This window comes from Pan paniscus, chromosome 19, assembly GCF_029289425.2.
Source record: "Pan paniscus chromosome 19, NHGRI_mPanPan1-v2.0_pri, whole genome shotgun sequence".
NCBI classification, from domain to species: Eukaryota; Metazoa; Chordata; class Mammalia; order Primates; family Hominidae; genus Pan; species Pan paniscus.
Genome location: NC_073268.2, coordinates 29,790,310 through 29,933,024, shown reverse-complemented (window position 1 = coordinate 29,933,024; position 142,715 = coordinate 29,790,310). Strand labels below are relative to the sequence as shown.

At 50.5% G+C, this 142,715-nt stretch overlaps 2 protein-coding genes across 3 annotated transcripts; one reads left to right on the top strand and one right to left on the bottom strand.

The window, feature by feature from the left end:
- Positions 1-40,190: 40,190 nt before the first annotated feature.
- Positions 40,191-45,489, bottom strand: LOC100978810 (uncharacterized protein TMEM132E-DT). Its single transcript, XM_003818002.6, has 2 exons — positions 44,941-45,489; positions 40,191-43,686 (listed from the first exon to the last, which is right to left on the bottom strand). Exons 1-2 carry the CDS (start codon positions 45,348-45,350, stop codon positions 43,593-43,595), a joined length of 504 nt encoding a protein of 167 aa, XP_003818050.1. The 5' UTR covers positions 45,351-45,489; the 3' UTR covers positions 40,191-43,592.
- A 144-nt stretch (positions 45,490-45,633) lies between these two features.
- Positions 45,634-105,406, top strand: TMEM132E (transmembrane protein 132E). 2 transcript variants are annotated; one of them, XM_014342062.5, is made up of 9 exons: positions 45,634-47,213; positions 92,172-93,102; positions 94,615-94,761; positions 95,064-95,256; positions 96,061-96,204; positions 98,758-98,963; positions 100,853-101,141; positions 102,061-102,252; positions 103,262-105,406. In XM_014342062.5, exons 1-9 carry the CDS (start codon positions 47,147-47,149, stop codon positions 104,315-104,317), a joined length of 3,225 nt encoding a protein of 1,074 aa, XP_014197548.2. In that variant the 5' UTR covers positions 45,634-47,146; the 3' UTR covers positions 104,318-105,406. The 2 variants fall into 2 exon arrangements, with proteins under 2 accessions (XP_014197548.2, XP_034797991.1); XM_034942100.3 differs by lacking the exon at positions 45,634-47,213 and adding an exon at positions 89,679-89,755.
- Positions 105,407-142,715: the final 37,309 nt, after the last annotated feature.

Genomic DNA, 142,715 nt, shown 5'->3' with positions numbered 1-142,715 from the left:
CTTTGAGAAGAGGTGGAGCTGAGATCCTTGTCCGCTGCTCTCCTGCCAGCCCCTCCTTCCTACACAAACTTGGAAGCATGGAGTCTTGCATCCAGACCCGTGGCATTTCTTACAGTACGCGGATGGGTGAGAGGGTGCCCGCCACTCCACAGATCACTAGGGCTAATTGGACTGGCTTTGCTGGCTGGACGAGATCACCCTCATTTGTCCGTGGCCCATGCACAATCCCCCAAAGAGGCTGATTTTCCAAGGAACATCTGATCCTTCTTATGCCTAGAAATGGTTAAACATTAGGACTCAAACTGACCTAAGTTCCAATTCTGGCTCCTCTGTTTATTAGCAACCTGACCTTGAGTGAATTATTTAGCCCTCTCTGAATCTTGGCTTCTTCTCTGTAAAACAGAAACAGTAATACATTACAGGACTCTTCCTCTTTTTTTTTTTTTTTTCAGAATTAGTGTGTGATTTCTAATTTAATTTTTGTTTTCTTCTGTGTTATACATGCTTATTGTTTAAAGGTCAAATCATTATTCAAGACTTTTGAAAAATAGCTGCCATCTCTCACTTCTCTAAGACACTTTCAATTTTAGCAGCTTTATTGATATATAATCCACAAACGATACAATTCACCCACTTAATATGTATGGATCAGTGGCTTTTAACATATTCACAGAGTTGTGCATTCTTCACCACCAATGATTTTAAATATTTTCATTATCCCCCTAAAAAGTCTCACCTCCCTTTAGCCAACAATTCCCAGCTTCCCCATCCCCTCCCTAATCCCAGCCCCTGTCAACTACTAATCTACTTCCTGTCTCTATAGATTTGCCTTCTCTGGACTTTCCTGTAAAGGGTACCATATAATATGTGATCTTTTTTGTGACTGGCTTCTTTCACTTAGAATAAGGTTTTCAAGGTTCACTCATGTTGTAACATGTAGAGGTACTTCATTTGTTTTTTTGCCATTTTGTAGATAGACAGTACCACATTTTATTCATCCACTCATCAGTCAATGGCTATTTGGGTTGTTTCCACCTTTTGGCTATCACGAATAACATTGTATGAACATTTGTACACAAGTCTTTGTGTGGACATGTGTCTTTATTTATCTTGGGCACGGACCTGGGAGTGGAATTGCTGGGTCATATGGTAACTATGTTTAACCAGCTAAGGAACTGCCAGGCTGTTTTCAGAAGCATCTTAGCCATTTTACATTTCCACCAGCAGTGCATGAGGCACAGAGTTGTTCTTAGGAGGTTTCACTGAGATGATGTTTATAAAGTACCTAGTATGGTGTGTGACATGTAGTCAAAGAAATAATAGTTTCCTCTTTCCCTTGCTTTATGATTATAATATGTCAGTGTTCTTAACACTTTTAACTCTTCTCAACACATAACCTAAGGCTACCTGCTCACCTAATTCTAAATCTAGGGCAGAGTTCCTTTTCCCAATTTATATCACAGTTGCATAGAGAAAGTTTCTTTAATCAAATTAACCCCATGCATCAAGGGAGGGCATGCTAGGAGCCCCCAGCAGGACCTCACTTGCTCATCCCCCAAACATAATTGGGAGGGCCAACTTTTGGCTTAACCTCACTTCATCACTATTGCTCATTCTTCTGGCATCTTGCACATCTGCACTGTCCCAGAGGCACTTGGGAACTCACATCCAAGTCAAGAATATGCTGTCTTCTTGGCATTAGGGTTACAACTCAGATCATGTACATCCTGCCCAGCACCCAGTGTCTGTAGATAAGGCCCACCGAGCAAAGCTAGAACAAAATTCTAGGTATAGAATTCCAGCCCTGACTATCTAAGCCTCCCTCAAGCACAATGGGAGTCTGTAAAATACTCTAAGATAAAAGGACATGAAAGATGCAAGAAATAAATACAAGCAAGAGAACCATGGCAGGGGAAATTCACTCTAAGACAGCCTTTCCTGACTTTTGACAGGGGACACATCTGAAATGATACCACCACTTAAGTGCCCTCTTTCTTATATAAAGGTCTGTGGCCCTTTCCTGCTGGAGACAGGCTTCTCCATGGGGTTGTGTAGGTCGGACAGAAGGGTAGGGGTACGTGTTGTGCCCTAGATATTTCTAGGCTTAAATAAATCCAGCTTAGTAATCTCAAGCACAAGGAAAGAGTTTTTTGCCCAAGTGTCTGATATAAAATTCCAGGTCGAGCTTGGGCCATATGCCCACCCTGAGTTTGAAATGCTGAGGTTGGAAATTCCACTAGTACTGCATGGAATGGGAGACAGGAAATTCCCCCAAAGATGGGGAGTTGTTTCCCCCAAGATGGGGAATCTTGAATAGACAAACACAACAGCGCTCCTGTGTGTGGCTTTTCCATCTTCCCAACAAGCACCACAGAGTCTCCCAGCACCTGGCTCATTGGCATTTAGGCCTCCTTATAACCACACCTTTTACCTACTGAATGCCCAGGATCTGCCAGGCACTACCCATGGGATTTCCCTAATCCTCCCAACAGGGTTCCAAGATAGGTGTTAGCACCCCATTCTACAGATAAAGAACCTGAGGCTCAAGGAGGTCAAGTAAGTTGCCAAAAGTCACAAAGCTAGAAAGTGGCTGAGCTGAGATTCAAACTCTGAATCCAAATCCCATGTTCTTTTCTCTCATTCCCTCTCCTTAGTGACAACCCAACAGCCAGCTGGCATCTGCATGCTAGCCGCCAGCACAGGTGTGTTCTCTTAAACTTTCTGACAATGACTGAAGCCTTTTGAAGGAGGTTCCTCTGCCTCTCTCCATTCCCCATCATCCTTAGGCAGGCTGGCTCCCACCAGAGGAGGCTGAGATATTCATTACAAGGCTAACAAGCTTGTGCACCTGTCATTCAGTGACAGCACCTGAATAAGCTTTCAAGACTCGCACAGAAGGACTGTCTCCCACCAGGCAGGGATGGCAGGAGATGTTCCAACAGGGTTAGGCATTGCCTGGGTTCAGCAGCAGCCACAATCCAGCAGAGGGGTCTATCCTGGGTGTTCTGGCAGCTGGTGACCATGTCCTCTGGTTCCATGCTGACAAAATGACAGCCTAGCAGGCAGCCAACTTTATTTCCAAGCTTCAATGGGCAATATAGCATGTGGGGTCTGGAGCCAGACTGTCTGGGTTTGAATCCTAACTCTCTCAGTAACTCTACAACCTCGGTCAAGTTATTTAACTTTCTCTGTGCCTCAGTTTCCTCATCTGTGATATTACCATCAAGGTATTGTCATGAGGGAATAATAGAATAATACTCATAAAATGTTTTAAACTGTGCCCCATAAATGCCAGCCATTACTAGTCCAGTGGCTCTGTGTACCCTTGACCAAAGGGAAGAGGAGGGAAGGGAGGGATAGCAGTTCCTTGTGCTCCAGGGTAGAATGACTAGATCTACCTCCTCCCAGGGGCAGCTATGACATCTTAGCTATCACCCAGATCTGGCTCCCAAGTTGTCTTATGGCCCTGGATGCTTCACTTGACCCTGAAGAGCTTTAGTTATGTTATCTGCAAAACAATGGTGATAACACCTGCCACTCCATGTAGTTTATAGCAGTGACAGCAACATGTGAACTCTAAATGATGATTCACATTCAATAAGATGTCCTGGTAGGATTACTGGGAAAGTGGATGCAAAATGAAGGTAAGCAGGACCTCTCCCTAAGCAGATGCAAAAGTTAAGACCAGGCTCTGGGCATAGAAATCTGTGGGGGTTAAAATTCTCGTCATTCTTATCACCATCTCCATCATCATCATCATCATCATCACCATCATCATCAGAATATCAAATGTTGTTACTAAACGCTTGATTGCATATGGTAATTGATGGGACTATTTGAAAATAATTACCTGGTTTCTGCCCTTACCTGTGGATAAGTTATTCTCTACATTAATGGTTCTCAACTGGAGGTAATTTTGCCCCCCAAGGGACATTTGGCAATGTGTAGAGACCCTTTTTGGTTGTCATAACCAGGGAGGTTGTCACAACCAGTGGGTAGAGGCCAGGGATGCTGTTAAACGCTCTAAAATTACAGGAGAGTTCCATAGCAAAGAATTATCCAGCTCAAAACATCAATAGTGCTGAGGTTGAGAAGCCCTGCTTTACACTCTTGATATTTAAAGTGTGACTGAGGTCCAGACTTACCTGGGAGATTGTTTCTCAGGACTGTTGAATAAGAATCTGTATACATATTACAGTTGAATAAGCATGCTTTAACATAGTGAGATTCCATCTCTACAAAAACTAAAATAAAAAAAATGAACCAAGTATGGTGGCATGCACCTGTAGTCCCAGCTACTTGGGAGCTGAGGCAGAAGGATCACTTGAGCCCAGGAGTTTGAGACTAGCCTGGGCAATATAGAAAGGCCCCATCTTTACAAAAAAAAATTTTTTTAATTAGGTATGTGCAGTGGCACATGCCTGTAGTAGTAGCTACTCAGGAGGCTGAGGCAGGAGAATCACTTGAGCTCAAGAGTTCAAGGCTGCAGTGAGCTATCATCATGCCACTGCACGATCTGTCACTCCAGCCTAGGCGACAGAACAAGACCTTGTCTGAAAAAAATTTTTAAATAAAAAATAAGGCCGGGCGAGGTGGCTCAAGCCTGTAATCCCAGCACTTTAGGGGGCTGAGGAGGGTGGATCACCTGAGGTCAGGAGTTCAAGACCAGCCTGGTCAACATGGTGAAACCCCGTCTCTACTAAAAATACAAAAATTAGATGGGCGTGGTGGCACATGCCTGTAGTCCCAGCTACTGGGGAAGCTGAGGCAGGGGAATCGCTTGAACCTGGGAAGCAGAGATTGCAGTGAGCCAAGAATACACCACTGCATTCCAGGCTGGGCAACAGAACGAGTCTCCATCTCAAGATAAATAAATAAATAAATAAATAAATAAATAAATAAATAAATAAATAAAATTTTAAAAAATAATAATTAAAAAATTTCCTTAAAAAACCCAGATGCCTAGAGAATACATAGACAGCAAAACTCTTTAACTATTAAGCATGTAGGCCAAATGCAGGGCATTTGGGCATAGGGAAAACAGCAGACAGACTAACAGTGGGTGATGGGAGGATAGATGGATTGGCAGAATTAAGATTTGTTGAACACCTAACGTATGCCAAGCACTATGTAGGTTCTTTACATAGGTTATCTCATTTATCTCCAAGATAACCCTGGGCAGCAGGTATTCCTTCTCATTGTTACTGATGCTTACATATCTAAAGTCTGGAAAGACTATGTCAACCATGACATCCCTATCTACACATATGTAACATTTTCCAGAGTCTGCCTACTGCCATCTAAACCAGATTAGATGGGGAACATAGTTTCATAATATGCTTGTATGTAAAACCTTATTTACAGTTGGCATTTGATATTAACCTCTAGTTTCTCACTCAAGTAGAGGCTTGTCCTTTTTACATGCACAAGAATACAATTTTCTTCTTTGTTTTCTCTTAAAAGATCAATAAACATGTTGTTTGCCCTTAACAAAAGTTATGTGAATTCTCTACAATCAGCACTTATTTCCTTTTATTAAGAGGATATTTCTACAGTTAACAATAAAGTTTAGTAACATTGGGTCTTTATGATCCAAAAACTCAATGACTGCACAACAGGGATATAATAACAATAATATCTACTATTTATTAAACCCCTCCTGCTTATGATCGGCTTCATAGGAGCGCTGTTTATCACTTCTTATTCCCATTTTTCAGAAGAAGAAACTAAGGCATAGTTTAGGTCAGGATTGGACGTAAGACCTTCCTGGCTCTGAAGCCCAAGCTCTCTGCCTGCCCTCACACTGTCTCTTACTCGGAGTGGTCCTTGGCACTCCCTGGAATGTCAGCAGGGTCCAGTGCACGTGCTCAAGGTTCCCATTCTACCTAACTACTCTCATTCCACGTCAGAGTCATGTTTCTCCAGGTCTCCTGCCCCCTTCCATCAGCAGGACCCACCTTCCCTCCAGCTCCAACTTATCCCTGGGCTTAGAAGATGTGGCACAAGAACTTCAATGCTAAAGGTAGATGGTTGTTGACCTGGCTCAGGGTCAGCAGACTTCTTCTGTAAAGTGTAAGATAGCAAATATTTTGTAAGATATACAGTCTGCATCACACTTACTCAAATCTGCTATTGTAGCACAAAGGCAGTCAGAGACAAATACATTACAAAATGGATGTGGCTGTGTTCCAATAAAACTTTATTGACAAAAACAGGTGGCAGGCCAGATTTGGGCCCCAGGCTGTAGTTTGCCAACCCCTCACCCATATGATCTCTAGGGTTTCTTTTCTTTTCTTTTCTTTTTGAAATGGAGTCTCACTCTGTTGCCAGGCTGGAGTGCAGTGGCACAATCTCGGCTCACTGCAACCTCCACCTCCCGGGTTCAAGTGATTCTCCTGCCTCAGCCTCCCGAGTAGCTGGGACTACAGGCGTCCGCCACCATGCCCAGCTAATTTTTGTATTTTTTAGTAGAGACGGGGTTTCACCACATTGGCCAGGATGGTCTTGATCTCTTGACCCTGTAGATCCACCTGCCTTGGCCTCCCAAAGTGCTGGGATTACAGGCATGAGCCACCACACCCAGCCTGATCTCTAGGGTTTTTGTTAACCCGCTGGTGTTCCGTGGCTTATGTATGAGAGAAAGGCCTAGACTAGAGATTGAAAAATGGTGATCCGAGGCCACATCCAGCCCGCTGACAGGTTTTGTTCGACCCAGAGTGTTTATTTTTGTGATGATTTTTTAAAACATATTCAAAAGCAAAGACGAGCATAATTAACCTGCATATACATACCATCCAGCTTCCCTATCACCATTTTGTCAATCTCATCTCATCTATCCCCAACACACCTTTTTGTTTCTGAAATATTTTAAAGCAAATCCAGACATTATATTATCTCACCCATAAATACTTCAGTGTGTCTCTCTAGCAGACAAAGACTTTTTAAAATCGTAACCACAAAACCATTATCACCCTAACAAAATGAAGAATAATTCCTTATTAGTGTCTATTTAAATTTTCCTAATTGTCTCAAAAATGTCTTTTTACAGGTGGTTTGTTTGAATCCAAATAAGGTCTATGCATTGTATTCATACAGAGCTTTTAAATTTTTGAATTAGTTGTCAACATGTGAAAATCTGGATTTCACATAAACATCAGGTTTTCAGCTTGTCTTGAAAAAAACCTGGAAGATCTGGCAAATTTGCCGCCTCCTTCCCCAGCGGCAGGAGATCAGTCGGCACACAATTTAGACAATGACCTGCCTTCTCCTGCCCCCACTATGGCCCCCACATTGTCACCCCTTCAACAGAATCCCTGAGGGCATTAGAATTTGCCATTTCTACTTTTGCCGATCCACTCGCTCCCTCTCCCCTCCTATACAAAGTCACTCGAGCCATTCCCTGGCCTACTTTGCCCTCCACCTATGCCAAAGCTGCCCCTTTATCATTATTTTTCCTCCTTCAAAGCAAATTTTCAGAGTGTATCTGATTCCAGAAGGGTGAGCAGAGAAGAGGGATTTGCCCAGCATGATCAGCCACCCCTCTAGCCCCTTGGGGTGGCTGCTTACAGGGAATTCAGGAAAGCTCCCCAGACCCCCTACACACACACCCTCCCACGCTGGCTCAGTTTGTGCCTGTTGCTCACAGAGCACAGAACCCTTGCTTTCAGGTGGAAAGAGAACAAGCCTGCCTCAAATTTGCTGTGTGATCTTGAAGAAATCACTCTCCCTTTCTGGGCCTCAGTTGCCCCTTTTATACAATGAAGGAGTTCATGAGGGGGAAGGTCGGGGAAGAGGATGGTCCAAATTGAATTGCCAGGTGAGACATGAACATTCTGGAGCGGACAACCTTGTGATCCTAGGATTCTGTTGGCCGTACACGGCCTCTTCACCTCATCACTAGGATGGCCAAGGGAGGAGGGAGAGGGGAGGGGACATGAAATGGATCAAGAGCAAGGCCAGGAGAGGTGCCACCTTCAGGTCTGAGCAGGAGGGGGAAATAACACACACCCCTACTTTCCCTTCCACCTTCTCAGGCCATCATCTTCTGACTGTGGGTGCACATTGGTTCATGATTCTCTTTCCCTTTGGGTATTGACTGGTCCTGTCTGGCCATGCCTCAAGAATGGCACATATAGGATATCCACCAAGGTAGGAAAGATGCTAAGGCTGGCTGTGAGCCTCTGTGGGGGTGTGTCCACATAGGGAAGAAATGGGATGGTGGTGATAGATTCAGGGTCTGAAAAATATGATTCAGACAGTGGCCCATCCTGGGTGTTCAGTCATGCCAAGGAGTCCAGCTTCAGGAAAACCAGGTGGCAGTCCCAGCCCGGTGGGGCAGTCAAACACATAAACAAGCAATTACAACAAAATGCGGTAAATACTAGAGTAAAAACATGCATCAGACACCTTGGGAACATAGAGGAAACGATCTATTTGTTCATCCAGTTATATGTACCCCAACCGTGTTCCAAAAATGATATGTACCCCAACCGTGTCCCAAAAATGATTTCAAGAGGCCAGCAAAGCTCAATACAGATAACAAAGTGAAAATTAAGTAAATGAGGAAAGGGAAATGATGCAGGAAGAACAAGATGAAATCAAGGGTAAAGTTAATACCCAAAGTATCTGCCGAGAGTTTCTACACTTTTGCTAGAATTAAGCCACAGACTTGGCGCTGAGCTTCCTAGCAGTTGATGCAAAAGGAGAAAGCCCGGGAGTTGTCAAACATACAGTGTTCCTAAAAATAAAGCCTGAAAATAGCTCTGGAGATGCTCAAGCAATCCTGAGGCTGAGACCAGAGAGATAATTTCCTCTCTAGGCTGTTCTAAGGAAGAGCCCCTAAAGCCACGGGAGCAGTATGCGGAAACTCTCTGCACCATATTTTCAACTTTCCTGTAAATCTCAAAATGTTCCAAAATTAGATTTAAAATAGAAAATCCACAGGTAGAGCCCAATTGTAGCTCCAAGTGCCCCTCCGCACTGCACGGACCTGACATAAATTGGTGCTATTCCGATTTGTAACTCCAGGGGGCGCCATGCACACAGGCACAAGGTCTGACACATAGTAGGTTCTCTATATTGTAAATATCAACTGATAAACCCTTGAGTGGTCAAAATGGACATTTTGGGGGCCTCGAGAAAGGACTGTCTATTATACATGAAGGATATGGACCCTGAACTGAGGGAGTACTTACTAGATAATCCCAGGTGTTTAGGGGCATTTTAAACTACCTTGATAGGCATCAATAATTCGACATTTTCGTCTATGCCTATTGGTTTCTGTAAATGTCATGTCCTTGGGCAGTAACAAAGTCACAGGATAGAATTTAGAGTAGGATTTGCAGAACCATGACAAGATTTGGGAGAACCATTTTGAATAAGCAATTGGACTTTAACTGGCTCTCTTTTTTTCCCTTTTTCAAAACTATTAACTTTAAAGTGACACAATAATTTTCTTTCAGTAAAACTATAGTTGTTCATCACCAGAACATTATCCGGGATATCTGTCCTTAAGGCTACAAGGAAAACAAGATGACGGGAAGGAAATGGAAGGCATGAGAAAGATGCTATGCTGAATTCTGAATGTTGTCACATATGGCCTGCCTTATTTTAGTCACATTAAAATCCCTAGTTGATCTCTAGACCAATACAACAAACCGCAGCCTAAATCTGTGACTGGGCCTCACACAAAATGATGGAATTCTTAACCAGAACATGATTCTTAGTGCGAATATATAATCCTTTAGTAAAAATGCTGTGGTGTACTTTTTAGCTATACCTTTGTAATATGGATACATCTACCTGGGATTCCCATTTCCAGCCGCCACTCCCTCAGCAAAACCAAAACAAAACAAAACAAAAGACCCAGGGTAATGGGATAAATAAGCAATGGTCTCTAATCATGCAGTTGATACAACAGTAAGCTTCCTAGGGCAGGAACATCAGGGAAGCTTTCCCAGAGGAGGTGACTTTGGGCTAAGTCCTCAAGGATAAGTAGGAGGTTGCCAGTTCGACAAGGGAGAAACAGGGGAAGGCAAGGACTTTTAGGCAGATGGGAAAGCAGTGATACCTTCCATTTGCCCCTTTGGAATCACTCTCTCCACCCTCTTCTGGGACCCACAGCTTCCCACAGAGTTTGGCCAAAGGGATGCTGAAGATGTTGGTGCTTCCCCTGCTGCAGCCAGCATCGACTTCCTGCCTGAACTTTGAGTGGAGGAATTAGAGGAGGGCGTCTAAAGATGGAGCTAATGGTGCACTTTAATTGGGAAAGATGGACATGTGGGTTCCAGGGCATACACACTCCCTGCTCTCTGTGTGGAAGATGATGCCAGAAGCCTTTCCAAGGTGAGTTACAAACAAAGTGCCCCAACCAGCCTGCTCACCAAACCTCCTAATTATGCCAGCCTTGAGCCAAAAATTCTATCCTAACCCACTGGGAGGGTGGAGGTCAGAGGGATACAGCTGTCTGCCTGAGTTCCAATCACAGGTCTGAATAGGTCATTTCTTGTATCACGCATTTGCCCCAGAAAGGGCTGGAATGCTTTTCCAACACAGGAGAGGTCAGAATAGGACCAGTCACAAAGCCAGAGCTTGTGGTCTCAGAGAAGCTGCCCAGGAGCCTTCGGGCTTCCACTCCTCTGCCCACATGTCCTCCCAACCTTGGTCTTGTGGCATCTTTCCAGACACTGTCAGGGATGGTAGGCCATGGAAAGATTCAAAGACCAGGACAGTGGTGCTCAGAACTTTGGTGCACAGCAGACTTCAGGGAGAATGTTGACAATAAAAACATCAGGATGGTTTAGGGCATCTGTGTGGTTAGCAAACTCCCTGTGTGGCTCTGAGGCATGCCAGAGTTTGAGCCTACTGGACAAAGGAAATCCTCAGATGGAAAAAGGATGGATGTCTCTATTTGGTAAGCATTTATTATTGTCACTACTACTATTAATATTGTTAGAAGAATTGAATTTTACAGCAAATGTTGTAATAGTCAAGTAGCTGAATGATAATAATTACCAATAATGATAATATCATGATTTGCAGCTACTGTGTACCAGGCTCATTTTGTGCATGAAAACATATCCTTACGTAAATAAAATGTGGTATATCCATACAACAGAAAATTATTCAGCCTTTTAAAATACAGGAATTTCTGACACATGCTGCAATATGGATGAACCTTGATGACATTAGCTAAGTGAAACAAGCCAGTCGCAAAAGGACAAAGATTGCATGACTCCACCAATATGAGGTACCCAGAATAGTCAACTTCATAGCAACAGAAAGTAAAAAGGTGGTTACCAAGGCTGGGGGAGGGAGGAATGGGGAGTTACTGTTTAATGGGGACGGAGTTTCAATCTGGGAAGATAAAAAAGTTCTGGAGATGGATGGTAGTGATGGTTGCACAACGATGTGAATATACTTCATGCCACTGGACTACGCCCTCAAAAATGGTTAAAGTAGTAAATTTTATGCTGTGTATACTTTACTACAATTTTAAAAATTATTTCAATAAAGCTAGGTTGGAAAGTGAAGCATGAACTTCGGAGTCAGGCAGGTCTGGATGTGAATCCCAGCTGCCTGAACAATCTTTGGCAACGTGACCTCCCTGAGCTTCCACTTTCTTTTCTGTGATATGAGGAGGGGGCAAGAAGCAACATCTTGGGGTGTATGGAATGGCAGCCATTTTACAAAAATTATCTCAGATATCTGTCCCCCAGCCCTATAATGCCAGTGGGTAATTATTAGCATCATTTTACGAATGAGAAAGTTGAGCCTAAGTGAAGTGATGGGGTGTGTGTAAGGTCACACAGTCAGGAAGCAGAAGGGCCAGGGTTCAAAATATAAAGATAAAGATGAACATAAAACTGGGCTCTGCATTTCCTGCATTATGATCCTCCAGACACATCTTGAAGCACACGCGGAATCTCACCTTGGGTTTGAAGACTTGGAGGGCACAAACCCAGATGCCCGATTTAGGGACCGCTGTTCAGATTCTGATATAAAACCTACTGTTTTAAAGGCCATTACCCAGCACCTCTCAGTTTATGGGCCTCTTTTATATTTACAAGTCCTATGAATGTGCAATTGAAATAGACCAAAAAATGTGTCTCTAGAATCTTACGTGCTTGGAAATCAAAGCAGGACACACTGGTGAAGACAGAAGTTGTTCCAAAAGCTGAAGTCTAAATTATGGGAATCAAGTTGAAATCTCAGTTCTCAGAGTAAAGTTCAAAATACATAAAGAACCAGACAAGATAACAGGTATCATTGCCAAGAGAAGGGAATGGAACTTCAGCAGGAAAAACAAGCCCAAGAAAGTTATCAGATGCTAAAGACCCAGGGTTTCCATGCCACTTCCCTGCCGGGGGCCTCACATGGAGCCCCCTGACTCCAGGATGTGCCATTCACATGTGCTATTCGATAAGATAAATGGTGCCCCCTTAAGTTGTGCGGTATGCCAGCGGGCTCCATCTTCAGGTTATGAGGATTTCTAAAGAGATCAACCATGGTGGGGAGTCAAAGAAGATGGTGAAGTAAGATGTGGGAAATGCCCTTTCAAAAGGTGAAAGCAACATATCCAACATGTGTGCAGCACGTGGTCTGTGTCTCCTTCCTAGGTCTTCACTTGTTTTTTCTCATTTTATTCTCTGCATCTCCCATTTAAGAAGCTCAGAGAGGTTCAATAACTTGGCCACAGTCACACAGCTAGTTTTGGTAGAACCCCAGTTGGAATCCAGATCACTGACTGCACATCAGTCCCTCTCCATCCAGCCACCAGCTGAGAGGACTCCAAGCCAGTCTGGACATGATTTTAACCAGGCCAAACCAGGCTGGAAGAGCCATTGAGGGCTGATGGAAGGAGGAAATTAAGCCACAGAAAGGTAACCTGAAGGGTTTGGGGTATAAACAGAGGGAGGAGGAGACCCAGTTCCTCTAAGCTCTAAGGACCGGGGGGATGAGAATTGAGGGGTTACTGTTGATTAGCATCAGTGAAAACTAGCATCCAGGGTAGGGAGCTGCCACTTGTCTCCCCACTTTCCCAAGTCTCTGTCTTTCCAGGCTTTACTGAGGGATGACCAGTCTGTCCCTGGGTTCTGAACATTCTGGAAATGGCTGTACTGGGGTATTGGAGGGTAGGGGCACTGGAATGCAAAGCTCTGACTTTGGGTCAGGAAGCCTATCTCAGGCACTTGGGTCCATAAGTGGCCTGTGAACTCGGCATTGGATGGGAGAAAGAGGGACTGAGGTCTTGTCCTTTCTTGGCCCCTTTGAGCTTGACTTTGGGTGTGTCACCTTGCCTCTATGACACTCAGTTTCTTACTTCAATATAGTACAAGGAGGTTAGACTTAGATGATATTTCTAACTGTTTTTCCATACCTAACATCCTTTGTTTCTGGAATTTGCCTCTGCTCCAATCAGAAAGGCTAGAGTAAAGCCTTCTCCAGGGCAGTGGCCTTGTTTTGCAGGCTCACTTGGTCTGGGTGGCTCAGATGTGTCCCGCCCTTCTCCTTACCCACATGCTCCAGGGCTCAGGCTTCATGAGGAGAAGTGGGGGAGGGGAGCAGCGGCAATGCCTCCCTGGTTCCCAGCACCTCTCTACCTTTCTGAATTTTTAAAAGTGCCTTTACTCAAAGTTCATCAAAAATTCATCAGGCTTGGGATTGGCCCAAGTGTTTGCCTGAGGAGCCAAGTCAAGGTGGAACAGGAGGCCGGCAGGCGGTGCAGACCTCTGGAGCTGCACTGAGGGCATGGCACAGGCCTATATGCTGAACCCTGCACCACCCCGTGGAGAGAGGCCAGAGACCAGGGCAGCAGCCTGCCTGGGGAAGCTTGATCCCACCTCTGGAGACAACCTTTCATCAGCCTGGGCCTTACCTTCTGCAAAGTAGGAGTCAGAGCCTGCCCGTCCTTTTCAAGGAGGTCGGGAGGATCGATGAGGCAATGGGCAGGCCTCACTCTTTCTAAAGTGAGGGCTTTAACATATGGAAAGGGAATTGGATAGCATCACAACTGACTTTAAAGGAAGGTATTTGAGAGCTCCTGGGAGAGCCCAGTGTTTCCAGCCTGGGCAGATGCAAGGGGAAGAAGGGAGATTGCTGGGCCAAACACTCTCCTCTGGGTTTCCAGTAGCTCCTTTCCTCATCCACCTTGTCTCTTTAGCTGCTACAGAAGATTCTGTTTTGGAAAAAAAAAAAAAAGATGCTGTTAACTTTTTAAAGTTTGTGTAGTACTGAATAGTCCACTCTCTCTTTAGAGAAAAAGAAACGGAGGCCCTGCATGGAGAAGTGACTTGCCCAAGGCCATTCAGCCAATCAGTAGCAGAGCTGGGGCTGGAGCCCAAGGGTTCTAGCTCCCAGGCCAGGAGCCTGCCTGCTTCTGCATCAGTTTCACCTTGCCAATGCCTTTGTCTGGATGTGTCCTTGGTCACCCAAACCAGATGTCAGCTTATCTGACCACAGAAAGACATTCTCCAAGTCAGCATGACCAGGTTAAGAAAGTGAGTGGATCTTCATTGGACGCCCATGATGGGATGTTCTTGTTTGTGTCTGGCTTATAGGTGCCCCTGGCTGGAGTCTTTCTGTGGAACAAAGTGAAGACCCTCCAGCCCCCAACAGGTACTTGGGTTTCAGTCCTCAGAGCACTGGGTTATCTGGTCCAACTGTCTGGTTTTCAGATGTGGAAATTGAAGCCCAAAGAAATTGTAAGTCAAGGGCAGGCATGGTGTGGGTCACACCTATAATCTCAGCAATTTGGAAGACAAAGGCAGAAGGACTGCTTGAGCACAGGGGTTTGAAACCAGCCTGAGCAACAGAGCCAGACCCTATCTTTATAAAAAATAAAAATAATTAAAAAATTAGCTAGGCACGGTGGCACACACCTGTAGTCCCAACTACTCTGGAGGCTGAGGTGGGAGGATCACTTGAGCCCAGGAGGTTGAGGCCACAGTGAGTCATCATCAAATCACTGTACTCCAGCCTGGGCAAAAGAGCAAGACTCTGTCTCTAAAAAGGAGGAGGAGGAGAGTTGTGAGTCAAATTGACACTAGGCCTCCTGGGTGCCCAGTTAGTGCTCCTGCCACATCAGCACGCCTCCACTGGTTCTCTGTTCTCCTAGAAGTCCCCTCGGCCCCTCCTCCCCCAGAGGTGTCACGAGGCTGGGGAGGTATGGGGATCCACTCTGGAGGTCTTCGCCTCTCGCACTGTATCAGAGAGTCTTGGCCAGCTCTCAGAACCAGAAAACCCACTGAGGACCAAGCAGGACCATAAACCACAATAATCGTGTTTTTAATAATCGCCTAGAGTTTGTTTAACATACAATCACAGCCAGCAATAAATCCAAATTAAAGGCCCAACCAGGAGGCCTAAGTTAAGCTGCCTGCTTGGAAATAGAACAGCTGAGGAAGAGGAGGGGAGAGGAGGAAGAGGAAGGGTAGGAGCAGGAGAAGGGGAGCAGCCCTCTGAGGAGGTAACACCCTCAGGAGGGCCAGGGAGGTGGCCCCAAGCAGGTTAGTAGGTTCCTGCCTGGCCCTAGCTCCAGCCCTAACCCTAGCACAGGTCTTGCTATCTTCACCCAAAAGGATTTCTCAATGGTTCAAGCAGAGAAAATATCTAAGTTCCAAAACCTCAGAGCTGCAAAAGAAAGAGACAATATTCACTCCTCTGCCTGTGGGCACACAAGCTCCATAAGGGCAAGGACCTTCTTGTTATGTTCAGTTCTGTGCTGCCCCCAGCTCCTGGCATCTAGTAGGTAATCAGCAAACATCTGTTGAATAAACACATGAATAAATGAGTGAGTGTGAACGAATGCTTTCCCATCCATTTATTCATTCATTTGGGATATTTTTTCCCTCTCAAATATTCATTGAGCAACTATAGTACCTGCAGGTACAGAGATGAACAAGATTCCTGTCATCTAGAAACTGAGTGCCAAAGGACGAATAACAGAGATGACTCCAGCCTAAGGGGGCCTGGCCAGGCCAGCAGTGAAGGGTGGGAAGAGTAAAGGGTTTCAGAAGGGGTTTGCTTAAAGCTGAGTTCTGAAGGGCAATTAAGTGTTAACCAGACTCGCAGGAGCCTAGACCTGGGTGTGGCAAGTGATACTGACCAGAGGATAATGTTCTAGACCAAAGGGGCAGCATGTGCAGAGCAGGGGAGCAAGAGAGGATGTGGCATTGCCCAAGAACCACAGAGAGTTCAGTGGGGCTGGGAACAGAATGAGAGCTGGAAGCCGAGGAGGAAGGAGGGAGGGAGGTGGACAGTTGGCAGGGGCCAGCCATGGACAGCTGTGTGAGCCATGCTAAACAGTTTGGACTTTATCCTGGGGGCAAAAGGGAACTTATGGAAGTGTTTTAAGCAGGAGGTTGACATGACCAGAATTGAAGTTTGGAAAAATCGCTCTAGCTGCAGTATGGAGAATGGATTAGAGGTGAAGGTGCCTGGGGCCAGGCAGAGCCGTCAGGAGGTGGCTGCGGTGATCCACTGAGAAAAGAGAGGGCTGGAACCAGTGAGGGATGTTGACACAGACACCAAGGAGGGCCAAACTCAAGGGATGGGGAGGGAGCAAAGGGCCGCAGTGACTGAGTGTGGGAGTGAGGCAGTGGGGGCATCTGGTGTCTCCCAGTATCTCAGGTGAGTGGGCAATGGCAGTGCGCTGAGAACCGAAGTGGAGCATGCGGGCCAAGACACTAGGTCTCCTGCAAAGGCCTCTCTGGGAAGATATAGCCACTTGCCGCCTGCAAGGGAGGACAGACACACTCCCCTAGGTCTGCCTTTGGTCCAGTTTGGAAACTGAGGCCTAGGGAGGGTAGAGACTCACCCAATGTCACTCAGCGAGCTAGTGGCAGAGCTGGGAACAGAGTCCAGGTCACCTGACTGGGAGCAGAGGCATTACAGTGATGGCATAGTCCAGATTCCCCAGGGCAGCTCCCAGTCCAGATACACCATCTGCCTGTTCTTTTTACCACACTTGAGCTTTTCAAGTCTGTGTCCCCCCTGAGGGGTCAAAAAACACCATCTCTGTTACTGCACTAAAGTGCAGAACTCAAAGGCTACACCATCCTTTAGACTTTAACCATGGAGGAGAAAGGAAAGAAAACAAGGCATTGGGACATCTGGTTTGAGCCCTTCCTTTTCTGCTTGCTTAGGCTGGGCAACTTCCTGACCCTCTCTGAGCCCCAGTCTCATCTGTAAAAAGGGAATCAAATGGGCTCAAGGTATGGATTGAATAAGAACACACACATGAAAGATGAACTGTGAAGCACCACAGATAAAATGATGGTTTATTTTCACATCAACTCCTTTAACAAATATTTGGCCTCTGCCTGTTCCATTCTGGACCTGCCTGGAAGCACCATGGTGCATGTGGAGATGACTAAGACAAGGGCTGCCCGTGGGAACCGTCCCCTGGTCCACAGGCTCTGGAATCTGAGTGAATCCATACAGAAGCTGGGGGCTGGGTCGCATCAGCAGGTGGTCTTACGTGCCAGGGCCTCCCATCCCTTGCACTGCCCCAGGTCTCACTCACACTATATCCTCAGCCTTGAATTCCCACCTGGGACTATCATCCCAAGCTATCCAACATTCATTCAACACACCTTTACTGTATGCCAGGCATGGAGATAAGTGCTGCGGTCGCTGCCCTCTGGGAACTTACAATCTGACAGGCCTGGGTGCATATGGGTCCAGTCTGCAAGCAGCTCATGGCACACTCCTGCTCAAAACCCTCCCATTGCACTTAGGATAAAAATCGCACACCTGCCCTTGTCTCAGGGATGTGTCCACCACACTGACCTCATGTCATAGCACTACCCCTCACTTGTGCCACTCCAGAGACAAGTTCTTCAAACACACCAAGAACAGTCCCACTGCAAAGCCTGTGCACATGCCATACCCTCTGCCTGGAATGTTCCTCTCCAAATACCTACATGGTTCACTCCTTCACTTCATTCAAACCTGCACAAATATCCCCTCCTCAGAGATGCTTTCCCGATCACCCTTGCTAAAAGAACTGCCCCAATCTCATTTCATCCTCCTAACCTGATGTATTTCTTCAAAGCACTTACTATGACCTTTCTTTTAGATTATTTAGATTCAATTATATTTTTATTTGTTTACTATCTGTTTCTCCCAATGCAATATAAGCTGCATGAGATTTGATTTCATTAACTGCTCCCCCTCAGTGCCTGCAACAGAGGTCAATAAAGATTGATTGATTGATTGATTTGTTGATTGATTGGATGAGTGAATGCCTGAGTCAATACTTGTGGCCTTTGTGCCATGAGAGAAGCATTGACTGCTTCTCCCTGACTCCAAAATGCACTTTTCAAAAACACTTACTCATTTCTGAGATGGAAATACATACATTTAGAGCAGAGTTTCTGTTCCCCCAAAAGCTATTATTAAATCGATGGTGCATCTCACAATCGATGGTATCTCACAATTGAGGGAATGCACAGTAACCCAGAGAGGGCAGGGAGTCCTCCTCCCCAAGGAGACTCGGTGGAAACTTCTCCAGACAGATAATATTTCATGGAGCTTTAAGGAATGAGTGAGCATTTTCTGCAATGAGGTGGTAGAAAAAGCATTCCAGGCAGGGGAAACAGCACATCCAAAGGCACAGGGGTCTGGAACAGCAGCTGTTTGTTGCCAGAAGAGACCCACAGTCTGGAGCAGCTGGAGTGGAAGGCATTGGGGGTAGTGACTAAAGATGAGATGACAGGTCATTTAGAAAGGGCCTTAACTGCCCCTCCAAGGGACATGAGCTTTGTTCTGGAGGCAGATGGTAGCCATGGAGGGGTGTGAGTTCCTCATTCTTCTCTCTCATGTCCACCCCATATCAGACCACACAGAAAAGCATGCTTCCGGATTTAGTAGGGTAGGTTAAATCCTACATCCAAACACCAAAACCCAAAATGGATTTTTTTCTACTTTCTCTCCATTATGCAGGTGATTTGCTACTAGACCTGTTTCCACTTGGCCTTCAGAAGCCGAGCCTGTGGGGCATGGCACTCCCTTTGGCATCCCCTACCAGGCCTGGGGAAGGGCAGCAGTCTGGTCCTCTGCCTGCCCAGGATGGCCTTCCTGCCTCAGGGAGATTGATTTCCCTCCTGCTCTGGAAAGGAAAGAAAGGAGGAAGCAGAGCCCCAAGCTGCCTCCTGATACTACCAGGTGCCAGGTACTGTGCTGAGCACGTCATATCCATTACCTTCTCTCCCTGGGAGGTGGGTAACATTGTCATTCCCATTTCACAGATGAGGAAACTGGGGCTGCCGCTCCAGCACCTGCCATTGCCTGGCCCATAGTGGACACTTTATAAACATTTCATTTTCCCATAACATTAACTGGGCACTCACTCTATGCAAGGCCTTCCACCAGGACCTGTTTCTAAATGCTCATGCTGGTCTCTCTGAACGGAGTCCCCTGTGCCCCTTCACACCTGGAAAACTCCATGGATTCTTCAAGTTGCTGCTCAGATGCCACCTCTTCTGTAAGGCTTTGCCTGACCTTCCCCCGCAGGACCCAGTACTCTGTCCTCTGCTTCCCTCCCACTCTGCACAGCATGAGACTTCCCTTCTTCTAGGGCAGGAACTGAGCCTAGCACACAATCTGGCATACAGTGAGTCTTCAAAACATATTGGTTAAATGTGTGAGTGAGTGAATGAATGAATGAATGAACGAACAACCAAGTGATCAACAAAAAGATGCTCCCATAATGGAGAGCAGAATCAAAAGTGGGGAAATATACCAAGCTGAAGTAGCAGTCAGGGAAGGCCAGCTTCCTTCCACCAAGCTTAGGATGTCAGAGCCAGGAGGAAGGCATTCTGGGATTACTCCAACCAGGGGTGAAGGAAGGATGAGGGGGGTTTTCACAGAGGAAGTAGCTTCGGATAGGGCTTTGACAGGAGTTACAAAGGACTTGCATGGGAGGAGAAAGAGCAGTAGGAAAGGCCAGGCCAGCTTGTCCTGGCAGCAGCCATGCCTGAGGGTGGGGGCCCATTTAGCAAATGGAGCTCAGCATTCAACCGCCCTTCACCAAGCACCAGCAGAACAGAAGTAATCTTTGGGTTTGCAGTTAATTTGTTCTTTTAATGGACCTGTATTGTTGTCAGTGATTAAAATGGGCTTCCCCCATTAGCTGCTGGATTCCAGGGAGGCAGCTGGTTTCCCGGACCCTCTGCCTTAACAAAAAGTGAATGGATGGGCACATATGTGTTCAGGACTGGGGGGAGCTGGGCAAACACACACTAGCTCAGAGGCATGTGTACCCCTGTGGATATGCACAGTGAAACTTAAACACAGGCTATTTTGAACATGGAGACTAAAGTCCAGTACATTTAAATGTGAATCACACCAATGTCTGCGCATATGGATTGAAAAGATTCAGTGATTCCTATATTCATGAAAAGGCTGAGCTGAAAAAAGCCTTAGAGACCATTGAATCTAAGCCTTTTTTTTTTTTTTTTTTTTTTTGACAAATAAAAGGGAAATCCCAGAAAGGATAATCAACTTTCCTGAGGCTACACAGCACCTTGATGCCAGAGCCAGGTCTGGAACCCTCCTCCCCTGGTCTGTGTCAGGTACCTCCTAAAATATGAGCAGCAGCAGCAGGTCCAGGCACCTCAGAGCCTGAGTTCCCAACTGTCCTCCAGGGTCTGCCTTCTTGTTCATTTTCTGCTCCACCAACCTGTTTCCTAAACATAAATGTAATTACGGCATCACAGTTCAGCTCACAACAGTTCTACCCGCTGACATGTGTGCAGCACTTTACAGTTTGCAAACTGCTGCACCTCATTAACTCTCGGTCTCAAAGGTAGGCAGAGCTGGTATTATTTTAATCTCCATTTTTCAGATAAGGAAGCCAAGGTTCAGAGACAGTAAGGGATTTTTCCAAGCTCACAGCTTGAAAAGATAAGACCAAAATTCAAAGCCAGGCCTCCCAAATCCAAATCCCAGTTCCCCCAAAAGCTGCTCCATGGTTGCTGAGTGCAGAAACCAAGGTTCGTTCTTCTAAAATTGCATTCAGAAACACGACGGTCAAGAAGCACACACACACACACCCATCACCCCAACACATGTGCCCGAACAAATGAGCAAGGCTGGGATGTGTTCATCAGCCTCCCCTATTCATACATTCCCTCCCCAACCTAGCCAAGGCTGGTCCAAATCTGCTGACACTCCGGGCACTTAATAAACAAAAACATCAAGTCACTCAATCAATAAGCTCAGCTGTCAACAACAAGTGGGGGCTGAGCACTCCTAAGAGCTAATAATGCTTTGAGCTATAAACATGGCCATTAGCTGGGCTCCTGCCCTGCCAGGCGGGCTCTGCCACTGTAGGCAGGAGTACCTGCAGCCGGAGGCCGTGGTATTTCATGGTCGGCTGAACCCACCAGCCCATCCGGGCTGGGCTTTTGCTGCCACCTCCTTCCCCTGACATCCTGGGTACCCCTGCCTGGGACATAAGGAGGGGCTGCCAGGCTAAGAAGGCCCCAACTGAATCCTCCCAGAAAATGTGGAAACCCCAAGGGCCACCACTTCCAGGGCTTCTGACTTGGAAGCCTGTGCTGCCTCCACAACCACATAGTGCCACCCTTGAGAGCTGCCAGTGGATGATGCTACACATCAGCCTTGGAGGAGTCCCATTCAGAGAGGATGCCAGACTATCTGCATTTGAATCTGGCTCGGCAACTTAGTAGCTGTGGACCCTGGGCAAGTTACTTTACTTCTCTGTTCCTCAGCTGCCTTATCTGTAAAATGTAAATTACAGCCATCTCCCAAGGTGACTGTGAAGCTCCTGAGGTGGCTGTTGTGACTTCTGTGCCTAGCAGAATGTCCAGAAGATAAATGATGCCTGGGAAATGACACAAGAGGAAAGTAATCCACGGAGCCACCTATGTGGGTGGGAGAAGCCATCACGGTTGAAAGGGGGAGGAAACCTGAGCTAAGAGGACAATGTCCCCACCCTCCTGTCTCCCATACCTTGATGTCAAGCATAGTCGGGCAGCAAGCAGAGTCCACCTTTTTCCAGCTGTTTCCTCCAGATGATATCTGACCTTAAAAATTTTGTTCAGCCTGGGCAGGTGGGGGAGGTGAGGGATTAGCAGGCCTGGATGGTACCGGAAGACAAAAGACAGTGACCTGCCAGGATGCCAGCCCTGGACTAGGGTGGGCACTGAGGCCCCACCCTGGATCCTAAATCCAGGCACAAGATTACACTACTAGACTCTTCTTTTAAATGAGTATAAACCTTGGCAGGGAGTTGCACCACCTGAGCTGTTGTTGCAGCATGTAAAATCAGGGGTCATGTACTCCTCCAGCTTCCCAGAGGAAAATAAGATGCCTTCTTTGTAAGTAGGATTACTTGTCAGCACTTTTGACATTCCAGTGGCTTCTCCTATCTGTCTCCCTGCCTGCCTGTCTCACAGTCTCTGTCTCTCTCCTCTATCTCTCTCTATGGCTCTGTGCCTGTCTCTGTCTGTTCCTTTTTGTCTCCCTTTATCTTTTTGTCTCTATTTTATCCCTCAGAGACAGTGTGAGCACACACACACACATATGCACATGATCTTATTTCACCTACCACTAACTCTTCACCCAGTTCAGAATTCCTGGGAACTTTTGGATAAGAGTTACCACCAATGTCCCAAGGTTAAGGGGCGAAGCATCTGCCAGGTATGACGGTTCAGAACCATGGACAGAGTTTCGTGGCTGGGATCTCCTGGCCCTTAAGGAAGGAGGGCAGCTCACAGTGTCTTGGATGGGTCAGGAGAGTAGGGGAAGAAGCTCCTAAGACTGGCAAGGGAAGAAGAGGAGGAGCCTGGAGAGGTGTGAAGGGCTGGACCTGTGAAAGGAGGTGGAAGTGAGTGTCAAGTGGTGAGGCTGACTTGGGCATATCTGCGTGTAAAAGTGAAGTAAATGAAATGTAAATGCCGTGACTGTGTAAGGGAGTTGAGTGGATCTGAAGGCAGCTATGAAGGCCATGCTAAGGAATGCAACCCAGAGTGAGAGCTGTGTTGGCTTCAGCCTTCCTAGGGTTTCCCTCCTCACTGACTCCTGGAAACCAGAGTGAGTCCCAGGGGCAGCAGAGACCTACCAAGCTAAGCCCCAGGGAGCAGCAGGAGAGCTGAGTGCCTGTGGAGGGAGGGCAGGCAAGAGAAGCAGGACATTCCACCAGGCTGGAGGGTAAATATTTAAAGGGCTGTTTCCATGTGTATAAAAACTCAGTGCATCTGCTAGGCAGTATTTGCAGAGGCTGGGAGGGGAGAGCTGGACCCAGGCCAGCCAAGAAGCCTGTTTAAACCCTCTAACTCACAGCTCCCTCAACCCACACTGCACCGGCCTTCTGGCTCTTAGAGACACAGGGCCCTCTGCCTACTGATACACATGCTTGCACACAACAATACCCTGTGTACAGGGACATGACTAGACACACAAACATACATACATGCACGCACACACATATGCACAGCTCACTGGTTCCTACAGAGATGCACAAGTGAACACACACTCACAGCACCCAGATACACACCACAGACTCACAGCCAGACAGTGCAGATAGCACACTGCATGCCAGATCTCTCTCTCTCTCTCTCTCATACACAGACACACACACACACACACAAACGCACCAGCCACACTGTATCACATACCCAATCAGACCACATAGCTCACATATCATTACAAATACATCCACAGTGGCCTATACATCTCACATGGTAACTCACACACTTGGTCCACATGGCATCACACCCACAAATGTGTGTATGACTTACACTGAAACACACAGAGACCAAGAATCACACATTAAACAATATTACAGGTAAGCCAGTACATACACAGAAAGCCTGCCAGATCTCAAACAGGAATCAAATACAGTCATCCTCCACGTAATGATGTTTCAATCAACAACAGCCTGCATATTCAAGGGTGGTCCCATAAGATTATAATGGAGCTGAAAATTTCCTATCGCCTAGTGATGTAATGTTGTAGTACAGCCCATTACTCACATGTTTGTAGTGATGCTGCTGTAAACAAACCTACAGGACTACCAATTGTATAATAGTCTAGCATGTACAATTATGTATAGTACATAATATTTGATAATGATAATAAAGGACTATGTTGATGGTTTATCTATTTACTATACCATGCTTTCTATCGTTAGAGTGTACACCTTCTACTTATTAAAAAAAAATGTTTACTGTAAAACAGTATGCTGTGTTACTCCAGCAGCAGCCTCATATATCTCGTGTTTACTGCACTTCTTGATTGCACTGTTTTCTCTTGTGCTTGATTTAACCTCAAAATGTTTTGTTCATCATAGCCCCAAAGTGAACAAAATCCACTGCTAATGTTGCCAGTAAGAGGCCACATCAAGTGATTGTCCTGGAAACAAAATTAAAAGTGATTAAGGACTATGAAGGTGGAGAATCAGTGATGGTTATTGCTCATCAGTCAGGCATGTGCCATTCCACCATAGCTACAATCTTGAAGAACAAGATCAAAGTGACAGAAGCTGCTAACGGATCTGCTTCATTGAAGGCAATGATACTAACAAAAGTTCTAAAAGGGCCCATATCAGATAGACAGAAATTTCTAATGACTTGATTTGAAGACTAGACACAGAAGCCTATCCCTCCCAGCACCGTGATGATCACTGCCAAAGCAAAAATTTCGTGATGTTGAAAGAAGATGCTGGACCCAACTATGATGTTGAATTTACTGTTAGCCCTGGGTGGATTAAATGATTCAAGAATCATTATTTATTACATTCTGTGAAAGTGAGTGGTGAGTTTGCAAGTGCTGATGTGATGGCAGCTGAAGAATTTTTGAAAACTCTAGCAATCTGATCGTGGAGGAAAATTACTTGCCAGAGCAAATCTTCAATATGGATGAAAGCTGCCTATTCTGGAAATGGATGCCTGAAAGGACTTTAATCCTAAAGAAGGTCAAGTCAATGCCAGATTTCAAGACTTTTAAGGACAGGATGACAGTCTTGCTTGGGGACAATGTTGCAGGCCACAAATTGAAACCCTTTGTGATCTGGGACAGTGAGAACCCCAGGGCCTCAAGCATATCAATAAGCACACATGGCCAGTGTACTTCAGGAGCAATAATAAGTCATGGATGACCCAACTCCTCTTCCAAGACGCCCCCTTGAGTTGCTATGCCAGCAAAATGGAGAAATGCTGTTTGGAGAATAACATACATTTCAAGATTTTGCTTATTGTTGATAATGCTCCCACACATCCCTCTTTTATTGGTGATCTTCATTTCAATATCAACGTGGTCTTTCTGTCTCCAAACACCACCTCTTTGATTCAACCAATGGAGAAACGAATTATAGCAGCTTGTAAGACCTACTGCTCAGGGAAGATCTTTGTTCAGGCTATTGCTACAACTAAGGAAGGCACTGAGAAGATATTGACGCAATTCTGGAAAAATTACATCTTTGCATCGTGAACCTTGCTTGGGCTTAAGTGATGTCATCAATGAGTGTATGAATGGCATCTGGAAGAAGACACTCAAGAGGTTTATCCAAGCTTCAAAGGATTTTCCAAGCATAAGGGGATTAAAAATCAACAAGGTTGTGGTTGAAATGGCAAACAACTTCAACCCGGGTGTGGATGAGGATGACATTGAGGAGCTCTCAGAGGTGGTTAATGAAGAATTGACTAAGGAGGAATTGTTGGAACTGGAACAGGATCACATAGCTGAAGAAGAGGCGAGAAAAAGGGAAAGTACAGGAGAAGAAAAAGAACGCTGAAGAAAATTCACAGTGAGGAGTTTAGCAGAAGTTTTGCAGACCGCAACAAGCTCCTTAAAAGGTTTGAAAATGTAGACCCTAACAACAAAAGGTTTGCATTAATAGAGAGGAATGTTCATGGTGCATTATTTGCTTACAAGCAAATCTATGATGAAAAAAGAAAACAACCAAGCAAACTACCATGGATACATTTCTGAAAAGAGTGACACTACCTCAGGAACAGCCTCAGGCAGGTCCTTCAGGAGGGATTCCAGGAGAAAGCATCATTATCACAGGAGATGACAGCTCTATACATGTTATTGCCCCTGAAGACCTTCCAGTGCAACAAGATGTGGAGGTGGAAGACAGTGATATTGATCATCCTGACCCTGTGTAGGCCCAGGCTAATGTGTGTGTTCATGTCTTCACTTTTAACAAAAAACTTTATGAAGTAAAAAAGAAATAAAAAATTTTAAATAGGAAATCTCTTATAGATTAAGGATATAAAGAAAGAAGATATTTTGTACAGCTATACAACATTTGTGTTTTAAGCTGTTATTACAAGAGTCTGAAAGTTAAAAAAATTAAAAAGAGTTTACAAACTAAAGAAGTTACAGTAAGCTAAGGTTAGTTTATTACTGAAGAAAAAAATATTTTTAATAAATTTAATGTAGCCTAAATGTACAGTGTTTATAAAGTCTACAGTAGTGTACAGTACTGTCCTAGGCCTTCACGTCCATTCACCACTCACTGATTGACTTACCCAGATCAGCTTCCAGTCCTCCACATGCCATTCATGGTAAGTGTTCCATACAGGTGTGCCATTCTCTATCTTTTATACTGTATTTATACCCTACCTTTTTTCTATGTTTGAATATGTTTAGATACACAAATACCACTGTGTTAAAATTGCCTACAGTATGCAGCATGGTAATATGCTGCACAGGTTTGTAGCCTAGGAATAAGAGGTCATACTGTATAGCCTAGGTGTGTAGTAAGCTATACCATCCAGGTTTCTGTAAGTACACTCCATGATGTGTGCACAACAATGAAATCACCTAATGATACATGTTTCAGAATGTATCTTCATCACTAAGCAACGCATGACTGCATATACTTTAAATAGCATGTCACACTCACACATAAGTGTGCACACACAGACATTTAACACTCATGAGCTCACATAGCTCACACATCAGTTTACTTATTAAAGGCCCGAGAAACATCCTGCAGCATTACATGCTACCTTGCATATGCCACTTATCACCACTTAGGAGGCTTGAGACTATAAGTATAAACACTGTACATTTAGACTACATTAAATTTATTAAAAATATTTTTTCTTCAATAATAAACTAACCTTAGCTTACTGTAACTTGTTTAGTTTGTAAACTCTTTTTAATTTTTTTAACTTTCAGACTCTTGTAATAACAGCTTAAAACACAAACGTTGTACTACCATATAAAGTTTATATGGTAGTAATTAAGAGACTTACTCTGGAGTCAGATGGCCCGGGTTAGAATCCCAGTTCTGCTATTTATAATCTGATCTCGGAGGTGCTCATGAGAATTAAACGAGATAATGAATGATGAACTTAGAATGGTATCAAGCACATGATATGCACTCAATAAACCCTATAATTATTATACAGTTTGCAAATATTTACAGTGCCCATTTCACAGGTAAGGAAATTGAGGCCCAGAGAGTTGAAGTGATATGTCCAGAACCATAAGAATGATAATAAAGATGGCAGTGGTGGGGATAATTGTGGTGATGATGACAATAATGGTGACGATGGTGATGACAATGATGGTAGTGATGATGATGATGGTGATGATTATGATGATGATACTGATGATGGTAGTGATGATGATGGTGGTATTCATGGTGATGACAATGATGATGGTGGTGGTGATAGTGATGATGGTGGTGATTATGTTGATGATGATGATGGTGATGATGGTGACAGCAATGATATATAACAGCAGATACTTATTTAGCACTTACAAGAGCCTAACATAGTCTTCAATGCTTTCATGTATATTATCGCATTTCATACACATAACATTCATATGAGATAGGCACTATGATTATCCCCATTTTACAGTTGAGGAAACTGAAGAACATAAATGTTAAGTAACTTGCCCCAAGTTGCATAGTGAGTGATTCAAAGAACCATGCAGCTCTGGCCAAGGAGCCTTAACTCCTCTGACTTCCCTTCTGCTCTTCTGTGAAATGGTAACAACTATGTCTCCCTCAGAGGGATTGTTTCTAGGACTGGGCATATTTGCAAGCATAAATGGTCTTTGTAAACTATGAAACTATCTATAGATATTGACAGCAGTACCATGGATCTAGAAACTTCACAGAAAGTTTGGCTTTCAGTTTCTGTGATCAGAGAGGCATCTGGATCTCTGTCTGGTTTTCTTGGGAACATTCACAAATGCCAGAATTCTTTGAAGAAAGTGCTCAGAGAGAGATGGTTCTGGGGCCAGCAAGGGTAGAGCCTTGGGAGCAAACTGGTTTACATGACTTTTTCTAGCAATGAGAAAAGTTACATCTCAGTTCAGCATAGGCTATGTTACACTGTAGTAACAACCCCAAAATCATCTTGTTGTCATTAAATTTCCATCACCATTCAGCAGGAGGTTCTGCTCAGGGTCGCCACTGGGCCCCGGACTGATGGAGTGGCTAACATCTTGCATGTTGCCAGTCACTCTACCAGAAGGAGAAGATTGCTCTGGAGGGTCTTACTTTGGCAATTAAGCGCTTGGTCTGGAAGTGACACATGCCAATTCTGCTCACAAAGTGAGGAGACAGAACTAACACAAAACCCCACTCAAGAGGACCAGGCACAGCAATCCTACCATGTAGGTGGGGAACAGGTGGGGACAGCTGGAAATAGCTGTATAGCAGTACTAATGATGGCCACAAGGAGGAAAGAAGCAGCAGCTATGGCTCAAAACAAGGGGAGTGCTATGCTCTGCAGCCAGAACTGCTGGGGTGGATCCGCCTGCTGTGGCAAGCACACCTGGTCCTGAGAAAGCTTCCCTCCCAGGGTGATGTTCCAGGGAAGACTTGGACTATGGAGTCCTAGAGATCTGGATTTGGAAGCTGGTTTTGCAACAATTCTATGTAACTGTGGATGGTTATATCCTCTTTGAGCCTCAGTTTCCTCATCTGCAAAACAGGGTAAGCTCCCTACCAAAAAAGATATCGAGGAGATAGCACCTGTACTGTGCTAGACACCATACTTGGTACATACCAAATGCTTTAGAAAGGGTGGCTATTCTTCTCCAAGGGTTAAGGCATTGAAGACACCTATCCTTCACCCTGGCCCCAGCCTCTGAGCCTGGACTTTCCCACCTCTCAGTCTATCCCACCCTGTCGGCCTCCTGCTGTCATCAGGTGTCTGCAGCCCTGTCATGCCTTGCAGTGACACTGGCACATCCTTTACGCATGAAAGGAGAGAGGGGAATGCTGCCTACCTGGCAAAGGAGTGAGCCAAGGAAAACTTCAGTGGTTTATATGCATGCTCATTAATGAGGAAAACAATTATCCCCCCAAACCTAGGGACTTGATGAAGAAGAGATGTTCCAAGGTAGCACAGGTACCCTCATCCTGAGAATCTGCCTCTCCCGCAAACTATGGTTGCCTCTGGGTCCAGAATGATTCGTGGGCATCCCCAGCTCAGGTGGGTGGAGAAGAAGAGGTGGGGGTCTGCTTTCCTCAAGCCCATACTTCCTCAGCTTCCTTATCTTTTCTCTTTATTCTTTTTCCCAAGCACATGTTTACACCCCCATATCCCCAACTGCTGCCCATAAGTGTGCAGCTCCCAAATTGCTCTCTGGTCCAAACTTCTCTCTCAAGCTCCTAGCTCATGTTCTCCTTGCCTCTTGTGTATTTCCATGTCCAAGTCCACAGACACACCAAGTTCAGCCTGGTCCAAACCTAACTTATCTTCTCTCCCAGCCCTCCCCAACCTGGTCTTCCTCCCACATTCCCCATGTAATTGCATGAACATTTAAAGACATCCATTTGTTCAACACAACTTTAATATCCTCTCTCTAGCAGACCCTGTGCCAGGAGCTGGGGATACAAAAATGAAGGACATGGTCTCAGTCCTTGGCAAGTTCTCAGTCTAAACGGAAAGACAGACATGGACCAAGCACTGTGAAGCAATTGCAGGGACATATGGGGGCAAAAGAGGGAGTAATCAACTTTGCAGTTGAGGCTGGAAGTGGTTAGAAAAACCTCCCAGGGAAGGCAACTTGAAAGGTGAGCATCCTGGGAACAGGTGGGAGGTGGCATTCCAGGCAAAGGGAATAGCAAGTGCAGAGTCTCTCAACATCACAGCACATTCAGAGAGCACAGCCATCTGTGGCTAAAGCATCAGGTGCAGAATTGGAGGAAAGGAGTGAGTAGGGGTAATTAAGTGCAAAAGCAAGCAGGGGACAAGTATTTCGGTGTCACTTCACTATGTCCTGAGAATAGATTCCCTCTACTAATGGGGGCGCATTGACAGGACAAGTGTGTGTGTCTCACCAAGGAGTAAGGGATCTCTAGGATCACTGGGGACTCCCTTAGCCCAGTCCACGTTCAACAAAACCTGCCAAAAATGGGAGGTCATTTCCTTTTACCTTGTAGCTTCTGCTTCCTCTTGGCTTATGCGTCCTCTTAGCTTGTGCTGGCCATGACCTCTTAAGGCCCTGACTCTTCCTCATTTTCCTGGATTCTTCCGTAAACTCTAGTAATTCTGGAGCCTTGGGTTGCCTGGTCTTGCGTTAAGTCTACCCCAGGTCCAGCCAGCTGAAACCCAGGGAGACCCGTGGCTGCCCTTTCACTAGGGAATCTGCACAGATGAGATTGATAAGGGAAACAGAGGGGTTTGAGTAGCTCAGCCACCTCCAGGTCTAGTGCTGCAGCAGGTCTACAGGGCCTTAGAGGAAGTACTTGGACTTTATTCTGAGGGCAATAGGTATCCATAGATGGATTCTAAAAACGAAAGTGATAAAGCAAGATTTTTGAATTAAACAGATGATGGGAAGATGATCTAAGTGCTTGGCAGTGTGGGCCAGAACATTCATGGAGGAGGTAGCCCTGGCCCTTCTGCCCATAAATCAGAGGCTCTGGGGCACAAAGTGCACTAATGGGAGCTAGTCACTAAAGAAAGTTTATTTCCCAGACTCATGGAAGGCAGAGCTCACTCATTCCCACTTATTCATGTAGATAAGGAGCAAGAGTCTTGCTCAAAGTCACTGTATGAGAGTCCAAGCTGAACTTGAGTCCAATCTCTAATCCAGTGCTGCACAGCTTCTGTGGCTGAAAGCCTCCCCACCTTACAGAAGGGAAGAAGCCATTTCTAACTCCCTATAAACAACTGGGAGCCCCCACGACAGCTCCTTTATGAATGCAGCCTAAACCTATCACCCCGCTTCCTCCACATCCTATTTTTCTGGACTAATTTGTCAAGGACAGAGGCAGCCAAATCAGCAAGCCTGCTGCTGTGAAAGCCAGGTGGCAGGGAGGTAAAAATCCATGATAGGAGGCCCTAACACCCTTTCTGGTCCCTGAAAAAAAAAAACAAAACAAAACAAACAAAAAAAGCATTCTGAAGCCCACAATTCAAACATGCAGACAAGCACACACATACAATACACACATAGAAGTTGCCAATTCAGCCAAAAACCTTTCAGAAGTATCTCCAGGCTGCACTGTCTGTCCTCATTTTAGCCAGTTCTCCCTGGAGAACTCTGGGTGGGGATCCTGAGCAGAGACCACCACACAGATCAGTTGCCCCCTGGTCCTGCTCAAAAACTTACTTTTCCTCTCTAGGCTTTTTGCCTCTTAAATCTCCTCTTTGACGTGTACTCTGTCTCTTGGCTGCTTTCTGTCTCTATTTCTCTCTGTATCTTCCTGGATCTTAATGAGTCTTTTGTCTAGGTCTTCCTAGGTCTCTCTGGGTCTCTGCCTTGGTCTGTGTGTGTCTACGTCTCTGTCGCACTCTTTTTCTATTTTTTTTCTCTGTTTATATGACTCTTTTTCTGTGGCACCATTATAGACTAGCAGAGTAGAAAGAGCCTTTGGACTTTATCAGGCCCAAACCGGTACCTGTGAAAATGAGGAAATTGGAGCCCAACATGAGGAAGAGACTTACCCATGAACATACATCTAGTTTTGTACTAGTATGACTAAAGCCTCTCTTGTTTTATCAAAACTAGAGTTTTCCACACCAGTTTGTATTGGTGCCAAGTAGAAGGAGGAGAAACAAGATAAGGAAGGCAGTGGAGATTCTAGAGCAGCTAGGTGCACTAGGAAGAGCCTTGAATCAGTAGATAAGAACTCAGTTCTAGTAAGAGTAAGTGAACATGTTGCTTAACCTCAGGCATGTCACTTACCATCTCTGAGCCTCAGTTTCCTCTTCTGTGAAATGGAGATAACTAGACCAATCCTGACTGTTTCAGAGGTCTCTGATTAATTTCTTATTAGAGAAAGGATGTGGAAGTATTTTGGAATAAATTATAAAGCATCAAGCAGGAATGGAAGGCAGGACAAGGACAATAACTGATGACTGATAATGATGATGATAATGATGGTAGTGATAGCAATGAGAGTGGTAATGATGACAATGGTGGTGGTAATGAGAATGATGATGCTGGTGATGAGAGTTGCGATGATGGTGGTGACAGTTATGATAATGTTGATGTTAAGGTTATTGATGGTACTGATGATGGTGATGTTAGTGACAAGAGCTGTGATGATAGTGGAGATGTTGGTGATGACAGTAACGAGGGTGATGAGAGTTATTATGAGAGGGTAATGATAATGTTAGTGATGATGGCAGTGATAATGGCGATGTTGGTAATGAGAGTTATGATGATGGTGACAATGATGATGCTCGTGATGATGGGGGTGAGAGCTGTGATGGTGGTGATGATGGTGATGAGAGTTATGATGATGGTAATGTTGGTGGTGATGGTGGTGATAATGGTGATGTTTGTGATGGTGGTGGTGATGCTGGTAATAATGGTGACAATGGTGATGGTGGTGATGAGAGTTGAGATGAGGAAGACAATAGTGATGATGGTGATTGTGTTCACAAAAACAAAATGTAATGCCCTGGATCCAGCCTTCTGAGAGTGACATATAAAACAGTGAGCATGCTTTGGAGACATCAGCACTCCTTCCATCTCATACCCAAGAACTTCTCCCCACCCCATACCAACCCAGGCCTGCAATCACACCTTCTCCTCCAAGTTACCCCAAATCCCTGATCCAAGCTCCAGACCCCTCAGCCTTCCCATCTCCTCCAGCCCCTTCCTTGCAGGTGCCACTCTATGCTGAGCCGATGTGTGTCACCTCCCTCTCTGCAGCCTCAGCTGCTCTCCCCTGGCCACCTCCCCAGCCTGTTCTTTCCCTGGACTCACTCCTACACCCAGGAAAGGAGAGCACACACAGTCACCATAGCTATTTATACCTGGAACACTTCATGTTTTCCTGCCTCGGCCTCCTTGCATTCAGCACCGCCCTGCATCCAGCTTTCTAATACAGGACAGCCAGAGCTCTTCCTACTGCCCACACCCTAGCTCTTCCTTGACTTCTGCAGCAAGACCACTATGGGATGTAAGAGGGTTGCTCACAAGGTAGAACCAAACCCAATTCTCAGCCTCAGTTTCCCCAACATGGGAGTGATCCCTTAGGCTCTGGAGACTATGAGAAGAGTTTCCTAGCATGCATAGATGGAGGGTCAGTGGCTTCCAACCTCTGATGACACCCTTCCCTTCCACAGCAGGCTGGAGCCAGAGGAGTGCAGCTGTAAGATGGGCAGTGTTCTCTGTGTCATGGGGCAACCAGTGCTTCTTCCCATTGCCCTCTTTTTAGCACAGAGAAAGGATCAGGACCAGTCAGGGGATTAGAAGGGATTAAGAGCAGGAGGGAAACAGAGCTGTCAGACAGAACTAAAGGCTGAAGTTCGGAGCTCCAGTGTCCTTATCCTTGTAATGCCTCCCATCTGTTGTACCTCAGTCTCCCTTTTGTAGAAGGCATAGCCTCTGAAAGATGCAGAAGCCTATTGAATGGCCTCAGTGCACAAGGGGACAGCGGCTGGCAGCCTCCTACTGCCCTGGCCTCCCCTGCACCACCTCCCCCATCCATGGCTGCATCTTTGACAAGGACCGCTAGGGAATCAATCACTCTCAGCGGAGCCAGGCCCCGGCCCCTGACATTCCAATTAAATGCTTCACTCTGACCTTGGTTGCATCATCTCAGCTTGGAATAACGTCATCTATCTTCTGTAGATGGACAAAGCCTATGGACCAGGCAGCGGAAACTAGCAGCCACCAGTCCTCAGAGCCACCTCATCACCACAGGGACACATTTCAATCAAAAGGAACTGCAGCAGCAGCACTCTCAGGTAGAAAAGCCATCATCCTTCCCAGGGACAAGCATTCATCTCTGCTGGAGGAAAGAAACAGCCTGAGTCCCTGCCAAGGGGAGCCCCATGTTTATCCTGCTGCCTTTCCCATTAGTCGGCTGTCAGCATTCAGTTGGGAACTCTGGAGTCCCAGGTGGTGATCGGTGGGAAAAGGGAGACCAAGGACAGGGCTGATGGAACCTGGTTAGAGCTGGAAGACAGCCCCCCGCAGGGAGTGCCCTTGCCTGATGGAGTACATCCAGCCCTTCCCTGAGGCAGCCCACACACTTAGAGGGGAGAAGATGCCTCTACAGTGGAGCTTCTTCCAGACTGATAGGAAGAAGACCCTCCTTTCTGATGAGGAGACACAGCCCTTCCTGGGGAGAGCCCAGTCTGAGAGACACAGAGAAGACATGGCCCCTCCCTGGCTGCAGAGACACAGTACTTGCCTTGTAATACTCCATCTGAAGGGGAGTATCACAAGGCCTCTGCTGCATCATGGGTATCCCCCCTGCATTCCCCCCAATGGAAGGCCTCGGGAAGCTGAGCCCCTCAATGCAGGGATTCCTAGAGGAATGTTTGTAATCTCTGATGTCAGACAGGCCTGACCTGGGTTCCAACTCTAACTCTATGTTTTCCTCCCTGTGTGTCCTTGAACCAGTGACTCAACCTCTCTGAGCCTCCTCTCTTTACCAAGAAAGTGGGAACCACCTTGAGAAGGAAGTGAGGTCATGTATATGAAACACAGAACGTCTGACACACTGAGACCCTCAGTGGAAGACAGTGGACTCTGGGCGTGTCCAACTCAAGGGACAGGGAAAGGGAGCAACCCAGGTCCCATACGGTAAGAACCAAGTCAGCATCGGGGACCAGGAGTGGGGCCCCCAATCTGCCACACCCCTCTTTGGACCACCAGAAGGCAGCACAGAGGTCAGATGCCCAGGAAGCATACAGAAGACAACCTGGCGACCTAGATTGTAGGGGCAGGGGCCAGGACTCACCCCCAAGACAACTCCAGGTTTAAAAATTAGAATCTATTATCCCAGAAGCAAGAGAAGAGGTTCCTTGAACGCCCCCACCTCCGAAGAGCTGCTTCTGAGCTGGCACTGTTTCTTATGGGGTTATTTTTAGTTTGTTTTCCCAGTAATTATTCTTTTGGGTGGATTTCAGGGTTGTAGCTGGGTGCTCTCTGGGAGATGGGCACGGTATCCATACAAAAAAAAAAAAAAAAAAGAGGGTTGTTATTCATAGTAATTCAACTGGATTTGTAAAGTTGTTATTAAGCATTTGTCACCACAAAAGTCACTTTGATTTGGCTTTCCTTGGAGCCGTTCTTTCTGCCCAATTTTGCTTCCTTGTCTTACAAGGGAGGCCTAGAGTATTTAAGAGGCCTATCCAGAACACACAGAAAGAAACAGAGATGACTCTTCGCAGGAAGAGAAAACAAATCCTCTGAGGCTTGCATCTCAGAGGAAGAACATGATGTGGATAACAATGATAGCAAACGTGCACAGAGCACTTACCACGAGCCAGTCACTGCTCCAAAGTGCTTTGCAACTTTACAAGGTAGGTGCTATTAATATCTCCATTTTACAGATGAGGAATAGGCACAGAAAGGTTAAGTAAGTTGTCCAATGTCACATAGTTAGTAGATAGCCAAGTTGGTATTTGAACTCAGGCAGCCTGGCTCTGGAACTTGGCTTCAGAACCACCCAATGACAGCTCCTGGTGACCATCTGAGAGTATCTGAGAGACAGATGGTGAGATGGAAACGAGGACAGGGCCCCCGTGAGACCAGGGTTAATTTTTGTGTTCTGTTCTGCAAGCCTAGAACATTACTTCACTTGGCCTGGGGAGGGAAGGGGGATTTCCAAGTGAGGAAAACACTCTGCAGGTACCCCCAGAATCCCCTTGAGGATCCCCTGCTGATGGATGTTGATGCGGACACAAGAATTCCCAGGAAGATCAGCCTCAGAGGGCATTTATAATCAGATGTGCTGTGAGCTGGTGAATTAAACACAGGCTTTAAAAACAAATAAACTTGAGATCAAATCCCAGCTCTGCCAGTTTCTAGCTACATAACCTTGAACAAGTGACTTTCCCTCTCGGAGGCTCAGTCAGCTTCCTCTCTAAGTGTAGATAATATTTACACACCACTCAAGATGATAGAGAAGCTTCAAAGGGGCTTTGGATAGAAAGTAACTGAGAGTACAGGGCTGTGGTATCTGAACTACTGCCTCTTTTGCCATACATTCGTTTGTTCAGTAAATGTCTAGGAACATTTACCCCATGTGTGCCGCTGTGTTCAATGTTATGGAAGATTTAAAGATGAACAAAATGTAATCTGTGTCCCTCTATTAATCAATTATTGCATTGCTATAAAGAAGTACCTGAGGTAATTTATAAAGAAAAGAGGTTTATTTGGCTTCTGGCTCTGCAGGCTACACAGGAAGCATGGCACTGCCATCTGCTTCTGGTGAGGGCCTCAGAAAGCTTCCAATCATGGAGGAAGGCAAAAGGGAGGGGCTGGCATCACATGGTGAGAGCATGAGCAAGAGAGAGAAGTGGGAGGTGCCACACTCTTAAACAATCAGATCTCATGTAACTCAGATCTCACAAGAACTCACTCATGATCTCAAAGACAGCAACAAGCTATTCATGAGGGATCCACCCCCCATGACCCCTCCCACCAGGCCCCACCTCCAACACTGGGGATTACATTTCAACATGAGATTTGAGGGGACAAACATCCAAACCACATTAGTCCCTACAGATTTTATACGTGAATGAGAGGAAGGCTAAACAAAGATCAGATGGATTCTAACAATGAGGCAGACAGTGATTGATTCCACCTGCGGTGGATGAAACAGCCTTTACAGAAGGGCCCCAAGAAGAGATGGGGAAGGAGGAACAGGCATTCCAGCAGAGCAAAAGGGCACCACGGCAGAGAAAGGCATGACTTATTGGGGAAGAATGGCTAAAAGTGGGGAGGGTGGGCTGGAAAATATGTGTCAAACCCTAAATGTAAATCTGGGGAATTTGGGATTAATCCTGTGGGCATTGTGGAGCCATAGACGGATTTTTAGCAAGAGGAAGATGTAAGTGAGCTGAGAATCAGATTTGGGAGGTGGGGTGGGAACTTGAAGCAGGATTCCCATCTTAAAGGATCTGGAAAGAGAACCTGGGTTTTGATCTCAACTCTGAAATGGGCTCCTGTGTGAAATCAGGCAAGATACCCACTGCTGTGGGCCTCACATTCCCCCTGTAATGCTCACGGGTTACCAGGATGGCCTCTAATGGCCCATCTGGCCATATGTCTATGATGTGAGGGCTTCCCCTCTTCAGAGTAGACCCGGCTTCCTCTGCAGTCCTCAGCATGCCTGGCTCCTTCTCTCACCCTCCCAGCAGGCCCAATTGGCCCTCCTGCCCAGTTCAGGAATCCTGGGCACTGCCAACCCCAGGAGCCAGGCAGAGCTGGCTCAACAACTCTGGGAGGTCACGGGCAGCTGACCAGGAGGCCATGGAGAGAAGTTGGGCCCCTGGCTCTTCCTCTCCCACTTGTACCTGGCAGCCAAGTTGGCCAACAAACAAGAAGTTGAGGAGCTTGTAACCACATCAGAGTTCGCTGCCATTTAGCTGCTGGGCTGTGGCAAAGAAAGTGTCCTTGCTCTCTTCGTCTCTGTATTTCCGTCTCTGCTCTTGCTCTCTTTCTCTGGCTCGCATTAGGCAAGTGCTTTGCCCTGGAATTAAATGAAGCTGTATGGGGGTGGGGAGGAAAAGAGAGGGAGGGGACAGCGGAGCCCAGCCTGCATGGCTCAAGTCCAAATCCTCCCTTGGCTGGGTGCCCGGGGTGGTCCTAGCTTACTGTCCACGTGGGCCAGAGGGAGGAAGAGAAAGGGGACAGCTAGAGTCAGGGCTGGCCACGGGGTGGGGGATGGAGGAAATGTGATGCCTGAAGAGGAACTAAAGGTAGAGATTCTAGGGAAATGGGAGTAAAAAGATCTGTAAGCAGCCAGTACAGAAGGTAACCCATTTTGCAGAGAGTTGAGTTGCCCAAATAATGTTGGGCAGTAATGTGGGGTCGGGGTCAGGGACTGTGCACAGATGTGTGGGGTCGGGGTTAGGGACTGTGCACAAACACACTGATAAAATGTTTCATAAGCCTCCCAGTGTCTTTGGCCCCAAACGTGTGAAGTCGTATAACTGAATATAGTAACCACGAGCGTGCATGTCACCACAGATAGGTATCTTTGGGCACAGAGGCAATGGGCCTGCTTCCTCTCCAGCCCCTTTCCTAGTTTTGCCCCAGCTCTCAAATGCCCCAGCCATGCAGAAACACTCACTGTCTCCTGATCACACCATGTCCTCCCTGAATCCAGGCTTTAAAATGTTATTTTCTGTTCTTGAAGCAGCCTCCTCCCCTCCCTTTCTTCTCCCCACTTCCCCAAACCAGCTTGTCCTTCCCTTAGTGTAGCTCAAAGTCACCTCCTTCAAGAAGCTTTCCCATATCCTGTAGCACTCATGTCCTAGGCTGAACTTGATGCCCCTCGTTCCTGCCCCAGGGCTCCTGTGCTTCCTTCCAGGGCAGCACCCACTGCCACTGTGCATCATAATCCTATGTGTCTGCCCACTTCCCTCTCCCACACAATGGCAAACTCCTTGAGGGCAGAGGCCATCTCATTCATCTAGCATAGCTCCAAACACACAGTAGGTGATTAATAATTCACTTAGTCAATAGCCATTAACTGAATACTCAACAGACATCAGGCAAGGGGCACACAACAAGGGTCAACGCAGATAGTGCCTGCCTTCCTGGGTCTCCCCTTTATGGGAGGAGACAGGCAAATCAAGGCAATCTGAAAGCTGCTTAGATGTGGGAGACGCACAGCCCTGCAGGTGAACTGAATAGGGATGGGGGTGTGGGCAGTGTCAGGGAAGGTTTCAGAGAGGAAGAAATGTCCAAGGTGAGGCTGAATGACTGGATGAGTACATAAATGCAACTGCTAGAACTGGAGTCCAAGGTCTGGGTCAGTCTAGCATCCACACTGCATCAGGGATAAATCCCTGAAATAATTATCCAAGGAGCCTCATTCTCTCTAGGAAAGAAAAGATGGGTTTCCAAGTCCGAGGCAGGGCTGAGCCAGGCAGTGAAAGTTTGGGAATGGGCACACCATGGGGCAGGGAGCCAGGCATATCCTTACATGGGGTTATATTCCTGTCTGTGCCAGTAACTGGCTGTGTGGACTTGGACTTGTCACTAGCTCTCTCTGGGCCTTGGGTTTCTTATCTATAAAAATAGGAAGGGGGTGGATTCTGAGCAATAATCTTAATGAGAACATGACCCCATTGCAGGGGGGATTTACTGTATAGTGATGACTAGGCACTCAAGGTGCAGAGAGAAACTAAACAGAAGGAAATGTGGTCAGAACTTGAACCCTGCCTGATTCCAAAATCTCTGTTTGTTCTTTTTTTCCATGAGGCCATATAACCATTTCACAATGTGTCTGAGAACTTTATAAAGAAGACCCCTGAGCTGAAACGTGAAGATGGGCACGATTTTAATTGGTGGAGAAAAACACAAAGGAAGCTGGGTACAGCAGGAACAAAGGTAGGGAGGGAAGAATAAGCCTGGCATGAAGAGGAGCATCCCTCGTGATGGTGGTGGCAGGGAGTTCGGCTTGGCCTGGCTGGGGCAGAGGAGTCATGTTGGGGAATGGTAGGAGATGCAGATGTCTCTGTCCTGCAGGACTTGGTGGTGGGAAGTGGTGGGAGGAATCAGGGCTCTGGGGTCCCAGCCCAAGCCCTACCAGTCAGGATGAGGCTGACATGGCAGGTGGAGGAACTCCAGCCTCCGCAAGGAAAAGGGCATAGTAACAGTTGGGACTGCCAAGAGAAGCATCAGGGGCATGGGCTGTGGGCTCCCAGGCTCTGGAAGATCATGGAAGTGAGGTGCCAGGCAGGGCCCTTATGGGAACACAGACCCAAGACCCAATTATCGGGACTGGGTAAAATCAAAGACCCAGTTACTGAAGTAAGTGAATATGGATAAATAATCCAGTCAGTTTATTTTGTTAAGCACATATGCCAGGCACCATTCTGGGCACTGGGGATACGTTGGTGAATGGTTTATACAGAATCTTGGCCCTTGGGGAGCTTACATTCTATCAGAAGAGACAGATAGATACACAGACAATTATAAAATAAAATACCAACTGCTATGAATCCAATTAAAGTAGCATAAAAGAATAAAGCAATGGAGGTAGAACAATAGTTGCATTATTTTATATCAGCTCATCATATACCTCGGAAGGTATCTCTGAGGAAGTGGCAGTTGGGAAAAAACCTGAATGAAGTAAAGGAGCAAGGGGTTAGGGGAAAACATTCCAGGTGGAGGGAACAACAGGTACAAAGGCCCTGAGGCAGGAATGTGCTTGATATATGACTGCTGGGTGGCCTTTGTGGTGCCAGTGTAATAAAATAGAAGGGAGAAGGGGGAAGGGGGAAGAAGTGAATTTGGAAAAGCAGCTAGGGGTCAAATCACATAGGCCCATAGACCTCAGTGAGCAGTTTGGTTTCAATAATAGCAATGGTTAACCTTTACAGAGCATGCAGTGGTGCTCAGTACTGTCAGGTAATCAGTATGCATTTACTAGTATTTTAAAAGTGCCTGCTTGGGGGAGTTGATATGATTATCTCCATTCAACAGATGAAGAAACTGAGACTCAGAGAGGTGCGGTGGTTTAAAAGAAGATGGCTGTAGAGTGAGTGATGGGGCCAGAATGTTAGGGTGTCCATATGTTCCAGTTTGCCCTAAATGGTCCATTTAACACTGCTGCTCCAAAGTAATTTTTAGCCCATTTATGCCTAGTGTTCCATTATTGGAATGCTAAGCATGTGGGAATTATTTATATCCTACCGCTCCAGGTCATTGCCAAGATCTGATTGCAAAACTTCAAAAAATTGCAACCTCAGGCATAAATGGGTTAACAAAACCTCTTTTTACTCTCAAATATATCTTCTACCTCCAAAATTCATACGTTGAAGTTCCAACCCCAAGTAACTCAGCATGCAACAATCTTTGGAGCTAAGGTCTTTAAAGAGGTGAGTAAGTTAAAATGAACCATTTTCATGGGGCCCAAATCCAATATGACTAGCATCCTTATAAGAAGAGGAAGATAAACCATGATTCATGAACACAGAAAAATGACCGTATGTGAAAACATAGCAAGAAGGTGTCCATCTTCTAGCTAAGGAAAGAGTCCTAAGGGGAAACCAACCCTGCCAGCACGCTGATCTTGGACTCCAGCCTCCAGAACGGTGAGAAAAAAAAACTTCTGTCGTTTAAGCCATTTGGTCTGTAGTATTTTGTCACAGCAGCATGAGCAAACTAATACAGTTGCCTTGCCTTCTAGGACTGGAACCCAGGTCTCTGCTTGGGAAAGCCACATGCTGGCCATCATGCTGCCCTTAACTGCTGACATTCTCCTGTCCCACAAATAGCTATTGGTGCTGGAATCTGAGCTGGGAGCTCAGCCTACAGGGGAAGGCAAAGCAGCCCAGCTGCAGGGTGAAAGTTCGACAATTGCTACAATAGCCACGTGTATGCATAACTGTGTACTAAATGGGGTGAATGTCTAACAGCATGTAGGTGTGAATCTGGGTGCTGGGGAAGGGGAACAAGAGGCTGAGCTACTCAGAACAGTACTGCAGAAAGAACACTACTTTCTCATCAGAGGTGGCTGTGTTCCCAGAGCCCCTGTGCTGGCCTCCTTCACACACTGCCCTCCCCGTGTTGAACAGCCTATTTATGCCTGGTACCCCACTGCCCCTAAACATGTCCACCCAGAAATGGTAGCTTTGCTATATATGAAATCCTAGGCCCTTGCATATCACAGTGAAAGTGGCTAAATGGGTTACGTATCTGAGCTTTGGAATCACATATATGTGGTTTTGAGCTGTGACTCTGCTACTTTATAGCTCTATGACCCTAGGCAAGAAACTTGCCTTCACTGAGCCTCAGTTTTCTCATCTGGAAAATGGTTATAATAACAGTACCTACGTAACAGCATTGTAGTGAGGACTCAGATAATGCATGCAAAATGCCGGGCACAGTGACTGGCACGTAAAAAGCATGGATTCATTAACATTAGTCATTAATATTACTAGGTTCTCTATATGGGTTGGTGAAAGCTCTTGAACTTCTGCCATCTGGGCCTTATCTGTCTTGTTCAACCTATGCATTCCAGTACAGAAGCATTCCATAATACTTTACACACAATTAGAGCTCAATAAAAATTTCAAAGGATTTCATAAAATGACTGAATTAACAGGCCTCCGTTTTTGCAGCTGTAAAATGAGAGGGCTAGCTTAGGAAATCTCGGAACCCCCTTGAGCTGAGACAGAGTCGGATTCCAGGATGATCCCAGGAACGCGTCTTCATGATGCTCCACATTGGCTCATCTGATTGTCTCCTGATGGTAGACATTCTGAAAAACAGAGGCATGCTGAAGGACAGATGTCACCTGGCCTATCATGAGGGCAGGTCAGGCATGGGAGGAAGTGGGTGCCAGTTTATGTATGGGTCCTTGATAAGCATCCATGCAGGGCACTGGGGCCTGGGACAGAACCCCACTTGCTGCCTGGCTTCTTGGCAGGAGGACAGGGCTCTTCCAGGCATCACCTGGGAACTGGTGACTGAGATAACCTCCAACCATTGCCAATCCTCTGTCCAGAAGACACAAACAGAATGGAAACAGCAGAGACACTACCACCTTAAGTTGATAAGGTGCTCATCTAGGATAGAAGAGTACACACATGCCAGGTCCTCTCTCCAGCCCAGGCTCCAGTTGGGGTGGCTCCTCTGACTTCCCCTTATCTAAGCTCCAGTGGCATTGCTGTTTGGGAATCCGTAACTAGGACTAACAGGTGAGACCGAGGGCAGTCTGCTGGGGTAGTAGGAAAGGCAGAGGGAATGTATAGAACCCCTTTCCAGGTAAATGACATGCAGGATTGGAATAGCTGAAACAACTGGCTGTCTACCTTTTGCCAACTGCCTTCTCTCTGAGCAGTAGGATTTACACTGCTGAGAATGACAGGTCCATGGAGCACTGCAGGTTGTAGTCATATTTTATTCTCCAGGTGGGCTATCAGCTGCCCTTCACTTCCCTGAGGCAAGGAGGAGGAAAATCTGGCATTTGGAGAGTCAGAGGATCATCAGGCCCATGGACTTGGCACAAGGCTTCAATCCAGGAAGGGTAGATCCATATCGGAGGTACAGGAAGAACTTGAGGCTGAAACTGTGTTCTCTAAAGATAGCAGGCTGCTCCCTCGCCCTTTCCAACCACAGGCCTCAGTCTTCTCCATAAGATGAGCAAAGTGCATGATGCCAAATCACACCACAATTGCAAGCAATTAGAAGCTTAGTGTCTGCCTTCCCTTCTAGAAAGTTAGTTCCATGAGGACAAGAGCTGGTTTTGTCTTGCTCACTGTTGTACCTACAATGCCTGTGATGTTGGAGATATGCACCATACTACTGTGAAAGGGAGGGACAGAGACAGGGAGGAAGGGAGGAGGAGAAACTGAATCACAAAGGAAGGTCACATAAGAGCTATGGGGTGGGGTGAGATGGGGTTGCAGAGAGAAGAATTCTATGTCTGAGTCCCTGCCCACCCTGACCAGAACACTGTGCTATTTCCACAGATGGCTGGGAGAGATGCAACATTGCTGCCCCTCAGACCCTAGTGTCAACTGGGAACATTTGAGGAGAAAGGAAATTTGATCCACAACACAGGGTAAGGTGTGTCTTGGGCTCAGAAAAGCACCTTGTCTCTTCCTTCTGGCCATGCTCAGGCTCCATGACCCTTCTGATGGGGTGCTGGGCAGGGATGGAGGGCCCTCCCTGCTTCCTTCCTCCTCTTCCTGAAGCCCTCCTCTGCCTCAGGAGGTGGATCTTTCCCCCTTTCTCCCCCACACAGAGCCTGATTGCTAGCTTGCTTCTCAGGGGGTTGGTGAATAAGCCCTTGGGTGACATTAATTGCCATCAGGCATTAGGGGCCTAATGAGAATAATCTTCTTTGACGACTCCAGCACCTTCTATCCCCAGGGCCTCCAAGAGCTGGCCAGCTCTCCTCAGGCTGCACCTCCCCCCAGCTCCAGACAGATGTGGGGGTGGGGGAAGGGCCAGAGCAGCCCTCTACAGGCCCCAGTACCAAGCGAGGCAGCAACAGCCAGCAGCCAGGGAGGAGGAAGCCTTCCATGAAAAATGCAAGCACATTTTCCAAAAACAAAATGTCACTGTCCTAGATGAAAGGAAACTCTCAGGGTCAAGAGGGCTAGCATGGAGTCAGGCAGATGGAGGGCACGGTTTGAGTGCCCCAGCTGGCTTTGCTCTGACCTGGCCCCACACTCTCACTCCAGTTGAGTGCAGAGGTATGGAAGGGTGACCCTCGAGATCCATATCCTCCCCAGTAGGGATATGTCCATGGGATTGAAGACCCTGTCCCTCCAGAGCAGGGTAGGATTGAAATTCACCCTCTGGGAATTGGAGTTGATACCCAACGAAGCTATAAAATCATTGCCATGGATCTGATGCCTGGTTGACAGATGAGGTGTGAAGGTTGACTTGCCGGGTCTGATCTAGCTTGCACTCTAATGGAAAGGGCCTGATGGTGGGAACAGATATCACTCCAGCCACCCCTCCCGATAGTCAGCAGGTGCCTGGGTGAGTATGCAAGAGGGGCAGTTCCCCACCCCCACCTCATGCCGCTTTAAAGGCTTGCTAAACAACCTGTAGGAAAGCACTGTCCCCTCCTCTTCTCCGTCTCCCTTCCCCAGCAACAGAATAAATAGGTTTCCCGCAGCTGCGCCCCGGACCCATCCCGCACGAAGCTGAGCCCCAGAGCCCCCGCGGCCCGAGAGGAGCTGGGCACAGCAGCGAGGCTGATTCCCAGCCAGTGCCCAGCGAACTCTGGGGGTGGGGGTAGGGTGCCCCCTACCCGCGCCTCTGGAAGAGCGGCTGCAAAACACCTCCGGCGCCCGGTGGGGAGCGTGCATCCTTTGAAAAGGGACATCAGTGACTGCGGTGGCGTCTACCCTGGAGAAACGCAGCTGAGGGAGGTGGAGGCTCCTCCCGCCGCAGCTGGCCGGCCCCATTCGGGTCCCAGCGCTAGCCGGCGTTGGGAAGGAAAAATCAAACATAAAATAGGGGCGAGCGGAATCGCGAGGTCGGCCCTTGGCCCGAGTCTCATTAAGGAGCCGCGCGCGCCGCCAGGCTAGGAATGCGGAATGGACACGTGGACAGAGGAGGGGGAGCTAGGAGTGGGGGAGTCTCCGTGGCGCGCGAGCTGTGGGCCGCGCGCTCCGGGGCCACGTGACCACGGGGAATCTGGGAGGGGTGGGAGTGAGCGCGCCAAGCTCGGCGCCCGCTTCTGCCCGGGTGGGCGCTGAATCCCGGACGGAGGAGGAGGGCGGGCGAGCGCGAGTGTGTGTGTCTCTCTCGAGTCATTTACGGCGGAGCAGCCGGCGCGAGCGCCGAGGAGGCGGCGACGGCGGCGGCGGCTGCTTCGTGCAACTGTGGCTTCCCCCACCTCCTCTTCCTTTTTGCTCCTCGATTCTTCTTCTCCCCCCACACACGTCCATGGGGAGCCGACTCCCCTGCCAGCACCTCCTCTCCTCTCGGCCCCGTAGGCACCAGCTGCCGCTTCCCTGGCCGCAGGCTGCGCAGGTGCCGGCTGCCCTGGCCCCTGGCGCCGCGCCCGCGTCTCACCGCCCGCAGCCCGGACTGGCGCGGCGATCCGCTCGCCCAAACTGACTCGGAGGGAGCGGGAGCCGATGCCCGGCAGCATCGAGACAGCGGGCGAACGGGCGTCCGGGGACAGGGTGGGGGCGGCGGGGAGGAGGCGTCGGAGACTCTGAACCCCAGAAAAGTTCAAGGTTTGTGCAGGTTCCCCCAGGGAAAGCGAGGAGCGAGGCGGGGCAGCGCGCCCCTCTGCCGAGACAGCGAGACCTTAGCGGGGTGGCCCGGAGCTGCCGCGAGCTGCAGGAGCCCCTCTGCATCTTACAGCGTTTATGGTCATCAAGCTGGAGTCGACGTCCTGGGCAGGAAGGGCTCGGGGCAGGGCGCATTAGCCGGCTTTCTCGCTCCCTCGCTTCTCCAAGCCCCATCTACATGGGGCAGCCCGTTCTGGCCGCGCCACCCTCGCCCCAGCCGCCGAGCGGCTGCCTGGGCAGGAGGCGCTGAGCCGGCCTGTGTGGAGCCTGGGCCCTGATCCAGACTGGAGAAAGCGCGCTGGAGCGGAGGAGCGAGCCTTGCGAGGGGACAAACATCTGGCCGCCCGCCTCGGGCATCCGGTCTGGGCGTCGCCTAGGGTGGTGGCGACCGGCGTCGCCAGTTTCAGCACCGCACGGAAACTTTTCCTTCTCCAGATGGATTAAAGTTGTCTGGATTTTCTCTTTCTTTGAGAAAGACAGCATTCATTTGCACCTGACCTGGGATTTTTATGCTGGGCTGCTGCAGAGGCTTGGAGGAAGAAAGCGGCGCTATCCATGTGCGGTTACTACCGAAACCGAGGAAACTGGGGATTGCGTTGGAAGTCTGCACCCTCGAGTGAGTTCGGATTCGAGCTGGGCCGTGGGGCCGGGAGATTCAGCACTGGGCTCTAGGTAGCCCCCGGGACGCCCGCGGCCACCGGGCTCCGGACTGCACGTGCAGCTCCCCCCGCGCCTCGCAGATCCTGCAGGGGGCACCAGCTGGGGGAGGTGGAGGCTCCTCCCGCCCGGAGCTGCGCCCCCACCGGCTCCGAGGGTGTAGCCGCCAGCGCCTGGGACGCCCCCTCCCCGCAAAGTGTCCCCGAATTGCACTCTCTGGTCCCGGAGCTGCATCTGAGACAGCCGGGCGCCACGGCAGCCCTGAGTTGGATGTGACCAAGCCCAGCCTGGGGCCAAGTCGTCGTCGACTGTTGCCCTCTCGGACCCCTCCCGCCCCCGCCTCGGCCATGGCCCCGGGGATGTCGGGCCGCGGCGGCGCCGCCCTGCTCTGCCTCTCAGCGCTGCTCGCCCACGGTAAGTGTCGCGGCGCGGACTCGGGGTGAGGATGCGGCAGGCGCCACTGGAGGGGGTACGGGGAAGACTGGGGAGAGGAGCACCCACACCCCCTGGACTTGCAGCCGCCACTCCGGGTTTGGCGTCTCTGGCTGCAGCTCGAGTTACCGCCAGCCCCCGAGCCCTCCGGCGAGCTCAGCTGAGGGGACCGAGCCCGGCGCCAGAAAAGGGTGGGGGGAGGGTGTCGCTCCAGTCCTCTCCTGGTTATAAAGAAGGGTTCGAACCCGAAGGTCTGGGGGCGTGTCCGCCCACGGAAATCTAGAGGGATCCGAGGGATCCTCCGGATCGCGTCCAGGCCGCCCCCCGCCCCCGTCTCCCCCTGCAGCCGGCCGGGCTGGGGGCTGTTGGGATCCGCCGGGATCGCGTCTTTCCCCGCCCCGGGCGCGCAGGCCGGTGCGGGGCCGCGCCGCCCGTCGCCTCGCTTCCTGCGGCGGTCCTCGGGAAGGGAAGTGGACTGACTCCGGGCCGGGGAGCCGCCGCGGCTCGCACGCCCGCGGTCCTGTGAGCTGCATCTAAATGGCCGGCTTAGGCGAGCCCGGAGGGCGGGGGTCTGGGCACCCGCACAGGCCGGGGCCGTGGGCCGTGGGCCGCGGGCCGCGCGCGGAGGGAGCGGGCTCCGCGCTCTCGCATTCTGCAATCTGTTGCGTCTGCTCCCCAGGCTCGCCCCGGGCTCCGCGGTAAAGGGGGTGGGAGAAGGAGGGATTGAGGTTGGCGCGCTTTGGCGATGGGACAGCGGGCATACGGGTGGGGGGCAGCGGGTTTTTGAACAGCCCCCAAGAGTGGGAAATCAGACCAGAGGGAAGGAGGCTGCAGCGGGCCTTCCGCAAGCTGGAGACGCTCCAGGAGGCGAGGGGAGCAGACCGAGGTGGGAGGGAGAGAGCTCCGAAAGGAGAGTGGAGAAGCGGGGCCCTCTGCTCCCTCCTAACGTGAAACCAGCCGACCTGGGATACATTTTCTTAACCAGCAAGGCTTGGCGGGGTTGGGGGGCGGGGGTGTTTCGATGCTCCACGCTGAGGGGTGAGCCTCAGGCAGAATGGAGGGCGCTTAGATGGAGGGGGCAGTGGGCTCTCCGCATTGGTGGAGCGCCCTCGGTGTGCCGGCCTCAGCTCTTGCCCAGATCTGCCCAGTCCCTAAGAGCCTGCTCAAGCTCGCCAGGAGTGTGCCCAAGGTCTCTAACCAGCGGCCTCTTTCACCCTGACCAAAGCGCATTCTCAAGGTTGAGAGAATAAGAAAAAGAGGGGCTCTCGGAATCGTAGGGTCCTGGGGCTAGGAGGGGGGCGGGGAGCAGGCAGACCTCCCTCTATGGGTGGCTTGGTTATTCCCGGCTGAGGTAACTCCAGGGGGGTTGTTTTGCATTCAGTTCACCAGAGACAGCTAACCTCGGTTCTCTATGGGAGGAACAGGCAGAGCAGCGAGCCAGCAGGGGGGCGAGGGTGAGGTGGGGCGAAGTGGGAGCATAGCGGGGAACCAGAAATCTCTAGGCTCTGTGTGCAACACTGAGAATGAAGGTGGGGGAGAGGGAGGTGGGCTGCCTGTCTGCGCACTGGAGCTGCATGGGCTGCACTTATGACCTAGCACTGGCCGGCAGGGAGTTTCCCTGCCCAGTAGGAGGAAGCCCAGAAACCCAGGCCTGAGTCTAGGTGGGTTCTTCCCCTCTTCTTACATCTTGCTGTCGGAGTTCCCTTCCCAAAGCCCAACCATGGCGTCACCTCAAACGCTGATGATGGGCAGCTCAAACTCTGTCATTAGGGTCCCTCTGCCCACCTTCCCGATCCCTGAGCCTGGAATTAAAGATCCCTTTCCCTTCCTCACCGGCCAGAATCCTGCCTGTTCCTAAGACGCAGTTCCAGCTGGGCCTTAGCGTCCTGGCTGCCTTCCCTTGGTCTTGGCCTTGGCCTCCTTTTTTCCTTAGGCACCAGTGCCCTCTCTGTGCCCCAGTAGTCCTGGATTGGTGGAGGCAGAGCCATGGGCTTATTCCCTGTCTCTCCACACAGCCAGTGCCTAACACAGTGACAGCACACCTAGGGCAGAGGGCTTGGCTGCCTGAGCAGAAAGAAGGTATTTGAGGAGGTAGGGTCTGAATCGCCCTACTGAGCGGACATTTCCCCTCCTGACTATCTGGCTCCCTTTCCAAGCTCCTTCCCTGAGTCCTGAACTCTCTTCTCCATCCCATGTCTCAGTCTCCCCTGCCTCAGAGAAGGGTGCCAGCAGATACTTAAAACTTGGGGGATCCCCCAGATGGGTAAGGCCAGTATGATAGAAATCCCCCCACAATAAAACCCCATCTCCCCTGGGCTGCCCTCCTCCTCCAGGGCTGCCTGACACCCACGTAGCCACCCCTTCCCTCTGTTAAGAATAGGGTCCGAGGACTTAGTCTCCCTTTAAACTGACTCTTGGTTGGGGTTCCTGGGCTTTTCTAAAATGCTGGGAGATAGAGGGACAGTTGCAGTTTTCTGTGCCTGGCAGGCAATTGAGGTCACAGGGTTCTGACCACACAGCCAGACTGGGAGCCAAGTAGCCTGGGTTTCAGTCTGACTCTGGCGCCACCGGGCAGGGTGACCTTGGGCTGCCTCCCTCACTTTCCCCATCTTCCACAGGCAGCGTGGTCTCTGGCCTTTCTTTCCCCTTTCCAGTTTCTGCCAGGACTCCTGGACAGAGACCATGTGTGAATGGAGCCTCACTACCTTTTCAGGGCCCAGTTCAGCCCATGAGATAGGCAGAGTGGTGTGTTTGGGCACCTCTACACTGTTTCCAGTCTCCAGCCCTCTTCCAGGGAACATCTGTGAAGGCCACTTTCTTGTATCTAATATTTGGGGAGACTCCCAGCCCCACTGTTAGTTTGAATAGGAGTTTAGGGGTCAGCGTGGTGGATAAATCTGTTAGAGGGCTGATTATGTCAGCTCCCTACTCAGGAACGATTACTGGTTCCCCACAGCCTTTAGGATCAAGGGTACACTCATTGCCCTGGCATCCAAAGCCGTTTATGATCTTGTCCCAATCCACATCTTTACTTCAAAGATACTGGCCTCTCGCCATCCTCCGTGTGCCCTATGAGGTATTGCTTTTCTCACTTTCCTGCCTTTCTGCTTTTGCACCCACCAGCCCCTCCATCTGGAATACTTTGCCTCCAGAAATTCTTACTTAACCTTCAAAGCGGAGTTCAAATGTCACCTCCTCCAGGGAGCCTCCGTAGATTACCCCCTAGCTTCTCACCAGCAGTCCCCATACCCTGATAGAAATAAATGAACTTTTTCCATGACTTCTTTGGTACTTCATGCTACTTTTCTAGCACTTTTTCCTCATAGGCTGCTGTGTGAGGGGTATACATGGGCATGCTTACCTGTGCAATCCTCCTGATCCCCACGTTCTGGCATTTAGGGCAGGAGCCATGTCTCCTATGTGTTTGCATGGCTCTCCAGTGTTTGACACATAGCAGGTGCTCAGAAGAAATGGATGGGGTAGGAGGACAACTCTGTATTGAGGGGCCCTCCCAGCATCAGTTGAAAAGGGAGCTCTGGGGTAGAGGGCAGAAGAGGGGCAGGGGAGGAGACAGGCAGAGATACCACAAAGAGAGCAAGAGGATGGAGCAGGCCCATGCCATGCCCCTTGAGTGGGCACATACAAGACCCATGTGTCTCCGGTGACATGTTATGACATGGTCTCACAGGATACAAATGTAGTGTCCAGGGTCATTCTGAATACATGGTCTCAAAACGTGTCCTCACCTCCATGATCCCCAGCCCAGCAACCTTGAGTTTCTCCTGCGGGTTGTGTCCACACCCCTACCCCATCCCCCGATCACCCAAGCCCTGAGCCCTTTTGGAGATGCAGGAGGAACACAGCAGGACAGGGTAAGCACCAGCCCTTGGGAGACCCCTTTATTGCCGGGCGTGAGGGATGATGCTTGCTTCCCCTCTCTCACACCCATCTTTCTTCTGGCCACATGCAGCCGTATTCACAACATAGCCTTGTTAATGTTTAAGACCAGTAGGTGGGGATGTGTTATAAACTTGGTGGCAGGAAATGAGCTTTATTGGAATCCATTCTGAGGACGGCTGGTGCTTCGCTGTGGGAGATAAGGCCACTGTGGAATACCAGAGCTGGACTTGGGTGTCTCCTAGGCCCTTGCCGGGGGCCTGTCTGGAACTGACAGACCCTGGACTTGAGATTGGTAGTGAGTGCTGGCGATGCTGCAGAAACTGAAACCCTGAGAGGCACCAACTCCCACCACTGGGGTCTGGCCCACCTACCTGGGGCAGGGGAGTGTGCAGTAGGGGGCAGGGTCTCACCTTGTTTCCCTGCACATAATGATGTCCAAAACACTGAAAGAGGAACCACCAAATCCAACCTCATGTGGATGAGGAAATGGACACACAGGGAAGGGACTGGCCAAGCTCACTCTGCAGTTTGTTCTGGAATCAGAACAAGCACCAGAGCCCAAATGGGGCTGTCTGCCCCAGACTCCTCAACAGATTCCATCACCTCTACTATCCCCTCTCTCTGCAGCTTCTTCCAGTGATGGGCTTCTAGCCTCAAGCCAGCCTCTGGTTGCAAGCAGTCATGATAATCAATTACTAGTAGCATTCATTAATAAACCTTACCAAGTGCTATGAAAGAAATGTGAGGGATTCCAGACCTGACCTCCAGCTCTTTCAGTAGCTCAAAGTCCAACTGGGGGGAATGAGACAAAGGTCCAAAGTCTTGAAATTCAAAGCAGTTTGAAATCACACAGTCCTCAGGATACAGGATATCTGGGTTCAAACCCTGACTTTGTCATCAGTTTGCTGTGTAGCCACAGGAATTTCACCTACTTCTCTGGGTCTTGTTTTCTTGCTCTCCCAAATGTGAGGGGGCGGTGCCCTCCAAGCCCCCTCCCAACTCTTTTGTTCTGTGATGAAGAAGCCCCTTCTTACCTCCCTCATCTTTCTCTGTCCGAGCACACGCCTCTCTCCCCAAGCACACGCCTCTCTCCCCTGATTCCTGCAGCCGATGCTAACAAGTGGAAGAATCGTATTCTTCCTCCCCGTTTCCTCCCCAGGGTCTTCCTTACTTCTTCCTTGCCCGTGCTCAACACAGAATTTTAATAAGAGATTAATGAACCAGTTGTGTGTGTGTGTGTGTTTTTAGGAACATAAATTTCTTTAAAATTTTTCCTTCTCTGTCTTCTTAAATGAAAAGAAAAGTAGGCCTTCTTATCACCAATTCAGCTGGCTCTGCCATACTCCAGCAGTCCCCAAGGATGGGACGGTGTATCACAGAGCACCAACACTCAGCTAGCTACTGCACGGGTCTCTGGGGGACAAATGCACTGCCCAGAGAAAGGGGGGACTGAGACAAGTGAGCCAATGTTGCAACAAGTGGGGACAAGCAAGCCATTAGAGTGGTCTCAGCACCCACAGTCCGAGTCCAGGCATCATTATCTCCTTTCTGCTGTGTCATTTGACCCTTTCAGCTCCCCACCACCACCACTTCCCACCCACTCTCTGCCATACACACTTCCATCCCAGGCCCTGCTGGCTAGCAGACAACCCAGCAAGATGAAGTGGAAAATGGAAGCAGTTACCTAGATAATTCAATGCTTGTTGCACGAATGAATGAGTGCAAGGATGAATAATTCAATGCAAAAAAAAAGGGAAGTAGAAAAGATAATTGAAGAAAATCTCTTTTTGCCTAAATTATCTAGGACATTACCTGCCCTCAAAAAGTTCTGCTTTTTATCAAACTGTAATCCTTCCTGCTGCATTCTCACCCACACTTTTTTTGGCCTGTGAGAATGAGCAGCTGGTTATTCTCTTCTCTTACATGACTTTTTTTGTTCAGTTCAAACTGACGGCAGTGGGCAGGATGTGTGCTTGCTGGCAGAACTTCTCAGATTTTCTGTTTCCCTGGGCCTATCTTTCACGACCACTGGAGCTGGAGAGTGAGGTTACCAGGATGGATAGGATGACTCCTAAAATGGTCCAGGTTCTCAGCAGCATCTCCATCCAAGAATTCCCAGAACTGAACATCAGACCCCACGGGGCCCTGGCCCTGAGAGAACAGGCAGCTAGGATACCCCACCCTTACTCCTAAACCCCTCCCCAGGAACACAGCCCTGGAGCTGGCCAACCCTTAAACAGAATTAGTCACAGTCACAGAGTGGCAACCTCTCTCTTTTTCTGAAGAAGAAAAACTGTGGCAGTGGGGGGGAATGGTTCTTGCACTTGGGGAGCACCCAGTATAACAAGGGAGGCAAATTTCCATCTTCAGAGAGGCCCCAATAAGATGAGGGAGGCACAGCTCCAGATCTCAGGGGTAGTCTTTATTCCTTGCATGGTGAGGGTCTGATAGTGACTGATGACCACTTTGCCCAGAGACTGAGGACCCCACAACCTTCTCAGCCCCTCCTGGTCTCTCCTTCCCTACCTCAGCCCCCAGGGTTTTGGGGGAGCCTGGCTCTGGTCCAGAAGCCAGTGTATTTTTAGTAGCTTGGTACAGGTGATGCAGCGGCCTTGTCATGGTGGAAGAATGGTGTTGGTGGGAGGTAGGAGCACAGGTGCACACTCATGTGCACACCCACTCAGTCACGGCCACACACTGCTAAGCTTGAGCATTCTAACTCTTCTCCAGTTCAGATCCATGATGGCTTTGTTTGTCACATTGGCTGCTATGTGAAGGCAGCACTGTGATCCCCTTTTTATGCAAGGCAAAGCTGAGGCTCAACAGAGTCCTGGCCGCACTGGCTTTTGAAGTCATGACCCTGCCTTCGGAGGTCTTCTTGCCATACCTCTCTGTCTCCTGCCAACAGAATCAGCACAGATGCAGGCAGCCAGCCATGCGGGCCCTTATACCTGAGTGAGTCCTGCCGGGTGCTGTCAGGGCCCACTGACCCTCCAGTTTCCTCTGAGCCTTTCTCTTCCCTTGCCCTCCATGCTTCTTTCAGTCCCTCGAATAAGTCATGCTCTTTTGCATGTCACAGTCTTTGTGCATGCTGTTCCCTCTGACCAGAACACTCACACTCTTCCACTCCATTGCCTACTCAGCTGTCAGGGCAGAGCATATCCACCACTTCTTCCTGGAAGCCCATCCCTATTCTAAGAACAAGGACCCACTACCCACTGCAACTCATTGCAGATTTGCCGTGGTTTTAATTCTGCATTGCCTGGCTTCCTGCTGGCCAAAAGCTCAAATAGACCTGGACCGTGTGTGATCTTTTCTCTGCCTCTGTATTCCCAGAGTCTGTCTGGGAGGTGATGTCTGGAATAAACTAGGCAACCGATGACTTGTCAAATGAATCAATGAATGAATCATTGTGCACATACAGGTACACAGAGATGTTGTCACTCAACAAGTATTCAGTTAGTGCATACTACGTGCCAAGCACTGTTCTAGGCATTTGGTTGTAGTCAGCGCACACAACAAAAATCACTGCATTCATGGTGGGTATGTTTGTCGGAGGAGGGATGCACAATATACATTCTTATGTATATTGTGGGTGGGGAAGGCAGACAGTAAATAATAAATTCATTGAATAAGTCAATTATATATGTTCAAAGGCAACGAGTGGTTTTTGTTGTTTTGTTGTTGTTTTTCTGAGACGGAGTCTCACTCTGTCACCCAGGTTGTCACCCAGGCTGGAGTGCAGTGGTGCCATCTTGGCTCACTGCAACCACTGTCTCCTGGGTTCAAGTGATTCTCCTGCCTCAGCCTCCCGAGTAGCTGAGACTGCAGGTGTGCACCACCACACCTGGCTAATTTTTGTGTTGTTGGTAGAGATGGGGTTTCACCATGTTGGCCAGGCTGGTCTCGAACTCCTGACTTCAGGTGATCCACCCACCTTGGCCTCCCAAAGTGCTGGGATTACAGGCAAGTGCTATTTATTTTAAAGGCAGGGAAGCAGGGTGAGGGGAATTGGGAAATCTGAGGTGGGTGTGTATGTCAGGGGAGGGATGCGTAGCATTAATACCAATGATCAGTTGATAGAATGTCCTTTGGCAAAGACGTTAAGGAGGTGAGAGAGAAACTAAGTGAATATCTGAGAGCCTTCGGGGCAGAGGGACCAGTCAGGATAAGAGCCCTAGGAGAAGTGGGCTTGACCATTCAAAGAACAGCAAGGAGGCCAGCGGGGCAGAGCACCTGGACGGACCAGGAGGGAGGGGAAAGGGCCAGGGGTGCCCTTGTAGTCACAGTGACTGGCAGGCTGAGGGAAATAGGGAGCTGTCATGATGGAGGCCACATGCCGGCTGTTCTCATCTGCCCAGGGCATATGGGATGCTAAGCAACCTTCAGTGTATTTCACAGATTTGGATTTTCTTACTAATTACCTGCCTTTACAAAAAATCAGTTCAGGGGCAGGGATTACATGCACTTGTTTGGCCTGTCTGATCTTACACCACTCTGATTTGGGGAGTGCAATAGTGGCAGGTGTGGGGGTCCTTGTGTTCAGGGACTGCAAAGTCAACTTCTTCTGAGTCCCTGAGCACCCCGCAAAGGCCCTGGGTTACCTGTTGCTCTGACCTTACTGCCTGTTGCCGTTCTATGTCTGCAAATGCCTTAGTTGGTAGTCCCTCCACCCACCACCGGAGCCCTGCCACCGCATGACGGCTGCAGCCCACACCTCCTAGCCAAGGAGGTGACCTGCCCCAGGATGACCACATTGTCCCCTGCCCTGTCTCTACTGGAGAGAGCCTGGCTTATGGGGTCTTTTTCCAAAAGCAAGGAACTATTGGATTGGAAATAGGAAAAATGGCCATTTTCTCAGCTGCCAACACAGCAGAGAAATGATCTCAATTTTCTATGGCTGTACTCGGCAGGATAAAAACTGCCATCAGCCAGCCCCATGCATGAGAGGTCTGAAATGCTGTGGGAGGTGGTGGGGTGAGAGGCAAGGGTACTGGCATGGTGCAGAGGGCTGGGCTCCATCCTGGGGCATTGCCAGCCCTCCTGCCTGGGAAGTTCGCCCCCACCTCCAGCCACCACTGACCACACACCTGTGTCTGAGCAGTTATTGAACTAGCTAGTTATTTCAATGGTCACTTATGAAATGAGCACCTGCTATGAGCCACGTCCTGTGCTGGACACCAGGAATCTTCCCCCCCCCATAGCTGGCTATGGACTCTATTCTCTTGGCTTGGTCCCGACACTCATAGCTTTCCTCCTCCACTCTCACCCTTTCCCTACACTCAGCTCTAAAACCAACCTGTCTGCTGTCCTCACTTCCACATCTGCACAGATTGTAATAAAATGCGGAGTCATTGACATGTTGCAAAGGATACAGAGCATTGTGGAGGAAGAGGGAGAAATGTCATAACTGTTAGAGGGATCTGGGGAGGCTTCATGGAAGAAGTGCCACTTTAGGAGCGCTTGACTAAGTTCAAGAATTCTGCTTCTGAAGACTAATCAGCCAGCATCTACTGTTTGTCTGATACCCTGGATAAGATAAAAACACAGGGCAAAAATGGTCACTGGCCAGCGAACTCTCAGAGTCTTGGTGGGAGAGAGCCAAAATGCCTGTGAAGAAATAGCAAGATACAATGCTAAATTCAGGGTATGTAATTGGTAACTCTTTACCTGGGTGATCTTTAAAGACTTTGGCCCAATGTTCCATGAAGTGCTGGGGAGGTGTAGAGAGTTATGGAGTGAGGGAGTGACATCATCAAAGCAGGGTTCTCAATAATTACTTGATCAGGGAACAATTGGCAGATTGGATCAATGCTGAAGCAAGTGTTGGCAGCATCTGATCTGGGAGTGGGGGCCTTGGGATGGGAAATGAGCACTAGAAGTCATCTGAGGCGCCACCCCATGACAAAGAGCTCACCGTTAAAACCAGAGGGATACATCTGAGTGTGAGTGCTGACTCTGCCGCTTACCAGCAGCCTGACTTAGGTTTCCACTCCTTGGTTTCCACCTCTGTAAGACTGGATGGCAAATTGAAGGTGAGGAGCCCGCAGCACGAGGGCTCAGTACGTGGAAGTGTCTTTATTATTTTAGCAGCCAACGCCTGGAGAGCAGAAGGGACATGCCTGTGACTTCACAGCCAGTTCTGACCCCTTGGTGTACAGGAGCATCCTTACGGTCCAGTCAGGAGTTCTGAAGAATATGGCCAAGTAGGAGAACCTAGAGAGAGATGGGATCTCCCTCACTATTTTTTTTTTTTTTTTTTGAAAGACAAAGTCTTGCTCTGTCACCCAGGCTGGAGTGTAGTAGTATGATCACAGCTGGCTGCAGACTCAACTTCCTGGGCTCAAACAATCCTCCCACCTCCACATCCCCAAGTAGCTGGGACTACAGGCACATGCCATCATACCTGGCTAACTTTTAAGTTTTTTCTCTCCCTGGGGTCTTGCAAATACATCGTTGCCCAGTCTGGCCTCGAACTTCTAGCCTCAAGTGATACTCTGGCCTTGGCCTCCCAAAGTGTTGGGATTATAGGCATGAGCCACCACATCCAGGCTCCCTCACTATTTTTAATGGAGAACCAGCCTACCTCCTCATTCCTCATCCAACAGTCAGCCAGCAGCTGAAGGAGCGGATCCACACAGGTGTCACTGTCAGCATTTGGGCCCCAGGAAGGTCTTAGGAACCAGTCATGTCAGAGAATCGTAGTGGGTCTTCAAGTCACACAAATGTAGGTTGAAATGGTGTGGGCTGCCTGCCCTGCTGCAGTGTAGCTGAGTGACCCTGGAGCACTTGCTGACATCTCCCTGAGCCTCTCCTCCCCTGTCTGCACTGGGAGTAATATCCTCTCTCAGGCTGGGCTGCCACATGAATGAGATCCCACGGTGTGTTTGGAAGTATCCAGAACAAATGCTACGTGCCTGCTGGAAGGGCTCGGTAAACTGGTGTCTTTCCATCCTTTCTTGCCTAGAGCCAGGCCTTACTGCTGGGAAGCATGTTTAAGACAGTGCCAAAGACTTCCCGGAGAGCTGTTTTCTGGTGGTTGGGTTTTTTGTTTTGCTTGGGATTTTTGTTTTTTAACCCTTGATGCCTCTTAGCAACATGCTGCTTGTTTTAAAAACAGCAGTGGCCAGCTGCTGGCCCCCACCCTTCCTCCCTCCCCACTTTCCTTCCCAGGAAAGCAGTCACAGGCATTGCCCCATGTCCCCAGTGCTTCTGCAGCCCAACCGGGGTGGAGGAGGCATTCCTGGGTCCAGCAGCCGGCCCCCATCACAATGCCAAAGTTGCACCCAGCTGGCAAGCCCACTGCTTCCTGAAATTTGCTTCCTCCCCACGGTGGGTATAAAGTCTGTCTACACACTGCCAGGACAGCACTGCCATTGCCAGATAGCAGGTCTAGGGTTATAGGGAGTTTCTGACAAGGAACACAGGCCTCCCTAATCTGCAGCCTGAAGGTGTATGGGGAGAGATACAGGCTTGAACCCTGAAGATCCTGGAGCAGGAGCCTCCTCATCCACTCCTAGCAGGATGGCCAGGTAACCATAGGCATATTACTCTTTCGTTTCAGTTTCTTTATGTGCAAACAATAAGAAGAAAAACCTACTCATCTTGCAGGGTTGTTGAGGATGGGGCCACTGCAGTTATGCACTCCGCCTGACACTGTCAGTGCTCGCTCAGTAAATGGTTGCCATAATCATTATTTCATAATGGTATCATTGGCATCAAGGAACACTTAGGAGTCACCTCAGACAAACCTGACCCACCCAGAGGGTCCCCCACCTCCCCACATTCCCACCTCTGGTGTTGCTCTTTCCACCACTGTTCTCTCAGCCAACTGCAAGCCCTGTGATAAACCCTTCCTCCCAGTGGAATTTTGTTTTCTTGTCTTTGAAATAGAGGTTGCTGAGCAGCATCGGCACTGTCCAATAGAAATATAACACCAGCCACGTATCTCACTTAATCTTGTCTATTTATCACATGAGAAAAAGTGAAAAGAAACAGGTGGAATTAATTTTAATAGTATGTTTTAACCAATATGCCCAAACGATTGTCATTTCAACATGTAATCAGGGCCAGGCCTGGTGGCTCATGTCTGTAATCCTAGCACTTTGGGAAGCTGAGGCCAGAGAATCCCTTGAGACCAGGAGTTCGAGACCACCCTGAGCAACAAAATAAAACTCCATCTCTACATTAAAAAAAAAAATTATATTGAAACAATCAAAAATAAAAATGTGTAATCAGTATAAAAGATTATGAATGAGATACTTTGTTCTTTTCTTTTGTATTAAATCTTCAAAATCCCCTGTGCGTTCTGCCTTGCCAGCAGCATATCTTCATGCCAACTAGCCACATTTCAGTTGCTCCACAGCCACATGTGGTGAGTGGCCACCCAACAGGACAGTACCGGGCTGGATGCTGCCCACGGGCTTATCCATACCCAGTTCTCCTATTGGAGGTATTTTCAGGGCCCCAGAGTCAGTGCTCTGGGACTGATGAGCTGAGCCCACTCACCTCCTGCTGCCCTTCTTGGAAATCCCCTGCCCAGCTCAGTGCCTGCTCAGCCCTTCCTCAGCTCTGGCATGATTTGTGCTGACGATGATGACTCCCATCCATTCAGAGGCAGCAGCTTCTAGGGCCGGGGTAGGCAGCTTCCAGCTGCCTCCTAAGGCCACTTTCCCTTCTGCTCTGCCAGGAGATCCTGCAAACCACAAGTCAAATCATCACCCTTCTTCTCAGAACCACCTCACTGAGAGTGAGAGCCAAAGTCCTCACAGTAGCTCATACCACCAGCATGATCTGTCCCTTTTCCCGACACTACTTCTTTGACCCAATCTTCCCCTTCACCTGCTCGTCTCCGGTCACGCTGGCTTCTTTTCTGTCCCTGACATGCCGGGCACAGAGCCTCAAGGACTTGGCTGGCCCTTGCTGCCCCTCGAATAAACACGATTCCCGCCTCTTACCTCCTACCTCTTTCAGGTCCCTCCCTGGTCCCCCTCTATCTAAAGCAGCCCTGTGCACTTTCACTCTGTCCCCTGACCCTGCTCTGTTTCCCTTCACCTGACATATGACATGGTTATGTGTCCCATTGGAATGGAAGCCCTTGAGAGCAGAGGCCATCTCTGTTTTGTTCACTGCTGTATCCCCAACCCCTGGGGCCTGGCACAGAGGAGATGCTCAATAATGATCTGCGGGATGAATGAATGAACCTGGGAGCCTACTCCTTCGCAACTGCTCACCCTTTCCACCCAAGGAGTCACTAGCAAGACAGATTGGGTGGCATGATTGGCAGTAACCAGAGAGAGAAAATGTATTCCTTCATTCACTCATTAACACATTCATCTGCCATATCCCAGCTGTGTGGTCTTGGAAATATTGTTTAAATTCTTTGTGGCTCCGTTTCCACATTTATAAAATGGGATAATAAGAATGCCTTTCTCATAGAGTTGCTGTAATGAATAAATGAGTTAATGCATGTAAAGTGCTTGGAGCAGTGCCTGGCTTGTAGGAAGTGCTCAAATAGACACTCGCTATTGTTTCATTCAGCACATTTTTTTTGTTTGTTTGTTTGTTTGTTTTGTATTTTAGAGACAGGGTCTTGCTCTGGCATGATCATAGCTCACTGCAGCCTCGAACTCTTGGGCTCAAGTGATCCTCCTGCCTCAGCCTCCCGAGTAGTAGCTGGGACTACAGGTGCATGCCACCATGCCCAGCTAATTGGTTTCTTGGGGTTTTATTTTTGGAGATGGAATTCTAATGATGTTATCCAAGCTGGTCTTGAGCTTCTGGCTTCAAGTGGTCCGCTCGCCTTAGTTTCCCAAAATGCTGGGGTTACAGGTGTAAGCATGTTTTTGAACACCCACTGCACACCAAGCACTGTGACAAACACCAGGCATGCAGAGATGAAGACACAGTGGCTGGCTGATATGAGACAAGGATGCAAATAATTTCAGTGCAGTGTCATCGATGCCAGGGTGCTGGAGGAGCAGGGACTGGCCTACCCAGACTTTGGAAAGGGCCAGGTATGGCTTCCTGTCATTCTGTAGGAACCACTGCCAAAATCTGTGTGAACTGATGAGTTGAGCTCCAGCAGCATCATGGAGTAACATTTCGTCCAGAGCTTTGCCCATTCAGCCACTGCAGTGTGGTGAACAGAGCACAGCCTAGGAGTTAGGGAACCTCAGCTCTGACAGCAACCTGATAGGAGTCACTTTTGTTCCCTAAACTTCAGTCTTCTTACCTGTAAGGTGGTCTATAATGAACAGTGCCCACCTCTTAGATCATAAGAATTCAATGAGCTGATGGATGTAAAGTACCAGCATGTGCCTGGATGCTCAATAAACAGGACAGATACTCTGATTATCCTCATTATTGGTACCAGCCAATGGGAAGACCTCCTTATAGGGTGCCCTGCATACAGCTGGCACTAGATCAGTGTGTGTGGACCTGCACTGAGAGCCTGTGTGTACTCTGAATTCCTCTCTGGACTGTGGCACAGAGGGCTTCACAATGAGGTGTGATCCTTAAAGTCAAAGAAACATGGGACAAGGGCTGGCAGGGAGATTCAGGCCCCTCTCACCTGGAACCATTTCTGTTTTAAAGATGGGAAAACCAAAGTCCAGAGAGGGGAGGAGTTATAAAGCCAGGGTTAAGACCCGTGTGCCTGACTCCCAGGCCAGTGGTCTCCTTCTTGTGTCTTCTTTGGTTTCACATGAGGGTATTGACAGGGGCAGCAACGCCAACAATTGCTGAAGGAAGTTGGTTGGTCACAGCTGTGGGTACCCTCACCTCTGGCTTCTTCAGGGACTGTATTTGGGGAGGCGCCTCAGTAGGCCTGGTATTTACATTGAGTAACCAGATTCCATCTCCAATAATCGCATCACAAACAGCATGAAATGTGAACTATGGGGAAGGCTTTGCTAAATATGTGACTGGTTTTCTTATTTTTCCCTTCATTCCCCTCCCTCAGACCCCAACCCCTCTCTCCCTCTCACGTCTCTGTCACACACACACACACACACACACACACACACGACTTGCATTCCCCAGGCAACCAGTGCAGGCCTCATGATTCCAGCCCAGTGAAGGCCATCTTTAGAAGAGAGATTTCCCCTGTCTGGGGTGTGGCAAGAGGAATTGGTATTTGAAGATCAGGTTCTTGCTCCTTGCAGTTCACCACTGTTCCCCACCATGACCAAGGAGTGTGGAGCCCTTGGCAGTTTAAAAATGGCTAAACATCTTACACCATGTAAGCCTCATCCATGAAATTGGCAATCATGATTCCCATTATATGGATGAGGAAACTGAGGCTTAGAGTATGGAAGGGATTGCCAGGTCACAGAGACAGAATTAGCAGAGCAGGACTCTAGCTCAGGAGACAGTGTCCTCTACTCCCTCTGGGCCCTAATCCTCTAGGCCTCCAGCCCCTAGTGTCATAGAGGATGTGTCACACCCATTCAGCTTGGTCCCAGTGCCATCAAATTTACCTATGCAGGTGCCCCAGTCACAAAAAAGGGAAACTGAGGCAGGGAATGGCTGACTCATTCCTGGCAGTTGCTTTTCTCCTCACGCATCTTAGCCCTTGGTCCATCATTTGCTTCCTTTTCCTTGGTCCCTGGCTATTCCCAAGGGTCTCCCAGCCCTGATGTGTGGGACAGAACCCTGCAGGTCCTCCTCAGAATCCAGATTTTCCTCCACATCTCTGCAAAGCTGATCAGCATAAAACCATCCCTAGGCTTTGCCTTTAAAAGTCTTCATCTTTTCTCTTCTCCCTAAACGGCCCCTAAATGATTTCTGTAAATTGCTCTAAGTAGCTCAAAAAAAAAAAAAAAAAAAAAAGGAAGAAAGAAATAATAATAACTCAGTGACTGCCTGCCTGACCGGAATCTCGATGGCTCTCCTCCTGCCTGGCTGCACCTCCCAGCTCCATCCCACCGAGCATCCAGACACGCAGCCCCTCTGCTCCAAAGCTAGGAAGGGGGAGCTATGCCTCAGCCTGAGCCCTGCCTCCTCCCTCAGGCAGGAGGCTGCCCAAGTCAGGGCTGCAGCCACCGTATCAGACAGGGAGCGCCTCAGGACAGCAGTATCCTCCCCTTCCCTTCCCCTACCACCACCAGACTGGGGAGTCTCCCAGGGGAGACCTGCACTTCCCTCATCAGTCTGGGGACTCCTCCAGAGGAGTCCAAGACTGCTTCCTTCTCAGACTAGGGGCTTCCCCAGGAGAGGCTGTGCCTGCCCCAACAGACGGGATTCCCTCGGGGCAGGGCTCCAGGAGCACTCGGAAGCCCCTCTGAGTCTAGCTTTCCTTATTCTGCATCCAGCTCCTTTATAGAGCCTCATTTATTTTACCCCAGGTTAGAAATCTAGGTCCTGATTCCTAGGAAAAAGATCTTAGGATCTTTTTCATTGATTCAGTCAACTATTCATTCATTCATTCCATTCTGCAAAGGTTTCCTGAACACCGACTGTGTGCCAGACACTGACTGGATATGTGTCCTTCTGCAGATGCGGTCCCTTTGAGGAGGTCCTGTGGCCAGAGACCCCAGGCATGATTCTTCTTGGGGCAGGGCATCCAGCCCAAGGCTGACACCCCATGGAGGTGAACCCAGCCTCAGCTCCTGGCCACCATCATGATCTTCATGACCACAGCCTTTTTTCAGTGTGGGCCAGGAAGCAGAGGCCAGAGGCAGGAGGGCCCCACCAGCTCTGGTGCTTCCCATGAGCCTCTGGCCTGGCCCACCTTTCCATCCATAACCTCCACTCATGCTCTCCTCCACACTTCCTGCCCATGGAGATCTGCCATCTCCTGGTCACTGGGGGCTGAGATCCTGCCCAGAGACCTCAATCCTAGCAGCTCAGCCCCTAAAGTGATGGTGTGGCCTTGAGCAAGTCCCTTCCCTCCCTCTGGGCCTCAGTTTCCCTGTTTGAGATGAGACAGAATTGGACTAAATCAATGATTTCCTAAAACATTTTTAGCCAGTAAATTATATATGTAATAGATAATGCATTACAATATGTCATATACATTACATATAATACATGTATTATATATAATGCATATATGATACTGGTAAAAGCAGAACTACTGGTTGAAGAGAGAGTGGAGGTACCTCCCTAAGGTCTCATCTGTCCCACCTTCCCCTGTCACCCCATGGAAGGCCTTGAGACACCCCCAGAGAGCCCAGCTGGCAAGTTGTTGGTGAACTTGATCCCTTCCTAAGGCCACTTCCACTGTGCCATGGGGAGAGGGGTCTGGGTGGTGCTATTGAGCCCATCAGGTGATGGGACAGTGAGGGAGACATGGCACAGTGGGGGAGACAGTCCCATCAGAGAGTCCCATCACCTCTCTGCCCCCTGATTACCTGGGGCCCCACTCTGCTTTCTGGTGGGGGTGAAGCCCAGGAGAAGGATTGGCTCTTGCTGGGTACCCAGCACCCTCTAGGACTGGAATGAGTCCAGCCCCTGATTAGAAATGCAGGCCCCAGGGAAGCTCAGCAGGCAGAGGCGGGGCCTGCCCAGGACAGCCCTGCCCACCCCTGACAGAAGGCGGGATTGTTCCAGATGAGATAAAGCCCCTTTGTCATCCTCCCTGCACTCCCTTTGATGTGCAGAAGGTGGAAGGAGGAGAATAAACACAGACACAGTCCTCTGCTTCCTCTCTGATGTAATTGGAACCCAATTAAGTGAATAATTGTTACAAATGTTGAAATTACCTTCCACCAACTTGGGGATGTGAGCCTGCTCTCAGCAGGAGCCTCTGAGACCCAGGCTGGGACCTGGCCCTGGCCTAGCAGTTTTGGGTTTCCCTGGGGTGGGGAGGTGTTGAACTACAGCACTCTTGATTGTCCCGCCAGAAGAGATGCTGAGCGATCCAGTCCAGCCCCTGGCTGCTGCAGACCCTGGCCCCCAGCCTCAGATATTCATTCAGCTAACCTTTACTTACACTTCCAGAGCTTACAGACACTTGCTCATAGGAGCTGACCTGAGTCCAGGCGGATGAAAATAACTAGCACTGTTGAGGCATAGACAGGGGTCCCAAGGAGAAACAGAGAGGGAGGGCCCCAACTGGAGCAGTGCAAACCTTAGGCAAAACCTTGCAAGATGGGTGGGAGTGAGGTTCCTGGTTCTGTCCAGAGTGGACATCTTCAGTAGAAACTGAGGTGGGGGGTTCCCCACAGCAAGAGGGTATGTGGAGAATCAGAGCATGGAAGATGAATGACTCAGATTAGGATGCATTCTAGAAACTTGCATAAGGAACACCCCACCACGGGGTGCCTGCTAATGCTGCTCAACCCCCACTGTCTAGCCATAAGCGCAGTTGCACCACCATGGGGTGCGTCCAGCCCTCACCTTCAGGGCTGGTTTATCTGATGGTGGCCTTTGTGTTGGGGCTTTCAGGGTATACCAACCTCATTGATGACACTTGCAAACTGAATGGCTGATGCCACTGCTTCTGCCAGCAGTGGGTGGAGGGGAGAGTAGGGGGACAGGGCAGGTGTTAATTTCGTAATGAATTTGGTGGATTCAGATGCAGGGAAAGGCAACACTTTTGTGAAAACTAGAACTCAGGCAGTGCTTCTCAATCTTGGCTGCACATTGAAGAGTTTTTTATTTTTTATTTTTATTATTATTATCATTTTTTTTATTCCAGTACCTGGGTCCTAGCCCTAGAGATTCTGAATTCACTAATCTGGGCACAGCCAGGGATCCCAGGTGCTTCTAATGGGAAATCAAGCCTGAGCCTCACTGTCAGAGCAAGGCTTCCCAAGTGTGGTGGAGGGAGTGGGGAGGGGGCCAGAATCACCTTCTCAGCACCTAGACCAGAACTTCTGAATTAGGATGGCTGGGAGGGTCCCAGGGACCTGCATTTTATAAGGCCCTCCAGCATTGTGACAGGCCTAGGGCAGATCCCCTGATGCTGGGGGCCCTGGTGGGGAGGGGGGCTTGGAGGCCCTGGGGCCAGAGGACAGGACCCCAGGAAGGAAGAACATAGAAAAAGTGTGGAAGATAGGTATGTCCTATTTTTAAATGATTTGAAAGGGAACCTTTATTCACTTCCTATCTTCTTTTCTTCCTCTCGTTCACTTAGTCCCCTGTTCTAGGACCCAGAATCCAAGATAATACTCTTAGAACCACTCTTTAGTCTCATTAGACACATAGTAGATGCTCAATAAATATTGACTGAAGGAATTATGGGTAAACTCTGTTTGGTGGGCTAACCTGGAAACGTAACTACTGATAATTGCTACTACTACTGAACTGCTACTGATAATATTGTCCCTGTGTGGGAAAGTATTGAAATGTGTTTCCAAGCTCTAATAGCTAATTTCTAAAGAACTTTTGATAAGCAGCCCGTTTGTTAAGTTTGAGCATATATGAGTGTGTGTGTGTGTGTGTGGCAGGGTGGGGAAAGAGAGTTCTGCTCTCAATGAACCCAGCAGGGGATCCACCCTTGGGAGTCTGCCCTGAGGTTTGCCATGGGGCACCTGGATTGATATTCCCAGTGGGGCATTTATGGAGATGGCAAAGTAGAACAAGGTCGGGGTAGGAGGGCCTGAGTGACTGCTAAGGAGAGAAGCAGCCAGGAGAAGCCAAAGAAGGCTGACAGGTCTAGGGCAGGAGGGCCAGGAGTTGGAGTGCGGCCCTGGCAGAACTGGCAGTCCAGGATGGAGCTGTGAAGTACCCAGAGCAGCAGGGCACCTTGCACGTGGCCTTTCCGAGGAGTGCAAGAGCAACCCCAGCAGGTCAAAGGTTTCAAGCAGGAAAGTGATGGATGCACCTGCAGAGGCAGAGCTGTGAGACAGAGGCCATGAGGTCATGGAAGCAGGAGGTCACTGGCAGCCTGGAGCCCCTAGACCCTCGCCAGCTCACGGCAGACACTCTCTCTCCATGTTTGCTCTGGGAGAGAAGAAGGGCTGGTCTCCACTGGGGAGCAGGCAGAATCCAGGAGGCCATTGGGCTGGACAAATGGCCTTCCTGCCTTCTCACAGTGTGAAATTTGGGCAGCAACAGCCAACAAGAATCCCAGGGGGTGCAGTTTTCAGGAGGATTTCAGGAGATCTCAATTTGATTCTTGCCACATCCCCAACACCCTCCATGCCAGCATTAATGAGGAAATAGACAAAAAGCTGAAAGAGAGAGAAGCAGAGCGGGTCCAGAGGCCTGGGAAGAGCCTGCCCTTCTGTGAGCCTCTGGAAAGCCCAGGAGGCAGACAGCATCTTGTGGGGGTACTACAGTCAGCGTTTCCCAGTGAATCCCTCCCTCTCCCTGGGGCAGCCATTGAACTCAGAGTGAGGGGCTTGGAGGAGATCCCCCAGTCCCTGACTGCCCTGTCCCAGGCTGGGCTGTCTTTACTGAAGCCAGGCTGTCAGCTCTGCAGGGAACTCCGGCCTCTGGCTGGAGGCTGTCGTTGTCCCCAAAGTCCCAGCCCTACTTTGTACTGATGGAGGACTCCAGAGAGGGGGCAATTCACAAGGGAGACGAACCTGATGGCCTTGTGGGAGGGGGCTGTCCCTGACCACACAGGGTGACAGTGATTAAATGCACCAGCAGCTGGGCCATCAGGGCCCTCCCTGCTGCTAATTTGGGTCAATTAAGCCAATTTGTCTTTGTTGACTTGAAGTCTCTTCTCTGTAATGGCTCCAGCCCCTGTGGGGCTTCAGAGGGAAGAGAAGAGGAAGGAGGCAGTCCCCTGGCTACAGGGCTACCTCTCCCTTCCCCACCCCAAAACCCCAGACCCGAGTACCTTCCTCAACCTTGTGACCCCTCTCATTGTCCTGCCCGAGGGCCTCCACAGCTGTCATCCCTGCCGATGCCTCAGGGTTAATCTCACTCCACAGATGAGCAATTAGGGGTCCTCTAGAGAGGGTGCTACTCCAAGTTAGTGGGAGAGGGGGGACCCCAGCATTTGGACTCACAGTCTAGTGCTCCTCTCCAGTCTCCACAAGGCACTGGGTCCATGGTCTGGCCCCTTGGGAGTCCTGCTACCATGGCCCCCTGAGGGGTTCCAGGGAACACCATTTAAAAACCACTTCCTCAGCCCATTAGGCTCCATCTGGTACCCAAAAAATGGGGGAGGCAGGGACCAAAAAATGTTGTCTCCAGAGAGAGACAGCTGCCTCCGCATGGCCTCCCAGTCTAGGAGAGGACAGAGTCTGAAATGAACAATCGTGCTGCCTTAAAGCTGGCTCTCATGTCCCACTGCCCCCTGGGCTGGCCCAGCCCGCAAGAGATTGAGGCAGCAGCATATTGGGCACAGGTCAGAGACAAGGCTGACACAAGGCTCTGTCCATTCTGAGGCCCCTTCACTTCTCTGGGCCTCAGTTTACCCATCTCTGGGATCCCAGGGGCTGAAGAGGAAGGCTGCAGTAGGCCCCTGCAGCTCTCACATTTGGAGAGTTGGCCTGACAGGGGCCAGGGTGGAGGAGGAGGCTTTTCTCCCTTCTAGCTTAGGAGATGGAGTGCTTCCTCTCTGTCTCCATTCTTGACAGGTGAGAGCAGGTGGGACATGTTGTCACACTGGAGACTGGCAAGGACAGGAAGACCCAGAGCTTCAGCATCCCCTGCAGGAGGCTGCAGCTCCAATTTCATCCCCATGGAGTCAATCTGGCAGAGGGAGGGCTTCACCCAGGGCAGTGGGCTCAAAAGGGAAGAAGCTGTGGTTTCTGGGGAAGAGAACCCGGGAGCTGTACACAGCAGGATTAGTGTCCACGAAGGAGAGAATTAGCTGAGTTTCCCTTTCAAACTCCACGAGATGGCTTCCTTAACCCATCTGTGGCCAGGACCATTGGCGCCAAGGGCAGAAGCTGGGGAAGCAGGTCCACGTGGGATGGAAGTAAGTGGACTGTCATTGCAAAGAGAGATGCCAGTTGCCTCTCCAAGATCTTCCCGGAGGTGCTGGTGTCAAACACTAGAGCCAGCTACGTGGGGCTAGGAGGTGGCATTGCCTCCCAGGGAGGCACAGAGGCTGTGTCCTCCCAGCCTAGGCCTGTCTTACACAGGAAGGGGGTCATCTTCTGGTGTTAAGCCACCTGCATTAAGTCCTTTTCGTGGCTGCATCTAGGCTGACAGAAAGTGGGATGGGCAGGGGTCAGGTTGCGAGACAGTGATGCACAGAGGAGACCCTGACCTCGTAGCCATCCTCCTGGGGAATAAGGCAGTGTCTGTATCAGATGTGTGTAACCTCAGATTCCTCCACTGCAATGTTAGGGCCTCTAGGGCAGGAGCCTGGAGGGTAACAGACACAGACCCTCGGACCCCCAGAAGGAACCTGAGGGAAGGGCTGGCTCAACCCCCTCTTGTTATTACTGGTGGGGAAACTGAGGCGAGATGGCTCCCCACAGCTAGCACCCTGTACAGACGTGTTCCACAGAGGCTAGAGTATGATTCTCAGGCTCAACTGAGCACTGTTTCCCTAGTCATACTTCAGAAACCTCCATGCCATGCCAGGGACTGCAGGAAGAGGGGCTGTGTGCCATGCCTGCTCCTGCATAGGGATCCAGCAGGCAGAAGACACAGAGGTGTCAGGCAGCGATGCTGAGTGGACCTGGGTCTGGAGCCTCAGAGGCCATTCCTTCCCTGTGTGGGCTGTGGCAGGGTCCTCCTCTGGCCAGCTCTTCCCCCTCGGTGTTCCTGTCCTCCTCTCCCTAAGCCTTGCCTTCTCAGCCTCATGGTGGCTCCTCTGCAGTGCCTGCCACCCTCAGTGATATGCCCTTGTGGGCCTCCATCCCTGGCCATCTCAGCCATACTCACTGTCCCAGCTGCAGCTGACCACTCGTCCACCGTCTCCTGTGGCTATTCCGTGAGTTCCTCACTGTGGGTACCAGCCCCCTCCGCCACCAGGCCTGGTCCTTTCTTTCATCCCCCTCCCTCACTCAATGGAGCCACCCTCCCTCTACCTAGAAGCCACAGCAGGACAACTGCACCCGTCCCTCTACTCCCTCCTGCCCTGGAGCCCCCTTGGACTGTGCTGCTTCAGAGTAACAGCAACAGTAAGCCTCTTCCTGAGTGCTGGGCATTGTTCTAAGGGCTTTGTTTAATCCTCACAACAACAGTACTTGTACTGTCTTCACTTTACAGGCTCAGAGAAGGCAGTAACATGTCCAAGGTCACACAGCACTGATAACAGTGGGGCTGGGACCAAGTGCAGGCAGAGTCTGAGCTCTTCAGAATGGCTTCTTAGGAAGGGTTCGCTCCTTCTTTGCTGCTACTGCCTGTTGGGGACTCCACATCTCTCCCCTGGACCATGACAGCTGCATTCTGAGCGCTCTCCCTAGTCTTAGTCTCCCCAGCACACCATCCGCCAAGAGAGCCCTTCCCAAAATGAAAATCTGACCATGTCACCGGCATCCATCCACATTTGATAGCTTCCATCTCCCATTGTCTGTGTGGAGGATGAGATGCTTCCAGCTCCTCATGGCAGCATCCAAGGCCCCTGTGATCTGAACTTGCCTTGCCTATTCTCCTGTGTCATCACCTGTGTCTCATCCTCTCCCTCCATACATGTGCGCACCCTCTGCCCCCTCCCCCCACTCAGATGACCATCTGCAGGCTTCCAGCTCTGCATCTCCACTAGTTCTTTGTGGGTCTGTCCCCCTCAGAAACCAACTTTGACCTCTCTGTGCCCCTCCTGGCACACAGTAAGTCCTTGAAGGAGCAAAGAAAGGGAAAGAATGCATTTTGAGGGAAGATGAAGTCCAAAGTCTAATGAGAATGATTTATTATTAATAGCAACAGCTAATGTTTATTTCTGAGCATTTCTGTGCCAGGCACTTGCATTTCCTCCTCACGACAGCCCCATGAGCTGGATGTTACTGTTGTCAGCACTTTAAAGGACAGGTGGCTGAGGCTCAGCAAGGTTAAGCCACTTTCTCAAGGTCACACAGCTGGAAAGAGGCTGGATTGGGATTCAAAGCCAGGTTTATCTGAGCCCAAAACTTAAGCTGGAGACCTCTACTTTCTGTAACCCACCTTCCAAAGCTGTCCAGAATAACTGGGTGATCCTGGATGGGGCCTGTGATTTCGTAGCCTGCACTGAGAGGGATGTGCCTGTCCTCCCCTTCCTAAAGAGCTGCCTGTATTTTCTTATGTAATCAGCCATGAAGTCCTAAGTGAGTGGATTCAGGTCCCTTGTCACCTACTGTCACACGGGCTGTTGGGGCCCTCAGAGCATGAATCGTGTAATGAGTGAGGCTCAGCCCAGCTTCGGAACCATGTGGTGCTTCAAAGCTGGGCCCGGAAAGGTATTTCCTTTTGGAATAAAGTGGTCAGGTGTACTCAGCACCTCCCTCAGTGAGTGGGGTCAGCCAGGAGGAGTGGCCCCTTCCAGGCTAGCTTCTATGGAAGGCCTTCCCTCACCATCCAGAACAGGCCCCACTGAGCCAGCCTCCCCCAAGTACCCCCAGCATCACAGCATCCTGACCCCACCCTGCTGTCCCGCTTGGGCTGAACACAGACAGGGAAGAGCCCTGTGGCTCTCCTAAGCAATAGCTTTGCCTACAGGCGGAGGAAGGGCTGAGGTTATCCTTCAAAGCCCCCCACCATCAGCACCAGGATTCCAAGCATCTAGGAAAGAAGATTTATTCGCTATTGCCACGATAAAGCCACGTAACAAACCACCCCCAAATCCCATGGCTTGAAACAGTGAGTGTTTATTTCTCGTGAGTCGACCAGATGTCTGGGGTTTGGTTGCTTTAGGCTGGGTTCAGCTGGTTGGACTCCCAGCTGCTGATTTGGTCTTCGTCTGTTCATGCTTCTCTCCTCCTCTTTAGAACCGACGCTACTTGAGACGTATTCTTCTCGTGGCGAAAAGGCCCAATTGTGCGAGCATGTTTCCAACCTCTACATGCGTCGCATTCATTAAAATCTCATCCACTAAAACAAGTCCCATGACTGAGCCTCAAATCAGGAGGTGGAGAAGTAGATTCCACCTACAACAAGGCAAGGGCAGGAGCATGGCTGTGTCATGCTATTCCAGAGCAATGTGAAGAACTGGGTCTGGGCCGGGAGCAGTGGCTCATGCCTGTAATCCTAGCATTTTGGGAGGCCAAGGCAGGTGGATCACCTCAGGTCAGGAGTTCGAGACCAGCCTGGCCAACCTGGTGAAACCCCATCTCTACTAAAAATACAAAAAAATTAGCCAGGCATGGTGGTGAGCATCTGTAATCCCAGCTACTTGAGAGGCTGAGGCAGGAGAATCGCTTGAACCTGGGAGGCAGAGGTTGCAGTGAGCCGAGATCGCACCATTGCACTCCAGCCTGGGCAACAAGAGCGAAACTCCATCTCAAAAAATAAATAAACAAAAATAAAAGATTGAGACTGATAGTTCAGTCTACCACACAGGAAGAGAGTAGTCCAGAAGTCAGGACTGGAAAGGGCCTGAGAATTCACAAGCATAGAAACTGAGGCCCAGGGAGGGGAAGAGACTTGTCCAAACCACAAAGCAAGAGCTGGGCAGAACTAGGAGACGCACACATGCTCAGAGTTCTGGATTTGTTCTGCCCCACAGCTCTACCTCCCCTTCGCCCTCACAGACTTCCGGGAAGCCCAGTCCCTGGACGAGGGCTGTTTAGGGAGCTATGAGCCCAGTCTCATTCTCAGACCATGGTTCTTACATAGGTCCCCTGGCAAGTTGGAGGAGCTGGGCCACCCGGGGCTGGGGCAGTGATGTGCCATTCCTGAACCCAGAACCACCACTAATGAGCAGAGAGACATGGCTGTTTCAGTTTTCCCAGCTCCAACCCTGTGTGACCTGCCTGGCTGCACTTCCTCTGCCCGTAAAACAGTACAGGGGTCCTCCTCTCCCCACTCACTCGCTCTCTCTCTCCTCCTTTCCTGGCCTCCTTCCTTTCCTCCTCTGCCTTCCACACAGCAGGCAGCAGCTCCGAAGAATGGCAGCCTCCCAGAATCTCACAGCTGGAAAATCATGCAGACCAACCAGCTGCTTGTGCAGAAGGCTCTGCATGGCATCCCTGATGGGAATCAATCAGCTTCAGGTGGCTGGGATCCTTCCTGGGACAGGGAGCTCAGTACGCTACAAGGCAGCTCCTTTCATTACAGCTCTGACCCTGAGAAATTACTAACCCATTTTTGGTTCCAAGACAGCCTTCCCCAAACTTTTATGCACTGATCTTAGCTCTACCATTATTTAGGGAGAATTTACTATGTAAAAGCTGGGGACTGGGGATACAGAGATAGGGTCACTGTGCACCTCCTCAAAGGGCCCAAAGACCACAGGGGAGACAGACATGGCAACATGGTGCGAGATGACACGTGCTCAGGCAGAGAAGGATGGGGGAACCAGGGTTGACTTGGGGAGGACCCCTATTCTTCCGGCAGCAACAAACAAATCTCTTCCCAAAGGAAAATCCTGCTCCTCTTTTCACAACATTTCAGACACCAAATGTGCAGGATTTTATTCCTCACATGAAGGCAACTCTCCAGTTCTCTGTGGGCACGAAATGGGTGTCCACAATTCAATTTAGTTCTGATATTAACTGCCTGGAGTTAACACAGACTCCACAGGTTAAAGGCTCAGTCCCACAAGACTGCTACCCATTTCAGATGCCAGTTGCAAGTATTGAGTGCCCAGGTACCACACTTCTGTCTGACTCGGCTACGACGGGGATTCCCAGGACCCCTTCCTCAAGTTCAATAATTTACTGCTATGGCTCAAAGAACTCAGGAAAATCTTTTTTTTTTTTTTTAACTATTAGCAGTTTATTATTAAGGATACAATGAATCATCAGATGGAGAGGTACATAGGGTGAGGTCTGAAAGGGTCCCGAGTGCAGGAGCTTCTGTCCCCCTGAAGTTGGGGTGTACCACTTTCCCAGCACACGGATATATTGTTCACCAACCTGGGAGACCTCCAAACCCCGTAGTTTAGGTAGGTTTTCAATAAAGGTTCCATTATGTAGGCGTGATTGATTCGATCATTGGCCATTGTTGATTGGCTCAGTCTCCAGCCCTTGTCCCCTCCTTGGAGGTCAGGGAGTGGGGCTGAAGGTTTCAACCTTCTAATCACAAGCTGGTTCCCCTGGCAACCAGCTACAACCTCCTGGAGTCACTCCATTAGCATAAACTCAGGTTTAGTTGAAAAGGGCTTATCATGAATAACAAAAGGTGCTGTTCTCACCCCTATCACTCAGAAATTCCGAGGGTTTTAGGAGCTCTGTGTCAGGAACAGGGATGAAAACCAAATATATATTTCTTATTACGTCACAATGTCACACTTCCCCAGGACGCTCTGCAGATGCATTGGTGCTAGTCAGACCTGAGTTTGAGTTCCAGATCCATCATCTACTAGCGATGATCTTGCACATGGCTAAGCTGCAGTGTCCTTCTGTATACAGTTGGGAAGATGGACGCATATTCTCATGGGAGAATGGAAGGTAGAATACATAAACCACTCAGCACATGCAAGAACCCAGTGAATGGTGCTGTGGCCGTTATTATTGTTCATTATGCAACCCAGGATGGAATTAGCACTTAGCATATCTGTACTCATGAAATTAAAACCTTGTCCTTCCAAGTGGGACTGTACACTTACCCCACATTGGAGTCTGCAAAGAACTGTTGGGAATATGACTCTGTTATCTGCCTTCTTGTCTCTTCCTCTCAGAAATCAGGATGGAGGGGCTTGGCAGCAAGACCCAGCCGTGGACCATTCAAACCACATAAGACCTCTTTTTCGCAGAGACAGGGGAGCAGGTGGCCTTAGCATTGAAGAAGATATCAATATCATCTGCTCTTTTGTGGCCTCATAGGGAACCTCAAAAATGTCCAGCTGAATACCCCGTCTGATTATTGTAGTCAGAAGGCTAAGGACAGTAAAGCTATGACATGGAGGCCCCTGTTTCCCATCTAGCACTCGCAGCAGGCAGCCTTAATCAGTCATGGCTCTCTTCTTCCTCTGAGTTTGGACTCAGATCCTGAATCATTCCCATCTCAGATTCCTTGGCATGAGAGAGAAAAACCTTTTAACCAGCCTGGCTCTACAGCAGTCGGGACAGTCTTCCTGGAGAAGGTGGGATTTCAGAATTTTGTAAAATGGGGGTGAATCACATTAAGCAGATGTGAGGAAAGCATGTTTTGAGTATGGAGTCTGGGGGGTGTCTGAAGAAGGTCTGTGCCCAGTTCTGCATGTGGCCTGGAAGAGAAGCCTCCGGCTGCCCTGCCTTTCCTGAACCTTCCTCGCAGAGCTTGGGTAAGGCCTCAGGAAGGGCGAGGAATGTGAGAAAAAGGATGAGATGGACGGAAGTGAAGTGAGATGGGGAGAGGTGGGGAGGAAGAGGAACACAACTGTGAGCAGATGAGGTCATCAGGTGAGGGGAGTGGCGCCTGCCCCTTTACCTCAGGATGCCTGAGCAGAACCAGAGCAGGGGAGCTCTTTCCTCCCCAGGACCTGACAGATTGCTGAGATAACTTAAGCTGGAGAACTTAATTACAGCACTTGCCTCTCACCCTATGCGCCAGCCCCATGGAACGGCAGCTCTGTCTGCCTCCCCTGCCTTGGCCCCGCTGTCCAAGTGTGTGTGGTATGTGTGGATGTGGAGGAGACAAAGACAAGCACCACCTTGTGGTCTCATTCCCCTGTTCAAGAACCCTAAAGGCTCCCTATTGCTCATTCCGTGATGGGCAAACTTTTAAAAGTATAGGATCTATTATTTTTGCAACAGTCTATGTGAAAAATCATGACAACACAAGCTGACCCTGGGACCTGGGACTCCTCTGCAGAGCCCCAGGGCTCTAAGGAGTACAGTTTCAAAACCCCTGGGATAAAATCCACAGACTCCTTAGCTTAGCATTCAAAGCCCTTTGTTCTCTTGGTGTTAACCTGCCGGTCCAGCCCCATCTCTTTGCTTTCCCTCTTCCATGCCACTCAATCCAAACCTGCCTTTAATCCCTGGACCCCACTTGCCACTCTGTTCCCTCCATCCCTGACCCCACCCAGGTCCCACCACACCCAATCAGTCCTCGAGTTTCTACCCATTCTTCAAGATCTTACTACTCAAATGACTCCTGCCCCTGAAAGCCTTTCTTTTGTGGGCATCTGGCTCTCAGAATGCTCAGGGAGCTCTGCACTTCTCCGAAGGCTAGCAGCACTTCCTACCTTTTAGCATGGTTATTTATGTACTTGTCTGGTCTCCCTGTTAGCCGGCAAATTCCTTAAGGGCAGAAACTATCTTCTTTATCTCTGTCTCCCTGGCAGTTCCCAGCAGGGTCTGGTGCAGAGAAGGGGCTGAATAAATATTTATTTGTTGAATATCTTTACTGAGTGTCAGTTACAAATCTAGTATTGTACTAGGCAGTCAGGCTGCATGGTGAAAGGCCCAGTCTCTGCCCGCAGCAGGGCCTCCATCTAAGAGAAAGTAAAACATGCAAACCGACAGTTGCAATGCAGAGAAAAAATACAGAATGACAGATGTGAGCAGACCAGAATCCTGCTTAACCCACCCTTGTGGAGTGGTCAAGGAAGGCTTCAAAGAGGAGGTGATGCTGGGAGAAAAAGGACATGTGACACTGATACTGGTGGGCTGAGGGAGGTCCCCAAACACCGGTGCAAAGCAGCTGGTGTCGAGGCTCTTGACACTGTTGTGAGAATGAATTCAAGGATGAGTCAAATAACAGTGAAATCACAGAGATTTATTGCAAAGGGAAAAGCACACACTCAAGAACAGGGAGTGGGAGCATACTCAAGAGAATCATGCAAGTGGGTCGGGGCTGCTACCTTTATGGATTTCTTTAACTGAGGGGTGGAATATTAATGAAAACTCCTGGAAAAGTGGTGATTTCTTGGAACTGTGGTGCTACTCATTTTTATACCAAATATGGATGTTCTCAGAACTGTCATGGCACTGGTGAATGTGTGATTTAGTGTGTTAATGAGTGGATAATGAGGTCCTAGGTGAAACCTAGATCAAATCCAGTGCCATATTGGGTCCAGTCGGTCTTAGCCAACTTGATTCACACCCTGTTTTTCAGGGTCTTATCAGCCCATAGCCTCTAGTCATGTGAAACTGCTGCCTGGAATTTTTTATTTTTGTCTCAACACCTACCAGGTGGAATGTGTGAGGAACAACACAGCAGACAGAGGGAACAGCATGTGCAAAGGCACAGAGGCAGAAAGAGTATGACTGGAGATGCCCAGACCTGGGGGTGTGGGTTGGGGAGCGGGAGAAGGGAACTCAAGAGCAGGCAGGGGTGGGACAAAGGAAACACTTGTGAAAAAGTTGGATTGGGAAGTAGGAAGGTAAGCAGCCCTAAGAGATGAGAAATGAGCTAAAATGAGACAGAATGGCAGATGGGAGAGGAGGGAGCTGTGAGACCTTGGGTGGGCTTTTTCTCCTCTCTGGACCTTAGTCTTTTCTGGAAAATGAGTGGTTTGAACCACAGTCTTGAAGGCCCCTTTCCAGCACTGAGTTAGAAGTGCTGATGAAGCAGCAGCCAGACAACTGTCAATCAATCAATATCGTGCCAAGAGAAACCAAGTATAATAAGGCGTAGGCTTGGAGGGGTGGTTAGAACAGGAAAGAGCCCATCAGGGAGGCCCTGTGGGGAAGACCAGGCAGCTGGAGAGTGGGGACGTCACGTGCGAGCCAGGGTCTAGGAGAAGCACTCTGCCTGGATTCCCATATTCACTCCACAACAATTGTGTATGGGTAGGTTTTGTTGGCTCCATTTTGTAGATAGGGAAGCTGAGGTTCAAAGACTAAGTGTCTTGAATTCACGGTGATGATTCCAGGGGCTTCCATCCTCCACCCCCAACAGAAGAAACTGGCCCAGTCCCCAGTCACCTCTGCACACATTGCAGGTCTCTTTTCTGGGCCTTGTCACCACACCCTATGGGGCAGAGAAGGGAGGTTAGCCTCATTCTGAGGGTAACTAACTGTCCCAGTTGGCCTGGGACCGAGGGTCTACTATTAAACCTGTAATAGTCTCAGGCAAACCAGGACAAGTTGATCAGCCTACTTATTCCACAGATGGTGAACTGAGGCCCAAGTCACCCCTGGCAGGTGGCAGTGCCCTAGACCCCCAGAGTTTGCCCTACTCTCAACGCACACACACCTGCTGCCTAGAGACCAGCTCAGGAAGGGGGCTGTCCTTCCCAGCCACCCAATTCTCTAGGCTTCATGTGACCTGGCCCTGAGTTGGAGGCCACTGAAGACACTAGGAAAGTAGACAGCATGTAACTGAGTCAGGGAAACCAAGCTAAGACTCAAAGCGCAGAAAGGAAGGGGTCAATTCAGGGCTGAGGAAAGCAGGCTCCTCCTCCAGGGGCAGGTGCCCAGAGGGGCTTGGAATGTGCTCTGCTGTTGCTTCACTCTCCTCCCCAACTGGAAATGCCCTGGCTTTTCCAGCAGGGGCCTTGGCTTATGGGACCCAACTGTGGAGCCTTGGCAGAGCCCCCACTCAGAGGTAGGAGTGTGAGTTCCAAAGCCCACTCTCTGCCGCTAAACCTCTGGGATCTTGAACAAATATCTTCCCTTTTCTAGGCCTCAGTTAAAACAGGCATCAGAAGATGGTCCAAGTCTCAGGAATGTCGTCAAAACATCAGAGATCATTCACATACAAGTGCCTGGCAGAGCAATGAGGAAGTCCCACCTTCATGACCAAGCCCACCTCCAGCTCAGGTCTGGGATCATAGCTCAGGGGATCTCTACGCCTGGTCCCCAACTTCCAGGCTCACTGCTCCCATGAAGTGAGCCCAGGACCAGGGAAATCAGGAGGGCCGGTGGGGCCTAACCTCAGCTGTGTGTTTTGGGGAAGGCTCTCAGCCTCTCTCAGCTTTGGTTCCGTCACTGGGGGGGGCAGTGGGGTGGGAAAGATGCAGTTTTCCCAGAGTTATTGTGAGGTTGGGGCGACACTCAGCCAGTACCTAGCACTCCAGAGGCAGCCTCTAAATGTTAGGGGGACCCCATGTCCCCCACCCTGCACCTCTAAGGCTGCTGTTTGTTGCAGCTCTTACCTTGCCCAGGGCTGAACGGGCTGGAGGGTGAGGTGGTTCCCCAGCTTCCCCCAGAGCCTCCCCTCCCAAAGCCCAGCTCCAAAACCTTCTCCACCCACTGCAGGCCTATGGTGGCACTCACACACTCTCTCTCTCTCTCTACACACACACACACACACACACACACACACACACACGTTCTTACATTCTTTTTCCGTTGTTTGAGGCTAATTGTTTATTAGGAGATGCAGGCGGCTGTGCCAGTGGGAAGGCTCAGCTTGCTCTGCTATAATTAGGATAATGCACATTAGTCATTTAGTGTAACTCTGAGAGCAGCCCCCTCCCCCGCACTCCCCTCCCCCGCTGCTCCTGCTTAGCTGGCTGGGTTCCCAGGCCAGGGCTGTGCAGGTTTGTTCAGGTTCCCTCCTGGGCCTTCTCGGTTGGCCCTGGCTCTACCTCACTACTAGTCCGTCCAGCTGTCCCTAAGCCCCCCACTGCCTCCCCTGACTCCAGGATAGGGTTTTCTCTATTTTCTCTCTCCAGGCTTATCTCCTATTTCCTTCCTCTCTGTCCCCTCTTTCTCCGCCTCCCCCTATCTCTTTCCTTTGAACCCTAGCTTTCTCTCCCTCTCCCCTGTTCTCAGCCCTTCTCCCTAGCTTCTGCACCCTTGCCTTATTGCGGGGGTCTCTCTCCCTCCCCCAGCCCTCCATGGGTAGGTAGCCCAGCAGAGGAGGTCAAGCCTACACTCCAGGCCCTGGGGGGTTGGTGGCAGTTCTCCTCTCTGGCGTGACTGTAGGAGGTAGTCCAGACCCTCTCCCTGGGGCCTGATCCTCAGGAGGTTGTCCTTGCTGCTGCCTTCCCTGACACTCCCCGCCCCCAAACACAACCCACTCTTTTTGGCTGAGGACTAGGCTGGCAAAGGTAGGCCATTGTCTCCAAAAGGCCCTTCCCACAAGCACACCAGTGTGGCCTCATTGCCTTGTTCCCCCCTTCCCTCGTGGTCATCCTGAGATCCAAGAAATTGGGCCCCACAGGAGGCTAGGGTGCTGGGGGGTGAAGGTGAGGGCTCTCATCATGCTGGCTGGAGCAGGTAGCCCTCTGTTTCATGTGGCCTGGATCGGGCACCAGGCAGCCGGGTGGTAGGGAGTATCTTTTCCACTAGGAAAGAGAGGCTCTTCAACAGTGTCTTTTTGTCTCTAGCTGCACAGCCACTGGCCAACTCCAGACCTGCTGACAAATAAACCTCCTGACCCCTATTCCTACATCCCTGAGACCCCCACGCAGCCCTTTCCATCACAAAAGGGACCTCACATCAAAGCCCATTACAGCTAGGCAGACTCAGCTCTAGGGCCAAGGGTTTGCCCTGCAGGTCGCTGCTGGGGTAAGGGTGAGGGAGGGGTCCCTCCAGTGTTTCAGAAATAAAAGAGCTGTTCCCAGGGGTAAGCGATGCTTGATTGGAAGTACAAAGCCTTTCTTGTCTTCATAAGCCTGTTGATGTCTCTGGTCCTGATCCTGAAATCACAGATGCAGACTGACTAACAGACACAGGCTTACAACTTGCAGGGCAGGCTCACAGAGCAGGTACCACAGAGGGCCTGGGGTCACTGTGCACTTGGAAGGGCCAGAGCTTCTGTCCCCTACATCTGATATCTCTCCTCTGCCTGGACTCTCCATGCAACAATTGGGCCTCCAAACTCCAAGCCCCTCTTGCCTTGGGACCCCTCCAGCCCAGGGACACCAGCCTGAGTTGTACATATTGTAGTCCCTGCCCCTAGAGGTCCACATCACCCTATCCTGAACTACTCCTTCTCACCCTCCTTCTCTATCATGTGCCCCAAGGCTCTGTCCCTCAGTGCCATGTGCAGCTTACAGGATCCCATGGGAGCAGAGTCTAGAGGGGAAGGGAGGGACCATGGCCCAGCTGATCTCCCAGGACCAGGGAACCTTTCCTTGGCCTCCTCTTGGGATTGCTTCCCCATAGGTGGCAAGGCTCCAGGGGCCAGAGGAAGGTACCCCTGAGACTAGCAGGGAACTGGGAAACAAGAGCCCTGGTTTTCAGTAAGTCTCTCATACCACCTTGCTGTATGCTTTCAGCAAGTCTTCCCTCCCTGGGTTTCCCCAGGAGCAGGACTAGGAGGCCAGTTCAGGGGCTGTCCTGGTGGCAGCTTCTTGGGGTCTCATGGCCACCTGTCCTTCTAGTACCCTCGTCCTCCTTCAGGCTTTCAGGAAGCAGACCTAGCCCCCAAGTTAGCTGAGCTTGATTCATTCTTTCATTCACCAATCTGTAGTTTAGTACCCCCCTCCCCGATTCCTCTGCCTAGGTCTCTGTGATTTCCTTCCTTCCTTACTCTCAAAGATGAGGAAGTCACACTGAGCAGCAGGCTTGGTCTGGTTTTAGGCAGAGGGAGCAAAAGGAGTGGCCAGTTTAGGATAGATGTCCCAGGATGGGGTACAGCAAGGGTGCCTGCAAGGGGAAGACTGGCACAGATATATGTGTGTGTGTGTGTGTGTGTGTGTGTGTGTTAGCACAACCACCTCCCAGGGCCATCCCAGTCATTCCTTCACTCACTCATTCACTCGACAATCCTCTGTTCCACACAGACCATGTGTAAGACTCTGTGCTAGGTGCCAGGGATTAAAAAAAAACAGCAGGGTCTCCACCCTTAGCGGCAGGCAAGTTGAGCCCCAATCAGAGGATTCGCATTGGGTTCACATATAGGAGAGAGGGGAGTCGGTCGCTGGGTCTTGGAGGATCTCTGCCTCCTGACTCAGGAGGCCGTGTGGGGGATCCATTTAATGACGATGATAATAACACTCAGAGAACAGCTAACATTTAAAGAGGGCTGCCTGTGTGCCAGGCACCGCTGAAACATTTCACAGGTAATCTTATAACATAGGCCTTTTGTTAGCAAAGCAAGTCAGTGAAAAAGGCGCTATTCTCACTCCATTGTACAGTTTAGGAAACTGAGGTGGGGGATGTGAAGCCACTTGCCCATGATCACACAGCTAAGAAATGACAGAGCCAGCCTGACCCAAACCTTTGTGACCCTTTTTTCTCATCTGTAAGGCGTAGGGGAGGGACCCTGATATCCCTTCAGCTAAGAGATGGGGAGTTCCCAGGCAGATGGCAGGAAACCAGAGCTGCTGGGAGTCAGCAGGCAGGAGGTCTCCTGGGAGGGGATTCAGGGCAAAGTGGAGGAGGGGCGCCCCTCCTGCCGGCCCCTCCCCACAGCTGACTTTTATTCCAACATTGGGTTCCAGCCAAGCGTGGGGGTGGGGTGGATAACAGTACTGGGAAGCTGCTTCTCCAGGATTTACAACCTGCCAGGGAGTGGGCAAGAGCCATCTGGGGGCTGCTGGCTGCTGGTGGCTTCAGTGGCTCTTCCTCCCACCCACCCACTGGGGGAGTGGCCACAGCATGGAATCAGTGATTATGTATTCCCCGGCTGCATGTCCTTGCTCTGGGGCTCCTGCTGCTCCTAGCACAGCCCAGGCTGCAGTCACCCAGAGGCACTCAGAGTTGGGAATACGGCGGAGAGAGGAAAGTGGAGCCTCCAGGTTGATGAAGGAGCCACTAGCCTGTGCCAGAGGAGAACCCAGGCTGGTCCTAGAGATGGGGTCTGCAGCTTCGTGGTGGGGAAGGTTTGAGCTGCTTTGGAGGAGGGAGGAGCTACAGGGCTGGGGATGGGGTGGACATCTCCCTCAGACCCCAGACCTCAGGGAGGCACTCATCCCTCTGTCTCTGGACTGGACCCCTCTTCTCCCCTCTGGCCCAATGTGGTTTACTGCAGCTCCAGCCTGGGGTGGGGACATGCCTGTGGGGACCAGCTTAGATGGTATCTTTGTGCAATTTAGAAAGATACAAAAGCAGCCCCTCACTAGGCACCGGGCTTGGCGAGCAGAGCCGGGGCTGGGTTTTAACCTCTGTTTGCTCCTTGAGCTGTGCATCTTTGTCCAAGACACCAACTGTTCAATAGTATTATACATAGAGGCCCTGCCCTGGTGCTTAGGGAGGGCAGTGTTCAGGGCCCACCGGGCCCAAGTCATCACCTCTCCTTCAGCCAGCTGACTGCTACCTAGTCCAGAACTCCCGGCAGACATAACCGCTACCTACTTCTAGGTCACTCATGTGGCATGCAGAGCAGGGACTATCCTCTTCTCCCAAAGAAAGAAGCTGAGGCCCGGAGAAAGGAAAGAAACTGCCCAAGGTTACACAGCAGATCAGTGACAGAGCTTTCTGGGCCAAATTCTAGGGCCCCTCAACAGCTGGCACTCCTTCCAGCCTCGGTGCCTCTTTGGAGGCCTTTGGGACACTGCTCCATGTGCCTGTCATCTCTGTACTTGTCTTATTTAACTTAACCAACCTTGGCAGAAGACCTGCGTGAGCCAGACAATGCACCAAGTGCAGGAGAAAAACAGGTGAGCACTTCCATCCTCTCAGAACTAAATAACCAATAAATGTTGAATGAATGAATGAATGAATGAATGAACGAATGAACACTGAGCACCAACTTTGTACCAGAAATTACACCAAGCGAGCAATTTGCTTATTTAATCACAACTCTGTGAAATAGGTTCTAAGCTCTTCATTTCACAGGTATGGAAATTGAGGCTCTGAGATGTTAAGTAACTTGCCCAAGGACACACAGCTATGTCAGAGCTGGAATTTGAGTGAGAGTTTATGTGACTCCAAAGCCAAATGGGCTTTTTCTTATTTTTTTAAGGATTTCCTCTTTTAAAAAAATTCTTGGAACAACTTCAAACACTTTCATTTATTTTTAATGGCATTTATTGTTCCCTTTCTAATTTTACAAGCAATGTGTGTTCATTGCAGACAACTGGAAAATACATAAAAACATAAAGTAAAATATAGCAATCATCCATAATCCCCACCCCCTAGAGATAACCACCATTAGCATTTTGATACATTTCTTCCCAGTGTTTACATCTTTGTACATAAAATTGGTATTATGCCATATAGCCAGTTTAATGCCCTGCTTTGTTAATTCGCACTATTTTGTGAACATTTTCCCATTCAGGTAAATATTATTTTTGAAAACTTGATCTACAATGGCTGCATATATCCATTTTTATGCATTTGCATTTATTTAATCTAACTGTGCTTTTGACATTTAGGTTGTTTCTAATTTTTTACTATTAACATAGCATTACAGTGAACATCTATGTAAATTTTTTTGTTTTTTGTTTGTTTGTTTTAGAGACAGGGTCTCACTCTGTTGCCCAGGCTGGAATGCAGTGATGTGATCATAGCTCATTCCAGCCTTGAACTTCTGGGCTCAAGTGATCCTCCTGCCTCAGCCTCCCAAGTAGTTGGGACCACAGGTCCACACCTGGCGATTTTTTTTTTTTTTTTTTTGAGAGATGGGATCTCGCTTTGTTGTCCAAGCTGGTCTCAAACTCCTGGTCTCAAGCGATCCTCCCTCCTGAGCCTCCCAAAGTGCTGGAATTATAGGAGTAAGCCACCATGCCCGGCCAATATTTGTAAATCTTTGAGCAGATTTCTGTTTATTAGATTCCCAAAGCAGGATTTCTTGGGTCAAAGAGCACGAACAGTTGTAAGACCTTTAAAGCATATTTTGTAATTGCTTTCTAGAAAGCTTACCTAGTTCACCCTCCACTAGGAGGGCAGAGGAGTGCACCAGTTCTTTAGCCCCTTGCTAACACTGGGTATCGCTGATTTTTTAAAAAATGAAACATCTTTCTCAAGACCCAGGTTTTTCCCACTGCAACGCTCTGCTCCACAGGAATGATTTGGTATCATGGGCTAATAATTCCCCATTTGCCTAGGGGGAAATACGGCCCTGGAGAGCAGAAATGACCTGCTAGGTCAGATTTGCCAATCAGCCAAGGAAGAGCAGGCCTGGAACCCAGGCATCCTTCCTCCCAGTTCAGAGCCCTCTTCTTTATACCCTTGGCCTCAGCTTCCTCCACCGCAGGTCTCCTGGGTTGGGGGTGTTTCCCCAGGGCCAGTCCGTCCTACTCCCTTAGGTTATACCACTCCTATGGTCCTCCAGGTCTGGGTTGGGGTGGGGTCGCTGGGCAGAGCCTATTTCTGGCCTCTTCATCATGGACCACATAGCACCTGGGATTCTCACCACTGGCACTAATCATGGCTCATGCCCCCTCTCATTCATTCATTCATTCATTCATAGATTTGATAAAAAGATGTGTTTTGCATCTATATGGGCCAGGCACTGTTCTAGGCTCGGGGTACTTGTCATCATTAACTATCAGCAACGCCAACGTTATGCTGCACAAGTCACAGCCTCTTCAGCATCTTCACCAACTCTTCCTACTTAGCGCTATGTTCCAAGCATCTGCCATAATAACAACGCCTGGAATGCTTCATAAACATACGGATACCAGGCCTGTCCCCTGGAAATTCTGACTGTATAGGCACTAATCATGGCTCATGCCCCCTCTCATTCATTCATTCATTCATTCGTAGATTTGATTAAAAAGGTGTTTCGCATCTACATGGGCCAGGCACTGTTCTAGGCTCTGGGTACTTGTCACCATTAACTATCAGCAATGTCAGCGTTATGCTGTGCAAGTCACAGCCTCTTCAGCATCTTCACCAACCCTTCCTGCTTAGTGCTATGTTCCAAGCATCTGCCATGATAACAATGCCTGGGGTGCTTCATAAACGTGGATACCAGGCCTGTCCCCTGGAAATTCTGACTGTATAAGCCTGGGCCCTTCCTTAGGCATTGTTTGCTGTTGTTTTGTTTGCTCTGGTTGATTCCTATTTTCAGGCAAACCCAGGAGCAAGTGCTAACAGATCCCTAAACACTGACATCTGGTGTGGAAGCATGTGCATGTGCACACACAGGTGAGCAGGCCAAGCTCCCTCCCAGCACAGCCCAGCACCCTTGAGCCCTGCTGGCACACCTGCTGTGCCTCTGAACCACAAACTCACCAAAGCTAATGACAATTTTTTTTCTGATTTGCAAGAGATTAGTTTTAATTTGGAGACAATTAGAGGTAGAAGCAGGAGGCATCAGATCTTGATTAGAAGCAGGGACATGGCCAGGGGAGCCCCCACCCCTACCCTGCCCGGCCCTAGCTTCCACAGAGATTCATTTATGTGCCCAATAAGGTAGGGGCTGGCCTCTGCACCTGGGGAGAAGGTTGTCTGGGAGAGGCAGAGGGCCCCTGCCGTGCTCCCAGACACCTAAGGCAAGCCTGGGCAGGTACCCCCAACCTCAGAAAAGTATGGAATTGACATTTGTTTAAGCACCCACTGTGTGCGACTTGAGCTGGGCATCTTTGTCCAAGACACCAACTGTTCAATAGTATTATATAGAGAGGCCCTGTCCTGGTGGTTAGGGAGGGCAGTGTTCAGGGCCCACCGGGCCCAAGTCATCACCTCTCCTTCAGCCAGCTGACCTTGTACTATGCAAAGCTGGTCCAGCCCCAGTGTCCACCAATATCCCAGTTCAGCTGGATAGGCAGAGGTATGAAAAACAACTATGTGCCATCTAATGGTGGAGATGGCTTGAGAGACCTCTGTGCAGGCACAGGGACACAGGAGCCAGTGTCTTATGGCCCCAGGGGAGCAATCACAGAAGTGACTAAATGAGAGAGTTCCCAGATCACATGCGTTTCACTCATACCAGGACCAGGCTCCTCCTGATCTGTCAGAGTCAGAGCTGGCCAGAGCAGAACAGTGGCAGAGAGGAGGAGGGGTTGAATGACTAGGATGGTGGCCGTGAGAGGTATCAGAGAAGGCTTCAAGGAGGAGGCGATGCCTGAGCTGGGCATGGAAGGATGAGGGGGACCCCCACATCCTCCCACATGCAAGTCTGCTCTTGGGTCTTGTTGGGTCAGATACCCTCCTGCAGAGCTGGTGAAGCCACTATTCATGTATTTGTCTTTTTGGGTTGTGAGAAGAACAGAGCTGGTCCAGCTCATATGGAAAGGGTCCCTCGCTAAGCACAGTCTGGCAGGGGTCGGGGAGGCTGGGGAGAGCTGGGAACACCTCAGTCATCATCATTATCCCCATGTGCAAAAGCTGGATGATCCCAGCCTGTCTTCCTCCCCCTGTATGTTGTCTCTACATTTTACTGGGGAAACTGAGGCTCGGAGGGGCAGAAATACCAAATCCCCATGTATCAGTTTGCTAGGGCTGCCATGACAAAGTTCCACAGGCTGGGTGGCTTAACAGAAATTTATTTTCTCACAGTTCTGGGGGCTGGAAGTCTGAGGTCAAGGTGTCAGCAGGATTGATTTCTGGTGAGGGTTGTCTTCCTGGATCGTAGACAGCTACCTTCTCACTGTGTCTTCACAACTTCTCTCTGTGTGTGTCTGCATCCTCATCTTTCCTTCTTATAAGGACACCAGTCATATTGGATTAGGGCCCACCCTCACAGCTTAATTTTAACCCTAGTAGCCTCTTTAAGGATTCTGTCTTCAAATACAGCCATATTCTGAGATACGGAGGATTAGGATCTCAAGGGCAGGGCACAGTTCAGCCCATAACACCCCATCATAAGTCAGAGAAGACATGGAGAAGCCCCTTTTCTCAGGAGACGGCAGCAAGGGAGAGGGTCCCAGGGCCAGACCCAAATGACTGAAGACCAAGTCAGAGCCCAGGTCATCAGCAGGAAGGCAGCAGGCAAACTGGTCTGCAGGGCAAACTGGGGTCAAAACAGAACTGCAGCCTGGGGGCCCAGTGGAGCCAGGGTTCAGAACCAGGCCCACGGAATTGTTATGGGCAGCCTGCTGTGGAAGTGGGGGGCGGGCAGGTGCCAGCCTGTGTGTGTGTGTGTGTGTGTGTGTGTGTGTGTGTGTCCTCCCAGGTCAGTCTGGAGGGCATAGGCACACCTTAGTGTTGTGCGTCCAAGGTGGGTCCAAGCAGTGCCTTCCCCCACAACCTCTCTTCTCTTCCACCTCCAGTCCTGGCCTGACCTCAGTTTCTGTGTTGATCAGCCTCCCTTCTCCCCACCCCACATCTGTCTTCCTTCAAGGAACCTTCCAGTAGCTTTTCCTCCCATGCCATGCTCCATGATGTCTGGCAGTCAGAGCTCTGTGCCGAGATGCAGGCCAGAGTGCATGTTAGCACACACGTGTGTGCACACTCAAGCACATATTTAGTGTCTCTGAAAACTTGACAGACCAACTGATCTGCTCATTCCACCAGTCTTACCTCTTCCCTCTCTAGCCACACCAGAACGCTTCCAGGGCGTTCTCCACCTCCCAGGAGAAACTGAGGTCCAGAGAGATCAAGCAGGTTCCTTTAAGCTCCAGAACAAGTGAGTGGGAGAGCAGAGATTAGTGTTAGGTCTCAGGGGCCCACCCTGCTCCAATGCTGAGGAGACTGAAGGGCCCCAGCAGGATGGAATGGTTCATGGTGGTGATGGGAGAGGCTGCTGTGGGCCACAGTGACATAAATAAAAAATTGCAATGCCCTAATGTCAGCCTTCCGGCTCCCTCTTCTGAATGCCAGCTGTTTTCTTGATACAGGTTACTGCCCCTTCCAGAAACTCAGCTTTCTTATCTGCAAGGTTGCTGACAGGGTCCAGAGCCCCTAGGCCTGGTGCCAGGAGCCCTCCCCTCAGTGGCCACCCAGTCTCCTCTTGGATGCCCCATTGACAAGGAACTCATTACCCTCACAGCATCCCAGTCACTGCTGGGCTGCTTATTCAGAGAATTTCATTCTTTCAACAAAAATATATTGAGGGCCTGCCTGCTATGTGCCAGGCCATGTTGTAAGCACTAAAATAGAGCAGGGAGTAAAGCCATGTCTGTGCCCCTGTGGAACTTAATTTCTAGTTGGCAGAAACAGACACATGCATATAATATAGAGGTAAGTGGTGGTAAGTGCTATGAAGAAAATGAAACAGGAAAAGGGATAGAGAGAGATCAGTGGTGGGGCTGGGGGAGAGACAGCGCTACTTTAGATAAATGATCAGGTGTATGTCCCTAAACAAAGATTGATGAGAGAGAGAGAGAGAAAAGAGAGGGGGAGAGAAACATTGAATATCAAGGGAAGAAAATTCAAGGCAGGAGGAACGGCAATGCAAAGGCCCTGGGGTAGAAACATTTTCTCAGTGTAATCCAAGAACAGCAAATGGTTTGGATGATCCAGGATGTTGGTTTTGCCAGACCAGCTCCTCCCCCAGGGGAGTGAGGGGATTCGGGTGGGGCATGCAGTCACAATTGTCCAATCCCTTCCTTCATGCCCCTCTGAGTCCGGTGCCCATCTGGTGGTCTCTGCCCCTGCCGTGCCTCCAAGGAATCCAGATGGTCAGCCGTGAAGTTGGAACAGTAAGAGAGGGCAAAGGGGACTAAGTGCCACTTAGCAGCTCTGGGGTCTCCAGGGGATGGATAACTAAGGCAGGGCTAGTACCCCCCCCCACCCCCGACCCTATCCCTCTACAGCCTGGATAGTGAGCACTGAGAGCCCACTGACCACAGCTGCCCTTCTCCCAGCCCAGAGGGAGGAGCGTGGGGCCCCACCTTGGCCTCAGCACTCAAAGGCCCTGTACCTCCCCATACATGCAGAAGTGCCCCTGCCCTGGGCTGCTCTGCAGGTCCCAGAAGATGTCCTGTTCTTGGTCTTTCAGCTACTCTCAACATCCCTGTGAGGGGGAGGGACTGATGTCACCACCACAACTTTAGAGGTGGAAACGGAGGCTCAAAATGGAAAGCAACTTGCACAGTGAGTCTGTGGCAGGGAGAGGGCTTGCACTTGAGTCCCAAAGCCGGTTGGTTCGCCTGCTTGCTGCTGCTTCCAAAGCAGGGTCCAAATGTGGACCCTGCATTTCCACAGTTGGCCTCGGGGCCAGCATTCCCCAGGCTGCAGGGACACGTTATGAGACCTAGGCACCAGCCAGAAAAGCTCTCCCCATCTCTGCAAACAACTTCCTGTCCTCACTTGGACTCTGCTGCACACCCCCACCCCACCATCAGCTCCCAGCATTTCTTGCCGGTGATTTCCCCAGTTGGTCCTAAGGGCTGCTCACGTCCTTCCGAGCATGCCACAGGAGAAGTGGTGAGAGCATGTGCCACGCCTCTTAAAACAACTGACCCCGAGGGCCTTTGTCATGCCCCGAGCCTGTTGCCTTATTTTTTGAACAAGGAAGATTACTGCAGATTTTATTTTTTTGAAGGATATTGAGACCAGAGCCTCAAGAGCAAGGAATTTTTAGTTCACCGCTTTTGCGAGGAACTGGATGTGAATGTTTGTGAAACTGCCAAGGTTTAACTGACAGTGGTAAAATGATAAATATGCATAAACTGCAAGTAATATCTAGTACTGACTAGGAGTCTCCTCTTTGGGACATAGGTCTCTGCAGATCACTCAGTGTAGATCAGCCATGATTTGTTGAAGGCTTTCTTGGTGCAAGACCAGGTAGGTAACTAACTCCCACACAGGCAGGATGGGAGGTCCCTTCAGAGAAGGACAAAGCTCTGAGGAAACCCCCAGGAGTTGAGGGCACATCTTGGAGGGCTTCATGAAGGAGGTGGCATTGAAGCTGGACCCTGGAGGAAGATTCAGATTTGGATGTGCACAGATAGGAAAGGAGATAATCTAATGCAGAGGGTGCAGCATGAACAAAGGAGGGGAGATAAGGCAGCAGCTGTGAGTGTGAAGGTGAGTGAGTTGTCCAGTTACGCCACCAGCAGGGGATTGGGAGGAGTCCTAGGAGAAAAAGGATGCTGACGCCTTGTGTAGGGGGCCCTGAATGTCACACTCAGGTACAAAGTGAGTTTGGATTTTATTTTGTAAGCAGATAGGAGCGCTTCTTTGATATACACACATTTGCATTGTGTCGCACAATTTATAGAGTGCTTTCTTACTTGATTCTGAGAAACGAAACAAATGACAACACAGCCTCCTGCGAGACCAGCATTACTGTTATCATTGTCCTGTTTTTACAGTTGAGGAATGTGACTCGGGAGGTTCTTGGGGAGATCCAAAATAAGATTTCAAACCTCAAACCTCCGTTTGGGTCCTTCCTGTTCCTTGACAGTGTCCAACGAGTTTTGGGCTGGGAGTGAGAGGGGCAACAATGTCTGATTTGTGTCCAGGAGAAAAAAACACTCTGGCTACTGTGTGGGGGAGGAGAATGCCAGAGAGGAGGGGAGACCCTATTGGCCAGTGGTATGTCATCATAGCGACAGCAGTAAGGCCAGAATGGGGGCAGGGAGGGAGGACAAGGGGCAGCCTGAGGTGGAATTGCCAGAAGTTGGCAGCTTCCTTGGTGGGTAGGGAGAGGCAGTTAAGAGGAGGGAGGAGGCCCATGTTTAGGTGTGGGAGACTGAGGATAAAATTTCCTGGTTATATAGTCTGTGGCCAAAGGGAGAAGGGAGAGAGCTGGATCCCTGGGGACCCTACACCAGCTGAGAGAGCAGGTACAATACTAAGGAGCTTGGGTTCGAGAGTCAGGGGACCCCAGGTTCAAGTCCCACTACTGGCCCCTTTGCCCATGTAACTTGGTTAAATTATTTAAGTGTCCTGCACCTTAGTTCATTTATCTGTAAGATGTTAGGATTGGCACTCAAAAAGGAAGTTACTGATAGAAAACTGGTCGCGTGGATGGAGATCATAATAAGAGGTACCTCAAAGGATTGATCTGAGGATGAAATACACTAAGGCCTGTCCCACACGGAGCGCAGTGCAGGATACACAGGGATCACAGGGACTCTTCAGCACCAGAGTCCACTCAGCCCTCTATGCGCACGACTTTGAAAGTCCTCACAATGGCACTTTGAGGCAGAAACAATTTTTATACTTGTTTTACAAGTGAGGATGCTGGGGATAGAACCTCCTGAAGGTTCACAAGGTTTTGCGACGGTATTATCTTTACCCCTATGTCGCAGGTAAATAAATGAAGCGGTGGGTGAGAGGGTAATTCACATACCAGCAAAGGGGGTGCCAGGCTTGGAGCTCTGGGAGCCAGGCCTGAGCCAGGGTCGGGGCCCACCGGAGGATGGACAGCCAGGCTGAACCTGCCCAGCTAGAGGAGTTGGCAGCCCTCTGTGGGGTGGGAGAGACGAGCCTGGGGGCACCCTGGGGTCCCAGCGTGGCCTCTCCTGACCACCCTGGGCCTCTTTCCTCTGTCTGTCCCCAGCCTCTGGCCGCTCCCACCCGGCCAGCCCCAGCCCGCCGGGGCCGCAGGCCAGCCCGGTGCTGCCAGTCAGCTACCGCCTGTCGCACACGCGGCTGGCCTTCTTCCTGCGGGAGGCGCGGCCCCCGTCACCCGCGGTCGCCAACAGCTCTCTGCAGCGCTCCGAGCCCTTCGTGGTGTTCCAGACCAAGGAGCTGCCGGTCCTCAACGTCTCTCTGGGGCCCTTCAGCACCAGCCAGGTGGTGGCGCGGGAGCTCCTGCAGCCGTCCAGCACCCTGGACATCCCCGAGCGCCTGACGGTGAACTGGAAGGTGCGGGCCTTCATCGTCCGCTCGCACGTGCCCGCCTCGCAGCCCGTGGCCCAGGTGCTGTTCTACGTAGCCGGCCGGGACTGGGACGACTTCGGCGTCACCGAGCGGCTGCCCTGTGTCCGCCTGCATGCCTTCCGGGATGCCCGGGAAGTCAAGAGCTCCTGCCGCCTCAGCGGGGGCCTGGCCACTTGTCTGGTGCGGGCCGAGCTGCCCCTGGCCTGGTTCGGGCCCCCAGCCCCCGCTGCGCCACCCACGGCCCGCCGCAAGTCCCCGGACGGGCTGGAGCCCGAGGCGACGGGGGAGAGCCAGCAGGCCGAGCTCTACTACACGCTCCACGCCCCTGATGCGTCGGGGGGCTGCGGGGGCTCCCGCCGGGGGGCCGGGCCCGGGGTGGGGGCCCGAGCGGAGAGCCCTACCCAGCACCCCCTGCTGCGCATCGGGAGCATCAGCCTGTTCCGCCCGCCCCCCAGGAGGACCCTGCAGGAGCACAGGCTGGACAGCAACCTGATGATCCGCCTGCCAGACCGGCCCCTCAAGCCCGGGGAAGTGCTCAGCATCCTCCTCTATCTGGCCCCCAACTCCTCCTCGCCCTCCAGCCCCAGCGTGGAGCACTTCACACTCAGGTAGTAGGGAAGATGGGTGGGGATCTGGTTTCCCTTCCAAGATCAAATACATACCTGACTCCTTGTGGGTGGGTTGGGGGGCGGGGGGACCTCCCAGCTGTATCCCTGTCCAGCATCCTAATCCCGGATCTGTCACTTAGCACTTGAGCAACCTCAGGAAGATACCTCGCTTATTGGAGCCTCAAGGCTCTTATCTGTCTAATGGCAACAAACATTCCTGCCCCTATTTCTGGATCTCATAGAAATGGCATCATGGTAAAGAGGAAATATCAGTTTCACAAGCATAGATTTCCAGAATAATAGAGCTGGGACTAGAAGGGCCCTTAGACATTTTACAGACAAGGAGACTGAGGCCAAGGAAGAGAAATGGGGTCCAGAGAGCAGCCTCTTGGCTGGGAGCCAAAAGAATCGTGTGTGTGTGTGTGTGTGTGTGTGTGTGTGTGTGTGTGTGTGTGTGTGTGTGTTTTGGGACATTTGCCCCAGTCCTAGAGTTGGGAGAAAAATTTTCAGAATTCCCAGCTCTTTCTATCCTTCTACACCTTGAAAAGGACACAGTTTGCAAACTCAAAAATGCCTTAAATTGTATCACATCCACCCCAAAAATGATAATATTTCACACTAGGAATCTGTGGTTTGAGTTATGTTGTGTGACTCTGAGGACACCCACCAAAATGCTTCCTCAGCCCCAGGCACTATGCGTTGGACCTGAAACATCACTATAAGCCTGCAGCTTCTTTAAGTATTTCCCTGTCTCCTCAGTGTCCTACCTTCAAGTTTAAATGCTGCCGGAAAGGGTCATGCCTCATTCAGTGATTGATACCTGAATGTGAACATAAGTTAAATCAGCCATCAGAGATCTTGGGCTGCATTAATAGGAGTAGAGCTTGCAGAATTAGAGAGGTGGCAATCACCTTGCTTTAGCCAATGTTCATTGGAGTGCAGCTGAAGTGTCGTATTTAGTATGGGATACTTCACATTTAGTGTCCAGAGGAGTGTGACTGGCTGTGAGGTGATTCAGAACTATGGCAAAAAACAATTGGAGGCACTGAAGGAAAGAAGATTCAGAGAACACCTACTCACCTCGGCAGCTTTTTGAAGAACTACTACAGTTAGGACGGAGGGGAATTGTTCTCTGTTGCCCAGCAGAGCCTGTGGCTCAGCTACATCCAGGGAAGATCTTTCTAGTTTTCTTGGTCTTTCTGAAAAAGGAATGGGATGTGTGCAGAAGTAGTGAGTCCCCTGTCACTAAGGTATGCCAGTAGAGATTAGGCAAAGACTTGGCAGGGATATGGTAGAAGGGATTGCAGCTTTCACCGAGGGTCAGAGTTTTCAGCTGTGTGATACCAGATTCCCCAAGTTCATCTGAAACATTCATCTGAAACATCCAGGACTCGGGGTAACTTAGCTTATCTGTTCCCCTTCCCCCCAGTACAGTCTAGTGATGGTGGCCAGGCAGGCAGCTTTGGGCTGTAGCCTGACCCTCTCCCTCTTGTTCCTCCCACTTTGTCCCAGGGTGAAGGCCAAGAAGGGTGTGACCCTTTTAGGTACCAAGTCACGGAGTGGCCAGTGGCATGTGACCTCGGAGCTGCTGACTGGGGCAAAGCACTCAACAGCCACCGTGGATGTGGCCTGGGCTCAGAGCACACCCCTGCCCCCCGGGTGAGCCCGAGGTGGTGCATCTACCCACCTCTTCGCAAAGCAGCCATCTGAGAGGGGTGGGGAATCTTTGAAGGAGGAGGCTAGGCTTGGGGAGGGCTGGGGCTCGGTCATTGGGGTCTCTGAGGTCCAGGCCCCTCAGTGGGATCCTGGGGCTGGAGCACCTCAGATGGGCTGGAGAAGGCCCAGAGGGCCCCATCAGGCAGCTGCCGGGGAGGGGTGGGGTCCCCACTGAGAGTTTCTGAGCTCCTGGACTGCTCCCAACCCTTCATCCTCTGCTCTCCTTCCCTCCCCTACCCTGGCAGGGAGGGCCAGGGCCCCTTGGAGATCTTGCAGCTGGACTTTGAAATGGAGAACTTCACCAGCCAGTCGGTCAAGCGGAGGATCATGTGGCACATTGACTACCGTGGCCACGGCGCCCTGCCTGACCTGGAGCGGGCAGTCACTGAGCTGACGGTCATTCAGCGGGATGTGCAAGCCATCCTGCCCCTGGCCATGGTGAGCAGGCAGGTGACCAGCCCAGAAGATGCCTGGGTCTATGCATGTGTGCACATTTGTGTGACAAGAATGTGAACCACTGAGTATATGTACAAATTGACATGTGTGTATATGTGAGACTTCCTGCCATGCCCAGGTATGCCTGTGTGAGAAGGTGCATGCATGTGTGTTATATTTGTCGGGCCATGAGGACAGCAGATGCTCAGGGGGGCAGAGGTGGGAGATGTCACCATGGAGGGACCACTGATAGGAAGTTTGCAGAAGGAGGTAGCAATGCAGTTGAGTCTTGGAGGTCACCTGGGAGGGAGCCTCCCAGAGATGCAGGGTGTGTCCCAGGCAGGGCATTACTTGGGCAAAGGTACAGTAGTGAGAATATGAGTAGTTTGTTCAAAAGAACTATAGATTTAGAAAGACTGTCATGGAGTGGTAGGGCTGGAATGATTGTCTGGGGCCAGCCCAGGGCAGCTCGAATAGCCAGGCGTGTGTTGGACGTTACTGTGTGAGTCCTGAGGAGCCTGGAAGCTGTTTAAGAGGAGATGGCAGGGGCCTGGGGAAGGGTTGTTTCCCGGCAGCACAGTGAGGTGGACCCTGAGGTTCCTGCAAAAGCCCGAGTGAGCAGACCATCTGTCAAGGAGTGCCAGGAGGGGTGGTTGCCTATCCCTGCACACGGGTGCAAGTGTCCCCACTGGAAGGATGTGCATCTGAGGATTGGGGGCGGGGGCGTCCAGGAGCCGGGGCCTTGGCTAGTGTGTCCCAGGACAGAAGGGGACCACAAGTAGAGCCCCCCCCTTCTCCTCCCTGCAGGACACAGAGATCATCAACACGGCCATTCTGACTGGCCGGACAGTGGCCATTCCTGTCAAGGTCATTGCCATCGAGGTGAATGGCCTCGTCCTGGACGTCTCCGCCCTAGTGGAATGCGAGTCTGACAATGAAGACATCATCAAGGTGGGCATCCTGGAGGTGGGGCCCCTGGGGAAGAAGCCCTAGGCCTTCAGGAGAGTAGAACCTCAAACCAGAGTCCAGGTGGTTGACTCTTACTCATCCTCTAACACTGAACCCAGGCCTCCCTGTGCTGGGACCCCTTCTGTTGCAGCAGCTGCCCCCACCTTTTCCTCCTACAGCACTGGCCTTACTTCATCCCAAGCTTCACCACACCATTCTGAAAGGGTTGATTCTCAAGTCTACCGACTCCCATGATACTCCCTCTTCCTGCCCCTGGATATTGCTTTGGCCAGTCCTGGAGGGCTTCCTGTAGGAATATGAAACAGACAGTCAGGCCAGAGGGGGAGAAGGCAGTGTCAACAACTTGAAATCAATCTAGCAAGACATTATTGAACCTTGGTGTGTGGCAGACACTTGGCAAGGCAGCAGGGGGTGGGTGAGGGAGACAACCCCTCAAAGACCTGCCGTGAACCCAGAGTGCGAGTGATCAGATGAAGGCAATGTAGCTCAGGAAGAAGCCTCAAGAAACATATGAGTTAGGCCGGGCATGAAGGTTGTGTACTGAGGGCCCCACTCCCGGCACACACGCTCCAGCTTCTCCAACTCCTAAAGGCTCCTGTCATCCGTGAGCTCCCACCCCACCCCTGAGCTCCTTCCCAGGGACCTGCTTTGGCCCCAGGTCCCCCACAGCCCAGCCCACATGACACTCATCTGACTCAATGACCCAGTTTGCCACCTCCCCAAGAGGGCTCCAGATTCCCTCCTTCCCCTGGCTTTGAACAGTGGTCAGAAGTGAGTTGGGAAGAGGAGGCAGTAGAGTGGGCAGTGGTGTGAGCAGATGTCCAGCCCTGGTAACTGTGGGGTGGGCCAGCCACTCACTATGCCACCCTCCAGTAGGCATCAAAATCAGATGGTTAGACAACTGAATTTGTTCTTGCTCCTGTAAATAATTCAGCTTGAAGGAAAGCAGGACAGTTGGAATGCAGATGTCCTTCTCCTCCTTGTCACTTGGGCTCCCTCCTGCTCTCTCTCTCTCTATGCTTTGCCTTTGGGTCCCTCCAAGTCTGGGAAGCATGGGGCTCACCTCATCTATCCATGATCCAGGAAGGATGCCTTCCAAGGGAGCCAGAGTAGATGGTCTGGAACCCCCGCTCCACTGCATCACCCCCTTCAGAGAAGCCTCACCAGAAGCCTGTGAGCTGTCCACTGCTGGAAGACTGGGATGGGAAGAAACAGGCCTGCTCCCAAGGGCCCTCACCCAGCACCTTCTCTGCCACCCAGACTCCCCCATCCCAGCTCCAGAGCAGACCAGAACCAAGGGGTAATCAGAGAAGATTCTAAATGAAATTGGTTACAAATCTTGATGAAATATACTCAGGTCTTTACGGAGTTTGCCACATCCTAAGTGGAATTTACAGGTCTGCGTTGGAATTCTTTGCCTTCCGAGGTGGGAAATGAGCATTTCTGGCAGGGCTGCTGTCCCATCCCTCCACCCACCCCTCTGAGATGAAGATGGGAGCTGGCAGCGTTTGGGATGCCCCAGGGGCTCATCTCCATGGATAAACCATAGTCCCAGAGCCCCTGGGTCCTTCCAGAGCCTTCAGGGCATCATCAGCCCACCAGCTGAATGATAGACCTTCCCCCAAACTCAAGACCATGCACCCATGGACGTGCACCAGCATGAGCACCTAGATGCATGTACACACAGGATCCGTTCTGGGGTGCCAGGTGTGTGTGTGGGCATATTTAACACACAGAGCCATCTGCATTTGCCCTAAAGTACTGGCAGTGACACCTCTGTGAGTGGGCACAGGTATCAATGAAGATGTACTCAGCAGGCATGTGGTTTCCATCCAGGGAACCTCTAGGAATGCAAGTCAGTATCCAGGTGGGCAGGCATTTACAACAGCCACATCCATTGGTGGCAGCCATTCACCCGTCTGTGCTTGGGGTTCTAAGGTCCTGAGTTTTCCTCTCCCATTCCCTCATCTCCACACCTGGTTAAGCAGCCCCCCTCACCGGAAATTAACTACCTGCCCATTCTCCTGGGGCAGCCATGCCAGAGAGGCCGTGGAGGACATGGGTCTGCCCCTCATCCCCATCCCCTGCACCTCAACTTCCTCCCTGCCCAGTCAAGTGCCCATGTCCTTTTTCTGCATCACAGAGGACTCTACCTGCCAGACCCCTGGCTCCAGAGCCCCGTCAGTCTTGCTGGGGGAGGGGAGCCAGCCCTGAGAGGCCCTCACCCTGGAGCCTCCTCCAAAGCGTGGCTCTGGCGGGTCAGGAACAGCCCCTGTAAAAGCATTTGCATGTTGGCTCCTTACTAAGGAACAAAATCCTCCCCCAGTGGGCACCAAGAGGTGATCTCGAGAAAGAGCAGAAGCAGTGATAGAAGCCAGGACTCCCAGAGGAATCAGTGCTTCCTTCCACTGGCCTCCTCCCCTTCAGCCTCCTAGGACTTTCCCTCCAGCCCTGGTTGTCAGACTGAAGTCCTCTGCACTGCCTCACAGGAAGACCTGTAGGGAAGATGTGCCAACTGTTCCTCCCTTCCCCCAGGTATCCAGCAGCTGTGACTACGTGTTTGTGAGTGGAAAAGAGTCTCGAGGGTCCATGAACGCCAGGGTCACCTTCCGCTACGACGTCCTCAATGCTCCCCTGGAAATGACAGTCTGGGTCCCCAAGCTGCCCTTGCACATTGAGCTCTCAGATGCCCGCCTCAGCCAAGTGAAGGGCTGGAGGGTACCTATCCTCCCCGACCGGAGGTACAGCCCTTCTCCCATGGCAGATACTTGGGAAACTCATGGGTGGATACAGCCTCGGCCCACAGTCTGATCTGCATATGGGTATAAGGCCCTTGGTATACATAGTCTGTAGGTTGGTTGTGCAGTCAACAAACTTTCATTGACCAGCTACTGTGTGCTAGGCACTGGCAAGTGTTTGAGAAATGGGGTGAATGTGGCCAGTGCCTGACCCTGCCAGTCTCTCAGTCCAGCAGGGGAGGAAGGCATGTGCATGCCACAGAACATGGTGGTGGGTGGGAAGCCCTGTGTGCAGGGAATCAAGTGGCACAAGGAGAGAACCCCCTCTCCCTCCAGGAGAAGTCAAGGCAGGCTTCCTGGAAGAGACATCTCTTGAGCTAAGTCTTAAAGGATGAACTGAAAGGAGTTGGCTGGGGAGACAGGTTAAGAGACTGCCTGCAGTCAGGCAGACAAAATGAAGCAGACACACCTGTACACATGTGTCCCAGCCTGGGCACACCAAGGGCACACTAGTGAGTGCATGAGTGCAGACACACTGTGACTCATACCCAGGCTCCCTTGCGGGCTCGTAGGCTTAGGCACCTGGGTGCCCATACGTGGGGCATATACATGTGTACTCACCGCATTCCAATCACCCACTCAGAGTTGCTGGAGAGAAAAGCACAGCAGGGAAGAGAAGAGAGGAAAGTGACAGGCAGCTAAGAGCAGGAGGTGGGCGGGGCTGGAGAGGGAAGCAGGTGGTGAGAGAAACAGGCGGCCAAGTGAGAATTGGGCTGAGTTCAACTCAGAGAGATTTGGAAGAGCAAGGTGTGTAGATCAGTGCCTCTCAAACTTTAATGTGTACACGAATCACCTGGGGATCTCAGTAAAATGCAGATTCTGACTGGGCAGGTCTGGGGTAAAGCCTGTGATTCTGCATTTCTCACCAGCTCCTGGGTGATAGCGATACTGCTTTAAGTAGCAAGGATGTAGCGGACTCTGAAGCCAGACAACCTGGTTTAAGTCCTGCCTCTGCTATTTACTAGCTGTGTAAACTTGGGCTACTTATATAACCACTCTGTGCCTCCATCTCCGTATCTGTAAAATGGGCACAATAACACCTGCCTCATAGGATTTTTGTGAGGAATAAATTAATGAACCCAGGTAAAAGAATGCTCTGTGTGAATGAATATTCTGGTTGCTTGATCCTCCAGTACACTAACAAAGCACTAGCTACAGAGAAAAACACTTGGCTTTCTCACCAAAGCACACCTTCCTGGCAGTAAACCTCTCAATTTTAGCATTTTTTGCAATGTGCACAGGCTGAGAATTTCCCAAATCATCAAGTCCAGGTTCCCTTTTGCTTAACAGTTTATTCATGTGTCTCTCTCCTCTCACATTTGACTAAAAGCAGCAAGAGGAAACCAGGCCACGATTTCCACACCTTGCTTGGAAATCTCCTCAGTTAAATGTCCGAGTTCATCACCTACAGCTCCTGCCTAGTTTCCACACAACTGCAGGACACAATTCAGCTAAGATTTCTGGCATTCTGTAAGAGGGATCACATTTGCTCCAGGTTAGAGCTTAGAACAGTGCCAGGCACAAACTTAGTACTGAAGAAGAGGCAGCAGTTGCTGTTAGGATTTGACGCCAGCTATTCCCAGGCTTGGCTTAAGCCAAGAAGAGGCAGAGAGGGACAGGAGGTAGGGTCAAGAATGTACTTTTCTAGGAGAGAAAAGGCTGGGACTCCTGGTTCCAAACTTAGAGATGGAAGGCATGAGCCATAGAGGAAGCTTGCTTTTGCAGAGCTTCTGGGAAGCTGGGAGGACCCAACAGGGCAAGGGTGAGGGGTGTGTACTGTGCAGGTCAGAGTCCAGGTGAGAAGCCTTCAGCATGGCATGTCCCCACCCCAGGTCAGTCCGGGAAAGCGAGGACGAGGACGAGGAGGAGGAGGAGCGGCGGCAGAGTGCAAGCCGTGGCTGCACCCTGCAGTACCAGCATGCCACCCTGCAGGTCTTCACCCAGTTCCACACGACATCATCCGAGGGCACCGACCAGGTGGTCACCATGTTAGGCCCGGACTGGCTGGTGGAGGTCACCGACCTAGTCAGTGACTTCATGCGGGTGGGCGATCCCCGAGTGGCACACATGGTGGACAGCAGCACGCTGGCAGGACTGGAGCCAGGCACCACCCCCTTTAAGGTAGGTATGGGCTCTGTCCCAGCACAAAGGGGCAGTATCGGGAGCCTTATTTACCTGTGGGTGCAGAACTCAGATTTTCCTAACCCCAACTGGCCCCCAGAACACTCTTCCCTGCCTGCCCCTTGTCTGAAATTCCAAGGTCAGTCTCTTTTAGCTTCATCTTGGTAAAAGTTCTCACTCCAAGCTGTATCAACCTTTATCAATCCTCAGTGTGGGTGACTCAAGCAGACCCCTCCCTGAGAGCAGAGGGGGAGCAGGTAAGAGTCAGCCAGCCTAGAGTCCAGGAAGGTGCATTTGGTGATCTAGGAACTCAACTTTGACCTTTCCTGACTTGTTTCCACCCTGACAATTGGGTGTCTGGATAGAAATCATCTACCTAAGAAACTGTTGTGATCTGTGGGCTAGAATCTGCCTGCAGACATATCTTCTTTGTAAAACAATTGATCCAATGTGTTTTAACTTGGGAGATTTCTCATTTAAAAAATATATAGAGATTTCTGGTTTCACAAAAAATGAATCTGGTAACAATCAGCTAAAGCCAGTATTGGTGCCTCCTATACACGAGAATGAGTTCCCTCATTTTCTAAGTTGTCGCCACTCCCTTTTGTCTCGCTGACATTGAGGTTGCACATCAATTGCTAGTAGTCACCATGCGGGGGTTGTTGTTTTCCTTAGAATTGGCCCACCTCTCTCATTTGTGTTCCCGCCTGGCTCCCGTGAGCCCCCGACCCTCTCATGACCTCTGGACACTGGTTCCTGGTTGCAGACCTGAGGCAGAGCTGCGAAGTCCTGCCTCCCAGCCTGCCTCACCCTTCAGGCCCCTCTTCCAGCCGTGCTGGGATTTCTCCCTAGCTGGGGGTCTTGGGCAGGGGGGTGTGCTTCCCTGGTTCTCTCCCACCCCGGTCCCGCTCTGCCTCAGGTGGTGTCTCCGCTGACGGAGGCTGTGCTCGGGGAGACGCTGCTGACGGTGACTGAGGAGAAGGTCAGCATCACACAGCTTCAGGCCCAGGTGGTGGCCAGCCTGGCCCTCTCCCTGCGGCCCAGCCCTGGGAGCAGCCACACCATCCTAGCCACCACAGCTGCCCAGCAGACCTTGAGCTTCCTCAAGCAGGTAACTGGCTCCTTGGCCCACCAGCCAGGGAGTTGGTGGTATGGAAGGAGAACCTGGGGGCTCTGCTTTGCCCTAGCACCAAGAGTCCCCATATTAGGGCTTTAGGAAATGGAAGATCTCTGCCCTCCATGCCCTGCACAACTGCCCACCCTATGGCCGCAACATCTACATGGGAGGTCAGAGCAAGGTCTTGCTTGCTGCTCTTGCCACCTGAGATGTTCCCTCTGAGGGTCTCCCTCCTGGATTCACAGAGGGCTGTCACCTCCACATCACCCCCAGGAAGTACCCTCACTCATCTCTGGAGCCCCAAGTATACACCACAGGCATAGCCACAGGATGAAAGTGGAAAGGTGACAGATGAGAGTCCTGGGGAGTGAGGAGGTGACAGGTGGGAGTCCTGGGGAGTGAGGAGGTGACAGGTGGGAGTCCTGGGGAGTGAGGAGGTGAGCATCAAGTGCTGAGCCCGGAGTTAGGACACGGGTCCTCTGTCCCTAACTCACTCCATCACCCCAAGGCAATCACTTCTCTCTGAACTCTGCTTCCTCATCTGGAGGGAGGGCAATCCTCAGAAGGTTTTAGCCAACAGGCAGAAGTGGGGAGGGGGTGTGTATTCTCAACAGCCTGTTGTCTGATGGGGGTAAGCCCAAGGTCAGGCATGGAGATATGGAGCTATTCCAGCAGCAGAAGGGACTTGAATTAGACCCAAGGCAAAACTTACCTTTAGGTTATCCAGGGGAGAGGGGTGAAGTGGACAAGGGCATCCTCAGAGCAGTATGAGGCCTGGATGCCATGGTCTGGGATTTACCCTCCCCACACCCTGTGAGGAGGACTCTCACTTGAACAGTAGTTCCTGAATGCCCGCCACAGGTCATAGGCACAGTTCCAGTGCTGAGAATACAGCAGGGAGCCAGAGACCCGTGGTCCCTGCCCCTAGAGAGCCCAGGATCTAGCAGGAAGCCAGCTGAACCAGCTCTTTGACTCCTATCCCCTCCTTCTCCTTCTCCTCCAGGAAGCCCTACTGAGCCTCTGGCTCTCCTACAGTGATGGCACCACAGCCCCACTCTCCCTCTACAGCCCCCGAGACTATGGACTGCTAGTGAGCAGCCTGGATGAGCATGTGGCCACTGTGACCCAGGACCGGGCCTTCCCTCTGGTAGTGGCTGAGGCCGAGGGGTCAGGGGAGCTGCTTCGCGCAGAGCTAACCATCGCTGAGAGCTGCCAGAAAACCAAACGCAAGAGTGTGCTCGCCACGACCCCTGTGGGCCTGCGGGTGCACTTTGGGAGGGACGAGGAGGACCCCACTTATGACTACCCGGGCCCCAGCCAACCAGGGCCCGGCGGGGGCGAGGACGGGGCCCGGGGAGCTGGCCCGCCGGGCTCTGCGCTACCCGCACCGGAGGCTCCAGGCCCGGGCACCGCCAGCCCCGTCGTGCCACCCACAGAAGACTTCCTGCCGCTGCCCACCGGCTTCCTGCAGATGCCACGGGGTCTGACAGACCTGGAGATCGGCATGTACGCGCTGCTGGGCGTCTTCTGCCTCGCCATCCTCGTCTTCCTCATCAACTGCATCGTTTTTGTGCTGCGCTACCGGCACAAGCGCATCCCTCCCGAGGGCCAGACCAGCATGGACCACTCTCACCACTGGGTGTTCCTGGGCAACGGGCAGCCGCTGCGGGTGCAAGGAGAGCTCTCGCCGCCAGCAGGCAACCCGCTGGAAACCGTGCCCGCCTGCTGCCACGGCGACCACCACAGCAGCGGCAGCTCGCAGACCAGCGTCCAGAGCCAGGTGCACGGCAGGGGCGACGGCTCCTCGGGCGGCTCAGCCCGAGACCAAGCCGAGGACCCCGCCAGCTCGCCCACCTCCAAGCGCAAGCGGGTCAAGTTCACCACCTTCACCACGCTGCCGTCAGAGGAGCTGGCCTATGACTCGGTGCCCGCGGGCGAAGAGGACGAGGAGGAGGAAGAGGACCTGGGTTGGGGCTGCCCGGATGTGGCGGGCCCCACGCGGCCCACTGCACCCCCGGACCTGCACAATTACATGCGCAGAATCAAAGAGATTGCATAGAGGCGCCAGCCGGAGTAGCAGGGACCCCCCCCCCCCCAACGGGGTCAGCTCGGGGTAGGACACAGCCGGGACCCCCGGTTCACACTGACTCTGGGCGGCTGAATTGATTTTGTACTCCCTGCCCCTGCAGCTTGGCTCCGTGCGGAGCGGGCCGCCTCCGTGTCTGGGCCTTCCCTCGCCTCACACCATTACCCTCTTCTGCCCCCTGCAGGTGGAGGGCTCTTCCTCCAGTGGCTCGTAAGGAGGAAAGCAACCCCAGCCTCTGTTCTGCCCTTTCCAAACCTCCTCCCATCTTAAGCAACCCCCTGCCCCAAGAGTGAGGCAAGGAGGTCCAGCTTGGGGTCAGGTGGGCCCACGCTGTGTCCCGGCCCCGCCTCCCGTCCCCCGTGTCGTCCCCCTGTGCAGGGGGTTCTGTGGGGGTCTTGTGTCACAGGCTGCACAAAGACGTTCCTCAAACTAATATTCAGGGATTTCTGTCCTGCAGGGTGGGGAGGTGGCAGCTGCCTGCCCTGCCAAGGATCTTGCTGTGGACGAAATATCTGGGGGTTAGGGGGACAGTTGTAGCATCTGCTGGCATTCGGGTGCCTCCCAGGACCTGGGAGCTGACTCTACAGAGAGGTCTGGTGCCAAGCCAGGCACCTTCCTGAGTTCTCAGGACTCCCACCTCTGCCCCAAGGGCTTTGGGCAGGGACCTAAAGGGGAAAGAGTCCTGGATCCATCTCTAGCCAAATCACACCCCAGAGCCAGAGGCCTGGGGACCTCCTTGCCTTCCCCTTCCCCCACAGCAAGGTCAACACTACTACGCCTTAGCCACCCCTCACCCTGCTGACTGCGCCTTCCCTCTGCAGCACAGGGCAGGCAGCCACCTATCCCCCACAAGACGGAACCCGGGAGGGGAGTAGAGGGCACCAGGGAATGCTGTGAGGGACTTCAGGGTGGGCAAATGCAGAAGGGAGCCAGTGTCGCCCCTACCCCATCCCACAGCCATTTTTCTCTCGGGTTCTACCCACCACTGTGTCAGATTTTTCTTAAATAAATGGAAGCAGTCAGACTGGAGGTGGGGGCAGCAGCTCCCATGAACAGAGAGTGCATGGTGGCTGGCTCTGTCTCTTCCTTATGCGCATGGGCAAACATACACACATACACGAGCGAGTGCACACATGCACACACACACACTCACACACTGTGGGCACACTACATGACATGAGACCAAAACTCGGCTAGACCAGGCTGTGGTCCCGCTCTTCCTCCCCCAACATGCAGGTCCCTTAAGACCCTCTGGTGCTTTGGGATGCCCAGGTCAAGGGATGAAGAATCTGCTGACCCACAAATGTGCCCTTATAAAGAGGTGCCTCCTCTAAGGCTCTGTCGTGATTGGCTCAGGGGAGGGAAGGGCAGGCCTCGGGACCGCAGAGAAAGGTCTTCTGGGGGGCACAGAAAACTAAGGAGAGAGGTGAGAGGGTTGGCATGCCTACCTGAGTTACTTCAGCTTCCTTCACTGCCCACCTCTCAGAGGTGGCCCTCCTTGTAACCACCTCTCAGGGAATCCTCCCTTCTCTCCCCCTTGGGCTTGATGGAGAAAGCCTGGGGATCTACATGTTAGAAACCAGGCAGGAGAGAGCACAGGCATGTTGGGGTGCCCCTCCCCACCAGTGGGCCGTGGACTAGCTGCATCTCATGCCACACTTGACCTGTGAGTGTGCACGCAGCCTGTCATGAGGCCCTGGGAGCCCACACCCCAGCACAGGCAGCAGCCTAGGGGGCACAGGAGCTCAGGCCTGAGGGGGGCAGGAGCTCAGCCAAGGCTACCTGGCCAGCCTCCAGTGCCCATAGACAGGTGGCTCTGGCAGCCACTTTTGGAAAGGAAAGAAACACTAACCAGCATGTGTCCCAGAAGCAGCCAGCAGCAGAACTGGGGCTACACTGGCACCTGCCCAGACATGCTGTTGCCCACTCTGGAAGGAAGCCTGGCCTCCCACAATCATCTGCTCAGCTGATGGTGCAGCCTAGGGTGGTTGTAAGGATTAAATAGGATCATGTATGGAAAGCACTCTGCACAGCTCCCGCAGACAGCATGCCTAGTACAGACAGCTGCGCGTAGAGGATATCAATGAATGGACTTTGGCACAACCAGGTCTTAATTTTCAGGCAAGGCATAGGTCTGAAAGGAAGACTAGAGACTGACCAGCTGTGCCCAAGATACGTTTAGCAACAAAGAACAGGTGCAGCTCAGCAGCAAGTAAGGAGCTACCAGAAAGCTGAGCCCAAAGCAGAACCACAGGGGAGCTTGGCGCGGGGGTGGGGTGGGGGGGGTCTCCTTGAGCTCCCAGAACAACAGATATCTGCCATTCAAACATTGCCCTGACTACATACTCCTGGAAGGGTATGGGGGTCTCAGTCATTTTTTAACCCACTTGTGCTTAACCTGGTGCCTGGAATCAGCAAGTGCTCAACAAATGATTGCCTACCAAATTAAGTCCAAATGCAAACTCTAAATGGCTTTCACATTATCCCGTATTGGGGGATTTTGCACACTCTACCACCTTACTTGAGGTTCATCACCTCATCCCCTTGGAGTTCTTATAAGAGAGAGATGAGGAGGGCAGGGACGTGAGTTCAGAAAGAATACCTTACGTTGGGGAAGTGTGCCAGGTGGGGTGGGTTGCTGCTGTGAAACTTGGAACATGGAGCCATTTGTTTCTTCAGTGCGTTAAGCTCCTGCTACACCCTGGACCCTGATGGGGAGTCTGGGAAGCAAAACTGTGGATCCGTCCTCAAGGAGCCCCCAGCCCCGTAAGGAAGATGGACAAGTCATCTGCCCACTGTCATCTGGGATGATGACAGACCTTTACCCTGGGTTGACAGGGCACAAAGGAGGAGAGGAGAAGACAACTGAAGCTGAGTTTGCTGAGGACAAGGCCAGGGACAGTCCGGTAAGGAGGACAGAGGTTACAGACTCCACACCCTGTGTCTTGCTGCCTGACTTTGCACTTGCTTTCCCTATGCCTGGAACATGAGTCCCTGGTGAGAGGGGAAGCACAGAAAACACACATGCAAAGGCGCAGAGACCAGAGAGGGTGATCGGTCCAGCAAGGATGGGAATCAGGCTCAGACATGAGGTTTAGCTCTTGTGAAGGAAGGAAGGATGGAGGGGAAAGGGGATCGGTTAAGAGGATGCTGCAGCAGAAAGCATGAGGCCCTGAGCCAGAGCAGTAGGTACGGAGAGCTGGGAGCAAACTGGTATTCGGCTGCAGAATTCGGCAACTATACATCCCACACAGGGACGATGAGGAGGAGACATGAGCTGCTTGGCTGCAGAGATCTCTTTCCCAGATAAGCTTCGGAGACCAGGCCACCCCAAGCAGAAAAGTGGAATGCTTTTTGCAGGCACCCAGGGTTTCACAAACAGGGAGACGAGGACCTAGAGAAGAGGAGCAATTGGCCCAAAGGCACACAACAAACTCGGAACAGAGCCAGAGCCATGCCTGCTGCCCTGTCCTGTAATTTGTGTCCCTCTCTCCTCATCCCTCACCCCCTGTCCAAATGCGAGAACTCAGAAGCAATTGCAAGAAACGTCAACTCCTGACCCTCGTGGAGTTCAAGCGGGAGCTGGCTTGGTGGGAATGCAGCAGGACATTTAGTTAACAGCCCCTCTGGAATGGCCCCGGTCCTTGCACTCCTCTTTAAAAATTTGTCTTCAACCCCGAAAACGAATCGAGGGACCTTGTAAAGAATAGTTATTGACAAGAGAGCTGCTCAGGGAGCACCAGGGAGCCAGGCCCATGAATCAGTTCGCTAGCAAAATGAGATTTCTCAGACAGCCAGGGCTGGTGAAGGCAGACCAGGAGATTCGGAGGAACCGCCCGGAGCCCACCCTGCCCCAGCCCCAGCCCCAGCCCCACGCTTCCCACTGTCCTCTCCACACCAGCCCTGGACGCTTCTCCATGCTTGTCTTTAACAAACACTAACTTCAGTTCAGTGTGCTCCCCTTAACAGAAGGCTTCAGGGAGTGGGGGGTGGGAAGTGGGGTTGGAGTCCAGTTGAGAAAATGGAAAACACAATAAGTAGGCTAGAGAAGGAAACTCTCATTTGAAGGGGCACAATGTTCTAAGATAGGTTGGCAGGGACTCCTGGAGTCTGACAGTGCATTTGCCAGGTGACCTTTACCCAATATGTCACTATTTCTGAGCCCTGGTGTCCCCATATGTAAAAACATGGGAATCACCACTTCTAGGCAGTGTCCATTAGCCTCCCCGAAGAGGTCCTGCTATTCCAACACTTGTATTTCTTTTTTTCTCTTTTTTTATTTTTCCTTTTATTTATTTATTTATTTTTGAGACAGAGTCTCGCTCTGTCACCCAGGTTGGAGTATAGTGGCACAATCACAGCGTGCTGCAGCCTGGACATCCTGGGCTCAGGCGATCCTCCTGCCTTAGCCTCCTGAGTAGCTGGGACTACAGGTGTGCACCACCACTCCCAGCTACATTTTTGTTTTTTATATTTTGTAGAGATGGCATCTTACCATGTTAACCAGGCTGGTCTTGAGCTCCTAGCTTCAAGCAATCCTCCTGCTTCACCCTCCCAAAGTGCTGGGATTATAGGCGTGAGCCACCCTGGCAACACTCGTATTTCTAACAAGAGTCGTGGAAGATAGGAATTATGGCTATTTTATAGATAAGGAGGCAAGCACACAAAGAGGGCAAGTAACTTGCCTTCAGCTTAGAAGTGACCTGGCGGGCAGCTCCAAACCTACCTGCTTTCTGCTACATCCGGAGGCAACTGATGATGTTGGAAAGTGAAGGGAATGAGGTTGGAGAGATTTTTAAGTGGGAGAAGAAGAGGGAAGCGTCTTTAAGGATTTGATGTGCTCAGTAGTGGGGTCTAGGCTGTGGGACCCCCATTTAAGTTACAGATTGTGGATAATGTTGGGGCAGATGGAAGACTATGAATATGCCACAGATGCTTGGCCTCTGCCATTGCTGGAGGAACCAGACTCCCTCCTCCACTGGGAACTCCATCCCTAGCTGACTATCACAGCAGACAACCATCAACTCCTGAAAGCAGAGAACCACCAGACCTTCCTGAGCAAGGTGCCGAGCTGAGCTTGTTCGGAGAGCTGGTGGCACAAGCAGAGATGCCTTATGTAAGGAGATGGGCATAAGCCGGCACCTGCACTTTCCCTTGGGATACTGTCTGTTCCTTCAGCCTCTCGGGCTAAGCAAGAGAAACTGGGAAGTGGAAGCCATCCCCTATGGCCCTCAGCCTTGCCACATCGGCTCAGTGAATGTTTATTATACCCTTGCCACAGATCTGACAGAGTAGTGAGCACAGAGGAAGTAGGAGTATTAAACAACCGCTGGCATTCACTGAGAGCTCATTACCTACTAACCACTGTATAGCCATCATTTTATTGACCCCTCACAATAACCAAGTAAGGTAGGTATTATTATTATGCCCATTTTACAGATGATGAAATTGAGGCTCAGAGAAGAGAAGTTACATGACTTGTCTCATGCCACCCAGCAAATAAATAGTAGAGGCAGGGATTCAATCCCAGGTTATAATAGCTCCAAGTTCTAAAGTCTCCCTGCTGCTCCACACTGCCCTCCTCAGTGGAGTCTGGCAGTTCAGAGAATCATTCTGATGCAGTGGCAAGAGTGCTAGGCTGGATTACAGGGGCTTAGTGGGGTTCTCACTCTGGCATTGACTGGTCATGTGGCCACGAGTCTGGTACCACCCACATGTGGAGCAAGCCAAGACCCTCAACAAGAGGCCAGGAGCCAGATGGTCCCTCCAGTGCTGTCCCTTCCGTCTTGATGGTTCTTGGGTCTAATGGTATGAAGCCTGGGCACACCCCGATCTGCCAGTTCACACCCTCCCTTCATCCATCCTCTTGGACAGTTGTTGTGTGGTGGGAGGTGGCAGAGGTGGGCAGTAACAAGCATCAGGGGTCCCCAGCTATCCTCCAAGCTTTGCCAGCTCCGCCATCCTCTATTTGGTGCTGCCATTGGCAGGTGCTCCTGTGGGTTTGGGGTTTGCTGTGTCGGAGGAGGCTGGGCATTGTGAAGGAGAAAGGGAGGATGGGAATGGTAACTACCCCTTTGCTGTGTGTGCTAGAGAGGCACTGAGTCTCAGGGTTAAGACAGAGCTGGAAATTTCAAGTCGTCTATCCTCTGCCCACAAGGAGTGCTCAGGCGAAAGAAGAGAAAAAGGATCTGTCCTACAGAAGCTCCCAGGATAAGGGAGAAAACAAGACACTGGCCCATGAAGAATACCCAGTCTGATGGGGGAGACTAGTCATACCATGAAGAAATGATGTCAGGCATTCAGGGAAATATACAAATAAGTGCAAAGTAACCTATGCATGTAATTTGAGAAGAGGAAATGGAGCAAATGCAGAAGCCAGGCAGTTCATCAGAGAGGTAGCCTGGAGAAGGGTGGAAATGGTGTGAGGAGAGGTACTAGAATGGGCCCACCAGATGGCTGGGATGTCAAAAACAAGCTGAGGATTAGGAGCAGGGATGGATTTAGCCTGACTGGAGGGATGGAGTCTTGGGGGCTTGGCTGAGAGGAGGAGTGGGTGTGAGGAGGCGGAAGAGGTGACCCTCCCTCAGATCTCAGAGCCTGGAGCAGCCCTGGGCACCTCCAGTCACAGTGTGAACTTTCCTGGGCCTCTGCCCTCCTGTGAGGTGGGTCTGGACTAAATGTTCTCTGAGTGTCCTCCCCATTCAGGGCCCAACCATAACTTGTCTGCAAAGCGGGTTCAAGCATCACCATCACCGGTGTCTAACAGCCCTCCCTGGCCACTGAGCAGGGCTGGAGCGCAGAGGGGGCCTCAGCCCCCTATGTTAATCCCAGCTCTGGAGCATGAGGCAGACAGCTGCAAAGTCCCCTGAGGATGAGGCCAGCAGAATTAGAGCCTTGTCTCTGCCACCGCCTTCTTGTGTGACCGCAGGCAGCCCCTGCAGCCCTCTTTGGGCCCCACTGTGGGGCTGGAAGGGCCCTTTCCCTCTTGACCTTCTGCAATTCTAGAATGGCTTGCTTTCTCCTCCATTACAAACATTTCCAACAGCCCTCCTGTGGTTCCCGTGGGACAGGGGCACTGGGCTGCTTCCACAGCTTCTGCAAGGTGGGAGGTGAGGGAAGCTGCCAGCGAGGAGAGTTGACAGGGAACAAAGGAAAAGTGGGCATGTCCTGGGAGCCAGCCTTCATGCCCTCATCTGTAGCAGAGCCGTATGGCCCAATCTCTGCCCTGAGGGTTGACCCCACCTGACAGACCCTTCCACATCCAGACACAGAAGAGGGGAAGGGGAGAGAGGGCAGAAGGGAGCTTAGAAGGTTGAAGATGGTGGAAAGTGGCAAGGGAAGGGTCCCTCTTTCCTGCCTCTGCCCTCCTCACTACCCGCCACCTCCATCTCAATGCACTCTGCCACTCCAAGAAGCAGAGAGCCCAGCCCACCCCTCCCCTGGTGGGGTGCAATTCATCAACATTGACGGGATCCTGGAAGATATCAGGGGAGGGCCCTCCTGAGCCCACCCCCTCTACACATAGACACACTTGCCCACAAAGTCCTCCTTCCAAAGTCCCTCCCTCTCTAGGCTCAGTTCCAGAATCATCACTTGTGGGATGGCATTCTGCCAAGGAAGGGGCAGGCCCCGTAGGGGTGGGAGAGCTAGAATCTTGTTAGCCCACTGGGCAGGGATCACATGTCCCAGCGATTGGGGAGAGAGGAGAGGAGAAGGAGGAAATAATGCTCCAGCAGCTGCAGCTCCTCGAGATCTTTAGTGATGCCAGGGCCACAGGGCGACCCTCCACCCCAGAAAACCCCACTCCAGGAAGACACGGCAAAACATCAATCACACCTGGTGACAAAAGTGCAGCCATTGTCAGGAGACAGGAGACGGGCTCTGTGGGCACTGGGCACACAGGGCACACAGGGCACACGAATGCACACACACTCCCTGCATGCTCACAGGGCACACATTGTAAAGGCACACTCTCTAAGCACTCTGCTCACACACTCGCCACACTCACAGGGTGCAAACATGCAGGCACACATACACACACCCACCACACATGCGCACTTGCATGTATGCATGTGCACCCTGGCTATTGGAGCCACACAGCTCTAGTACAGTAATAACCAGAGGCAGCTAATGGGAAGGCGGAGGTCACAGGGGTGGCTGCCAAACTCAGGCGTGGGCCCAATGGAGAGGGGCTGGAGTAAAGAGAGCAGCCCTCCAGACTCTAGTGTACCCATGGGGTCTCTGCAGAGGGGAACTGCTGCCCATCTGTGTAAATGGCCTTCAGAGGTCCTTACTGGAATAAGAGCTTCTCAGACGGAGGGGTGACCAGGAGCATATCTACTCCATACTTAAAAAAATACATAAATAGTCTCATGGCACTCAGAAGAATAGCCATTTGCATGCAAGCCAACAACTAAGTTAATGACAAAGATTCTTATCTGTTCATTAAAGCAGACTAGCGGGCTCTCTATGTGAAAACACTTTGCAGTTAAAGGGACTATGTTATTAACTCTCATGAAATGATTTATTTGGGGCTGATGCCAGGTGAGTTGCAACCTGGGAACAGAGGCCCTCATTCAGGGGTGCCCCTGGACTTCTGGGAGGAAAGGGACAGAGATCCTGGAGAGATGATTAAAACCCTTCCTGTGGATGGAGAGAGGCCTGTCGGAGGCTGGCTGGGGCAAAAGGGCACCTCATGCGATTCAGGTTCCATCTGGCCTGGCCGTGGAAGGCAGCAGAATTGATTTCTCCCTGAGCTTCAGTTCCCTGTCTATGAAATGGGGATAAAATAGCACCTACCTCATAGGGTTCTTGTGAGGAATAAATGAGTTATTGCCTGTGAATAACAGAAAATGTCTGGCCCACATCTCACCTCAGTAAATGCAAGCTATTATTTTATCATTTTCCAAAGAAAGATGAATTTTCTAAAGGGATGTGACAGGGAGATCTGATCTGATCCTCCATCTGATACTCTAATTTTAAAAACATTTTTCATTTTTTGGTTTGGTGTTTAGAGGCAGGACTTCCTTCTTGAACTAAGTCAGCTCTCAGGGGTACTTTTGAGAAGACGTTAGAAGTACCCCAAAGAAAGATATTGATGTTTTGCTAATTTGGGGCAGGAGGAGTTCAAGCCATCAGTTTGACAATTCAAAAAAGAGCTTACTCTAAAGTGGTGTCAAGGGTAGCTACATTTAAAGCATCCTTCAAGACGGGTTTTTTCCTGGAATTATTCTAAAATAAGGGGTCTGAACTGAATCTTTCGTGTAGAGGGGAGGAGGCACAACAAATTAATCTTCTTTGTCCAGGTGACACTAACTGGGGATAGGAATGCTTAGGCGGGGCAGGCCCTGGACACTCAGCTACAGAACCAGGCCTTCAGCTAAGGCAGGCCAGGGAGCTTACAGGCCCTGCACAGCCCCACTCCCACTCCTCAGTCAGGCACAGAACTCCAAGGACCATGGTGGGCCTCAGCTTCTAGCCCAGCAGAGATGTCTATCTGCAGGGTGGAGATAAGGCCTGGGCCCGGCAGCAGGGAGCTTATCACAGCCAGCCTTTCTCTGGGCTGTGTTCACAAGCTGGCTGGCTGCCACCTCTCCCCACTCCATCCTTCCATTCCTCTCCTCTTCCAAGACCTGCATCTTAGTCCCCCTGAAGGGGCTGTGCACTGGGACAGGGACTACCAGACACACCAGCCTGGGCCCCTTCCAGAGGAAAGAGCTTCTGCAGTCGGGGCAACCAGGGCAAGAGAAGAGAGAGGAGCCTATACCCTTTTCAGAGCTGGGTATCACCAGGAATTGCCACTGTCTCTGATGGCAGGGAGTCTCTTTCCATGGCAAGACACCACCTGGGAGGAGCATGCCTCATCCATGGGCCTCATCTGCAAATGCTTACTCCTTGGTATTGATGCAGCGCAGGTGAGCCCAAAACTGGGGCTTAGCCCTGGAGGGTTCTTAGCTTTGCCCAGGAAAGAATTCAAGGGTGGGTCAGTAGTGTTAGACAGTGACTTTTACGGAAGCGGCAGAGGTACTGCTCTTTGCCAAGCAGGGTGACCCCATAGGCAGTGTGCCCAGAGTAGCAGCTCCAAGGCAGGGTGGCAGTCACATTTATACCCACTATTAATTATATGCAAATTAAGGGCAGGATAATGCAGAAATTTCTAGAAAAAGGATGGTAACTTCCAGGGCATTGGGTCGTTGCCACGAAAAGAGGCAGTAACTTCTGGGTGTTGCCATGGCAATGGTAAACTGGCAAGGCACACTGGTGGGCATGTCTTATGGAAAGGTGACTCCCTTTCCACCATGCCAGTTCACCACCTCCTCCCCTCCCCATCCCTGTTTTAGCTAGCCTCAATTCAGTCCAGTGTCCGAGCCCGACCTCCAGAGTCAAGTCCCACCTCCTACCTCAGGATGATGAGCCTCCTGGGAGGGCTGCAGTCCCTGGTCTTGGGGGTGTCCACCTGTATGTTCAAGGAGATGCACAGACTTTGGCTGAGGCTGCCAGATCCCAGGGCAGGACCCAAAAGCTGTCTTCTGTTTGTCTCCTCCCAGACCCATTGGCCTCTGAAGTCAGTTTTGTGGAAACTCATATCCTGAAGATTTGATCCAGGACTGGAGGACCAGTGGGAAAAGCCAGTGATCCAATTCTTGCTTGGCTATCCTCTCCTCAGAGGGCCCTTCTCTGACCCCTCTACCCAAAATAGCAGCCCTGAGTCACTCTCCATCCCTCCAGCTTGCGCCCTTGTCCTGCCTGCACCCACCCCCACCTGACACCCGATTTTGTTAAATGCTGTGTGTCTCCCCCACTAGGATGACGGGCTCCATGAGGACGGAAACCTTGTTTTAGTCAACACTGTATCCCTGCATCTGGCTCAGGGCATGGCACACAGAAGGAGCTTCATACGTGTGTTTAATTCTGAGTTGGCGGGGATGTGAGAAGGGGCAGAGGCTTCACTCACAGGGAGCTGGATGGCCCACTGAGCATCACAGGCTGGCATGCACCATCAGTGAGCATCTCCCTCTCAGGTGGAAAGGGAGCCCAACATAGTAAGCTCCTGGGGCCCAAGGCCTCCAGCCCAGCATGCCAGTTTCATCCTGGGTTGCCCTGGGCCTGTGAGGTAGCTGAGAGGACTCCCAGGCTGAGGCGGGCCTACCACCCCATCACCAACAATCTGATGACAGTCAGCCATTAGCTGGGGGTAGTGGGAGAACGGTGGGGTGGGAGACTCACAGGCAGGGACTCTTCCCTGGTCAGAAACACTGGGAAGGGAGGGCATGGCCAAGGGGAGGGCATTGGTTATGGAGTCTGAATTCAAACCCTGGAGAAGGGCTCTAACTGGAGGTTTGTGAAGGACATCAGGGAGTCCACAGCCCCCTGAAATGATTCACAAAGGGAATGTGGGTGTGCACACTTGCACACTGACTTTTCTGAATTTGATTCATTTCTCAAAGGGGCCTTGACACTGAACATATTGAAAACTTGAGGTAAGGTATAGAACTGTACTTAAGTCGCAGCCCAGGCCCTCCTCACCCCTAATCCCCGCTCCAGGGTCCCAACTGGAATCCCGCCCTAGGTCACACCTGAAGGGGGATCCTTTTAATGTAAACAAGGCCACTCGCTTGCCTCAGCAGGCAGTGGAAGTTACCACCAAAATAAAGTGAAATAAAATCTCTAACCCCAACTAGCCCATAATGCATTCCCAGACAATGTGGATATGAATTGGAGCATGACGATTCTGTTTGGGATACTCTGTACTCCCCGTCCTTCTGCTGGAAGGAAATGAATGTGCAACAGCTTAATTTATCCTTCGCTGGGAAGCCATGGAGGCTGGGAGGCAGCTCCTGTGAGGTCCAATCAACCCTGTAGAGGATTCCTGCTTATCCTAACCTGCCCACAACCCACAGTCTCTGGGCAGGCGTGGCAGGAGCCGAGCTCTACACCCAGACTGGGAGAACCCCTGCCTTTGATTGCTTAGACTCAGCCTCCTGTAAAAAGACCTGGACGACCTTCTCACCCCGACAGCTTTCCAGGGGTTGGGGGCGGGGCAGGGAAGGAATGAAGTCTGATGGGCAAATAGATGGGGAAGGCTTTAGTAAGGGTTCAAAACTTTCTTCTGGACAACATAAGGAGAACTCATGCTGGCAAGAGGAGAAATCTAGACCCCCAGAAAAGACCCAGAGGCAAGAGGGGCCTGGGAAATTTTAGAAAATCACAAGGATTCTCCCACTGAGCTCAGTGAGCAAGCTGGGAATGGCAGGAGAGGAGAGACAGGGCAGGTAGGCAAGGCAGTCCTAAGGGTCTGGACTTTATCCTGACCCAGAGTGTACCAGGAGAGACTTTTCCAAAGGGAGTGGCTCAAGAAGATTAGACCAATAGGTTTTAGAACAACAGATATGATGCAGGAGAAAGGTGGAAGGACAGGGACTAAATGAGATGAAGCTATGCTAGGTGTTAACTGAAGCCAGGAATGGAAATACTTTCCCAAACAGCTTTTTCAGGATTCCCAAATCCCTCATTTCAATTCCTCAACAAGATTTCCTGACATGCAGGCTTCCAAGATTTGCTGTGCCCTGGGACAGACATGTCATCTAGCAAGAAGAAAGGACTTTGAAGTTCAACAGGGTTGGATTTGAATCTTGGTTCTTCACCTTATTTCTTGCATGTGACTTTGAGTCAGTATCTGTTACCTAATCTGTAAAATGGGGGTGAAGTTGACTTTTTCTAAAGATGGTTGTGGAGATCAATGATCTTTTCCATACAGTCTAAGGCACATAATAAGTGCTCAATAAACAGTGAACATGAGTACTTTGTCTTTAAATTCCCAGCATGTGCTTGTTAGTCTGGAATCACCAATCCCTAGTACCGGGAGGAATCCATTCCAATATTGGAAGAAACAAGACCCAGAGCAGTAGAGTGACTTTTCCAAAGTCCTGGAGTTTTATTAATAAAGGGGCTGGGATTCAAATCCAGCTCTCCTAACCACTGTTCCATCTTCCATCTTCCCAGTAGTCTCACTCTTGGGCAGACTTGGCCTTTGGGTGCTTCAGCGAAATGACCACCCTTCATCATGCTTTAAGACTGTGAGGATGTCAGGTCTGTAGCCAATGCCTTCTCTTCGCCTCTCCCCAGATCACAGCCTCATCGTCTCCCTGCCTGGGAGCATCTGTTTCCAAGTGCCCTCAATGCCCCCAGGCCTGGAGGAGCAGAATGGGGCTGGGACTGCGCAGTGGCGTGGGCGGATCTTGGGGGAGGGAAAGGGCTGCACCGAGGAAGGGAGAGATGCTAAATGTTCGCCCTGTCACCACTCTCTCCCCTGGGCCCCAGCGCAGGGCTGAGGGATGGGCCTGTGCTCTGTCAGCAGCCCCGGTCCACGATGGATGTGGAACCTGGGAGGATGGTGTCGGCAGCACTTGGTGAGATTCATTTCCCCACTGCTATGGGAGAAAAATGTGGCCTTCGTGTCATCCATCTGCTCCGCAGCGAAGTGGTAAACAGGCAAGCCTTGCAGAGAGCAGCCTGGAGCCCAGCCCAGCTCGCAGTCTTCCTACAGGGCTGGGAGGCTGGGACAAAGCACTGTATCCACGTCCCTGGGCCCACGGTGGCAGGGCTTCTTGGGGAGGACCCACTAGCTGGGAGCCTTTGGCGCTGCCACATGCACCTCCAAGAACCAAAAGTTAGAAAGTCAGGTGAGCCATCATTCCATATCCAATTCATTCTCACCTCTCAGGTGGTGCCGGAGAAAAATGGCTGGGATCCCCTGAGGTTCCCGAAGCCAGCCCCTCTGCTCTGGCTGTTTCTCTCTCCGCATCAGTCTTGGAATCCTTCCCATGACCAGCCCACAAGTCACTTCCTCCAGGAGCCGTCCCAGATCCTCCCAGCCTGATCTCAGTGTTCCTAGTGGTTCTCTTACCTTTGGATTGGGCTTTAGGTAGTTGAATAGCTTTTATCCCACCTCCACCCCGCAGAGACATTTCTGAACCGCCTCCCTGTCAGCTTCACTGATAGCGAGTTATCTGCATTCCAGCTCAATCAAGGACTGGGCTGGAACACAAAGAAAGCCAAAGTTCACCCTTTCGCCCCAAATCAGAGGCCGCCTCCTAGAAGACTGTATCAAATACTCTTGTCAAATAAATGCGTTGTGCTTCCAGGAAAGCAACTAGGACGCCTCCAGGGGAGTTGACTCGTCCATCTCCTGACACTCCCCATCACCTCCTCCCTTCCCCACCATCACATCTTTCTATAAAACCTTTCTCAAGTCCTTGCCAACAGTCCCTCCAACTATTCTCTGCAATGTCAAAGCACTTTCATGCCTGCTTGCCCTCTTGTTCTCAGGCCTCACTGACTAAGTTGGTTGCTGCTGTGATGATTTCCCATCTTACAGATGGGGAAACTGAGGCCAGTGCAGAGGTGAGTCTTTCCCTAAGTGACAAGAAGGCAACACAAGGATTAGGACTGGATGGATTCAATTAAAAGCCTCAGAAGCAGTCCCTTTCCACATTTTTAATGTTCCCAGCACCAGCATAAGGCCCCTGCTGGATCTTTTACTCTGTTTCCCCACCCCTTGTTCTCCCCAGGATAATGACGACACCCTCTCACCCAGCCTCCCTGCCCAGCTCTCCCCATGTACAGCCTTTAGCTGCAGAGCCATCTTTCTAATCTGTCTCTGATCCTGTCACCCCTCAAGGAGGCTGCCTTTCTCCCTTTCCCCTGCCCCTTATAGGTGTCCTTTAGGGGAGTGCAGAGATGACATTTATGCCACCCCAGGTGGGTGGACCTTGTGGGTGCTTTCAGTCTGCTCCATGGAACACCAGAGCCCTCCCCACTTCCAGGACTCTCTGAGGAAATGGGGAGGACGGCTCATCCATCCAGCGACACACACCAGATTCTGTTCAAAGCCCTGGTCTTGTCTCCACCTTTTATCCCCCAGACCTCCTGCCCCATGGTTCACCAGAAGAAAGGGCATGTAGAGGACAATCAGGAGGCCTGAATCAATCCTTCTCCTTCAATGCCCCTCTTTAGTCAGAGGCTGCAGAGACCATGGGGAGACAAAGATGATCACAACCCAGCCCAGCCCCCAGGACTCACCCCCCATCCCATGTGACATTGGACAAGCCCCTTTCCCTCCCCGTCTGTTAAGCAAGAGAGAAGAACCCAGATCTTAACTTGGGGAGGGGACATGGATCCCTTACACACCATCCAGGGGAGTGGTTGATGCAATGACTGCTTCCTGACCATGGATTCCCCTTAAAGCTCCATGGAGGCCACTTTTAGATGCCTTTTCTAGTTTCTGCATCCCCCAAACAGGCCGAGAAAAAGCAGTCCCTCCCTGTCCCCTGGCAGCCAGCTCTGGAATAGGCTAGGGGAGGGGGCGTTTCACCTCTCATCCCTCACGTGGGGTTAGTGGAGCTGGCAAGGCCATCACTCACTGCGCCAATCTCTTGCTCCAGCGCCGGCCCAACCCCATCCCCTCCTCTGGAGAACAAAATTAAAAGAGATTTGTCCTCCAGCGAGGACAGCTCATCTCTCTCACCCCCAGCTCTCAGCAGGCGTGGCTGGGTGAGCACCTGGGAAGGACCCTGGAGACCACCCTCCAACTTGGCATTCTGCCTGGGTCCTCCTGCTCTCAGCATCTCTTCAATACTCAGCCCCTCCCTCCGGCCCTCTCCTCCCATCCCACTTTCAGCCAAGGAACATTTTAAATGAATTCAATTTAAAACTTCAGAAGCAATCCCTTCCCACATCTTTAAAGTTCACGGCCCCAGCATCAGACTCATTTGTTCGAGATTTCATTCAACAAGGAGCTCAGTCTGTCACCTCTTTGCTGAAGCATCCAAGCTGAATTGTGGCACTCTGCTTGGAAGTCCTAGAATAAGCACTTCCTTGAGCACCCTGTCTTCAGGGTGAGGGCCTGAGCTCTGGCATCTCTGCCTCTCCCACTGGGCTGTGAACCACTCGAGGGCACACACCCTCTGGATTCATTTTCTAACTCTCTACCTGTGCCTGGCATACAGTATGTGCCATGGATGGCTGACTGCCTCTGCTGATTGGGGATCCACTATGTGCCCAGCATCGTGTAGGCCCAAAGGGCTGGCCAAGAACAATGCATCTAGTGGAGGTGACAGGTGCAGAAACCAACAAAATGCCGCTCTGACCATCAGCACAACAAGGTGAGCAGCCCCCACCCACATGCTGTGCTCTTTATCCACTTACCCACAACTCCAGCCACATTGGCCACACCCTCTAGAGCTGAATCAGGCCCCCCAGGCAGATGAGGAGTCCAGCTCTCCTACATTCCACCACTATCATCACCACCACTCTCCAGAACATTGGGGCCAGAAGAGAGAGCTTAGTGCAAGCTCTGTACCTTGAGAGGAGAGTAGGAAATTCTCTCTGGCTGTTCTTATAAAGGATGGGGAGGGCCTGGCAAAAAGGGGAAGCAAAGAGAACCATTCTCTCACTCTGCCCCGACCACTGGCTTACTTTGGTTGGAGGATATTATCGCAAATGCCATGGGGACAGCAAACTCACTACCGAAAACAGCTGTAGCCCTCAGAATGCATTTGGAGGAGCTGCTTTGGGAGATCTTCCCAGCTCCCTGGGTCTCCTCCTTTAGAGAGCTTGCAACTACAGCAGAAGTCTAGACAGACTTCCCATTGTACATTCGGTCTCAGTTCAAGGGGGTGCAAGGAGGAGAACTATTCAGATCTAGGCAAAAGGGGCCCCTGCCCGGAGTTAACAAACTTTCTCAAAGGACCAGAAATAAATATTTCAGGCTTGCAGGCCATCCAGGCCCTGTTAAAACTACTCTGCCCTCGTACCTCAAAAACAGCCTTAGGCAATATCTGGACAAATGGGTCTGGATATGCTCCAATACGACTTTCTAAAAACAGGCAGCTGTCTGCTGGAACTCACACACACCACACAAACACCCCCTTAAAGAACATGGGGTGCCTCCTGTCACTCAGAATTATTATGTTCAGCACTGTCATGATGCAGCCTATAATCCTAAACATCTACTTTCATGATTAACACTGTTCAGGCCCCGGGAAATGTTTTTCCACATCTTTTGCTCTAGGTTCTCAAAAGAAAAGACAACAGAGTCAGAATGCTGTGAAGATGTCTGGGATCTGCTGCTGGTGACATCAGGCTCCACTTCAGAATGTTGAGAGGGTATGCGCAGCAGAAGCTCTTAGATAAGAAAGGAGATAATTAATTAGCTTTTCAAATCCTTGCTCTTTGACAGCATGAATGCAATAGGTTGTTGAAAAGGTATCATTTCCAAGTAATGCCAAGTGTCCATTCTCTAGCTGTCTTCCTGTTCCAATGTATGGTTCTGGAAGAACTCATGAGTTGTCAAATTATTATTTGTAGCATTTACTATGGTTGACATGGCAGCTGAGAAACATTTTTCTACATTAGCAATTCGTATGAATCATATGGTACATACGTAGGTCTACAGGTAAAAAGTACGATGCTGATTGATTACATTTAAAAATGGCACATTTCATGCTACAGTTGTGAACAGTTTTATCTTTATAAAATATTTAATAATAGTTAAGTATGTTTTCCAAAAAATTAAATACAATTTTAGCTGTACTCAAATGGTTTTTGTTTAATTTTTTTATATTCATTAATCATAATGTGAATTACACCTTTTAATTTTATAGGTGATTTTGAATACTTTTTTGAAACCATATATGAGATAAGTATAATGTTTCAATTTTGTACTATACTTGAACTTAAATGTTTAAGAAAAATACCTTCAAATTTTGGACACTGAATAAGATTGCATTTTATTTTCTAATCCTTTACCTGGGTTGTCCAATACAGTATCTGCTGTTTACATATGGCTATTCAGCACTGGACATGTGGCCTGGCATACTGAGATGAGCTGTAAGAGTAAAATACACACCAAATCCCGGAGACCTAGCATGAAAAAAGGAACATAAAATATCTCATTAATAGTTTTTAAATATTGATTCCTTGTTGAAATAATAACATATTGGGCATATTGGACTGAATACAATATATTATTAAAATTAATTTCACCTGTTTCTTTTTATTTTTTTATGTGAGTCACAACTAGCCACATTTCAGGCTTGCAGGCCATCCAGGCCCTGTTAAAACTACTCTGCCCTTGTACCTCAAAAGCAGCCTTAGGCAATATCTGGACAAATGGGTCTGGATATGCTCCAATACGACTTTCTAAAAACAGGCAGCTGTCTGCTGGAACTCACACACACCACACAAACACACCCTTAAAGAACATGGGGTGCCTCCTGTCACTCAGAATTATTATGTTCCAAGTTATATGGAGATCCTCATTTTAACAAAATTGATGTTAAATTTTAACCAGTTAAACATAAAGGCAAGAAAAATAAATTTTATGGAGTAATAATTTAAGCATTAAGTACATCTATTTTTGTGTAATTTGTATTATTCTTTTTTGAGACAGGGTCTCACTCTGTCACCCAGGCTGGAGTGCAGTGTCACGAAAACAGCTCACTGCAGCCTTGACCTCCCAGACTCAAGCAATCCTTCCACCTCAGCCTCCCTAGTAGCTGGGACTACAGGCGCATACCACCATGCTCAGATAATTTTTGTATTTTTTTGTAGAGACGGGTTTTTGCCATGTTTTCCAGGCTACTCTCAAACTCCTAGGCTCAAGCGATCTACCTGCCTCAGCCTCCCAAAGTGCTGAGATTACTGGCATGAGCCACCGTGCCTAGCCAATTTTTCTGTGATTTTTAACACCAATTTATTCTAAATTTCTCATGATTCTGATGTCATTAAGGCTTTTGTTGTACTTGAGGTATAATTTACATACAGTGAAATGCCCTTATTTTAAGTATACAGTTGAATGAGTTTGGCTCAGTGTATATACACCATGCCAACATTCCAGTCTAAATAAAAGATAACTGCATTGTCCCAGGAAACACCTCATACTCCTCGTCAGTTAAACTCACCTCAGAGGCAACTGCTTTTCTGATCTCTATCCCCCTATATTCATTTTGCCTGTTCTTGAACTTCATATAAACAGGATCAAGCATTATCTAGTCTCTTAGGTCTGGCTTCTTTTATGTGCCTTTCTATTATTACTCATCTAAACATCAGCAACCCGCAACAGAACACCAGCACACATACATGAAAAATTTAATTCAGTTGTCTTCAATATTTGCCACCAAAGCTTTATACATATTTTTCGATTTTGTCATTGTGAAGGTATACTTGCCAAGGGAGATGGATAAAACATATTTTGTTTACCAATCTGCTTGCTGAATTAATGACTTGTAGGTATTTAGACATGTGGTATGTGAGCCTCCCTTCTGCCCTTTGCCCTGGGCCCCACAGATGGTAGGTAGGCATGGGCTGGCCAAGGAGGGAGAGAGAACAGAGGCCAGTGCTGCAGAATAGCCTCCACCTTCCAGCCCAGGAGCCTGGCCTGGGAGAGCGGGGCAGAGGAAGGGGCCCTGGGATGCCAAGCTGAAGCAGGCACTACCCATTCCATTAACAAACTTTATTGAGCATCTAGTATCTGCCCACAGTGTGCTAAGTTTTAGAATTACAATGAGGAAAAAGTAAATAAAAAGACATCCCCTCTGGCTTCATGGAGCTTACAAATTAGAAAGAAGAGACAGATATTAATCAAACAGTCACATCCACAAGGGAGAAAACTTACAGGATCCAGCACAAATTTCCTTGACTGATATTCAGGCCTTTATTATTGCTGCCCTCAGTGCTGGAGATGCCCTTCTCACTCTTGCACCTACAGAAGTCCATATTCATTCAGCAAGGCCTGGCTCCAAATGCCCCACCTTGAGAAACCTACCCTGTCATCTGAATTTGTAGCCCCTTCCCCTGAGTTCCCATAGCACCATCCTGTCACCCCTCTTATCCTGTGCATCATGTTAGTTGGGCACCTTTGCCTCTGCATCTGTCCCTCCCACTGAGAGGTCTCTGGTATGGGGGTGTGGGAATGAACAAAGAAGTGATGTGCTTTAAGGCCTGCTTTTTTTTTTTTTTTTTTCAAGGCAGGTTCTCACTCTGTTGCCCAGGCTAGAGTGCAGTGGCGCAATCACGGCTCACTGCAGCCGTGACCTCCCAGGCTCATGTGATTCTTCCGCCTCAGCCTCCCAAGTAACTGGAACCATAGGTGCACACCACCACTCCCAGCTAAATTTTTATGTTTAAATTTTTTTGTAGAGATGGTGTCTCACTATATTGCCCAGGCTGGCCTTGAACTCCCGGGCTCAAGCGATCCTCCCACCCTTGGCCTCCTGAAGTGCTGGAATCACAAGCATGAGACACCGTGCCTGGAAAGGCCTGCATTTGAGGCCTGGCTCTACCATCTCAAAGCTCTATGGGTTTGCCCAGGTGAATTCTCACCCCTGAGTCTGCTTCCTGGTCTGCACAATAGGAATAATGCTAGTTACTCCATACCGTTTTTGTGAAGATTAACTACGTCTACAAGCACATACAGACACTGAGTGGGTTAGTCTTCACACACACACACATTCCTCCCCTATTCATCTGCAAGGCCCAGGACCTGCTGAAAAAAGAGTTGTCCACCCTCACCTGGCCCTGTAGCCTCTGCATCCAGGGCTCAGGGTGCCTCAAAGCAGATAGACAGCTAGGACAGGGACGGAGAGGGACAGAGACAAGCTGAAGGCTCAGGGCCCCCAGGTTCCCTGGCTGGAAGAGCAACTGGGTGAATTGGTCCCCACCTGTAACGTGCCTGAGGGTAGGAAGAGGTGGCTCAGAGCCAGCTGCTAGGATGGACCCTGTGTGGTGACAGAACATGTTCAGAGCAGCTGGGATCCAGGTGGGGACTGCCAGGAACAGGCCCAGGTTGCTGGACCGGGACCCAGAGCTGCTTTCCAAGGCCCATTTTCTCCCCATTCCCAGAGTGTGGCCACCACGCTGCCAACAGTCCTGGCAGCCCCCAGCCCCTCTGTTTCCAGAGCAGCCTGAGATGTTGCCAAGCCAGCTACCGGTGGGCAGAGGTGCCCCTGCCTGAGCTCTGAGAGTAATACCCTTCATCCATTTCATCACCAAGCTCCAGGCTCTCAAATCACGAGTGGCCCTGGAGCAAAGTCCCCACCCCCAGACAGAGAAGGCAGGATGGAGTCCTCATCTTGAACTCACTGCTTCCTCTCTGGAGCTTCCTTTGACCTGGCTGGTGCTTCCCCTCTTCTCACTTATAAAAAGGAAAGAATAAGCTCTGTGATCCTATCTCCCACAACTCTGTGACTGTAAAATAAGGTGACTCAAGGGGATACGTTTTACACACGGGCCAACTTACTATGTGACCTAAGTCAATGTGTTGCCCTTCTCTGTGCCTTAGTTTATATGAGGCAGCACTAGGACAAAGCTAATATAGTGCTCCCTGACCCCATCTCAGAGAAAAAGGAGAGCACTTCTTAGCAGACATCAAGTTTTCTTTTTTCTCCTTAGAGAAATCAAGGTGGCTTGATTTCCACCTCCCATCTCCATCTGTCCAGGGAGGGTTCCCAAGTCCTGGAAGAAGTCCAGAGGGCGCCTGTACGGAAAGATAAGTCCCCAACCAGAGCCCAGCTCCCCTATAAGCAGCCAGGCTCAGCTGGGCTCCTCCTGCCCCCCGCCATGCCAATTATCACTGGCCCTGGGCAGCTCCTCCTGGCAGCTCAGACCTCCACACCTTGCCCAGCTAAGTCTCTCCTCCTATCATTCCTTCCCTGCTCCTCCACACCTGTCATCATTTTTCCAAAATCATTTCATCTAATAGGGATTCCTCAACAGCCTGCTAAGGCCCAGGCACTGAACTAGGCATGGGGATACCACATAAATGAGACACAGCCCAACTTCATGGGGCATGTGGCCAGAATTTACCCCCAGCGAGCCCAGAAAGATGTGCTTCCTTACAGATGTATACCAATAGTCAACATTTATTTAGTGATTACCAGGTTCCAAGGACAGAGCTGAGGGATTTACAAGGATCATCTCCTTGAACCATCTCCGCACATCTGTGCACTACAGATACACAGTGCACTGCACAGTAGGGCTCTGCCCTAACACTGATGGTGGGGAAACCAAGGCTGGGTAGAGGCTGTCCAGTGCAAAAACAAAAACGTGGGGTCTCTCTGATATCCTTCCCCATTCCCTGGATCCTTGCCCTGCTATCATTCACGTCCCAACTTTATAATAAAGCAAATAAGTCTGGCCCATGAGATACAGACACTGAGGCTCAGAGAGGCTATTTCTTGCTCAAGGTGGCAATGTCTAATAGGGGCAGAGCCAGAGTTCAGACCCAGTGTGTCGGGCATTAAGTCGCTTACTCTTCGCCTACCACCTTATACCATGACCACAGCTGGGCAATGAGGAGCCACCAAGTATGCCTGGGAAGACCTAAGAATGCTGAGGTGACTTTCAGACAAGGATGGACCTTGGTAGGTGACTAAGGCTTTGACAGGCAGACAAGGAAGAAAAGGCATTCCAACCAAGGGATAGTGTAGGCAAAGGCACAGAGGCACGGGAGTGCCTGGTGGGTCTGGGGAACACCAGGCTCTTACGTATGGGCAGACCCAAAGAGAAGCCAGAAGGAATGGGGAACATGCAAATTTTCTTTTTTTTTTTTTTAATTATACTTTAAGTTTTAGGGTACATGTGCACACTGTGCAGGTTAGTTACATATGTATACATGTGCCATGCTGGTGCGCTGCACCCACTAACTCGTCATCTAGCATTAGGTATATCTCCCAATGCTATCCCTCCCCCCTCCCCCAACCCCACCACAGTCCCCAGAGTGTGACATTCCCCTTCCTGTGTCCATGTGATCTCATTGTTCAATTCCCACCTATGAGTGAGAATATGCGGTGTTTGGTTTTTTGTTCTTGCGATAGTTTACTGAGAATGATGATTTCCAATTTCATCCATATCTCACCTTTTCTTTACAAGTGAGAGGCTGAGGCCCAGGAGAACTCCACCCACCAAGGCCAAGTTGCCAGGTTGGGACTTCCACTCTCAGATCAAGCTACCTTTCTGTTTCTCCCCTCTTTCCTCCTTTCTTTGCCTCTTCTCCCTGTTCTCCTTCACTCTCTGCAAACCTTTCCTCCCACCCCTCTCCCCTTCCTGCCACTAGAACCACCTGCAGGAGGTTCCCAACCTTCTGCCACCACCAAGGCTCCTCCCCTTTCTCTATCCCCAGCCTCCTAGAGCTGGCCTTCCATTTGCTTCCCTACTACCTCTGATGGGCTTTACCCATAAGGCAGAGGGTGGAGTGAGGTTGTGGGAATGATTTTCCTAGTCTGTGTACAGGGCTCAGGCCACAAACTGCTCACCCACAGGTAAGATACAGGTCTCAGATTAGCCACTCACTTCAGCCTGCTTCCTGATCATGCACAGGTACCAGTGCCCTGCACGAGTGCACTGTGCCCTAGCACTGGGAGTGGGCAAGCCAAGCCTGGGTAGAGGCTGCCCAGTGCAAAAACAAAAATGTGAGGTCCCTTCTGATGGCTCCCTCCCTTTCCTTGCCCCTTGCCTTGCTGACATTCATGTCCCAACTTTATCATAATGCAAATAATTCTGGTCCATAAAAATGCAAATTGTCTGCAGAGGAATGCAATTGATTGTTGTCCTGTGGATGCTGACTAGATCACTAGGCTTTGCATCTATCTCTCTGTAAGTTCGTGTCAGCATACTGTATCTGACTATATATGGGAGGTACCTGGAATTCTGCTTTGAACAGGTTGTAATATCTCATGGAGTCCCTCACTAATTAGTGAGTTAAATGCAATCTTTAACACATGTTCATTTTATTTCCATATGAGAGTCATGATTGTACTTTTTCAAAATCAATTATTATTTAATGCTCCCAAGATGGCAGTGGCCAGCTTTCATCTGAAAACTGAGATGGTTGGGATTACGGACATGGTGCCCTCAGTGGCAGGGGTGTGCACCCCAACGTCTGGCTGGCCCAGCACTGCTGCTTCTAGGTAGTTGTTCCCTTGTTATCATCCCTCCCTTAATGAAGCATTTGCTTCACTAAGATTTCTTTTTTTTTTTTTCAAATGGGAGTGGAAAGACTTCCGTGTTCCCTCCTGAAGGGAGGCCTCAGCCCCACACTCTGAGCAGAAAAGGGCCTTTCTCTTCCTAGTCATACCTAGCCCTTGAGTCTCACAGAGGAGGGCTCTAGAGGCCAGACAATGGGGACCCAGGATCTTCTGCTGGGGGTCCTCAGTCAGCCATTCATTCAAGCAGCACTAACAGAGCACCTACTAGGTGCCAGGTACACTGAGAATAGAGTCCAAGCAAAAGGGCTTCCCGCTCAGGTCTCTCTCACCTTCCCTTGGTCTTGACTCGTGACTCACAGCCCAACTGGCCCTGGCTTCAAGTGGGGCCTTATGGAACCAGAGAGGCCCTCTGTGCCAACCCCATCCCTCCCAGCAAACCTGGCCGTAAGTCCTCCCATGGGAAGGAGGGCTCCCATAGGACTCCCGGGAACTGACCCACCTCACTGACCACCCTCCTGCCCCCAAGGGAAAGCCTTCTCACATGACGCCTACTTCCCCAGGGAGGAAATCATCACTTTTCCAGCAGAGGTCCTGGATCTTTAGAGTCTCCCATAATAATTCAGTAAAAAGAGCACTGGGCTGGAGCAAAGTTGGAATCCTGGCTCTTCCACCAGTTACTCGCTGTGTGACCACTCCAATTTCCCATATGGAGGATGGGGACCACAGTACAATAGCCCCTACCTCATAAGGTTGTGAACACTCAGTGGGACCATGTAAAACATCTGAGCATAAGCCCAGCACACAGTAAACTCTGAATAAACGCTGTCTGCTATTATAGAGATCATTAATTAGTAAACCCCACCCCCAGTCCCCATAAAAGGCTAAGTGAGGTCAGGGCTGTTAATTTCATCTCATAAAGTAGCAAATTGAGGTCCAGATGACAAGGAGATTCCAAAATGTCTCTAAATGTAAGGTCAAGTACAAAGCCAGAAAACAAGAACCTGGGGACACCCCACCTCCACCTCCACCCCCACCACTACCACCAGTTTGAATTCCTCTCACCAATTCCTGGGGAAGATAAAAGGATGGGACCATTGAATGGGCAGATGGGGCAGGAGGAGGAGGCTGGCCACAAAGGCCTGAGTACCCCAAATCCCAGGAGTCCTGTGCCCAGTTTGCTGTATCCCCCTTGGAGTAGTTGAGGGGTCACGTAGGCAGCACAGTCCTCCTGGGGCTTCAGCTTGGAGCTCCAGGCACTCCCACCAGGGGCATATGGATGGTGAGAGGCCTCTCCACCTGGGGCTCCCCATCCCCGTCCCTATCCTGCACTCTCTGAGCTGCAGCAGCCAGCAGGGAGCAGCAAGCAGGTGTCCTGGGAGGCAGGTAATGTGAAAGACTTCATGGAAGTTCATTAAAGAGCTATTAGAGGCTCCACTGCAGCCCTGCAGATGGATGGATGGATGAACAGGAGATAGGAGGGAGATCTTCCCAGGAGACCACAGCCCCACCTCCCCCTGCTGCAGCCCAGGCTGTACCCCCACTTTTCCCCCAAGTAGTTTTGGAAGAGAGGAGGAACAGGAAGGCATTTCTGTTGATAACCAAGACACTCTCTTCTTTCAGGCCTGGTGGACCTGGCAGGGATCAGGGCAAAGGGTTCCAAAGGAGGAGAGGGCCAGAGTCCAAGAAGGTGGGGCTTAGATGGATCACAACCTATTCTGGCCCAAGCATCGTGCCAACGACAATAGGTGACCTTCATGTGGCACTTCCTCTGTACCAGGCACTGGTCCAAATGCTTTACTGCGCTATTTCCTTTAGTCCTCACAACCATTAGAAGGGAGCACTGTTATTATCCTCATTTTACTGATGAGGAAACTGAAGCACAGACAGGTTAAGTAACTTGTTGAAGCCAAGCACTGTGTGTACAGGACCTCACTGAATTATTCTCACAACTCTGTGGTGTAAGGGACTATCTCTATCACCATTTTATAGACAAAGAAACAGTGGCTGAGAGGGGTTAAGTAACTTGCATAAGGCTACACAGCTAGAAAGTAGGGCAGTGTGAATTAGAACACGGGAGTTCTTTAGCCTCCTTCACCCCAAGTTTGGGTTCATGATCACCATGTCACATTGCCATCAACCCTGAAATGAAGGTGCATGATCACCAGTCCCATTTTCCAGAGGAAGAGGCCAAGGGGTGAAGTGAGTAGCCCAGGGCACACGGTTAGTAACCAGGGCCACCTGCATCAGGACTGGAGCGCAGTCTGTCTGTCTCCACACTCCAGGACACCAAGCACTCCTTCCACCCACACACATGGAGGCTACATCTTCCACATCAGGCCAGGCACCCCAGAATAAGGGACTCTCTATTTCCAGAATTTCTGCAGTCTCTAGCTGGGTGTCTGCGCAGTGTAGAGAAGATGCCTCCTCAAGCACAGCTGTCTAAAAACGGACTCAGCACTTCACAGGTAGGGAATTCCTCCCCTGGAAGGCCTGCATCAGAGACTGGAGGGCCCGGGGACACTTGGTGGGCTTGCTGGTGGGTGGGGGCCTGTTTTGAGAGGGCCTTGGTGGACCTGATCTCAGAGAAACTTCAAATTCCACCCAGTTCTCAAGAGCTTCCCGTGGAATCCTTGACTCTTGGGAGCCCTGCTCGTCCCCTTGGCACCTACCCCCTGTCCTGGGGGTCTCAGCCTGAGGTGGACAAGAGACCTACACGGTACACTGGTTCCCGGTCTCGACTCCCCTGCTCCCCTTCTCCAGCACTGGGTGGCCCTGGATGGAGGGCCCTTCCACCCTGGGCCTTGTGTGTTTGTCCATTTTGCACTGTTATAAAGGAACAGCTGGGGCTGGGCGATTTATAAAGAAAAGAGGTTTATGTGGCTCATGGCTCTGCAGATGTACAAGCATGGCAGCAACATCTTCTTCTGGCCAGGATCTCAGGAAGCTTTCACCATGGAGGAAGGTGAAGGGGGAGTAGGAGTGTCTCATGGTGAAACAGGAAGCAAGACAGAGAGGAGGAGGTGCCAGGCTCCTTTGAACAACCAGCTCTCGTGTGAACCAGCGGAAAGCAACTCCCTCAGTACCCAGTACCCTGGGGAGGCCACCAAGCCATTCATGAGGGGTTCACAGCATGACCCAAGCACCTCCCTCCAGGCTCCACCTCCAACATTGGGGATCACATTTCAACCTGAGGTCTGGAGGGGACAATTCTCTAAACCATGTCACCTTGTCTCTGTGAGGGGAGCAGAGGATCCCACCTCAAGTCCCCGCACACATGGAGCCATGAGAGTCCCCACCAGGTGGAGGCAGCCAGGCCCAGGACACTCAGAAACCCACCCCCACGTGCATGGCCCCACCCTGGCGCAGGATGAATGTGTGGCAGGCCCGTGAGGAAGGCCGCCTGCTGTTGCCCGAGGCGGTTGTCTGGAGGAAGGGCACAGGACACATGAGAGAGAGACGGAGATTGAGAAATGGGGGGAAATTAAATGACAGAGAGACATAGGGGGATTTACCAAGACAGCACCACAGGAAAAGATACAGAGAGAGCCAGAGGGCGTCCCAAAGGCAGAGAACCACGCAGAGAAACAAATCTACAAATCCAAATATAAACCTTGAGGAAGACAGGCAGTGAGAAAACAGGGAAAAGAACAGACATAGAAAAACGGAGGAAGATGGGAAGGGATATGGCAGGGAGTCGGAGAGAACGCGAAATTCCAAACGAAACACAGAGACCAGGTGCAGGAGAGAAGGTACACAGCAAGGGGGCAGTGAGGAAGAAAGGAGAGAGGAAGCAGAGCGGGGACCGCAGGAGGAGGTGGGGCCTGGAGGGAGCCGAAGCAGAGGGGCCCAGCACCCCCACCCCGCCCGCCCGATCACACTCTGCGGCATATGGCTCCCGATTTCCTAGAGGCACGAGAGTGATAACCATTAATCTCTATAAATAATTTTACCAACCCAGGCTCCTAAATGGGTTCTCTGTGTCTGTGAAAGCTTTTAAAAACCATTTGCTTGGTAAACATGTAGGCAGCAAACAAGGCCTCTCCCTACCAGCAGGAGAGGAGACTGGAAGATCAATTCGGCTGGGGGGATAATTAGAAGGGAGAATATGTGCGCAGGCTCGCCCTGCTGCCTCCTTCCCACCTGGGGCCACGGACCCCGCTGATGAGGCTGCTGAGACCCCTGGCTCTTCACCCCACTTGCACCATATTCCTCTCTTCCCTGCTCGGTGGGCCTGGGCGGGACACCCTGTGGGCATCTCAGCCATTCCCCTGTCCTGATCCCACAGCAGGGGTGTTTTTCTTAACCGAACCCTGAGGGAGGGTAAGACCTTGGCTGGTATTCCTAAGCATTTAGGAAGTTCTTCTTCATCTCTACCCCGAGTTCCTCATGCTTTTCCATGTCATTCAGCCTTTAGACCTGACATGTCACCAGTTACAGCTGTCTTAAAACAGACTGGGGCCAGACAGGGTGGCTCACGCCTGTCAGGGAGGACTGCTTGAGCCCAGGAGTTCGAGACCAGCCTGGGCAACATGGCAAAACCCCATCTCTACAAAAAAATACAAAAATTAGGCTCACACCTGTAATCCCGGCACTTTGGGAGGCTGAGGCAGGCGGATTGCCTGAGGTCAGGAGTTCAATACCAGCATGTCCAACATGGTGAAACCCTGTCTCTACTAAAAATACAAAAATTAGCCAGGAATGGTGACACATGCCTGTAATCCCAGCTACTTGGGAGGCTGAGACAGGAGAATTGCTTGAACCCAGGAGACGGAGGTTGCAGTGAGCCAAGATCGCGCCATTGCACTCCAGCTTGGGCAACAGAGCTAGACTCCATCTCAAAAAAAAAAAAAAAAAATAGCCGGGCGTGGTGGTGTGTGCCTGTGCCTGAAGTCCCAGCTACTCAGGAGGCTGAGGTGGGAGGATCACTTGAGCCCAGGAGGTGGAGGCTGCAGTGAGCCTTGATTGTGTCGCTGCACTCTAGCCTGGGAGACAGATCGAGACCCTGTCTCAAAAATTTAAAAAATAAGCAATTAAAATAAACTGGGCAGCCTCCCAGATAAGGAGTTCCAAATCCTTGACTCTAAACCCCAATGTTCAGTGTTGGCCCCAGGCCCTTCTTCCAAATATGATGGTTTCAGGGCCCCTCCTGGCCATCCCCTTGACACACTCCATTTTGTCAAAGTCCTTCCCATGTCTCATACTGGGAATTGGACTTGCCCGGAAAAGAACAGTCTTGCCTTTTAGTTTGGCTGCTGTATTAACAGAGGCCAGGAGAATATTAGTTATTTGGGCATCTATACCTCCCCCTCCAAAAAATAACTGCTGCCTGATGTTAGCTGTGTGTTTGCTGAAGCCTCCAGGTCTTTGTCACTCCTGCTGACCCCAGCCTTGACTCTTGAGACCCCCAAAGCAGGACTTGCCCTTTCTTTCTGTTAAGCTTCATCTTGGATGCTGGACTTTGCTCCAATCACCAAGATCCTCTTGGATCCTGATTCTATCATCGGGCTTATTCACCATCCCTCTGGTTCCTAAGCAGCCTTTGGTGGCTGGGCTCCAGAGCATTGCTGGGAACACTAGTGTTGTTGGGGACAGGGAACTCTTGTTTGCCCTGAGTCTTCAAGGCTGATCCCTTTGTGGGCTGCCACCAAGCCCTCAATTCATGCTGCACACAATCGCCCAGCTGCACAGAGAACACCACTGGGGGCCCCAGCTTCATGGGCCATGCTCCCACATGGCCCAAAGTGGTCCAGTGGTGCTGAGGCTCCCCCAGCCAGCATTCCTTGACCCCCCACCCAAGCCCCACAATTCCTTGACTTTAAGAGCTTAGGTTAAACCGGCCCATGAGGGCTCCACATAGCAAAGAGGGGGCCTGCACACCAGCTCCAGGTGCAATTAAGCAAGATCCTTCCCCTCCGATCCCCAGAGGCTTTGGTGGGAATGGTCCAGGGGAGGAGGGAAGGATAATGGCTGGACAGATCCATTTCCCAGTGCTGATCTATAACAGCTCTCTAAGCCAGGCAGAATGGCTCACACCTGTAGTCCCAAGTACTCAGGAGGCTGAGGTAAGAGGATGGTTTGAGCTCAGGAGGTTGAGTCTGCAGTGAGCTCAGACTCCCTCTCTTAAAATAAAACAAAACCCAGCTCTCTGTGCAAGGCCAAAGATCGCCCAGAGATATGGTAGTTGTGGCTTCCCAAACTCTGCCTGCATCAAGTCGAGAGAGGAGGAAGGAGCCCAAGACTCCACCAGCCTTTCCCTGAGTCCTGTGTCCAGCAGAGGCCAGGGCCAAGCTGGAAGTGGGAGAGGAACAAGTCATGAATAGAATTCATCCTGGATTGACTCTGGGAAAAACAAATTGCCTGACAATGGACATTTTATTTAGTGACCTGTATAGTGACTAAGACTGTGAATTTTGTGTTTGAATGCAGTTCTGCCACTTACCTGCTGGGTGATCCTGAGAAAGTTACCTAACCTTCCCGAGCCTTTATTTTCTGATGTGTAAAATGGGAACACTACTGCCTCCTTACAGGGGCATCTGGCCATTGACTGAGTGCCCACTGTATCTAGGGAGTCACAGGAGGACTGCTTCATTTCAGCCCCATCGAGCAGGTGCTATAGGTCCACATCCATCTTCAGAAACTCTTGCAACCAGATTTTTGGAAGGTAATTCGGTGGATATTCTGTTTATTTCATAATGCCTCCAGGGGTGTGCCCTGTAATCAAATGCATGAATGTATCTGCAGTGAAATATGTGACTGCACACAAAGCAAAACAAATAAGCCCTATATGTTTACAGCCTCATGTCCTTTAAAGTCAAGTTTTGTCAGCAAATGAGTTTTGAAAAAGTTTGGTTTTGGGGGATTGTTGTTTTCCAAATTGCGGGTAAGAGATGTGAACCTGAGTTACTGTCCCCACTTTATGGACGAGGCAATGGAAGCCAAGAGGGCTTAGGCAAAGTGCTCAAGAACCCCCAGCGAGTCTGAACAGGGCAGACTTGGAGCTGAAGTCTGTCTGACTGTCTGCCCGCCTCCAAGACCTGAGCCCTTCCTGGGCACTCAATATAAGATTTTGCCTCTTGCCTGCTACCCAGTGCTTTTACGTCCAGTCTCTACTTTGATCCTTGTAACCCCTGAGGGGCAAATGTAACCCCTGAGGGGCAAACAGGGAAGGTTTGATTTCTATGAATGAGGCATTAAGTCCTAGATTGGAGAGTGACTTTCTCAGGAACACAGGATTTGCCCTTGTTTCTTCTCCCTCCCTTCCTAGCTGGCTTCTCTTTCCAACCCAGACCTTTTCCCTGGACAGCCCCTCATCTTCCAGACCTCAGTAAGGCCGGGATCAAAATCAAAGATCCACTGCAGCTTGAGCCAAGAGGCCGAACCTTTGTACTTGTGGGGGTATGTGCATGCTTATTGTGAGCCAAAGGCAGGCATGGAGGGGGCAGGATTACGGCAGAGTGCCCTGCAATGGCCAAGGGACTGTGGGTCAGGGGCGTAGCTTCATGGTACTCTGGCGAAAACTCTCCACCCCAACACCCCACCACTAGCTGCCCTGGCCTTAGCAGGGGAAACATTGTCCATTGCCAAGGTCACAGACCTGAGACTTCCTCCCACTGTGCCTCCCCTTCCCTCTCTCCCCTTGACCAGGTCTTCCCTGCTGAGCCCAGTCCATGGTCATCTATCCCTCTAAACCCCGAGTCTCGAGTCCAGGATACTGAGGACCTGTGCATGGTCCTCTCCCAAAGTCCACCCTCTGTTCTGAAGATGTCCTGGGCCAGGGCTTCCACTCAGAAGTCAAGCAGCTTCCAAACATTATTGGTATCAGTCTTCCATTGCTGCTGTAACACATTCACAAACATGGCAGCTTAAATGATATACATTTATTATTTTATAGCTCTGGGGATCAGAGTCCAAATGTCTCTCACGGACATCACATCCTAGCAAGAGGAAGATGGGGAAAAAAAACAAATCAACATATAAAATACCCAGTGTGGGGGACAACTGTCATGGAGAAAAATAATCAGGGAAAGGGTATAAGGACCAAAGGACAGGGCATGTTGCTGTTTTAGGAAAAGGGGTCATGAAAGGCCTCTCTGAAGTGGTGGCATTAGACAAAAAGGGAGGAAGTGAATCAAGGCCTGTGAATTTCTAAGGGAAGGATGTTCCAGGCAAGCGGGCCAGTCAGAGCAAAGGCCTGAGGCAAGAGTGTGCCTGGAGTGTTTGAGAAGCAGAAGGGTGATCAGAGTGGTGGGAGGAAGCAGGTTATGGATGAAGACTTTGAAGGTGATGGGAGCCTCATTAAGTAGGGCCTTGTGAGCCGTAGGGACGGAGGACTTTGGGTTTGGTGCTGGATGGAATGGTCAAGCTGAAAATAAACTTCTTGGGAATTGATGTTGTATAAAAACACCTGGTACAAGACCTGACACATAACAGTGGTTTAGAACACTTCCATCCCTAATCCTCCAGGGCAGGAGTTTTGTGTCCTCAGTCTGTCTAGGATTCCCCACGGGCTAAGCTGTGTCTCTCCCGTCAGACTAGCGGATTCCCCCTTCCAACTTCTCCCAGCCTGCAGGGGTCTCTTCCTCACACTCAGAAGCTATAGCCCAGAGCCCAGCCCTCTCCAGACAGCCCCCCGCCGCTGCCCCTGTTTGTGTTTGCTTAGCATTTCCTCGCAGGCCCCGCAGTTCTGTTAGTTTTCATTGCTCCTTTATTAATTGCCTTTTCTGTCCTTGGGATTATTTGATTTCCACTTAATTGCTTGATGACAGTGAGGTTTATTTTTGTTCTCTTCTTTCCCAGAAATGGGGAGGGTGCTGGGGAGTGGGCCAGGCTGGCCGCTCAGGGCTGTCTAGTTTCCCACCTGGGCCCTTGGATCTCCTTCCCACCTGTCACCCTACAGGGGATGGAGGCTGGGGCCCACAGGCTGCCACAGATCTAAGCCCCAGGTCAGGGCTGTAGGGGCCAAGGAGGAGGAACACTCGTAGTGTTTACAGCCACGATCTGGCTGCTAAAGACCCAGTTAAACCTCTCATCTGTGGCACTGGTGCCTGGAGCTGACTGGGAAGAGGCTTGAACATACACCATCACTCACTCCCAGCAGCCTGTAAGTGGGAGCCATTAATATCCCAGTTGAGGCAACAAGAACTGCAGGGAACTTGCCTGCAGCCTCAGAGCCAGCATGGGGCAGGACAGGAAGCCAGATCCATCAGATGCAAAAGACAGACCATTCCCTTTTCTGTGCATGAGCTCTACCCTCTGGGGACTCTCAGAGCATGGCAGTGATGGACAAGTAAGCCGACAGTGATCAGTGAACATGGAAGGCAGAAAATTACCCGCCCACACAACCAGGGAAAAAAGCCACAAAACCCTACAGTGTGACCCATTTTTCGGTAAACGAACACTGTCTATTCACATATATGGAAAGATTCATTCTTTCAACAAATATTTACTGAGAGCTTTCCATGCCTGTTTCTCATCTAGTTACTAGGGATAATGCAGTCATAGAAAAGAGAAGGTCCTGTCCTCATGGGCCTTGCATTCCAGAGGGAGAGATGATCACACATGAGAAAATCAGCAAGTGACAATTTTAAATAATACTACGTGCTATGAAAAATATAGGGCGCAATATTAAATGGTGTGGCTAGGGAAGACCTCTCCAAAAAAGTGGCATCTTGTGGAAACCTGAGTGATGAGGAGCTAGTCAGAATCAGGGCAAGACTGTGCCAGGCAAAGAGGATGACCTGTGCAAAGGCCCTGAGCTTGCAGTGTTTGAAGACCGTCAGACAGAAGCCTGGGAAGTGAGAAGACGTCAGAGAGGAAAGCATGGCCAGATCACACAAGGCTTTGTCAGCTATGGAATGGAGTTTGGATGTTATGTTAAGTATAAGGGGATGTTACGGGATGATTTTAAACTTTATGTAGAAGAAAAAGGTCTGGAAGGATACCTGCTATACTCTAATTGGTGGTAATCCCCTAAGAGAGTGTTGCAGGGTGAAAGAAGAAAGGATGAGGGATTGGGGACAGCAAGACTGACATCAAGGTACAAGAGTGGGAGGCAGACTTGGGGCCACTCACAGGCATAGAGGGGCCCAGCACTGGGAAGGCAGAAGGCTTCAGCCAGATGCCTGGGGTGGGGCCAGGGGAAGAGATATTTAGACCCCAATGGAAGAGGCCACTGGGCAGGGAGATGAGTTTCTGGAAGCTTTGTCTGGTTCCAGGGGACCCTGAGAAGGCTGGGTCAGTCTGCCAGGTCAGGGAAGGCCCTGAAAACCTTGACAAGGAACTGGGTTCCCAGGACATGAGCAGAGGGGGCAGCTCTGAAGATTGCATGTTCATGGTGGGGGAAGGGGAAGTTAGGTAAGAGGCTATAGCCTCTGGAGTCCAGGACCCGGCTCACTTGGGGTCACTTATACATTTATTCACTTATACATTTATTTATTCAGTGAGCATGCACTAAACACCCACAAAGCACCAGACATGCCATCATTACTGGAAACAGAAGAGTGCCCATGATACACTGGGATCCTACCCTCTCGGACGTGAGAGCAATGCAGACTTGACCAGACCCACCTTCTTGTGGGAAGAAGTGAACTCCCAGAGTCTGCACAATGTGCCAGACATGCAATAGGTCTCTCGTATTCATCACACTGTTTAATCCTCACGACAAATCAAGGAGGAAGTATCATTGTTCATGGTTTTTAGATGAGGGCCCTAGGCCTTGGAGAGGTTGAGGGATTTGCTGAAAGTCATGCAGCTATAAATGTGAGACAGAATTTGAACCCAGATCTATCAGAATTAAAATCCTGGGCTCTTTAGATGCCACCATGCTGGGAGCTCAAGGAGGATCTTGTTTTCATGAGCTGGATAGGGATGAACTTGTGGATGGCTGGTGATATTGGGCGTGTGTGGTGGGGGTGTAGGGTAGTGGAAGGTTACTTAAGACTGACAATCCTGGAGGAGGGGTTGTCATAGGGACTCTGGCAGAAACTGCCTCCTTCATCCATGGAGACCTAGGCCCACACTTGCATGGAGCACTGAGAAGACTCTGAAATGGCACCCAGCCCTTGGGCTCTCTGGCTGGGGACACTTGGAGCCTAAACTTCAGGGTTAGACCCCTTCCTTTCCACTACATTTGGGCTTCCAGATCTGCTCAAAAACGTCAACGACTCACTCCTCCCCACCCATCACTGCCTACAAATGTATGTGTGATCTCAAAGCCTGGCATTCAAAGCCTGGCCCAATCTGGCTCCAAACTCCTCAAGTTCATTTCTAAACACCTGACACCTCCCCAGCACACATGCTCCATCCTGTAGCAAGCCAGGGGTCTTAGCCCAGGGATTTTTGGTGGCCAGGAACAGAAACCCACTCATGCTAACATAAGGACCCAACAGGACAACTCGTATCAGGTCCCACAGGCTTTCCCCAGCCCTACTTCCTTCTCCTGCTCCTTGCTGCACACCGGCTTTCCCTGCTCACAGCCCCAGCACTGGGGTGGCAGGTGGCTCTGCTTTGTCTGGCACCAATTCCCACTCCCACACTGTGTCTCCTGTCACCTCACCTGCTCCCTGCCATCAGGATTCAGATTCTCAATTATGAGAAGCAGGGCTGTGATTGGCTCAGCATAGGTTAGGGGTTCACCCTGGTCCAATCAGCTGTGCCTTCAAGGAATGGAGTTCCTTGTACATGACTGCCCTTTCTAAGTGCCCTGGGTCTCTAAGAATGGACAGTGGGCCTAGGAGCCATGGTTGACATTTTACCTCTTCCTGTTCTACAAGCCGACCCCTACTTGCCAGCCCCTGAGCTTTGACTTTTGCTGCCCTTCTACCTGGAACACTCTGCCCACATTTGATTTCTCCAGTCCTCCAACTGGGTAACAATTCCCACCTCCCAAATGCCTTTAGATGCCCCTTCCCCACCTCTTGCCCCATCCAATGATGCTCTCCCGGCATCCTCAGGCTCTTCCTCCGGCACTCCCCAGTTTGGTCCTGCCCAGCCCCAGTTTGCACTGGCACAACATACTTCCCCTAGTCTGTATCCCCACCCCTACCCCAGTACCCAGCATGGATGCTCAAACACATTGATGAGGAAAAGGCAAGTGCAAATTCTGAAGACCCCACTGGTGATGCCAGGCTTTCCAAAGCAAGGCTGACTCCTTCTCTAGATTTGGAAAATGTCTCCTCCCTCTTCTGACTACTCCCCAGCCTAGTTTCTAGGACAACCCCCACTCTCAGACCGGGCTTTTTGGCTAGATTCCCCCAGCTTCCCCACCATCCTCCCTGGTGTCCCACTCTGGGGCCCATCTCCTCCCCCTCCCCTTCCTGATGCCTACTCTGAACCTCCAGGTTGGGCAGGGAGAGTTATTCCTCCACCCCCACACATGCACCTGCAAAACCTTTTAAATCAAAGATTACATCAAAATGCTCCAATGCTGAAGATACTAATCACGCCCTCCCTCGCTCGCTTTGCTGGAAGAGCAGGGTCTCACTTGGACTTTCCATTCTCAGCTCCATTAATATTTTCCCTCTCTCTTCCTGTTTAAACACAGGGTAATTTAAAACCTCTTTTCACAGATGAGAAGCTTTTGACTTTGGCACCAGAACCTGGGTTTGATTTAGGTTTTGTTTTTTTGGTTTTTTTTTTTTTGATCTTCAGAATAGATTTTTTCCCAGCCAGAGGGACCCCCTGATCCTCTGGGCCAAACTGGAGCTTTTACAGAAATGATTGCTGAGACACAGGGAGGAGAAGTGGCCTTCCCCAGGTCCCCAGCGTGAGCAGGGTGAGATCCCAGACTTCTTGACTCCCTTGTTTGCACCCTCCTCACTCTGCTGCACATGGTCATATTTTAATACTTGCAGAAACTATGCACTGAAAGAGAAAAAGAGGAAGGGATTGGATCAATAAATGTCACCTTAGAGAGGACCAAAGCCAAACTGATTCCAACACAGACTGGCATAACTATGAGGACACTCCCTGTGTTACTGCAAAGCTTGGGGCTGGGCCCAGAGTGCAGTGCTGGAACCATAGCTGCCTCCAGAGATCCCTGGCCCCTGAGCAGAGGCTTGGACATGAGAAATAGAGGCTCTGGGGCCTCTGGTCCCCTGACGCCCAGGGAGGCAGGGATCCCAGGATCTACCCAGCATTGTGGCTGCTCCCATAATAGAAGCCCAGGTTCACTGAGGGCTGGTGACATGCCAGGACCTTTGCATGCATCATCACATCCAGTCTTCCCAACAATCCCATGAGGTAGGCACCAGTGCCACTAGGCCCACTGTACGAGTGAGGAAACTGAGGCTCAGAAGAATTCAGCAACTTGTTCAAGATCACACAGCAGGTATAGGGTAGATCTAGGATCAGAAGCCATCAGGCACAAGAGCCTGAGCTCTTCCCATTACTGCCCTTAGATTAGATTTTTTTAAAAATTCTGCAGATTGGAAAGCAACCGGGTGCGGAAACATGAGAAAGACTGAGGGAACGTTATCTACATGGCTGGGGGTGTGAGGATGCTGTCAGGAGTGCCAGAGGCCAGCAAGTCAGCAGACAGCTGATCTCATTGCCAGCCTGGCTAGGCCCATTGGCAACACTAGCAGCTCAGATGCTCAACTGGGATCAGACCTGTCTTCACTTCCCTCTGAGGCTGACTCTACCCAAGTGGACAAGCCAGCCATTCCAAGGCCAAGACCGCAGTACGACCCCAGGACAGAGGATGTGCCCTGGCCCATGGGTGGCATCGGAATAGTGCTGGACGAAAGCTGAATGTGCAGGGCCATGGAGGCCACCTGCACCCATTCCTGACATAGCTAAGAAGGAAGGAAGGAAGGAGAGGGAGACCAGAGAGGAAGAGGAGGAGGCAGCAGCTCTTGCAAGTAGGAAAATGAAGCTTATCTCTCCTTTGAGCTTGAGTCTTAGAGGATTTCCTATGGGGTTGGTGCTCACCCAGAGTAAAACCAACATTCTTGCCATGACTGTCAGGGCCCTTGGTGACCTGGGCTTTCTGATCTCGCTGACCTCACCTCCTACTTCCATCCTCAGTGCAGACTCCTCTCCAGCCACATCAGCTGCTTTGCTGTTCCTCAAAGGCCACAGGCACCATCCTGCCTCCTAGCCTTTGCAATTGCAGTTCCCTCTGCCTTCACATCCTCCCATATCATATGCTTGGCTTACTTTCTTTGGGCCTTTACTCAGATATCACCTTCTCAGAGAGACCAGAGAGACTGCCCCAGCAACACTATCTAGAATTGCAAATCAGCCCTACCATTGCCTAAGTCCCATGGTCTCGCATTTCCTCCTCCATACCTCTGGCCATCGAATCTATTTTGTATATATTTGCTTTTCTCTCCACATAAGCTCCATGAGGGTAAAGATTTTGTCTATTTTTTTCCCTGCTCACCCCT

Excerpts from the sequence above, each read along its gene's own strand:
- LOC100978810 (XM_003818002.6), bottom strand. The coding sequence starts at position 45,350 with ATGTTTGATTTTTCCTTCCCAACGCCGGCTAGCGCTGGGACCCGAATG. Across the intron at positions 43,687-44,940 it reads GGGACAGTGCTTTCCTACAG|TAGTATGGTGCATATCTCCA; the intron begins GTTGTTTAGCAA and ends TCCCTTTCACAG.
- TMEM132E (XM_014342062.5), top strand. The coding sequence starts at position 47,147 with ATGGCCCCGGGGATGTCGGGCCGCGGCGGCGCCGCCCTGCTCTGCCTC. Across the intron at positions 95,257-96,060 it reads CCATCCTGCCCCTGGCCATG|GACACAGAGATCATCAACAC; the intron begins GTGAGCAGGCAG and ends TCCTCCCTGCAG. Across the intron at positions 102,253-103,261 it reads CCTTGAGCTTCCTCAAGCAG|GAAGCCCTACTGAGCCTCTG; the intron begins GTAACTGGCTCC and ends CTTCTCCTCCAG.